We start from the raw sequence: 144,179 nt of genomic DNA on the forward strand, positions 1-144,179 counted from the left end.
AGGGATCATTGTGACAGAGTGTTTCCTGCTTCAGTTCTCTGTCTTGGGGTCTTGGAGTTAGACGGGAAATTCAGGGTAATTTCACCTTCATCCCCATCACTGAGGGGCGTGGGGAGAGGCCGCACACATACCCCCCCCCCAGGCATAAAGAAGTGAGCAGCAGTCTCACTTGCTCCTTTCCAAGGCCCGGAGTGTTCACTAGCCTCATTCCTCACTCTTTTGTTTATAAAGACCTCTGAGAATCCAGGGAGAACCCCTTCCAACAGAAACATCACAGGAGCCTGCGAGATGGCTGTGAGCCAGTGCCAGCTGAGCTTGTCTTCAAAAGTTCGTCACTCAGAGCATACTTTGTCCTTTAGGCCAAAGCCCAATCGTGTCTGTGGTGACATCGGGCTTCTAACTGTTGTGTTCTTAAGTATTCCTCATCCCCAGGGAAGGTAATGTATGGTACCAGTTGGATGTGGCCTGGACATTGTATTAGTCCCTTTCCTCATGCTGTGACAAAATACCTTACAAAAATAAGGGGGTTACTTTGACTCAGAGTTTGAGGGTATGGTCCGTCATCGTGGGGGAGGCTTGGTGGCTTGAATCATTTTCTCTTTTTCCTCCTTTTTACTCAGTCTGGGGCACACATACACAGGCAGTGGGATGGCACCATCCCATTTCAGGATGGATCTTTCCTCATTCACACCTCTCTGGAAATGTCCTCATGGCCATGCCCAGAGGTGTGTCTCCTAGGTAGATCCAAATCCCATGAAGTTGACTATCAAGACCAGCCATTACAGATACTGTTTGTCCCAGAGGCTCATGTGATGACAAGTCGGTCCCCGGTATAACCAGAATTGAGAGGTGGTGGGACCTTCAACAGGTGGAGCTTAGTGGGAGGTGATTGGATCGTGAGAGGCTCTCATGGTGGGACTAATGCCTTTCTTTAGAAACTGAGTGTATTCTCTTAAGTCTGGGTTGGGTCTCATGGGAGTGAGTTAAGTGTGGGACTAGTTAGTTGTCCCAAGGGTGGGTTGTTAGCAAACAGGTTGCGTTCTCCTTTGTGTTTCTGATGACCATGCATCTGTATCCCATTCTGCTCTTTTACTGTAATATCTTACAGTAGGAGGCCCTCACCAGAGGCTGAGCAAGTACCTGCACATTGCAGTACTCCTTAACGTCCAGAACTGTGAGCCGAATACGTTTCTTTAAAAATGACCTAATCTTGGGTATTCTGATAGAGCAGCAGAAAACTGACTAAAGCAGGTTGTCCTATAAGATGTGTACCCTCTCGCGACATGTAGCAGCTTCCATAAGGTCACACTGATCTTTTATCCCTTTCCTGTATTTCTGGAATTTGGGAGGCATACCTAAAGCCCAGACAGGTTTGCATGACCTTTGGGTAATCATACATTTAAGTGATAATGTGTCCTTTATTCAATCACACCCAAAGACATTGCATGTCTCTGTGGCCCACTGTCATAGTCACTAAAGCTGACCACGTGGCCAGCATGATTACAGTCTAATCCCCTTCTTGGTTACATTTTCCTCCTTGCGATGAGAAGCTTGTCTGTGTGGGCTTACCTTGGGGATGCCCCATCTGTCACACTTCTCATGCTGTCAGCCTCGGTTGATCATCTGGCTGGGAGCGAGAATCTCACGGGGCCTTAAGGAAGAGTGACTTCTTCAATTCATCTATCCAGGGGACTGTCATTGGCTGACATATGCTGTCAGGAAGCTCTTCTTTGCATCAGGGAGGGCTGCGTCCTGAAGACGGCCTCTGCACTTTGCTCTCTTTAGTCCTTGGTGTTCAAATGGGCACAGCATAAAGGCCACCCGCATGCTCGCTCCGGAGGCTCTGCTTTTCTGTCTGAGTATCTCATTATTGCTTCTGAGACTTAAACTGACACAACTGTGCCCCCCACCCACCCAAAGCTAGTTCCTATGCTGGGTTGATTGATTCCCATTAAGTCTTCAAGTTTTAATTTTGAAGTAACTTCAGGCTGATAGAAAAGCAGAAAGAACAGAACAAAGAATTCCTGTATACCCGATTCAGACCCCCAGATGTTAACATTTTCCAAATTGTTATCCTCTGTCTGCACAATTGCATTTATGCATACACACATATAAATACACGTGTTTATACTAATACACAGTCATTGACTTTCCCCTATTGTTTTTCTTTTTACAAGCAAGCAGATTGTTTTTTTGTTTTTGTTTTTGTTTTTCAAGACAGGGTTTGTGTTACAGTTCTGGCTGTCTGGAAACTTGCTTTGTAGACCATGTTAGCCTCTAACTCACAGAGATCCACCTGCCTCTACCTCTCAAGTGCTGGGATTGGCTAGCAACCAGATTTTGTTTTGTTTTGTTTTGTTTTTGTTTTTTTGAGACAGGGTTTCTCTGTGTAGCTTTGTAGCCTGTCCTGGGACTCACTCTGTAGACCAGGCTGGCCTTGAACTCACAGAGATCCTCCTGCCTCTGCCTCCCAAGTGCTGGGATTAAAGGCATGTGCCACCATGCCCAGCCTTAGTAACCAGATTTTTAATGTCTGTTAACTCATGTATACAAAAAATATATACATCTAATTTTTAAAGGTAGAGCTACAAGCAGAGACATGCATCCACATTTCATCTCACAGCTGTCTGTAATTCCAGTTCCAAGGGATGGACACCTGATCTCAGCAGGCACCAGGCATACACATGATACACAGACATATGTGCGGTAAAACATTCATACACATTAAAAAAAAAACTGATAAAGTTAATAGAAAATTTAAATTTGTAACATGAGCCAAAAGAAGGAAATTCAGACAGGAAAAGAGAAAAATAAAAAAAGAAATATTTTTAAAAAAAGAAATGTGATCATAAAAAATGCTACTGTCACCAGGGATTATGGCTTAAGCAAGTTGATCAGCATGTGTAAGGATCCTGAGCAAATACAAATGTATCAAAATGTGAGATACAAAAGCATCCACCATTATATATATTCTAGACAATGGCAGCTGTAGGTATATAGATGATTGACATTATCACAGGAGAAACATCAAATCTGTTTGAAATCTGCATACACTGATAGGTCAGACAGGTCAAAGCTGAAGAAAAATCTTGAAGTTGGAAGTGTCAGTATTTAGCTGGGCTCATAGAGGATATTTGTACCCACCGGGCATATTCTTTTTGATCATGCTATGGAAATTAAAGGAAAACCAATTACCAGTCCACAGAGGAAGTGTCAATAAATTCCAAAGTTGGCATAAGATTTTTTGGTATAACAATGTTAACCGAATCGAAAATAAATTTGATAAGGTTTCACACTTTAGGTAGAGTATGAGGAAAAATACAAAACTCCTGAAAAATGCATGGCCCAAATGCCAAATTTCATAGAAACCAGCATGGGCTGACAAACATTTACCACAGATACCAGAAAATGTGTTCAGCCTTTAACTCCAGAAATTGACTCTGATGAGCAGAGAAAACTCAAGCAAAAAGAACAAGAAAGATGAGCAGAGGGATCGAGAAACTAGAAAACGGGGCAAGCGGGGCTGTGTGGAAGACGGCTCAGTCAGGAAAGGGCTTGCCTTGTAAAATCATGAAGCGTTCGATCCTCTGAACCCACATACAAAAGGCCTGGTGTGGTGGCAGCCGCTTGTTAATCCAGCCGTTAACCCGGCCGCTTGTTGGCCCGGTGCTGGGGAGGGGTAAGCACCAGGCAGGCCAGCCTGACAGTGAGCTCCCGTCTCCACAAATAAAAAGGAGGAATGACATTTGAGATCATTCTCTAGCCTCCATATACACGAACACACCTGCACACACGTGCACCCCCACACACATGAACACACACACACACACACACACACACACACAAAGACATTAGAAAGTAAGAATGAGAAAAAAATATCAAAGCCACAGAATAAGATAAATCTAGAGTACAAGGATGAGAAGTGGGGTCTGGAAGCAGCTGGAGAGAAAGGATGTTTAGAATCTTCCGGCAATTGTGATCATCTGTACAAAGACATTTTCTTATAAATGTACAATTACGAAATTGGCCCAAGAAACAAGCAGGGCACCCCACGTGTGTTAACTGTCTCATTTCAGGACCTTCATGAGAATGGTCCTGTTACCTTCATCTGCAAATCGCAGATGTGGAGAGCAAGCATTCCCCAAGCAAGGACGTGCAGAGCTGAAGTCTCGAGCTGATGGCAGACAGCCGCCCCCTGCTTGTAGACTGTGTATTTAGATGGTTTCCAGAAAACTCAGATGGACCAGTGACCATCAAAGAAGATGAAATATGGTCAAGGGCCACCTGCTCCCAAACCCAATTATTCTCCAAGTTAAACTAATCTGGCAGTGAGGGTTTGTTTGTTTGTTTTGTTTTTACTAACTTCAAGATAAACCCTATTTTACTTGAGATTCTTGAAGCTTCCCCCAACCCAGTTTCAGACTACTTTCGCCTGGATTCCAAAGTTGGATGAAGTCGAGAAAATTCTATGGCCTTCTTGTGACTGTGATCTAACTCATGACCGTATGCCTTCTTCCAGAGTACAAGGATGTTTGGATACATAGGCTTTTTTTTTTTTTTTTTTTTTTTTTTTTTTTTTTTTTTAAGTGTTAGAAGAATTGAACTCCCTCTTGGGCATGGCAGAGCTTGTTAGGGACGAGCAGAAGGGGTTACAACTGTCGCTCCACACACGTGGGGCCAGGGGAAGGGACAGACACTCTGTACCTCCTCTTTAACATGATGCTGAAATCTCATAAGCCTTCCTGGAAGAGGACAAAACTTGGTGATGAGATATGGCTGTCATTACAGCCTCATCATATCCACCCACTTGTGCATACATGCATAATATATGTATGTGTATAAACTTGAGACACAAGAAAAGGCAAAAGACAGAAGGAAGCCCCTTCAGGCAGCCAGAGCTCCAAGTCCAGAAACAGACAACAGCCCGGATGGAGGCCAGGGACACTGCTCCCCAGGGAAACACCTGCCTCTACCCAAGTCAAAGCAGACCATTTGCAAGTCTGTAACAACCCATGACTCCTCAGCTGTGCTGGGATGTTTCCCAAAGTCCCAGCTATAAGTACCCTGCCCTTCCTTCATCGCCACGCTCCACTGCATGCCGTTTACTTTCGTCACATGTCCTCTGAGCATCTCTTCTATTTGGGATCTTTGGCTAGAGACAGAACCATACACAAGACCCACCACTCCGACTCTGACCATAGTGGATTTGGTCCACAACAGCATCAGTCCTTGGCCACGGCTATAGATGGGTGTTGAGTGGGTTAGGGTGGGAAAACTATGACAGGAGGGTCACACCTGACCCTGAAGATGGCTTTGTTTGTTTGTTTATCTATTTTGAGACAGCCTCATGTAGCCCAGGCTGGCCTGGAACTCATGAGCCTCCTGCCTCAGCCCCTAAGCACCAGGATTACAGTGTGTCCCACCATGCACTCTACAAAGATCCCTTTCTAAGTCAAGGACTTGGGTGGAGGAGGTGCAGCTCAGTTGGTAGAGCATTTGAACCAGCATACACAAGCATCCTGGTTCAATCCAGTACATGAATTGTGTTTAGATCGACCTGTGACAGCAATATATCTGATATCAACAGACTACAAACTACATGTCAAATGCCTGCTGTGGACAGGTATGCTTTCTATAAAAAAAAAATAGCCTTTTCTCTGAAATGTAACACCTACACAAGAAATCGGACAGACTTCCAGTGGATCGCTCAGTGAAGTTTTCCAAGCCGAGCCCACCTGTACAGACAGGACCACCCAGATCTCCAGGTGAAACTTCACACCCCCCAGGCTCCCCCCTTTCCCCTCTGCGGTCACAGGCCCCCAAGGTCGCCATTCTCCCATCCCTAACCAACAGTTCCCCCTGCCGAGTTACTGTGTGATATGGCGGGTACAGTTTCTGATTCTCCCCACGTTACTGAACGGTTGTAACTCCTTGCCTATTGCTGCCACATCCGACAGCGTAATTGACTTATCCTTTCTGCTGATAGTCATTTGGATCATTTCCAGGTTGAGGCGGTGGCAAATGGTGCTGTGCTAAGCATTTCTGCATGTGTCTTGGGGCATGCTTCTCCCATGGGAGCAGGTCTGCTGAGGCGGGGGAGGGGAGGGGAGATACCGCTTTACAGCTGTATTAGTTTTCTGTTGCTGCCATAACAAATGGCCGCAAATGTTCGGAGCAACCGTGATTTGTCAGCTCACAGTTCTGGGTCCAAGACCCTCCAGTTGGCTTGGGTAATGTGTTTGCTGTAGGTCACGTGAGGCTAAGACAAAGGGGTCAGTGAGGAGGGCCTCTGGAAAGCGCCCGCTTCCGTCTGAAGCGTTGGCCAACTCCAGGCCCGTGGACTCTTGCGATGGAGGTCTCCAGCGCCTTGCCATAAGAGAAACCACCTTAGCCTTCTCGATCTAGTCTTCACAAGTGTTTTGGGAACCCTGTGTCCGTAGTCTCCAACTTGGCTACTTCACCTCTGCAACAATTCTAGTCTCTGGTGGTTTTCCTGACTCCCAGGCAATGGCTTCCAGCCAGGACCTAAGATGGATTCTCAGGCTCTGCCTGGCTTGAAAGTGGTAAGGGTTCCCAGCAGGTGAGGCAGGAGTGGCTTTTCAGGGCCAGTTCATGGGTTACCTGTTGCATTTTCCTGTCCCCTCCTCAGGGTTCTGGTCTCCTAGGCCCTGGGAAATGAGGTTTTAACTCCGGCTCTCAATCCTGAGTAGAGAGGCTCCTTACAACCTACCCCAAGCCTCCCCACAGCCCTCCCCACAGCCTCAGAATTCAGCAAATGCATTTGGGAGAATTTAACCACAATGCTCCAACCTCACACAACCTACACAAAATTACTAAAACATGAGCCCCCTCCTGCCGTTTCTTCCTCTTTTCTCTCCAATCTCCTCCCTTCCTGTCCTGATATTTTTATGTGCCTTTTAATGTCATTATGAGCAAAGGAAATTTATAACTTGAAATTACTGGCACAAGTCTTGCTGTTGATCAGTGTATGGCTCAAGGCTAGTTTGGAACACAAGCTTTATCATTAACCAATGAGAGTAATACATACTACATAATAAACATAGTACAATGTTTGAACATTGAACTTTGTGCAGAGCCATGGTATTGGTCACACTCCCTGTGCTATGACAGAATACCTGAAACAGACAGACAACTTCTTGGGAGTAATTGTTTATTTGGGATCACAGTTTTGAGGATTCACTTCATGGTTCCTTAGTCCTGTGTTCCTGGAATATCGGGGACTATGGGGGTCCAGCCCCTCGATAGTCCCCTCCCAGGGTCCAAGAAGAATCTACAACCAGCTGATAATCTTTGATGAAAAGAAATGAATCTATGTACACAAAACTCCTTAGTTCATACACTTTATTATTCTGTGATAGTTCTCTCTCTACACAGCTTCTATTCTGCTGATTTCTCTATATTTATCTACTGTCCCCTCTAGGTTCTATCTTAATTCCTTCATCTAGTTCTGTCCCTTCTAGGTTCTCATCTATCTAGTTTTTTTTCCCTATTAGCTCCTCTCCCGTCTCCTTCTCTCTCATCTGGCTCTTCCTCTTCTTGTTCTTCCCCATCTGGCTCTTCCTCATCTTCCATCTCATTCCTCTTGTCCTCTCTTCTAGCCCTTCAATCTAGTTCTTCCCCATCTCAGTTCGTTCCTCTCAAGTTCTTACCGATCTAGTTCTTCCATTCTCTTTCCTCTTCTCTTTCCTCTAGTGCCCTGGGAGTCCTGGTATATATACACTTAGAAGCAGTATTCCCTTAGCAGTGCAAAACCAGGCTTCCAGGGTCAAATAGAGGGGTGATAAGAATCACACAGGGAGGCAATAACCGTTAATTACCATTTGCAACCCCAAAGGGAAGTGACCAATGGGGAAATAGATTAACTAAAGGCTAAATTCAGGTAATATCTAAGAAGAGGGCTCTTATGTGCTCAACTATAATCTTAGAAAGTGTTAAGAATCTATAAGTTGCTAGGTCAATGGGAGAAAATAAAATTGTCTTCTTTTTTTCCTGTGGCTCCTATCTGTTCAAGCTATAAGCCGTTTTTCTGCAGGGTGGGGGGAATTGTGCTCAGTCGCTAGGCAACCTGTGTACGGCTAGATGTCTCTGGTGGTAGTTAAAGGGAGATCTGGAACTGGAGGTAAGGTTTGGGAAAGGAGGAAGTAAGGCTTAATTGGCACATCCGCCAGGCCTTCTCAAACAGGTAGCCCGGATGCTTAAGTCTGTTCTTAGAGAGTACAGAGGTATCTCTGATAAGGTACTTTCCTCCATCTGGGGATGGACCTGGCCGGATGCTGCTAATGATAATTACAGGGAGGCTTGAACTGGAGTTCTGGCTGAGCATAGCTGTCAGTGCAGAAGGTTATCTAAATATTCCTAGAAGTGGTTAGGTAAAGAGTTAGCGGTCTATAAAGTTAGTAAGGCTGTAAGAAAGGAGGGTCCAAGCTGAATTGTGTAAAGCTATTACTTAACGTCCACCTGACCTAGGCGGTGTCTTCTTATGGAATTTATCTTAAATCAGGAGAGTTGCATGTGGACTGTTATTACTGCTAGTCCTTGAAAGTGGCCAAGGGAGAATCTGATTCCAGAGAAAGACTTTCCTAAGGCAGTTCTCCAAATACCTGGAATGTTGATGTCCAGAGAGTGATCAGTCCACACTGTTAGCCCTTCTTAGGGAAAAGTCAATTGGGAAAACTATGAAGGCACACATGATTTTCATAACAGAAGACAGCTGATATATAACAAGCCAAGTAACACCAAAAACTCCTTGGGATTTGGCTTCCTCTGGAGGAATTCCCTGATTCCTCCAGGTAGTGACTTTGCCATAACCAGCTGAGTTCTTATGATATTCCTGCGGCCCGCAGCACTGGAAGAACATTATAGTGGCAGGAGCATGGTCACCTCATGGCAGACAGACAGACAGACAGGTGGACAGACAGACAGATGGGGGCATTTGTGGGAGTAGATTGTGCCTCTGCCATAACCTTCAAGGTGCAAGCACTTGGATTTTTTTTTTTAATGACACCAATCTCTTTAACACTCACACTCTCCTTGTCTTCAAACACCCTTCTTTCCGTGGCTAGACTTCACTGCTGTGGGATGATCGTTCTGTATGCTGTGAGTATGAATTACTCTCACTGGTTAATGACAAAGCTGTTGGGCCTATAGCAAGGCAGGATAAAAGTAGGCGGGACAATCAAACTGAGGACTGGGATGAAGAAGGTTGGAGTCTGGAGAGACTCTCTAGCCACCCAAGAAGCAAGATGCCAGAGGACAGGTAAAGTCATGGGCCACGTGATTAATAGATTATAAACTATAATAATTATTATTAATTATAGATGAATAGAAATGAGTTAATTTAAAAGTAAGAGCTAGTTAATAATAAGCCTGAACTATTTGCCCAGCATTTTGTAATTAATATAAGCTTTTGTGTGTTTATTTGAGACCGGGCAGTAGGGATAGAAAAACTCCACCTCTGTTTACACTTCACATTTTCCACTTTGTGGGGGGGGGGCAGTGAGACAAGGTTTCTCAGTGTAACAGTCCTGGCTATCCTGGAACTCACCCTGCAGACCAGACCAGCCTCGAACTCACAGAGATCCGTCTGCCTCTGCTTCCCAAGTGCTGGGATTAAAGGTGTGTGCCATCATGCCCAGCTAGGCTGCATATTATCAAATCTTGTTTTACTCCTGATTCTCATAAGTCTGGCTGAAAGCAGCTGGTAATAACCAAGCCACAGTCTGCCCATGTGTTGTGTTCACATTTCCTCTGGAGTGCCAGACCTGGTTCCACAGCTACTCAGGAAGCTGAGGCAGGAGGATTGTGACTTTAAGATTCTCCTGGACTACCAAACAAGTTCAAGGTCAGTCTGGGCAACTTAGTGAGACCCTATCTCAAAAAAAAAAAAAAAAAAAAATTTTTTTTTTTTTTTAATGGGGAAAAAGGATTGTGGATACATTTCAGTGTCAGGGTACTTATTTAACATACACAAGGCCTTGGGTTTAGTCCTTGGCATCTCCAAAAGAAAAAAGGGAAAAGAAAGGGAGAAGGAGGGAGGGAGGGAGAGACGGGGGGGGGGGGCCGCAGTGGGGAGAGATATTAGAGATTAGTTTTGCTGCCTTTAAACTCTGTCTCCCATAGTCTCAGGATGTAGAAATATAGAAGTTCTTTGGCAGACTGAGACATGAGCAGCCCGGGTCCAGTTCCCAGCATGGTGCTTGTGCCTGCCCGAAGCCTCGGTGGTCTTCACTGTCTGCGTTCCTGCTGGAGTTCTGCTCTCCCGAGTTCCCAACAAAATTGCCCGTTAAGACGAGCAACGCTCTAGAACTCCTCTAGCCTGCTTTTTCAAAGTCTTCCGATTTCTCCCACAACCGCTTCCAAAGGTCTAAAGACCACATCATCAGGTTCAGCAACAGGGAACACTTTTCTTCATCCATGTTCTCATTGTCACGAACAAGTACCAGACAACAACCATAGGGAATCGATTACTTATTTTCAGTTCATGGTTTCTAAAGGCTCAGGCCAGAGTCACTTTGTCCCATGTCCTTGGACAGAATGTCATTGTGGCAGGAGTCTGTGATGAGGAACTTCCCCTCACAGCAGACAGAGGGAGAGGACCAGACTCCGGCCCTACAATAACCTGCAAAAGAATGTCCTCCTGCTGGGTCCTACCTCCTCAGATGCCACAGCCTCCAAACTAGCCCCGGAAGCTGGGGACCGAGAGTGTGACCCAGTGGGGAACATTTCCTAGTCAGATCATAATAAGCGGTGGTCAGCCTTGCTCACCACAAAGAGGCCGGACTTCTGCCATGTGAAAGACGGGGGCCAGTGTCTAGGACTCAGAGGTCATAGGACTCTGCTTCTGTTTCTACTTATAACCATAGATGTGCAAATAGCCATGGCCCAACAGGGACACAGAAACTGCTCTGACCCTGCAGGTCAACCTCAGGCTTTTGTGCAAACTGGAAAAGGTGCTGCCTGTGGCTTTGTGTGGTGGAGGAGGGAGCTGACCTCTGGGCTTAATGTAGGACCCACAAGAGTCTGTGTTCCAATAGGTATTTTGTAGCAGGCAGTGTGTTATCCTCTGTCATCTGCACCACGTGCATTCAGTACAGTCACCACAGAGTCTCCAGGAAGGCAGGCTTTGGCTGGCTGGAATAGTCACCGTCCTCACAATGCATCCTTTGTGAGCCGCCCCTCCTTTCCTGCTCCAGCCCTGGCTCCCTGGAATCTCCATCCACCTCAGCAACCTTCAGCCTTATCTCAGGTTCCATTACCAGGAGCCCTATCTGTGATATCATGCTTTATTTCGGGACCAGCCTCATCATGGTGCTGGGAACCCGCTACACCTACACCCAGACCCACACTTATTCTACATGCATTTCACACACACATGCACCCAATGCCACACATGCCACCACTGGCCACGTGTATCATGTACATGCAAATGCACCACATACTGCATACATATCACACACATATATTTTGCATGCATGTATAGAACACTACCATGAACCACATACTGCATACACTTACCTTGTGCATGCTCATACTGCTCATATATACACATACTGGCATTCTCTCTTCCTCCCCCTCACCAGTTTTCACACAGACTCTGTGGAAAGGTAGGATCCTGGTCTGTACACAGTGAGACTGTGATACACACACACACACACACACACACACACACACACACACACACCCCTCCTTGTGGCTGACTGTAGGGTGACTTTCTCCTAGTGCTCTGCCCTTGTAGTAACTTGGGAGGGCTTTCACGAGACCTGAGAATGGACAGTTTATGGGCTCTGCTAATAAAACACCTTGGCTGGAGCCCAAAGTTCTGTCCTGCCTGTTCTTGTCCTCTATTGGTGATCCTGCCTGGCCACCTTGTGGGTTGTCAGCCTCTTTCCTGAGTCACCTGATGCATCTGTGCCAAGGCTGAAACAGACCTGCTGCTGAGACCACACAGGGCGTCTGCAGACACTGAAACCCGGGGGTCTCCTTTTATCCCCAGCATCCCACCCCAGACTGCACCCACTAGTTCAGCCACCTCTAGGAATCCCTCAAGATCTTCTTTGGTCGCACAGTCTCATCACCTGTTAGGAAAGGGCTCCTTGACAAACCTCACAACCGCCACCTACCCAACACCACCCCTGGGAAACTTTCCCCCCACACTCCCCACCAACATGGAAGCCCCAAATCATGTTCCCCTGCCCTGGATCAGCAAGCCCTGTGGCTTTTCTCTTGGAAACATCCCTTCCTTGGATTGGCCCCGTTCCCTGAACCTGTTGAGGGTCCGTACTCCTCAGCTGTCCTCTGCATGCCCCTGCCTCACTGGCTCCTGCCTCTCCCTCTGTCCCCTCTCAGTGACGACCCTATGGGAGAACTTTTGTGGTGCAGGCCCTGTGAATGGGAGATGCCATCTGGAAAACCAAGGCAAGGGGGCTTCTTAGGAGCCAAGGCCAGTACAGCTGGGGACACACCATCATCTCTCCCTGGAGTGCTTTAGGCAGAGCTGGGCCTGAACTTGTCCCTAGGGCCACATCCAAGAACAAGGTCCAGCTCTTCACCCGATCAGGAGGCTACTTCAGTCCTGCTCCCTTCCACCTTGGCTCCTAGCAACTCTCCCCACAGAAGATCCAAAGTCCCTAATTTAACTACTCCAGAAATCAACAGTAGCTTGATCTTTTTCATTATGTTTTACCAGCCAATAAACTCTTTGCTTGAGTGAATTGGGTTGGGTTTCTGCCACAGTTCATTAGGCAGGACCCACTGAAGCAGAAGACAGACGCCCTGACCTCTACAGTGAAATACACCTGGATGGAGCCAGGGCAGAAGGTCACCGGGTCCCGCGTAGGCGCCTTCTTTTCACTTGAAATCGTGACACACCCCCTCCGTAATGCTTATCTTTCTAGCACAGCAGACCCTCCAGAGCCGTGAAACATGGCTGATTCTCTGCGATGTCCCTCACTGTAAGGAGAAAGGTGACTGCAGTCCTCACCACCCCTTTGATACCCACCCTGTGCCAACAGGACTCGAGGACATAGACCACCCAAAGTTCAGTGGCCATTGTAGGAGAGGCCAGGACTCAGCCTTGGGGCAAGTGCGACCTGGATTTCAGGATACCAGAAGCTAGTCAAGCGAAGAGCTCTGTCCAGGGGGCAGTTGGAGTGCAGAGACCTCAGGAAGCAGGCTCGGGAGGGCACCACAGGGGCAGTTTTAGTCCGCGGGAGGCGAACCACACTGGAGGATCCCAAGCACAGGCCTGGACATTTGGCCAGGATCCAGAGAGCCGGGAGCAGAAGAGAGGCTTGATGGGCAAGGCGGCATGCCAGCCGACTGGGAGGGCAGCGGGCAAGCGCTGCGCAGCGCGGACTCGGGCGGCTCCACCCGCGCTTCCCCGTGCGGCCGCGAGGGGGCTCCGCACGGCTCCGGCCAGGCCGCCAGGCGCACGGGCGGGCTGCGCGCGGGATCGCGGCGGGCTGCGGGCGGGCGGGCAGCGCCCGGTTCACGGTGCGGCGGCTGCGGCGGGCGCGGCGGGCGCTGCCGATGGGCCGGGCCCGGGCTGCCGGAGCGCCGGGAGCCGGTGAGTGACGCGCGGTGGCGCGGGACACCTGCGCTCCGGGCAAGGGCGTGCGGGGCGCGGCGAGGTTCGCGCGTGGGGCGAGGCGGCGGCGTGGGCGGGGACGGAGGAGCGGGCCGCGGGCGGCGGGCGGGCGGGCGGCACGCGCAGGGCTGACCCGGGCAAGGTGTGCGCGGGTGACAGTGCGCGCGCGTGGCCGGAGCCGCGGCGCGCGTGGCGGGGAGGTGGACGGCGGTGGTGGTGGGGGGTGAGCGACGCGGAAGCCTCCCCCTCCACCTCCTGAGGGCGCGGGACGGGCATGAGGTCCCGGGGTGGAGATGCCCTGCATCGGCTGGAGGCCCGGGGCCCAGCGAAGGGCACGCCCCCCCGAGCCGCTGATGGGAGGCCACCTCCCTGCACCTGCTAGTGGCAGAAAATGCCAGCCTGGGCCCAGAATCTCCACCCACATGGGCCTCAGTTTCCCTAGCTATGAAACGGGCACAGCAAGGGTTGACCTGCGATGTGCGTGGGAAGGATGCGAAGGTCCTTGGCCATGTGGGAATCAGAGGACCAGTGTGCCCATCGGAGGGGCTGCAGGGTAGTGGCCTCTGCTGGGGCTCCGGGTGTGTCCCTCGGGCAATGGCAGGGGACAGGCTCAAGGATGGAGACAGAGAAGCCCTGGAGAGAAGTGGGTGCTTTCAACCCTGCTGTCCACTCAGCAGGTTAGGTGGTGAGGTGGTGGGGTCCCCTGCACCCCAACTGACTGCCTCTTGAGGCTGTAGGACAGGTAAGAGAGTCCAAAAAGGGTCCTGGGAAGACCCACCTGATGGACAGAGCCTTGGTTCCACTTCAGAGTCGAGCAAACAGACTCATGTGTTCTGTCTCGGGCCATGAAGTGACAGAGGTGAGGTCCCAGGCTCTTACTCCAGCACTTCAGCCACCTTGCCAGGTGCCCTGAGGATGCTGTGTCCCCTGACACCTACTGTGTGCTGCCAGCTCCTGCCCTGAGCCCAGCCCCCACGCTGGTGTGAGAGGGACATACCACAGCATAGTTAGCGACCAAGGGAAAGCCTGAGGCCGGCTCAGAAGATCGTTTCTAGAAGACAATCACACGGGGTAATGGGCTGGAGAGAGACGGTGGGGAGGTAGAGCCTGGGCCTGGCCAGAGAAGGTGTCTGTCCCTGGCTAGAGACCCCTGTGCTGTAAATGAAGAGTGGAGCCCTTGGAGAAGTCAACCCATGGGCTGAACAGGTGCGACATCCCTCGGGCAAGTCCAGGCGAGGGAGGGAAAGGGCTTGGAACCAGGTAAGTCAGAGAGAGGGCTTGGATGTTCTGGGTGCAGTGGGCAGCCTCCCGATGGTTGGAGTCTGAATAGTGAAGGAGAAGCTTAACGGTGGTTGTAGAGGTGTGCAGGGTTAGAAAGAAAGCAGGGCTGGAGCAGCCAGGCAGAGAGAACGCAGACTGGACTGCGGGATCAGAGGGGTTGAGATGTGTGAGAGGCTCGGGCTGTGCAATCCACCCCTGGTGGTATAGCAGCCACTCAAAGGCCCTTGTCCTGGGAAAACCAGAGCCAGGAAGAGGGCAGGAGCCTCATAGTGAGTGAGCTCAAGTGGAAAGGGAACCTCGTTTTCGTTCAAGTGCTGCCCCACTCCTGTCCAGTAGGGGGCGCACGACTGTGGGCGGGGTTGCAGAGGTCCAATGAGATGCTGGGTGTTTGGGCGAGGCCTGCCTGAGACCATCTCAATTGTCCTCAGGTGTCTTAGTGTTCTGGTCCAGCACCCACATTTGCACTTAGACCAAACCTAGAGTCGGCCGTTTCCCAAAGAGCCCCTTGCTCCTTTGGGAATTGAGGGGCCTAGAAGCCACCGTCTAGGTTAGGTGTGCCCATGGCCACCCTGGGGTCACTGAGCCTAGACGTTGTCAGGTGGCCCCAACCAAAACGTCTTTAAAAACAAACTAGAAATTAATATTTCGGTCTCATTTCTCACAGTGAGAACCTGATTCCCAAATCATCACTATATTTGATCATTTGCTAAATCCTAGAACACACACAGAGCTTGTTTCAGAATTAAATGTGTAAAGCACTACCAACCCAAAACTACTACTAAGTTTCAGATGCCCTTGGGTATGCACCCGGAGCTCTGAGCATTGTCTTCAGTCTGATATGGAGTTGGTTTTGTGGGTTTCTGGTTGCATTCAGCCTGGTTTTGCGCATCCTTGGTCTTCATGATACAATTTTATTTTTGAAACTGTACAATATTTTTATGGCTCAAAGGTATACACATGCTATATTTATAAGTTATTTAGAGGTATAGTGTCTTTGTCCCTGTTCCTCATCAGAGGTAACCATTTTAAACGGTCCCTTGATTATCTGTCTGTTTCTTTTTTTACCAAACAAGCCATTTATACATTATATTAGCGTCTGTTACATCCCCTTTGTATTGTGATAAAAATTCCTTCTAAAAGTCAGCTCTCGCCAGTCTGTGGAGACCTTCCTGGTTGTTTTTTACTACCACACCCCACTCCACTGTGTGGCTGTCCCCTAGTTTCTTCAATTTGTGTTCTGTGGGTGGACTTTTGATTTTTATTCCAGGCTTTTGATTTCCCTTTTTCCCCTCAGTCTTTTTAAAAGATTTGTTTTGTATGTGTGTGTTGTGTGCATGTGTCTGTTTGTGGATGTGCGTGTATGGAGGCCAAAAGAGGGTGTTGGATCCCTTGAAGCTAGAGTTACAGGCATCTGCGAGCCTGTTTTGTCTTAATTAATTAACTAATTAAAGAATTTGTTTTATTTGTCTTCATTTAAAAGGAAGAAAAATTGTGCGCAGGAGCATGGCACAGGGAGAGCCGTGAAGAAAAGTCTCTCCTCACTATGGTTCTGTGCCTTCTGGGCTAATTGCTGTCACTTTTTATTCCAAAGGTTTTCTAGCTATTCCATTGTGTTGATGATATTTGGATTTGGATCATATTTGTGTGTTCACACATGTGTACATGTTCCTGTGTGCAGGTGCATGTGTGTCGGGGAGTGTGGAAGCCAAAGGACAGCCTCAGGTGTTATTCCTCAGGAACCCTCCATCTGCTTGTTCTTGAGACAGGCCTGGAGCTTGCCAACTAAGCTGGGCTATCTGGCCATGGAGCCCAAGGAGCTGCCCTGTCCCGCCTCCCTAGTACTGGGATTAAAAGCACAAGCCATCAACCTTGGTTTAAAAAAACAAACAAAACAACGAGATTTCCAAGGATCACCCTTGAGTCCTTGTGCTCGGGAGGTAAACACTTTACCAACTTCATTTTTTTTCTCCGCTGAATTTCTATCTCAACTTCTGGAATGCATGTCTTTATGCAGCCATAGGAATCACAGATGTTTTTCTGTTTCAAGGTCACTTCCACAGGTGAAGCTGCCCTTGTACAAGGTTTTCACATTTCTCTACTCAGGAGAACTTGACCCGGCTTGCTGTCTATGTAAATATCTCTTCCTTCCGTTGTATCTCCCTAAATGGTTATTATCCCCACACATGCTGTGTTTTTCTACCATATTCGATTTTTGTTTTGTGATCGTTTTGTAGACAGCTTGGGTATTCTGTCATCTACAAACTCAACAGTATTACTTGTCTTTACTAACTTTTAGGAATTTATTACTTTCATCCAATTAAGTTAGCTAATTGGAGCTGGAGAGATAGATGGCTCAGCGGTTAAGAGCACCTCCATTCTTCCAGAGGACCCAAGTTCAGTTCCCAGCTGCCACAGCAGGTGGCTCACAACCACCTGTAATTCTAGTTCCAGGGGATCCAATGTCCTCATCTGACTTCTGTGAGCACCTGCAAGCGTGTGGCATATACGCATACAGACACATAAACAAGAAATAAATCAATCCCTCTGGTTCAGCATTAAATATTGGATGCAGTGGGCATCTTTACCTTGTTCCAAAGCTAGCAAAGACGCAGAGTTTAGAGGAGGCAGGGATGGAGATATGAAGGGAATGTCTTAGTCCCTTTTCTGCTTCTGTAACAGAATACCAAACACTGAGTGGTCTGTAAACAGTGGCTGTTTTTGGTTCATGATCTGAAGACTGGGACGTCCTCAATTAAGGGACTACATCTTTGAGGGCCATTGTGCCTGGTCATCCCATAGCAGAAGGAGGAGAGATGAGAGGGAGGGGGAGGGAGAGAGAGAGAGAGAGAGAGAGAGAGAGAGAGAGAGAGAGAGAGAGAGAGAGAGAGAGAGAGCGCTAAGCTGACTTTTCCAATGACCCGCTAACCCATCCTAGAAAAATGACAACTCATTTGTAAGAGCTGAACACCCATGGCTTTTTATTGGGTCTCCTACCTCATTTTTGTTTAAATTTAGGGTCTCACTTTGTACCCCTGGCTGGCCTGGAACTCAATATGTAGACCAAGTTGTTCTTAAACTCAGAGATTCACCTGCCTCTGCCTCCCACATGCTGGGATTAAAGAGGTGTACCGCCATGTTCAGCCTCTGGTTCCTACCTCTATACACTGTAGTATTGAGGGTAAAGTTTCTGACACATGACTTTGGGGGACACACTGACACTGTGTCATGGAGTATCACATCTTGATGTTTTCAAGACATCTCGACTCCAAACTTCGCTATTGTCGCCTATCTGACCACGAAATGTTCTGTTTTTATTGAAGCATATGTACCTTCTCCTTGGCACAGTTGGGACAGTGAGCCATATTAAGGTATTCCCTAATGTCTGGTCTGGGATGAAGCTGAGGTAAATAAATAAAGTCCTCAGCCATCCCTGCATTCCTGAAACCAACTCCACGTGAGCAGGGTACATTCTGCTTTAATATGGTTGTATTGGTTAGCGACTACTGTGTTATACTAGCAATTGCTAGTGTAACAGTGTGTGCATTAAGGCACACGCCCATTATCACTCAGGGCTGGCTCAGAGCGGGTGCTGGCTGAAATGGAGCCCCTGTGACCTTTCACCTCTCATTACCCCTTTCCTTTTAACACTGCTGCACTGGGGGATGACATCAACGCACAGACTCTGGAGCACACCTTCAGCCTTCAGTGGTCACCCACAGTTCCCAGGGACCCCCTCCAGTTCCTTGTCATGTGGGAGTCTTTCCCGTGACTGCTTACTCCACTAAGCTAGTGAGGAAAGACTACAGGGCAGCCTCGGAACTGAGCAAAACACAGCTCGGCAAAGCGCTGACATCACCATGGACACGATTCTCTGTCACCTTTGGTGTAGTTCACCAGTTTGAGCAAAGTGAAAGCTCCCATCTACTCTCCAGGGCATGGCTCACAAGAGAGGGATGCTGGCTGGGTGCTGTAGAGGTAGGCCACTGGGGTGGTGGATTTCAGGTTGCTAGTGTCTATTTTTGCTAGGTCTCCTGCCGTCCCTTGCTTAGTTTCTGACAGGATCTTTCAGAAGAGCTTGTGACTAGTGATTCTTGGTTTTGTTTTCTCTCTGCCCCTGATTCTTGAAGGGTTGGTCGGCTGATTGTAAAGCACTTGAATTCCTTTCTTAAACCCGATAAGATGTTGTTATGGGGACTTGGAGATGTCACCAACCTTGCTACTTGGGGAAACATCATAAAGAATGGTGTACTCTGTCTAAATTTACCAGTTTTTAAAACGGTGGGGAATCTTTGCTGGGTCTCACTGCTCAGTGTTTTTACTGAACCAGTTGAGAGTGTTGCTGGAATAAGTCTGCCACTTGCAAGCCAACATTCAAGAGGCATGCATTAGCACGAAGGAATCAGACTTATTCAAAGCTGTTCCTAAAGATAACGTAAAGCTGCCTCCTCAGAGCTCCATCCAGACCCCTCTAGTCCCAAGGGGCCTTTACAGGGAAGAGAAGAAGATGGGGTGTTGCTGGAGAGCCAGACCTCACAACCTACCTTTCCCTTTTCTGTAAGTTACCCACTAAATAAATCTTCCTTTTAACTACATGGAGTGGCCATAATAATTTCACCAATAATGGGGACAGAGGTCTTCGTCATCCTTTTTATCCTTCACCTTGGGAGCATTAGCTCCAGCCACACTTGGTGTGTGTTGGTGCATCTGTGGGCTATTGCACAGGCCATCAGGTGTTCTAGGGTGTAGAAATCTGACGAAAGATTGTCAGCATGGTAACCATGTAAATGGGGCTTCTATTTAGGATTTAGAATGCCAAACAGCAGTGAGGGTATGTAAACTCCCTAAGAGGATCGGGGAAGGGTATAAGAACAAAGGAAGTAACTATGCTAAGGCTTCTCAGACACCTTCCTGTCCACTCTGTGTCCACCACCTGAAGCCACCACTGCTCTGACCGGCACCCAGGACTCTGTCACAGTCTCTCTTCTGCTGTCTCAGGATCAGCACTCACTCCCCTGCACCCAGCAGTTGTTAGTAATTCACAGGACCGTGCATTTCCAAGCACGAGTACTCCGCAAATTTAAGGTAAACTCCTCCTTATATCACAGTTAGGTTGAGACTCTAGGAAAGGCACCGTGGTTCCAGAGAGATTGAGGAGGGTTGACGGGATATCGGTGTGGGGCTGGCCACAGAGAGAGTGACTTTGTCCTTCCATTATAGATTTGGAGAGAACTCAATCAGTGTCAGCCTCCAGCCAACAGCATCTGGCTGTATGTTTGGTGTTGATGTTGGGTCTTAAGAAACCTAAGCGATACTTGGGAGTGTTTATAGTTAAATGTTGCTTTGCAGTAGAGTGCTTTTTGAGTACCTACTATGCACTATGCAGAGTACCAGGTCCTTGTGAGCATTATCTTATGAGACTGGACATGTATAAAGGGGGACACAAATGGTAGAGAAATTCTCTTTGGGAAAGGTTAATAAAGTCAGTCAACTCAGCTTCCTAGCAAGACTGACCGAGGAAGAGAGAGAGAGAGAGAGAGAGAGAGAGAGAGAGAGAGAGAGAGAGAGAGAGAGAGAGAGAGAGAGAGATATCACCAATATCAAGATAAAAATGGGGAATATCATTGCAAATCACACACACACACACACACACACACACACACACACACACACACACACACCAGTAAAGGATAACAAGGACTTTTTAGAAGTATACTAAGACTTTGATCCTCTATGTACGAGAGACAAATATTTTGAAAGTTGCAGTTTATCAAAAATAACATAAGAAAGAGAAAACCTGCACAACACTATTTTAATTAAAGAAACAGAAAATGTCAGGCCCAGGAGCCTTCTCCAGTGAATTCTACCAAATATTTAAGAAGGAAATTCCATCACACCTTCATTCTGTCAGTAAAAATCAGTACATCTGGCAATTCAAACACCAGCGAGAATGTGTTTCTCGTAAGGACAGAGACCCTTAGCATCTTTGGGTAGGGGTGTGGATTTCTATAACCAGTTTGTGAAATCACTTGGTGTAATTGGTCCTTGCTGTATTATGCTTGCAAAGCAGTAGTCCTGCCCCCCACGGGAGACACCTGACTTTCCATGGCAACAACTGGAAGCCATGTAATTGTGCATGCATCGTGTTAGATTAAAAAGTACTGTAATCTAGAGGACGACACCATTTTTGTAAGATATAAAAACCAGCTGTACAATGTAGTGTTTAGGGATGCCTACTCCTGAGAGAAAATGTTTGATAAGTGAATTTTTAAAGTTCCATATAACAGAATACACTACTAGCTCGATCTCGTCATATCTCCGTCAAATAGCATGTCACCTGCCATAAACATATATAATTTTTAATCATAAGAGGTGCTTTAATAGGGGCTGGGAAGACGGTTCGGTGGGTGGGGGTGCTTGTTTGCTGTATAAGCTGAAGTCCTAGAGTTAAATCCCCAGCACTGAGTCCCCAACACAGTCAGGTGTGGCCGGCGTGCCTGGAACCACAGTGTTTCAGGGAGGAGACAGGTGTATCTGGGGGAGCTCATTAGCCAGACAGCTTCCGGTTCACTGAAAAGCCCTGTTCCAAGGGAATAGGGCAAAGAACAATAGAGGAAGACAGTCAATATCTGCTTGAGGCCTCTACACGTGCACACATGTGAATACACAGGAATATAACACACACACACACACAAAACTAATTAACTAAATTAATTTAAAAATAAAAACTTTAATGTCATATATTTTAGATCTGGGGTCAGGGCATAGATAACTGTGCTGGCTAGTCTTATGTCAACTTGACACACAAACTAGAGTTATCTGAGAAAGGGAAACTTGAGAAATGCCTCCCAAGATCCAGCTTTAAGGCATTTTCTTAGTTAGTGATTGATGGGGGAGGGCCCAGCCCATTGCGGGTGGAGCCATCCCTGGGCTGTTGGGCTGGTGTTCTATAAGAAAGCAGGCTGGGCAGGCCACTAGGCCCAACGACTCCATGACCTCTGCACCAGCTTCTGCCTCCAGGTCCCTGCCCTGCTTGAGTTCCTGTTCTGACTTCCTCTGGTGAGGAAAAGCAATGTGGAAGTGTTAGTGGAATAAACCCTTTCCTCCCTAACTTGCTTTTGGGCCACGGTGTTTCATCGTAGTAATAAAAACACTAACTAAGACAATGACTAATGACGATTACTGCTTGAATAGCCAGAATCCCCTAGGTTTCTAATTTGCGACTGTGATTCATGACATATGCTACACATTCTTGGAGAATATTAACATGATCCTTTCAACGAGTATGAGTTGACTGTCCCTTATCCAAGATGCCCGAGACCAGTTTCTATGTTTAAGGTTTTTCTTTGGGTAGGGGTATTTATGTATACATAATGAGACATGTTGAGGAAAGGATCCAAATTTAAACAGGAAATTCTCGCACAGCTTGCACACATGGCCTGAAAGTCATTTTATTCAGTATTTTTTAGTGTACCTTTATTTTGGCTGCACCTATCACATGACATCAGGTGTAGAATTTTCCACTTGCTCAAAAAGCTTTGGATTTTGGAGCAGTCCATACTTTGGACTTTCAGTCTATAATAAAATATTGAGATGAGTCCCTATACCCTTTTCCCGTGCTCTCCATGGACTGTTCTCACTTTGGACACCATTGGTTAATGAAGCCACATGGTCACTGGGCCTCTTTGCAGTAGGCTTTGGGCGTGGACCCAGCGTGTTCCGGGTGTGTGTGTGTGTGTTGTTGTGTGTGTTGCTGTGGGGATCAACTTAAGGGGAGTGGATATGGGGCAATGATGCCCCAGCTGTCCTCAAAAATCAAACACAAGTCAAACCAAATATGTTTGGGGGAGGAAGGAGTGATGGTTAGATCCTGGCATGGAAGACCCTGGTCTCAGGACCCACTGCATTGAGCCCTGGGCTGCTCTACCGTCTCCGTCCTGAATGGCTGGGGTGAGGTGGTATATCAAATGTGCAGGGGGCTCCGGGCTGTCTCCCCTTTTTGATTTTAAGATATTTATTTGTAGGTTGACTTATTAGTGTTTATTAATGGGAAGCAACACTCTACATGCACAGACAGTGTGCAATGATCAGGCCAGCGGTTCTCCTTTCCATCTCTTCAGTGTGATCATTTCTTTGTCCTGGATTCCTTCCGATCCTTCCTCCCTGGCCACTGAGGCATGCTGGATTAATTCTTGTAGACAGAGTGACCCCACTGTGCCACAGAACACTGGACGTCCTTTCCCACCGCCCCACCGTATTTGGGGGCTCATTTATGTACCCTCCCTTAACCAGACATCCCAGGGTTCCCTGCCAAACCCCAGCAAGCTCCGTGCACCAAAGGGGCTGGTAGAGAAGCCAGAGGTGGGGCCTGGGGCTCTGAGCCACAACAGACTGGGAACACGCCTGGAAAGGCGAGTCTCGGTTCCCAGGCCCTGACCACTCTGCTTACAGGTTGGGGACCGTGGGCTGGCTCTGAGTCCTCAGAGGTCAGTCACGCTCTGTCGATCCCCAGAGGGGTTTGCTCTCTACTGGTGACAAATTGCCATCAAATGGTTTAACTTCCCAGCACCCCAGTGTCTGGCGGCAGCACCCACCACCGGTCGTTTGGGAAGCGGCCGTGTCCAGACCACACCAGGGCTTTCTCCAGCTCAGGGCTTCTGGCAGTGGGTCCGCTCTGACAAGCCCCTTAAGGATAAAAAATGGCACACACAGAGGTCTCGTGAGCTTGTGCGAGGCAGATTGCGGGAAAGGCTGAAAGAGGCAGAGATGACAGAGTGTGTGACAGCTGCTCTGGGGACAAGAATTGCAGGTCCCCAGTGGCCTGTGGTTTGCAAACAGATGTTTGGGAATGAGCGCAGCCCAATTGTATAGCACTCAGGGTGATAGAAGGGGCGCCAAGCGCCTCGGGTCGCTGTTCGGCGGCGTTCGCGGGGAAAATGTACTTCTGGTTTGCAAACAGCAAGTCTAAGAAGGAGGAACAAATTAGGTTATTGTGCCGTAACCAATTTCATGAGCGGAGTCGTTGACAGAGGCACATTTCACATAATGAACGTGATCAGCAGGACTGCCACTCACCTTAATGAGGAGAGAGAACAACGGGGAGCCTACTGTCCCTCCTTTTCCCGGCTCTGACAGGGACCAGGAGCCAGCAGGTTTGCCTGTCAAAGCCAAGGTCACACAGCATCAAGGGCTGCCAAGATTTCCAGGAAGAAAGTCACAGACCCGCCTTATTTCCCCTAACCTTTTCTTTCTTTTTCTTTTTTTAAATGAAACTCTGAGTTCAAGGCTAACCTTTTCTTACAGAAAATTTCAAAAACATGGAGAGAATAGACTGAACGGAAGTCACACTGTTCCCATCCCCCCAGCTCCCACAGATATCAGCTCCCAGCTTGCCTTCTAGTGTGTGTGTGTGTGTGTGTGTGTGTGTGTGTGTGTGTGTGTGTGTGTTGTGTGCATGGATGCTTGTGCATATGTGTGCACATGCACGAAGAGGCCAGAGTTTGAGGTGGATGCCTTCATCACTGTCCACCTTGAGACAGCATCTCTTGCTGAACCTGGAGCTCACCAGCTCAGCCACACTGATTGGCTATTGAACCCCAGCGACCCTGTCTCTGCTCCCCCAGTTCTGGGGTTACAGACACACATCATGGCTTCTGGAGGAGTCTTATGTGCATGCTGGGGATCTGAACTCAGGTCTCCGTGACAAGCACTTTCCTGACTGAGCCATCTACTGAGTCCCTCCACTTACCTCCTCTGAGTTGTTCTTCTCTTTAGCAGACCAGGCTGACCTCGAACTCACAGAGATCTGCCTGCCTTTGCCTCCCCGTGCTGGGATCAAAGGTGGGCTCCACCACCACCTGGCCTCCACTTAGCTTCTTAAAGAGACTCTAAGGTCCCATCTCAAGTCCTCTTAAGCCTCCAATATATATCTTTGGCTACACAGCAACTGCATTTTCATAACCCTAGTATTCTTGATGTATTTCTTGAAAGTGGTAATAATTTATTAATATTGGCAATAATTTAATAATATTGTAGTTCTGTAATGAAATACCTACGATCAGATGGTATAGCACATAATGACTAACAGTTTATTTGGCTCATGGCTCTGGAGGCTGGGAAACCCAAGCATGGGTTGGCACTGGCTGCTGTTCTGTGAGAGTCTTCCCTCACTGAGTGGCGGAGGGTTTCTCACGGGAGGCAAAGCAACTGTGTCAACGTCGGTCTGCCCTCCTCTCCCTTTAGAGACGCTAACACCACCCTCGGGGCCCAACCTTAACAATCTCATCTAACCCTAATGACCTCGCAAAAGCCCCACCTTCAAATACCAGCCGCAGTATGGCCTTAGGGATTTGTTTCTGAAACCTGACCCCTGTGGGAGATGGAGTGGGGACCACACTCAAACCATGGCAGTCACGCCCCAGTTACTTCAAAATGAATTTTGAAATCTTTCTGGGGTGTGCGCATGTGTGTTGTATGTGTGAGTAGATTCCTGTGTGTGAACATGAGCGCACACATACCATGGCATGCATGCAGAGGTCAGAGGACAACCTCTAGTGTTCTCCTTGCCTTGCATCTTGTTGGAAAGGGAGTCTCTTTGTATTAACCACTGCCAAGTGCCCCTCTAGCTGCCGCTCAAGCTCCCAGGGATTCTCCTGTCTCCACTTCCCATCTCTCGGCAGAAGCGCTGGCCTCACAGATGTGCGCCTGTGTGCCACTGTGCCCGTTCTTTTACGTGGGCTCTGGGATTCAGGATCCGCTCACACTTGCACAGCAGGTACTCTACCCACTGAGCGGTCTCTCCGGCCCCCTCATGCCTTTTTGCAGTGATTTATTCACTTTGGGAATGATTCAGATTCCACGTGTGGTCTTTGCTTTTTTATAACTCTTAAGTCTCTTTTCCTTTTTGTCCACTGATGTGTTAAGAGAAAGAGGGCATTTGGAGAGAATCCCGTGCATCTGGATTTGGTTGTTTGTATTCCTGGAACGTCATGTAACTCACCTGTCTATTCCTGGTGCGATGCACCCCCCTCGACAGTAGTTAGACCTACGGAGCTAATAGTAGTACAAGTAGCACACGGAGCCCATGGGGGACTTGAACTTTCCTAGTAGCTGAATTAAAAGGGAAACCTGGGGTCTGGGGAAATGACTCAGTGAGTAAGGCTCTTGTCAAGCAAGCATGAGACCCCGAGTTCTGATCCTCAGGACTCACAGAAATGGTGGTGGGCATGGAAGCCTGCTAAAGTGACAGCATTCGGAGGCGGCAAGGGGACCTTGGAGCAGGCTGGGTACCTGGGCCAGCTTAACCAGGAGGGGAGTCCTGGGTTCAAGTTAGAGGCCCTCCTTCAGTACAGAAAAAGTGTTAAGGAAGACACCAGGCATCAACTTCTGACATCCTATGCATGCGCACACATGCACCCACACATGTGAACATGTATATACACACCATACAAATACACAAAAATATTTTATTTTATTTTATTTTATTTTTTTTTTTTTGAGGCAGGTTTTTCTGTAGAGCTCTAGCTGTTCTGGAACTTGCTCTATAGACCAGGCTGGCCTTGAACTCTGAGATCTGCCTGCCTCTGCCTCCTGAGTGTTGGGATTAAAGGTGTATGCCACCATACCCAGGCTTAAATAAATATTTTAAAAAGAATATTAATAATATATTTTATTTAAACTGGTATATATTTAAGAAGTTATCACCCAACATAAAAACAGACACTGAAAAAGTCAAATGTGGTCTTTTTGGACATACAGTACCTCTCTGTTCCAAGGTTGTTTTCATCAGAAATAATTGATATATATTTGAATTTCATAAAAATTATAGTTGGAAACATATTTTAAAGTTCTCAAATTATGGGGTTGGAGAGATGACTCAGCAGTGAAGAGCACTTGCTGCTCTTCCAGAGGACCCTGGTTCAATTCCCAGCACCCCCATGGCAGCTCACAACTGTCTGTAACTCCAGTTGCAGGTGATCCAATACCCTCCCACAGACATGAATGCAGGCCAAACACCAATGCATGTTACATTGGGAACTAAGTTTCAAAAGTACTAAGTACCAAACAGACCTCCTAATATCAGCCTGCTGGGTCCATGAGCCAAGGATCTAATGCAAATGCTCCAGAATCCTAGCCTACAGGAGGTTAAGAAACAATGGATTTGCTTTGTCTCCAAAACATTAAATTTGTGTTCATTAATTCCACAGCAATAAGAAACTAATCTTTGTAGCCATTGTGCCTACTGATGAAGATTTGGGTTGGGGAGATAATAAATAAACCTGTGACGGACAGTCTTTGTGTGCACACAGGATTTTGTTTTTCTCAGATAAATGCCTATGGAAAAGATGACTTAGTTGTATGCTAAATTCACTTCAGCGTTTGTGTCTCTGTGTGTGTGTGTGTGTACATGTGTGTGTGCACACGTGTGCATGCGCATACAGTACATGTACCTATGCGATGTAGAGTCTGGAGTTTGACATCAGGTGACTTCTTCGATCACTTTTCCACCTCATATTTTGAGACAGAATCCCTCCCTGAACCTAGAGCTTGCCAACTGACAAGATCAGCTCCAGTAAGGTCCCCCTCCCCAGCATTCCCCTATCTCCACCTCTCAGTGCTGAGATTTGAGGTGCCTTACACCATGCCTGGATGTTTACGTGAGGACTAGGGATCTGAACTCAGGTCCTCACATTGGTACAGCAGACGCTGTACCCACACTGACCCGTCTCACTACCCCTTGCTTTTAATTGTTAACAAAAAGTACCAAATTGTTTTCCAAAGCAATCAAATCATGTTATTCTCCCTCTAGCAGCATAAGATAATTCCAGTTGTACCATATTTTTTTTTAATCACATTTAATACTATCTATCCTTTAAATTTTAGGTATATAGGTATGTAGTGATGTCTTGGTGTGGCTTCAATTCTCATTTCCTTAGTGGCTAGTGGTATTTGTAAATCCTCTTTGATGAACCATGGTTTATTTTTTTCATATTCTTAAAGATTTCCTATTGTTTTCTGATAGCTCTTTATATATTGTGAATTCATGATCTTTACAGATACCTGATTCATTGTTTTCTCTTCCCCACTATGGATTGAATCAGTGCAAGTTCGTAATTTTGAGGGTCCTTATTCTATCAGAATATTTTTGATCATACTTTGGTGTTTAAGGAAATTTTGTTTTGTTTTGCTTTGTTTTTCCAGACAGCATTTCTCTGTGTAGTTTTGCTCCTTTCCTGGAACTCCCTCTGTAGTCCAGGCTGGCCTCAAACTCACAGAGATCCACTTGCCTCTGCCTCCCGAGTGCTGGGATTAAAGGCATGCGCCACCACCGCCAGCGCAGTACATGGTTTTAACCTCTGAGCCATCTCTCCAACCTCCTTCAATCTATTTTTATTTGTTTCATAGTTATTTGTTCCTTTGATCTTGTTTTTCTAGCATCTTCTGAAGGAATTAGGTACTTGTGGTTCTATTTAATGCCCTCTGTTGTCTTACTTTAGCTCCTTTTCATCCTGTTTCAGTGCTTATGGGACATAATACACATAGGCCACCCAAACATTAAGCCACCTTTAAAATGTAAAACACACATTGATTTACTTCTATAATTTTATTTTGGAGAACTTCATATGTGAACCCTGTAGGTACATCTCTCCCACCCTCCAACTCCTCCTACCTTTCCCACCTGCAAGTTTGTGATCTCTTCTTTAATATCATTAAAACCCACATCTGTTATTTGATTTTACAAGAATCAGGTGTTCAGATGGTTTATTTAGGTCCTTCCATTATGGCCCCACCAGTCCAGGGCTGGAGCCAGGTTCCATCTGAGACCAAGGTTCTCCTGTTCTCCTTCCAAGCTCATTTGCCTGGTGGCATAACTTTTTTTGCAGCTGCTGAATTCATGGCAGCTTGTTTCTTTAAAACGAGAGCCTTGGTCTAGACTTTCTTTCCGAGTTCACCTTATCAGGTTAGGTTTGTGGAAGACAATCTCCCTCTTGATTAGCTCAGTCAACTGATGAAGGGCCTTAATTCAATTTGCAAAACTCCCTTCATCTTTGCCAGAGAACATAACCTAATCACAGGAGTGACATCCATCATATTGACAGGTCCTGCCAACACTCAAGGAGAGGGGATAATACGAGGCGAGGTGCACCAGGGTGGGAATTTGGGGCCATCTTAGATTTCCTCCCACTGCCACATCATTAACTTAGCACAGGCAGCCTGCAGAGGATATTGCACTTCTCAGGAAGGTGTGTGAGCCCTGGGCCGGCATGCTCCAAAGGCTGGCGCTCTCTCTCTCTCTCTCTCTTTCTCTCTCTCTCTCTCTCTCTCTCTCTCTCTCTCTCTCTCTCTCTCTCTCTCTCTCTCTCTCTCTCTCTCCTCCCTTTCCCTTTGCACGTGTGTCAGTTTCCTAGGACTGCCCTAGTAAAATGTTGCAAACTGGAATGCCATAAAACAATAGAAGTGTGTTCTCTCAGCAGTCAGGAAAGCAAGAGGGCTGTGAGTGCTGGAGAGACAGCTAAGTCATTAAGAGCGATCATTGCTCTTACAGAGGACCCCCAGTTCAGTTCCCAACACCTAAAGCCAGGGAGTTCCCAAACACCTGTAACTCCAGCTCCAGGGAATCTGGTGTCCTCCTCTGGCCTCTGTGGACACATGGGTACACGAGTGTGTGTGTGTGTGTGTGTGTGTGTGTGTGTGTGTGTGTGTGTAAAATATTTTTAAAGGTGACGGCAGAGCTGTGGTGTGTCTGCCTTTTCCTGCTCTCTTCTTAGCTTCCAGTGGCTTCCCTGAAATTCTTTGTATTCTTTGATTGAAGCCACACTACTCCAGTCTCCCGTCACTGTCACGGGGTGTTCCCTCATTGTGACCCAGGTTGAGTATCTCTCATCCAAAATACTTGGGACCAAGAAGTGTTTCCGATTTCAGATTTTGAAATCTTTACACTTCCATAGTGGGATCAACACAAGACTCACGGATATGTGGTATATAACTTCAGTCTGCAGCTGGGAACGATGCTAACCAATATTACTAGTGTGTGTGTGTGTGTGTGTGTGTGTGTGTGTGTGTGATGTGTGTGTGTGTTCCATGGTGGGGCTTTTCCACTTGTGGCTTCATGTTGCTACACAAAGAATTCAGATTTTGGAGCAGCTCAGATTTCTGGATTACGGATACTTTAACATATATTTTGGTGGGGGGAAAAGTCCTGATTACTGAATGTGAGTCCCAGATTCCGGTGGCCCAGCAGGTGGGCAGATCCCTAGCAGCTGTTTCCTGTGGCCCATCTTGGTGTGCATGGTGTCAGGCATGCAGGGCTCACCACCTTTCTTCTTTTCATGTCACCTGGGGACAATGTATTAAAACTTGAAAGTTGGTATGTGCAGCAATGATTTCCAATGTGGTGACTCTTATTCATGTTTCCTCGTGGTTGGGACCCAGAGCTTAGTGGAAAGGGACACTGGTGGGTTTTCAGATGGCTGGAAACTTCTGTTTTCTAGTGTGGGTGCTGCTGGTCTGAGAATGGTCATGACGTCAGGAGAATTTACCTAGCTGACCCTTCAAATACATGTGCTGTAGGTTATAATATATATTATATTATATGTGTATATGTATTATATATATATATATATATATATAACCCATGCTGTTGGGTATATTTCAGTAAAAACTTCATACAAACAACAACTGAGTCTGGAAGTGGAACCAGAGGTGCATGGGTTTGTCTGTCCTTTGGGTGATAGGTAGCACAATGCCCAGTGGCCAGTCTAGGACAGCGGCTTAGTTCCCTAAGTGTGTATGAAGGAACCGAGGACCCAGGAGCAGCAGCAGCAGCAGCTCCTGTCTGTCACTTCACACTGTAAATGTGACACAGTGCCACTCTGTGCTGCACACTGTAAAAGGGTGCACATGCCAACCTGATTCTGCACACTCTAAGGTGGGGTGCACCTTTCAGTCTGGCGCTGCCAGCTGTGAAGTGCAGTGCAGTGGCCGGTTAGTATTCTGACGACCGTGGGCCCTGGAGCTCATATCAAAGGGCTGTGATGGGGCGCGGGATTCAGAAAAGAGGGCGCCCCGGGTAGCTGTAATTGTCGGCAGCCAGGGGCTACCTTTCATGCCAACTCCCACTTTGACAAATGGCTTGGAATCCATCATCCCTGCTCTTTGTCATACTCAAATGTGCCCTAAATGCTCCGATGTGTTATTACCTCTGCAGAGTAATAAGTAGCTGGAGGGAGCGGAAACTACATCTGCTGCCTTTTAGAGTAATTGGCTGGCTGGCTTCCCCCCAGAGCGGTGTGAAGTCTCCGCTGCCTCCTCCTGGTGGCGGCCCAGAGAGTCCGGGCTGCAGCCCACGAGAGCTGTTGTTCACCCCACCCCCCATCACCCCTCTCTCTTTGCTTGTCTTTCTTTCTTCCTTTCTCTTCCCTCTTCCCGGCCCAAACTGAGAGCACCTTTCTGATTTTCTATTTGTAAAAACGATACAAGCTCATTGTTGGAGGAAAAGTCAGAAATGCAGAGCGGTAACCCAGAAAATAAAGCTCTCACCTCCCACACCCAAGTCTTTGAAGACACCCTGGCCTTTTCTCCGAGTTGCAAGAAGGTGCATGGTTTTCTGTCGGGAAGATTCTGTCCTAAACATAGTTTGGCTCTTCAGCCTTTCAGCCCCAGGCCCCTGTGTTCATTCTGAAGCTGAGGGCTGTTTCTTGCTCACCCCACATCCATGGCTGGACTAATTGCTTCTCACTGCTCAGTGCTGTGGTCAGGGTTTTTTGCCGTTGACAGCTGCTGCATTGGCCATCTTCTTTCTGAATTAGGTCCTCAGGATAATTACTGGGTCCAGGCTCAAAGGTATCAGTTCCAGCTGGCTTCTGCATTCATGCCTTTCTCTGGAATTGCTCTGGAGGGGGCAGGGATCCTCAAAGCTGGGATTATCACACTCTGGGGTTTTTCATGCCCTCAAGCTCCTCTTCCCCCGCTCTGCATCCCTGGTCCACTGACTAGCTTCTTTTTTACCCATTATACTGGTTGGTTGTGTATGTCCACTTGACACAAGCTAGAGTATCAGAGGAAGGAGCCTCAGTTGAGGAAATGCCGCCATAAGATCCATCTGTAAGACATTTTCTTAATTAGTGATCAATGGGAGAGGGTCCAGTCTATGGTGGGTGGTGCCACCCTGGGCTGGTGGTCCTGGGTTCTACAAGAAAGCAGGCTGAGCGAGCCAGGGGAAGCAAGCCAGTAAGCAGCTCCCCTCCATGGCCTCTGCACTAGCTCCCGCCTCCGGGATCCTGACCTGTTTGAGTTCCTGTCCTGATTTCCTTTGACGATGAACAGCAATGTGGAAGTGTAAGCTGAATAAACTCTTTCCTCCCCAATTTCCTTTTAATCAGGGTGTTTTGTCATAGCAATAGAAACTGTAACAACACACCTGTTGAACCCCTCAGTGCACGGCCAAGACCCCCTCCCTTTTCAGGACTCCTCCTGCGGCTCACACCTCTCCCAACTCCCCCCCAGCTCTTCTGTACATTCTCCCATGACTGAAGCTTGAACATGAAGTTCCCCTAAAAGGTTTATGTGTTGAAGGCTTGGACCCCAGCTGCTGAAACCCGTCATTGAGAAGTGACCAGATGACCAAAGGCTAATTTTATCAACGGGCTATAAAGGGTGGGACCTGGTTGGAGAATTTGGATCACAGAGGGGTGGAGGGTGTCCTTGAAGGATATGTCTTGCTCTGACCCTGGGAGCCAAGGGTTCATGTGTCATGTGATGGTCACCTCCATCCAAACAGTAGCCTGACCCAGGGTGTCATCCTTCTGATCTGTCCAGCTAGATTGCAGCCCTTTCTTGCTACCCACTAAAGTCCAGTCCATTCCAGACTCTTGATTCTCCCTCTGGCCACCACCGTCCATTGTCCACTCTGGGGCTGCTCTGGGGCTTTGATCGAACCCACTTCCACCCTAACTCCTGCCTCCTGGTGAGGGTCCTCCCTCACCATGTTCCCGCTGCAATGACGGTGCTCTTCTCAGCCTGCTCTCTTCTCTGGGCCATGGTCCTCACAGCCTTCTACTTCCTCTCCCGCCAACTCACGTGATCATCTCCATCTGCTCTGCGGATGTCCATCCCACAGCCCTTCCCATGTGACGTTCCAGACCAGATACCACTTGTCGACATCCTCCTGTGAGGTGGGGTCTTAGGCCCATTTTACAGATGAGATGTCAAAGGAAATGACATCCCCTGGACCCCACAGCCAGCAGGGATCCCACCCTTGCCCTCTGATCAGCCTGTGGGAAAGCCACTGTGCTTTGACTGGGGGGGGGAGGGGTTCCCTTAAAAACTCACCTTGAGGGGCTAGGTGAGGCTTGGTCGAGAAAGTGTTTGCTGCACAGATGTGAGGACCTGAGTTTGGGTCACCAGCACCCACATTTAAAAAAAAAAGAGTAGCCGAATCGGCCAAATGGCTCAGCGGGTCAAGGCCCTTGTGTTTGATTCCCAGGACCCACATGGCGGAAGGAGAGAACCAGTTTTCTCAAGCTCGCCTCTGACCTCTACACATATAACATGGTACACACACACACACACACACACACACACACACACACACACACATCCATTTTACAACTAGATGGAAAAAAAGAAGCCATGCACAACATTACATACCTGGAATCCCAGATCTCAGGAGGCAGAGACAGAAGGGTCCCTGGGACCTGCTGGCCGGCCAGTCTAGCTGCATCGGTAAACACCTGGTTGAATGAGACACCCTGTCTTAAAATAAAGGGGAGAGCAACTGAGGACACCTGATGCCTACCACTGGCCCTGACATGCACGCACATACAAGCACACACACACACATGAACATGTACATGCATGTGCATGTGTGCACACACACATGGTCATGTTGCAGTATGATCCCAGTGTAACTGTCTGGGAAGGTGGTAGGACCGTTAAGAAGTGTTTGGGTTGTAAGGTTCCGTCCTCATGGAGAGAGAACGTCACTGTAACAGCACCGAGTAAACTCTGTCGGTGAATTCATCACCACAAAATAGGTCTAAAGCAAAGCAGCCCCTGGCCATGTCTTTCACACACACCCCTGCCCGCTCCTCTTTCCCACCATGAGATGGAATTAGAACCGTGTTCCTGGACGTCTCCACCTTCAGAAGCATGAACCAGCATACACTTCTCTTTATCAGTTACCTACTCTCAGGTATTCTGTTATAGAAACGGAAAACAGGTGAAGACAACTTCCCACAGTCCAACCTGACTCACGGTAGTGGGTGGTAATAGCACTCTCCAAAAACATGCTGGCTCTAGAGCCTGGGGGTTAGGATTCTATGACAAGTAAGGAAGCCTGACTCAAACAAACCTAAGCACAAAAGCAAACTTCTGTGAACACAAAGTCTAGACTTCGGGCACGGTTGAATGTAAGACATGGTCTCTCCAACTCTTGACTTTCCCAATAAGGTCCAATGGCTTCACCATCACCTCCTGTTCCTCCCTTGACCTCAGCAGGAGGAGCCAGGCTCTGCACTCACAGTCCATGTAAACACCCAAGCCTGGATCTCGTGTCCATCCCAGACTGGTGCAGACCCAGGCGACTCGTCTCCATTGGCATTGGGACTGTGTGTCCTCTGTCTTAGGCCAGAGAGGAAGGACAAACGGTTCTGTTGTCGGAGGAAGAACAGATGCTGGGCAGGCGGAAGCCATAGAGGCTGCGACCCTGGGCAGCTGCAGCAGGTCCTAGCCTTGGCATGGGACCCAGAGGCACACTATGCTCTTCCTGTGACACACAGGGCTTACCCCACACTCGCCTCACTCTGTGCCCATGTTCCCTGCAGCCTGGTTGGGAGGTTCGAGCAATGGCGTGCTCTGAGGGCCTTCATTGCTGGAGCTTAGACAGGCTGAAAGTGGAGACAATTAACAGCCTGTTTCCTCAGGGAAGCTGCTGGAGAACAGCGAGGCACTCAGTGAGCTCAGCTTGAATAATAAGTGGCAGAGAGGAGGCTGGGTGGAGAAAGCAGGCAGAGCTCCTGTGCAGAGGACTCTGAATGCATCTTCTTCTAGACGTTTCTGAAAGTAGCTCTAATTGGCTGTACCTCTCTATCCTTGCCAGGGCCTTGCCTATCACCCCAATTCTATACAAACCAATAAAATTAACATTCCTTTGGACTCCCTCTGCCTTACCTTCAGCCTCTTCCTTGAAAAGGCCAGGTTGACTAAGGTGAGGCCAGAGTCAGAGGCCAGGCTTTGGGCTATGCAGAAGCTGAGACAGGTAGACAGGATTGTCCCCTGGCCAGTGGCAAGAGCTGGCACCTCTAGAGTTGTGGTGTTTCTATATTCTATCATGGCTGAATCTGTTTTGAAAACACACACACACACACACACACACACACACACACACACACACACACGCACACTCTCTCACACACACATACTTAGACAAACATTCTCTCTCTCACACACACACACACATACACTCTCACACACACACATACTTAGACAAACATTCTCTCTCTCTCTCTCTCTCTCTCTCTCTCTCTCTCTCTCTCTCTCTCTCACACACACACACACACACACACACACACAGAGCTGGGACCCTCTATCATTGGTATAGCTCAGCTGAGCCCATGCAACACTCCCCCTGTCCTGTCCTGGCAGAGCTGGGTGGGTGTGATAGATAGCTCCTGAGCTGACCAGAAGCCCCATGCTGATCCCAGAACTGCAGAGATGTGGCCGGAAGTCATTATTCTGATGACAGGATTGATGGACCTGGGCGAGGCCCCGTCTTCGCGAGATTAAAGTGGGCACTTAGCGTGGCGGAATCAAGTGCCCTCCAGGGGACTGTCTGTTGCCAAAAGCCTGCAAAGGGTGGGGAGGGCTGCCTTGGCTCTTTGCCTCTGTCTCTAGGGCCCACCTGCTGCACTGAGACCCAGGCTAAGGGGGCAGCCTCTTAATGACTAATCCGCCAAGGTCTACGATCTACCCACAACAGTCTGTGTCCTCCACCGCTTTGTTGTCTAGAAATTCTGCCTCCCTGGGTCAGGCTAAGAACCAGATACAATAATGCCACATCAGTCACTGTCTTCAGTCATTAGTAGGTGTTTATTGTAATGCATTTTAAAAAGCAATGTAGTTAGCACTTTCTACCCTTGAGCCCACAGATACCATGGTGAGGATAAACGTTCATTTTAAAATGTAAGTATCAGGGGGAGTGGAACAGGGAGGGCTCGGCCCCAGGGAATGTCCCTCATCTGACTCTTTCAACCCACAGCGCTGAAATGGAGTGTGACCTGAAGGTCCTGAACCAAGGCCAGGCTCTCTGTGTGACTCAGAGTCACTCAGCACATGCGAGAGAGGCCCAGATGAAGGCTCCTTTTCAGATCAAAGGACCTGGTTGGGCTGAGCCACGGAGACCTCAAGGCTGCCTAGGACTTAGAGACCTACCCCGCCCCCAGTCAGAAACAGAGACCTTACCTACAGGAAACCCCAAACCTATCTTCAAAAGATGCTCAGAACCTATTACCAGTCTCGGTCCATAGGAGGCGCTAAGCCTGAGTCATCACCCTGCATTCCTGCTGCATGCTGAGGTGCAGGGCGGGCAGGCTCTGCTGAAGCCTCAGTTTCCCTTCCGGTGGAACGCAGATGGCAACCCAACTGCTTTGCAAGAGAAGATTTTTAATGTTCTCACCACAATATGATATCCACTTAAAGCTGTAGATATGGCCGTTAGCTTCGTTAGATAATCATCTGTATGGAAAGTTCACATTGTATCCCACAAATATGTACAGTTCTCTTACATGAATCAAATAACATCATTAATCATAAAATACACAGAAAGAATGCCTTTAATGCCTTTAACTCTGTGAGTCCAAGGCCAGACTGCTCTACAAAGTGAGTTCCAGGACAGGTTCCAAAGCCACACAGAGAAACCCTGTCTCGAAACACACACACACACACACACACACACACACACACACACACACAACACACATACACACAAAGAGAAAAATAAGATTATCAAAATGTAAAACTTATACCGTAAAATCTTTGAGTTGGAGAATATCTAAAAGGATACCTCAAGTTAAAATGCCGGTAGATAACCTTGTTAGGGAGGCAGCGTTCCCCTAAATCACGTGTAGGCTTTACACAACCTTGCAAACAGCCTTGGAGGATTTCTTTGGAAAATTTGACAAGGTGACCCTAAAATTCACATGGAAATTCAAGAACCTCCAAACGATCCACTCTTGAATGAAAAACGAAACTGGGCACCCACATTTTCTCATGTGCAGACTTAACTATAAAGCCACAACAGTGAGAAAAACCCATCAGTAAGGGGCTTGGCTTGCTAGCCTGGGGGTCGGAGCTCCACCTCAGAGCCCACAGTTTAAAAAAAAAAAAAAGCGCCGGGCGGTGGCGGCACACGCCTTTAATCCCAGCACTCGGGAGGCAGAGCCAGGCGGATCTCTGTGAGTTCAAGGCCAGCCTGGTCTCCAAAGCGAGTTCCAGGAAAGGCGCAAAACTGCACAGAGAAACCCTGTCTGGACAAACCCCCCCCCCAAAAAAAAAGCTGGGTATGGTGGTGAGCACTTGTAATCCCAGGGCTGGGGAGGCAGAAGCAGGCAGACCCCTGGGACTTTCTGGCCAGCCAGGCTAGTTGATGAGCCAGTGAGAGACGGTCTCAAAAAGCATGATGTGTGGCACTTGAAGAATAGTGACCTCTGACCTCCACACACAGGTGCACTCACGTGAACACAAACAGGTGTAAGCACACACACACACACAGACACACACACACACACACACACACACACACACACACACACACACACGGGGTGGAAAGGCAGAGAACTATAATAATTAAGACTCAGTGGTTTTGCCATGAGGATAGACAGCCACAGGAAAGTCGCTGTGAAATCAGAGGGAAATCTGATTTCCACACCAAAAGACACTGAGTTGTACATCTCACATAGCAGGTGGAATGGTGTGTCAGCTTCATCTCAACACGTCTTATCATGTTTTAAAATCTTTAGCAGCCGATTGAAGGGAAGAAGGTTAGTGACTGTGTGTGCACACCCTGGGTGCTGGCTATGGATAATGGCCCCTCTATCCTAGAGGCTGTAACCTAGGAAAGGGACCGAGCCCAGAATTTTGTGTGGAGCTGCTGGGAATGGGGGTGTACACACACACACACACATCTCGGCTTTTCTAACAAGGGCCCTTTCTCCGTGAGCTTGTCTTTTCTAAGGGAAGGCAGAGGAAACACTATGTTTCTTTGTTTTATCACACCACCAATGACTTCATCTTTCTTGTCCTTCCCAGAAAAGACGGTGACGAATCTGTTAAAGTTCAGCCATGAGGGCCTACTCTTCCAGCAAAAAAATGAGAAATATTCAAAGCAGCTTCTTGCTTTTCAGAGTTATTTTCAGCTATTTCAGGTCTTATTTGGTGTCTTGGTTTTTTCAAGCCCACGCCATATGGCCCGAGCTCCATTTGATGTTCCTCTGAGTCCCGCTGTCTCTAGGGATACCACAACGACCTGCCCTCCATAAAGACCTGCCCCGAATCCCTCACAGGGTGGAGCCTCTCAGGCTGCAGCAGGTTCTCAATTTCCCAACTTTCTGTGCCCACCCTGGCTTCCCCACACCTGTGTACTCAAGTCACCAATCACCATTATGAAAAAAAATACATACAAGTTTTAACCCATTCCCCCAAATTTCCAGGCTTAGAGGAGAAATGTAAATTGTTTTGATTATTAAGTCTTCATTACTTAAGATTTTCTGTACCCTTGGCAGACATCTCTAGCTGAAAGGAAACGGTCGCGAGGCGTGATGTCTATGTGGTCACTTCTGCCTGAGCATCTGAGGTCATTGGGAGAATCTGACTGCTGATGTGTCCTCAGGAAACAGAACATTTGCCTCAGTCCCTTCCTGACCAGACTTGGGATAGCCACAGAAGATGTCATAAGATGAAGAACAGCAGTCTGGGTGCAGCAGGGGTGGGCAGGTGATGGGCCGGTGTTGTGGTGGCTTCCCCAGGCTACAGGCAGGCCACTCACTTCTTGCCGATGGACATTACCAGCATGGATGTCTTGATTTGGCCAGTCCCCCTAGCTTGCCAGGGAAAGCAGACACACTGTCATGAAAGCCACCACTGAGCAAATAATGCCAGCACATTAATAGAAAAAAAGGACATTGTAAAACCCAGTACATTAGCCTCAGTCATTTATCTGGAGTTACCATCAGTATGCACTTGGTAAGTACCTACCAGGACTGGTTCGGGGGACTCAGGGGTAAGAGAACAGGCTAGGAGCTAGCCAGGGAGTAGTAGCAGGACATGCCAAAAGACAAAGGTAGCCAGGCGGCCGCAGCAGCAGGCGGATCTCTGAGAGTTCGAGCCAGCCTGGTCTACAGAGCGAGATCCAGGACAGCCAGGGCTACACAAAGAAACCCTGTCTCAAACGACCAAACAAAGACAAAGGTACCCCAAAGACTACAGTCCAGAAAAGGAGCCACGGCCTCTAGGATGGGAGCTGAAACAGGCTTCCTGGAGGAAAGACCGTGGGTGGAACCTGAACGGCCTCTGCCAGGCCTGCTGGCAGGAAAGGACAGTCTAGGAATAGAGTGTAGACACAAAGGTATGGACAGACGGAGCACAGAGAAGAACTGGAAGTGGACACTGTGGACAAGAGGGAGAGCCGGAAGTGGGGAGGGCACCACTCTAGGTAGGTGGGTGCGTGAAGGACGTACTGAGTGGGCTCTGGCTTGGGGTGCAACCCTAGGCAGGGACTCTTGAGAAAATGAGGGTGGGGACCTGGCTCTTTGCTGGCCAAGAGGCCCGTAAGATGGCTGCACCTTCATGCCTAGGCTTTGTGGCTCTGTAGGAGAGCGTGAGTGGAGTCAGATGCAGACTCCATCTGGAAGATACAGCTGTTGTGGCCTCGGGGTCTGAACTGCTGGGGACCCCTGCACCCCTGTTCCCCAACATAGACCCCACTGCCGGAGCCACCTCATGGACACCAGGACACAGAGGTGCTCAGCCAGGGCCTGAATTCCGAGCTCAGTGGAGGCCAGGGCCACAGAACAGCGATGGGGGACAGCAATTCAGGCCTGAGGACGCCTCCCAGAGGGGGCACCTGAGAGATGATAGCAGGCTGGGGGACCGGCCGGCTAGCTGGTGAGCATGTGCGGTCCTGAATCCCTGGGTCAGGCTTGAGACACCCAGTGGCGGCTTTCCCCTTACTGTTCCTCTTACTACAGAACTTGTCCTCCTGACCCTCCTTGGTCCATCTTTTGGGAGACATGAGTGGAGCAGGACCCCACCAATGGAACACCGACCCTCTCTGGCTCCTGACCCCACTTTAAAAGCGTATAGCCTGAGACCCACCTGGGAAGTAGAGGAGGCTGTTCTACAGCCAGTCAGTGGGAAGACACCGCCCCCCACCCCTCCCCCAGGGCTCACACTCCGACCCTCTCCCTGAAGCAGGTCCAAACTTTGTCTCTCAAGCTCACTCTTAGACATAAGTCCCGCAGCCTGCTGAGGAAAAGTAAAGTGTTTATTTTTTGCCTGATGCTCCCCGTTCTGGAAAGAGCCCAAGAGGTGTTTGTCAGGAGGTGTGGGTGACTCACACAGACACTTGGAGATGGAACTGGCTATTTTTGCCCTAGGCTCTGGAGGAGGGGGGTGGGTGGGCAGCATCTCTCCAGGGTGCCTGTCGCTAGGAAGCAGGTGTTCAGGATGGCCCAGCTGCAACAAGAGGCCAAGCCCAAAGCCCCACATTGGCAGCAGGTGCCCATGCGGTGACACCCTCAGCCGGAATGGACACAGCAAGGGTAGTGACACTGCACACACATCCCCAGGCAGGCTCTGCGGTGGCTCAGCTGACTGTCACCAAAGGCAGGGACCCTGGCCTCTTCTAAGTTTTGTTGGGGTTCCAAAGTTGTAAGGAGGAAGGACTGTGGTCTTTGTTGATATTCCCTTCCCACAAGTCTTAAGAGTCCAAACACAGGGCCAGGCGGTGGTAGTGCATGCCTTTAATCCCAGCACTCAGGAGGCAGAGGCAGAGGGCAGAGGCAGGCAGATCTCTGTGAGTTCGAGGCCAACCTGGGCAACAGAGGGAGATCCAGGACAGGCTCCAAAGCTACACAGAGAGACCCTGTCTCGAAAACCCAAAAAAAAAAAGTCCAAACACAAGCAACTGCTCCAGCCACCCCACAACTGCACCCCCAGTGTGAGCAGGTCAAGTTTTGCTTTTGCAGTTTGCTCCCTCATCCTTACATATTCCATCTCAAGTCTTCTTTTGTGTGTGTGTGTGTGTGTGTGTGTGTGTGTGTGTGTGTGCGCGCGCGCGCGCGCCAGAGGAACTGAGCATCCCAGGCTCTCGTGGCTCAGAATTCTCACCTCTGAAAACGGTTCTCGGCATTTTATGTGCTTCTAGGGTCTTGCTTCCCAGAAGGATCCTATGCTGGGACTTGGGAAAAGCTATAGGAGGCGTCCGTGCTGGCTAATTCTATGTCAATTTGACACAGGCTAGAGTCATCTAAGAGGAGGGAACCCCAGTTAAGAAAGCACCTCCATAAGAATGGGCTGCGGGCAAGCCTGTAGGGCATTTTCTTAATTAGTAATTGATATAGGAGGACCCAGCCCATTGTGGGTGGAGTCATCCTTGGGCTAGTGGTCCTGGGTTCTATAATAAAGCAGGCTGAGCAAGCCAGTAAGCGGGCACCCCTCCATGGCCTCTGCACCAGCTCCTGCCTCCAGGTTCCTGCCCTGTTTAAGTTCCCATCCTGACTTCATTTAATGGTGGACTATGATGTGGAAGCATAAGCCAAATAAACTCTTTCCTCCCCGAGTTGCTTTTGGTCGTGATGTTTCATCACAGCAATAGTAGCCCTAACTAGGACAAGGGTCTATTATGGGGAACAATGGCCTATGTCGCACAGTGATCCCCACACCCTAGAACATGGAGCTTTAGCCTTGAGCTGTCTCCCTACCCAATGGAGCAGCTCAGCAGTACTCCTCCTATCCAGGCCCTGGCAGGACAAGGATGCTTCAGACAGGAGCCAGCTCCCCATCTAACAAAGCCAATGAGAAGGCAGAGTGGGCAGCCCAGGGCTGGTAAAGTATGCTACATAAGCACTATGATATAATACCCCAGCACCCACATAAATAAGGCAGATGAGAGGGCCCATGCCTGTAATGTCAGCCCTGGGAAGGATTCCTGGGCTTGTTGGCTGCCAGTGTAGCCAATCAATGGGCTGCAGGCTCCGTGAGAGACCTCATCTCAAAAAATAAGGTGGAGAGCAATTGAGGAAGACACCCTGATGTTGACCTCTGGCCTCCACATGTGCACATACAAGTGCGCACACACACACGAAAGGAAAAGGAAGGGGGGAAGGAAGGAAGAAGGGAGGGAAGATGGAAGGGAGGGAGGGAAGGAGAGAGGAAGGAAAGGGACTTGGGGTGACAAGCCAAGGAGCCCAACCTGAGGGGCAGATCCACAGGGAAGGGTCACTATACTACGACCAGACCCTGAGGACTGGGATCAGGAGAGGGATGTGACCTGAGGACTGGGATCAGGAGAGGGATGTGACCTGAGGACTGGGATCAGGAGAGGGATGATGTGACCCGACCGGCTGGTGAAGCCCTCTGGCAGCAGCACACAGAGAATCTTCAGGCATCGACTGACGAGGCCAGGTAGGCAGGGCAAGTGGCCGTCTGGGGTCCCAGTATAGCACGGAGGGTGAAGAAAATGCCGCCAGAGGACTGGCTTTAGGCAGAGGTCCCCACAGAAGTGTACTGGGTGAAGAAGGCACCCTGGCTGATTTAGGAGGGTCGCAGCAGAGACTAGGTGGTCATGCCTAGCCAGGGTGGGCAGTCCTAGAAGACGGCGCCTCTCAGCTGGGTTGAGGGCAGCTCAAAGACACAGTGTCCCTGGGCGCTTGTCACTGCGTAGGTCTTGGTGGCAAAGAGGCTGTTGGCACAGTCTGGCATTCATTCCCCACAATAAATAAGGGACTTCTTTTCGCCTCACCGACCATGCTGCTTCCCTACCGTCCCAGCTGCCCTCCAGCTGGCCAGCCCTGCAGAAGCGGCCAGGTCGCTGCTGTCACCCCTGGCCTCCAGCCAGCCATATCCGGAGCTTTCTCCTCCATGCCCTGCCACCCAGCCTCCTCCATCTGCTCCTCCAGTCACCTCCAGTGGTGTCACGCGTTCACTCATTCATCCGTGTATCTGGCAAGCATGGGCAGAGTCTGCTCGGCATGCGGGGAGGGCAACCATAAACAAGGCTAGGCTAATTAGCAGCTGTTTGGGCACAGAGGATATCCAGGCCGGGGGCTCCAGGAGCCAACCACATGTCGAAGGTGCTGTGGCTTCAGTACAGCTTGAACCTTCTAGAACTCCCGTTGCAATTTAATACTTGTTATGAGATGACTTACCTGGTCCAGGGTAGAGAGGGACTGGGCAGCAAGTACCATGTAGACCATCAACTAAAGGGGAAGCCTCTCAGGGAGGAGAAGGAGCAGCCAGGGGGAAGACCTGGAAGGGTGCGTCCAGGGAGAGGACAGCAAAGCCCTGAGTGGGTCGAGGTTGTGTATTTTATTCCTGAGGGTAAGGATGGCAGGACTTCACCCCACATGGACACAAGAGAGAAGCTAGCGGAAACGTATAATGATAGATAGATGGGCTTGGCGCCTATGGGGCGGGCCCCTCTCAGCCGGCAGGAAGGCCGGGGCAGACCATAAGACGTACAGGTGGTGCTGAGCGGGAATGTGTGCTCAGAGCCAATCCACGCCTGCACAGGCTTATCATCTTCATTGAGCACGGCGGCGGCGGGAACTGAGGCTTGAAGGGGAACCCCATCTACACCCACACTGCTTCTTTCCACCCGCCTCCTGCTCCACCTCTAGCAGGTCTCTCAAGGCCGCACCCATGCTCAGGGGACCCTTTCAAAAGTCACTTTCTATATGTGTTAGGGTTCATGCAGAGGAGCAGAGCCAATAGAATGAATATGTGTTCAAAGTGGGGGTACTGGGAGTTGAGGGAATAAACGGGAATGGGGTGGAGGAAGGAGGGGTGGGTGTGTTAGCCAGAACTAGGGAGACATTAAAAGCCTTATAGAAACCCTTTAATTAGTAAGCTAGTTTCAGGAAACAACTTTTTAAAAAGAAGTTTAAATGGAATTACCCTGCAAGGGTGGAGAGTGCTACCCTCAGGAGACATAGGCTGTTAAATAAATTTTTTTTTTTTTTTTTTGCTCAGTTTCTGGGTACAGTCTGTCATGGAAGGAAGCCCTGACGTCCAGAGCTTGAGGCAGCTGGTCACATCGTACCTGAAGTCAGGAATCAGAAACCAGTAAATGCTGTGGTCAGCTCCTGTTTTCCTTTTTGCCTGATTTTTAGGCTGGGTCTTCCCACCTCAGTTAATTCCATGTAGATAATTCCTCACAGGCATGCCCAGAGACTAGCATAATCCGCCAAATCCCCTGTGGATGTACCCAGGGGGCCTGTCTTCTGGGTGGTTCTGGATCCTGTCAAATCGACAACATCAACCATGACAGACACTGTGAGGTGAGCAGTTTTGCTCCACTGGACAGACTGTCCTCACCACAGGTTAGATATAGACAGTCTGCCCAGTCACAGACTGGACCTTTGAAACCTTGAGGCAAAAGAAGCCTTTTTTCTTTATAAATTGATCACCTCTGGCATTTATTGTAGTGACGAAAAGCCGAGGAGCCTGGGACATGGCTTGGGCCATCAGGATTGGTAGCAAACTACTTATTGAGCTATCTTGATGGCAGTCAACAGTCATACTTTAACCAGGGACAACACAGCTCAGTGAGGCGGCTCAGTGAGTAAAGGCTTCTGACACCAAGCCCGACGACCTAAGTTCAATTCATGGGGTCTGTGTGGTGGCAGGGACAGCTAACTCCCTCCGGCTGTGTCCTCTGACCGCCACCCAGGCACTACGGCACAAATGCCCTCTCCCTGAGCTTCCCACATAGATCTGACCCCTGGTGCTTAAGAACTCAGGGCTAGATGCTAATCCTGTGGTGTAGGAAGAAGAGGAGGGTTGAGGGCTAGAGACAACTGGATATCATCTTGATTTTCAAGAGGAGGAAGGTGGGGCCTGTGAACAGGAACCCAGGCAACTAATGACTTCCTATAATGTTCATACTTCTCAGCAGACCAGTACTAGGCCAGAGTTAACTTCCCATTCCTATAGTTCAGGGAGGGAAATGAGACCAAAAGCAGAGAAGCAGTCTGTCCAAGCCACACAGCAAGTTAGTAGTCAAATAAAAACATAACTAATAGTCATCCGTTCCCTGACTCATTTTTCATTTCAGGCATGTACCCTCCAGGTGCCCACTACTTTCTAGGCACTGGGGTCATGGCTATATAGATGAGAGACCTTGTCCCAGGGCTCACAGCCTTATGGGGAAGACAGAGAAGAAATCAATAAACAAAAACAGCCTCAGTAGATGCCAGAGGCTGTAGAGAAATAACCCTGGTGAAGTCACGCTGAGGGACCCACAGGACAGGTTTGCATGGTATGAACTGAGAGGTGCTCTCCAGGAAGACAGCATCCTCCAGAGCTCTGGATGATAGGCAGTCAACCACATGAGGTGAGGTGGGGAGCTCCCAGCAGAGAGACCGACAGCCATTTCTTGCTCTCCTCTGGCCCCCACATTTCCCATGGAAACTGCTTCCACTCACCTGTGTGGCCAATGTTTACCTCCCCAAAGTTGCAGAGGGACCCAGGCCGAGGGAAAGCCCCCCCCCTCTCTCCTACTTGCTACCAGCATTTACTCAACCCTTATTCCTGCAATGTCCTCTCCCTCAAGCAAGGGAACTTCTTTCTACTCTGCATGCTATTTTTGACGTTTGTAATGTAATGTGCTGATATTGATATATATATATATTAGACTTATTACTAAACAAATTCACATATCCATCATCTTATAGAGATACTTTTTTCTAATGGTAAGAGCACCTAAAATCTCCTGCTATGGTGAATTTTCAGTATACAGAAAGCCAATGTTGTTAACTATAGTGGAGGAACCTTCCCTCCATCCATAAAATCTGCCTGGATGAGCAAGGCTCAAAGGCCCAGAGAAGGGTCTTGAATTTCTCTGCTCTCTGTTGCCACCCCTCCCCCAGGGCTCCAAGTGTGAGGCGGCTGTGGGAGTGGGGACAAAATGGGGAAAGAGGCATGCTGGTAGGGAAGTTGTCACTATTTTAAGAAATGTTCTTCCTTCCCACTTTCCTTCAAAGCCCACGACCTTCCCGGCTGTCCCAGTTTGCCGGCGAGCGCCCCTTTCTTAGTTTTAGTTTTCTGTTGTTGTCTTACTGATACAGTTCCTGCATATCACCACATTGTGTTGCACTGTAAATAAAGATGCCATGAATATGCATGAGATTGTTTGCAGGGCGAGGAAGATGGCCTGAAACACTTGGAGGAAGCGTTTGAATCTGCACTGTGGAGCTGCCTGTTTTTATGGGTGGGTTCCTGAGCTGTGTATGAATTACTGGGCAGAGATCCTTGGGGGTGTAAGTAGTTGCATTTCCTCCCACTATGCTCTGATCTAGTGGCTCATGTTGTATTTCTTAGGTTTAAAGCCATTTTATTATTATTATTATTATTTATTATTATTATTATTATTATTATTATTATTATTATGTTGGTTCCTCAAGACAGGGCTTCTCTGTGTAACCCTGGCTGCCCTGAAACTCACTCTATAGACCAGGCTGGCATGGAATCACAGAGATCAACCAGCCTCTGCCTCCCGAGTGCTGGGATTAGAGGTGTGCTGCACCACCACCACCACCACCTCCACCAGCATCTAATTTTATTTTTTAATTGCATGTATATATGTGTCTGCACATGGGTATGTTCATATGAGTGCCAGTGCTCACAGAGGCCAGAAGAGGGCGCTGGAGCTGGACTTAAAGGTGGCTGTGAGCTGCCTGATGTGAGCCCTGGGAACCAAACTCGGGTCCTCTTTGCAGGAGCAGGACATACTCATAATCGCTGAGCCATCACTCCAGCTGTCGAGGCATTAAAAGCTTCCCAGCACCGTATCCTTGGTGTCAGGTGTACTGAATATGGCTTTCCTGAAACAAGGGGCCAGTTCCCAGAGGCAAAGCTGGCGTGGATGAAGGGGTGATGCTGGAGTAGTATAGACTAGTGATGTGGGCGTGGGCAGCTAGCTTGAAGGTCTTCTTCCACTAAAGGAGCCAGGCGGGGGAGCCTAAGAGGTGAAGCAGTAGTTTTATGTGTCTCCAACACAGGCTAATTCATCCTCTGTGGGGCATCAGCCCCTGACCACAGACTAAGGAAGGTCATGAGACTCAGCCACAGCGTGCCCAGGTACCTGATAGCAGATGGTACCCATTCAGAAAGCCCTAGAGGCTAACCGGGAAAGTGCCATGACAGGGCATCTACCCCGAGACCATGCTTCCTCTTCCTGTCCTTTTGATGGGCAGTGCCTTTTCAGAAGCAGAAAATGGCCATCTTAATGAAGTCCAGCATATTACTTCTCTCTTTCGTGGAACACTTCTTTGGTGTTGAAACTGAAAAGCCCAAGATCACCTGGATTTTCTTCTACATTCTCTCCTAGGAGTTTAGAAGACTGTGTTTGACATTTGTATCTACAGACCAAGTTGACCTGATATTTGTGAAGAATGTGATATCCGTGTCTATAGTCACTGCTTTCTTTTTTACACATTTTATTTAGTGGGGTGGGGGTGGGGGGCACATGCATTCCGTGCATGTAGGGTCAGAGGGCAACCTGCAGGATTCAGTTCTTTCCTCCTACCATGGGAACCCGGGGATAGAACTCAGAATTTGGCCTCTACTCACTGAGCCATCTCACCAGCCCTGCGCTAGGTTTTCATATGAGAATATCCAGATGTTCTGGCATCCCTTGTGGCAGAGGTGATATATTCTCTATGCTATCGCTCTTGTTCCCTCGTCCAAGTCCGGTGGACTGTATCTGTGTAGAGTCTGTTTCTGGGAGTTGACTGTATCTGTGTGGGGTCTCTTTCTGGGAGTTGACTGTAACTGTGTGGGGTCTCTTTCTGGGAGTTGACTGTATCTGTGTGGGGTCTGTTTCTGGGAGTTGACTGTATCTGTGTGGAGTCTGTTTCTGGGAGCTGACTGTATCTGTGTGGTTTTTTTTTTTTTTAGTCTGTTTCTGGAGTGACTGTATCTGTGTGGGGTCTGTTTCTGGGAGTTGACTGTATCTGTGTGGAGTCTGTTTCTGGGAGCTGACTGTATCTGTGTGGAGTCTGTTTCTGGGAGTTGACTGTATCTGTGTGGTGTTTCTGAGTGTATCTGTGTGGGGTCTGTTTCTGGGAGCTGACTGTATCTGTGTGGGGTCTGTTTCTGGGAGTTGACTGTATCTGTGTGGGGTCTGTTTCTGGGAGTTGACTGTATCTGTGTGGGGTCTGTTTCTGGGAGTTGACTGTATCTGTGTGGGTCTGTTTCTGGAGTTGACTGTATCTGTGTGGTTCTGTTTCTGGGAGCTGACTGTATCTGTGTGGGTCTGTTTCTGGGAGTTGACTGTATCTGTGTGGGTCTGTTTCTGGAGTGACTGTATCTGTGTGGGGTCTGTTTCTGGGAGTTGACTGTATCTGTGTGGGGTCTGTTTCTGGGAGTTGACTGTATCTGTGTGGGGTCTGTTTCTGGGCTGTTCTTTCACCAGTACCACAGTGCTGACTGCAGCTGACTTAGAGTCAGTCTTCACATCTTCCTCTCCATCAGGCTGTGTGATAACTCTGAGGACAGAAGCCCTGGAGAACTTGGCCTAGGTTGTCAACAGTATTTGTTTCATATTCACCAGATGCTGATGTGGGTCTCTCCCTTCCTGCTCTGCTGAGGACCTCCATGTCACTCACAGAAGTTTTCAGTTTCTCCCTTAAGTTCTGGAGACAGGTCACTGCAATCTTAAGAGCAGAGAATACAGTGCAGCCCCCTCCCTCCAACTATTTCAGCCACATGTCCAAGATCTAGTCCTCAACTCAGCCCTGCGAGACTCCCAGCTGTGCTGAGTCCCCACTCCCACCCCACCCCGCTCCCCACCAAGACTCTTGCTGACACAACCTCTCTGGCTACTATGGAAGAAGCAGAGGTGAGACCAGAACCTTGAGACCGATCCACATGTACCTCTTCCTGGAACCTCTATCCAGAGGAGGCAGGCCACTTTTGTAATTGCCCTTTGCCTTGAAAATACAGTCAAGTGCTATATAACATTTTGGCCAGTAATGGATTGTATATGCGACAGAAGATTATCACCCCATGATATCATAGTACATTGCTTGCATATTCGTGGTGGTGCTGATGACAAAATTACCATGCTGCTACCCCATGTAGAGAGCATCGTGTGCACGATTATGTATGCGAAATCTTTGAAGTATCAGTTACTTTTCACATTTCTGTGACAGAAGCAACTGAAGGGAAGTTGACTCTGTTCTGGCTCACTCTTCCAGAGGCTATGGTCCACTATGACAGAGAAGGCACGGCAGGGTGACTCCCATCTGAGCAGAGAAGGTTTAGGGGGTCATGGTGGCACCATCTGAGGTCGACAAGCTTGGGTGTCTCTGTACCCACAGCCTTTCCGCCTTCAGCACACAGGCCTGCTCTTGGACAGGCTCCACTCCGACATATTCCATGCTCCCAGAGTCTCCAAAATCCTGGAGGTTCCTTACAACTCAGGCTTCTCTTGAAAGCATCGTGTACAGTTCATTCAGCGTTCCATGCAGGGGATCTGACCCTGCTACACATGGCCTGATTTCACGGGCTTTCTTTCCGCAACTCTGAGTCACAACTCTGCCACTTGAACTCGCCTGCAAAATTGGCACCACATGAATTATACCAAGCTTTGCTGCCAGCTCAGGGCTCTGCCTGATCACGGTTGCAGTAGGTTGCAAATGTCTACACGGTTGAACCAGGGAAAATACTTTTCTTGTTTGAGCAAGGTATCCTAGAGTTTCCATTTCCCAAACACTCTCTTTCCAAAGGAAAGTCTTTCAAACTGTTTGTATTTTCACAGGCTGCGGTATTCAGTGGGAAGGGTCTTGCCTCAGCAAAACCTCTTTCATGTTGTCCAAGTACAAATTGCATGGTTTCTCTTTGACCCACCTGTCTGCAGCTTTAAATGCATTCTTTTCCTTGCCAAGCTGCATGTTTTTCACATCTTTTTTTGCTGTACTTTTTGCAAAATTATCTCTGCATATCTAGCTAAAAGCAGCAAGTAATAATCATGCCGCAGCCAGGATGTGCTACTGTCTTGAAATATCTTCAGCCAAACCATTTGATCCATTACTTTAGAATTAAGTGTGACCCACATTTTCCAGACACTGACAGAATGACAAATTCTTTGAATATAACAGAAATGGCCTCTATTTCGATTCCTGATGGAGTCGCTATTCCTGTCTGAACCCTCATGAGCACTGTCTCTACTGTCTGCACGTCTACCAGCATTTTGATCCACACGTCTACCCAGATGGCCCACTTAGCTCTCTAGGACTTCTCTACCCCACGTCTCTGAGCTCTTCCACCTTCCTCCCCTAAGCCGTTTGCAAAGGCCGAGGACCACATGGTCAGGTTTGTCACAGCAACAGCTCTACTTCTTGGCGCCAGGTTTCTGTATTAGTCACTTTTCTGGTTGCTATGGCAAAGTGCCTGATGGAAACAGTGTAAGGGAAGAAAGATTTGTCTTGACTCAGAGCATCAGGATATTTCAGTCTCTCATGGCATGACAGCATGGCTCCTGGCCATGGTGACAGGAGCTTGTGACCTTACATGGTGACCAGAACAGGGAGTAGAGAATTCAGATCAGAGCCCCTGGTGGCCGCAACCTTCTGAGACTACCCTTTGCGCTCTATTATGCTTTCTCTAGCTAAGCTCCACTTCTCAAAGGTTTGACAATCTCCCAAAATAGCAGCGCTGGCTGGGAGCCAACTTTTCAAACACCAAGCCTGGATGGGGCATTTTTAAATTTAAACCACGGCGCCTGTTAATGATAATGAACTTGGTAATGAAAATGGTTGATGTCTTGTTTTTTGTTTTTTTTTTCCTTTGTTGGTAGTTGGTTTTTTGTTTGTTTGTTTGTTTTTAACTTTGTGATAAAATGCCCAGACAGGATCAACAATCAGGGAGAAAGGGCTTATTCTGGACCTCAGTTCAAGGTGCAGCCCCTCACGGCAGGCAAATCAAGGCAGCAGAGCTTGAATCAGCGGATCACATTGCATGCACAGTCAGTAGAGAGCAATGAATGTCTGCACCATTCATTTCCCTCTCCCCATTTGTATACTCCAGTATCCCATTCAAGGTATGGTGACACCCACAGTGGGAAGATCTCTCTACCTCAATTAATATAATCAAGATACCCCCCCCCCCCCGCCACACACACAGGCATGCTTAGAGGCCCATCTCCTAGGTGGTTCGAAAATCCATCAAGTTGACAATACCAGCCATCACCATTGATAATAAGTATACCATGTCACATGGGCACACATTTGTACATATGTGTTTGTCACTTTTCTTGATTAAATCACTTTCTCTTGTCTTTGATTTACTCTCATATTTTTTGTTCCCCATAGTTCTAGGAGCAATGACATCTGTACATATATGTACACACACACACACACACACACACACACACACACACACACGAGCACACACATGCTTGGTACATAATAGACTGCACCAACTGGTCTAGATTTGTATAAGCATATACCAGTGTTCACACAATGATGAAATCACCTAATGATGCATTTCTCAGTCATTAATAAACTCATTTCCTAAATCTCCAACAATTAAGCAATATATTGCTGCATATTGCTTAGTGATAGATATATGAGAAAAACTATAAATAAAAAACAAGGAAACTTTTAGCACAGAAGTCAAGATGCTTATCCACCAAAGGTTAGGGTGAATAGTGGGACTGATGGAGGGAAGGGCATGATGCGTTGTCGTACCAGTAATGCTCATTTTATTAGCTTAGGAAGTAGGTCACAGATGTTCATTTTATAACAATGATAGTAATAATAATAGTTGTTATTATTTAACTTCTGGGTATGCTTATAGAGTCTTCTTTTTTTAATTTTTTATTAATGAAGGGGAAATACCAAAAGGACACTTCTCCATGGTCTTCTCCAAACAGGACTCAGGAGTTACTTTAATTGTATAACCTGGCTTGCCAGCTCAGCAGGGAAAGGATTCAATACTTTCGTGAACCAGGATTCTTTCACTCCCACCCTGCCTCTAGTCTTCCTGACTTGGGTGCCAACCAGTGCAAAAGTGACATACGGAAGCAAAGAAGCGTCGTGGGGTGGGGTAGTGGTAGGGGGGTTTGGGGGGGGGTTTGGGGGGGCTGGAGAGATGGCTCAGTGCTTAAAGGCACTGAGTGGGTTTTTGTGAGCCTCATGATGGCTCACAACTGTCTGAAAATCCAGTTCTGAGGGGTCTGACACACTCCCTGGTTTCCATGGGTACCAGGCACATACATGGTGCATATACATATTGCAGGTAAACACTCGGACATATAAATTAATAATAATAATAACAACAACAATCGCAGCACAGTGATTGGAGCCAAGCATTGGTGGGGAGCGTCTTTAATCTCAGTACTTAGGAGACAGAGGCAGGCGGATCTCTGTGAGTTCAAGTCCAGCCTGGTCTACATATCGAGTTTAAGGACAGCCAGTGCTACATAGAGGGACACCCTGTCTCAACCCAAAATTTCAAAAGCATGGTGATTGGGACATAGACACAGTAGCCCTTTGCTGTGGTTTCGGGGATCAGTTAAGTGGGACAGCTCTTCAAAGGCTGGTGTCCTTTGACCCAGTGCCTCCCCTCAAACAAAGTTTAGGAAATGGTTGTCATCAGGGCTGAGGGTGGGGAATGGAGCAGGGGAGATGCCAGCTTTGCCCTCTTTGGGGAGCTCTGTTTTTCAGCGGCCAGCCTGCAGTGGGTCTCGGTGCTCCCCATTTGCAACAACAGATTTCCTGCAAGTGTCTGAGCTCTTCAAAACCACTGCTTCTGGGAGCGTGGAAGCAGCAGGCTCTGTCAGCAGGAGCCCCAGCTAAGTCAGCCTGGTGCTCCCCTCCCAGCCAGTCCTGTCACCAGCCTGCTGTGGATGAAGCCAGGTGCATTAAAGGATGCTGTAAGGATTAAATGACCTGAGCAAGCGGCATAGAGTTTGTTTCTTACTGAAACCTCTGGAGGTCGGAACCTGTCTGGACTAGGTGAAGCAAGTTCTTCACCTTGGAAACAGCCCTGTGTTGAGTGCCTCAGCCCTGAAGGACATAGTTTGTTCCTTGTTCCTGAAGAAGCAGCCAAGCAAAGTAGCAGCCTTGCTGCCCTGGGTTGGCTGCGACCCTAAACACCTGCCCCTAGATGCCTGCCCAGAAGCAGGTTGGCTCCTGGCCCTGGGAGAAAGCTGGGGACTCAAGCCTCTTCCCCAAGCTTCCAAAAGCTCTGAGGAGAAAGAAAGAAGTGCAGCTGAATGGAGCTAGTTCTGCAGAAATAGAAGTGATATCAGAATGCCACGAGCAATCGTATGCCAACAAATTGAATAAGCTAGATGAAGCAGATGGAAATTCCTAGAAGCACAAAAGTTATGACATCTGAATTACAAAGGAATGAAGATTTGAAAAAGCCCTGAGACTAGTTAGGAGATTGGGCTAGTGATCAAAAGCACCAACAGAGACAAGCCCCAGACTTGGTGGCCTCACTCTTAAATACATGAAGGAGAACTAATACCAGTCCTTTCAAACTTTTACCAATAATCGAAGGAGAGGAACACTTCCTAGCTCATTCTATAGGGTAAGTATTTGGTCTGAAATAGGGATCCTACAACAAAGGAAAATTTGAGGACAATATTCCTTCCAGGAACAGTGATGCAAAAGTCCTCAGTAACAACAACAAAACAATCAAGCCAAACCTAGCAGCACATTAAAAGATCGTACTACAGGACTAAGTGGGAGCCACTGATGGAAGGCAAGGACGGTTCAACTGGAAATGGATGGTGTAAACAGTAACTGGAAACACACATACACAGGCCCAGTCATCTCAGTGCAGGACAGGAAGTGGCGAAGTTGAACAGCGTTCATGACAAAAATGAGACGTCCTAAACACCGTAGGCAAAGTCCCCATGAGGGTAGCGGGCTGGCAGCTTTTCTGCTAGTGTGAAAAATAAGGGGACCCTTGCCAGTACAAGCCACAGAGTGGACTTTGCAGTGTAAGCCTTGGCTCAGGCACTTCAGTTAAGAGCCAGGTTACAGTTGACGCACACACCTTTCTTCCCAGCACGCCTCCCTTGTGATTATTGTTATGGAGTGTATGACCAAGGACTTGGTTGGCGTGAAAGGACAATGGGATACAAAGCACTTGGCACATGAAGCCGAATCTTGGTATAGTTCAAAAGTACCAATGTCGTCATGTACCCCTTCACCCCAGCAGTGTTCAAAGGGTTACTCCAACATGCCCGCCAGCACTGATTATTGTATAATTCTCATCTCTTTCATGGTCTGTGATGGTTAGTGGCTCCCGGCTCTCTTATGAGAGCTTATCTTGATTAGGTTAGCCTCCAGTCATGCCTGTGAGGGATTATTTTAATTAGGTTAAGGTGGGAAGACTAACCCCAAAAGTGACTGGCACCATTCCTGGGCTCTGGTTCTGGCTTGGATAAAAAGGAGAAAGCTAGGTTGAGCACCAGCCCTTAATAACTCTGCTTTGTCATTATGGATGCAATGAGACCAGATGCCTCCAGCTCCGGCCACCACAGCCCCTGTGCCATGATGAACTGAGACAGAATAAACCCTTCCTCCCTTAAGCTGTGTCTGCCAGGTTATTTTATCACAGCAGCGATACAGTAACTTATACATGGTCTTACTCTAGGGTATTTATCACAGCAGTGATACAGTAACTTACACATGGTCTTACTCTAGGGTATTTATCACAGCAGTGATACAGTAACTTACACATGGTCTTACTCTAGTTTGGATCTTGAGGTTCCTCCAGAGGCCTGTGCATCAAAGCTTGGTCCCCAGGATGGTGCTGTGGAAAGGTGGCAGACCTTTAAGAGGTGTAACGCAGTGAGCACTCTTCAGGTCACTGGGGTCATGCACCTGAAGAGGACTATGAGCTCTTCCTCTTCATTTCTTTCACTTACCAGCTATGAGGCGAGTGATTTTTTTTTTTTCTGCTAAGAACCCTATTGTGGTGTCTCCACTAGCCCAAAGCGATTAGGCCAGTCGGATACTGACCAGAAAGGAAGCTTCAAAACAGTAAGCTGAAATAAACCATTTATCTTGATACGTTGACTATCTTAAGTATCTGTTACAGTACCGTGAAGCTCAGTGATGCATCATAAAATGAAGACCTCCTAAAACCACATTGTGCCTGGATCCAGTTCACACACACAGTTTCATACCACCAAAAAAGCCAAGAGAGAAATTCAAACATTTATTGTTCTGAGAGAGAGAGAGAGAGACAGAAACAGAGAACACAACTGAGCGTGGTACCTGTGGGAACCAAAAGAGAACTTTGTGAGTCACAAGAGAAGTATATGCTCTTAACTGCTTATCTCCCCAGACTAGCTTTTGTCTATTTGTAACTGGCTTCTGCCCTTAGCCTAATGACCCCAGTGTTTCTCCATGCTGTAGGACATATCAGAATTTTCTTCCCTTTTAAGGAAGAATGATAATTCATCATATATATATATATAACATTTTGTTTATCCATTCGTCCGTTGATGAACATGTAGGATGCATCATCACTGGCTTTATGGAATTACTTCTGGACATATAGTGAATAGGATGGTTTTAAAAATTAAAATAAAATTTTAAGCAAAAAAAAAAAAAAAAAGAAACAAACCCTGGCCTTCCACAGAAAGATTGCCGAGATGTATTGTTAGTGAAAAGAATCCAGAGCTGGCCTGTGTGGGGGATATGCTATTTTGGATGTGTGTAATAAAGAAAGGGGAAATAAATATATGCTTGTATTGTCTTTGGGTAAGGAAGCTATAGGGCAGTAGTTAAGAAACTAATAAAAAGTCAGTCATACCTACAGGAAAGGACATGTGGGGGCAGGGCCTGGGGCCTCCACGTGCTTCTTGGACAGGCTTGTGCTTCCACACATGGATGTGTGATGTCCCCATCACCCTGTTCTTTCCCTCATCCCCTACTCAGTCACTCAGGACCTGCCACCTGGTCCCCGCCACCTAAGCACACCTTCCATAATCATCCCAGCCTTCACCTGCGTTGGTCTCCTGCCAGGCATGTTTTCCCACGGGCTCATTCCTGTGCTCAGGCCTCAGTGCAGTGACTTTCCCAACCTCCTATGTGCAGCTGGTCCCCTCTCTGGTCATCCCTGTGGGACACTCCTTCAGCTTCCAGTGTGAACTAGCCACCCACTGTCATGGACCCAGCGTCAAATGCCGATGGACGCTAAGCCAGGCCCAGAGGTATTCTGGGAGCTTCCCTGATTGTCTCGTGAAGCATCCCTCTATGGTTCCTTCCACCATGTGGCAGACGGCTGCCCTGTCCCGTGGAGAGTTTCAGTGTTACCTCCATGTTGTCATTAGCCCATCTTGGAGAAAATGGGACCGGAGTCCAGGACAGGCTGCAGGGCGAAGAGGTAGCAGATATCACACAGGAGAGAGAGGACCTTTTAAGCTCACACACTTTGTCCTGTGGAGTTAGAACCAGGTGCTGAGCCCCAGGCATGAGGCAGAGCTGGCACCCGCTGTCCCTAGAGATGGCCACCCTCTCCAGTGAAAATCTTCAGGGGACCCCCCCCACCCCTGCAGATCTCCATCTACAGTGGCTTCCCCACATGGTTGGACAAGAGGTGGTTTGTGAAATTTACAGTTTCAGGACTGAAAATTGAGTGCTTACAGCTTGCTAGAGAGGTGACAATCTGTGACTGTCACCCAGGTCAGGATTGTCCTGTCTGCCCCCACCTGGAGTGACCAACCCCCTACCCCCTTTTTTTTTGGTTTTATGAGGTGGGGCTTCTCTGTGTATGAGCCCTAGTTGTCCTGAAACTTGCTTTGTAGACCAGGCTGGCATAGAACTCACAGAGATCCGCCTGCCTCTGCCTCCAGAGTGCCGGGATTAAAGGTGTGCACCACCATGCCTGGCGACCAAGCCCCATCCCAGCACTGCCAACACCACAGGCTGTGGATAGCTCTCTGAAGGGTTCCCTCTCATCCCTGAGTGTGCTCTGACCCCCCTCTCTTTCTGTCTCTACTCTCAGGTCAGAGTCACTCGGGCAGAAAAAGCCAGAGTCGTTCCGGGGGCAGCAGAGAACACTAAGTCCTGGCAAGCTCCTTGGGGTGATCCTATAAGATTCTGTGTTTGAGAAAGTGGGGTGACCTGACTGTCTAGGCTGGGGCTGGTCCAACACCCACAGACTGGCCTATAGGGATGTGATGAAGAGCTTCTGGGAGCCAGCGTACGCTCCTTGTAAAAATGTGCAACGGCCCTCTGCTGGCCAGGCCACAGAGACTCTGGCACTGGTGGAGAGGAGGCCTGCATGGAGAGAGAACACTGTAATGCCTACAGAGGGCTTTCTCTACACCGGCAGCTGACAGGAGCCCCCAGACTTACAACAGGGCTCACAGTGAAAGTCCCCTGGTGTCCACGAGGGACCAGGCATGGCCTTGGAGTAGAGGGACACTGGGAGGAAGCAGGGATGATAGCCCCAGAGGTGCCTCAGACACGGACTGAGGGAAGAGGAGTGAAGAGGGTGGGCGCCACCCTGCAGGAGCGACAGCGTATGCAGGGGTCAGAGTAGGACATGTTTGGAAAGGAGAGCATGTGGTGGTGGCAGAAGCCCAAGGGAAAGGGAGGAAGCAAGGTTGGGCGGGGGAGTGGACCCATGTCACAGAGCTCCTGGAATGGCAGCTGCGGGAGGCTGAGATTTGAACTGCACTGGCAAGAACGCCAACTTAAGCAGGTGCAGACAACTGGGAAGTCCGCAGCATGGCTCAGGAAGAGCATCCAGCTCTAACACTGTTCTTGGAATGTGTCTGCTTTCACTCAGACATGGTAGTGCAGGCCTGTGATCTCAGCTGCTCAGTAGGCTAAGGCAAGGGGACCATAAATTCAAAGGCCTGCCTGGACTACAGAGTCCATACAAAAGCCAGCTCAGGCAACTTAGAAGACCCTGTCTCGAAATGAAAAGTAGCAAAAGGCCTGGGGAGTTAGCTCAGTGGTAGAGCCCTTAGGTAGTGTATACACAAGGGTTCACTCTCAGCTCTCTCCCCCAGAAAAGAGTATGCCTCCTTTCCCAGATCCTCATAATGACAAGACGAACTCAACAATATCGAGCTTACATCCATCCCCCAACATCCAGTCAATAGGACCTCAGGGGAACAATAGCTTCAAAGAGTCAAGGAAGGTCTGGGATTGTTCCTGAACCCCTCGTCTGGATCAGGGTCATCCCTGAGCCACTCTTTGTGGCCAGTAGCTGGGGGAATATGGTGACTATTAAGGACAATTAAGGGTGGGCATGGTGGCTCACCCCTGGAGTGCCAGCCCCGGACGAATCTGAAACAGGAGGGTTGCTGAGAGTTACAGGCCAGCCTGAAGTATAAAATGAGAGAGAAGTGGAGGGACAACCAGCTTCTATGGAGGGGTTTCCCAGGAAGAGAAGGTTCCGGAGACACGGACAGTGAAGAAGAGATAGTTCCTAGGGGAACTATACGAAAATGGAGAGTGGATGCTGGGCTGTGGAGTAAGGGACACCGGCCGCCTCACGTGATGTGCTCACTGAACTGAAGCAGACAGCGAGAGGCAGAGTCCTCCAGCCTGGAACCCAGCTCGGGTTACCCCAACTGTTTCTTGCCGTTCCAGGCAGGCATGCCCCGGACACTGAGTGCCTCCGACATGGTCACCCCGGGCAGCCTCAGCCCGCCTCCCACAGAATCCACAGAAGGCGAGCAGGCTGGACAGCCCCTCCTGGACGGAGCTCCATCTTCAGCCTCTCTGGACACTCTGATTCAGCAGCTAGTGCCCACAGCCGATTACTACCCCGAGGTAGGTGAGGGAGGGGCAGGAGAGAGAGCATGGGGCGGCTGATGAGACGGGGGGGTGTGTGGATGGCCTCGTGCCTGGGGAGTTGGGGCAGGCTGGCGACACACTCTCTGTGCCCTGATGCGCTTGTGCGGTATCCTCCCCAGAAAGCCTATGTCTTCACCTTCCTGCTGAGCTCGCGCCTCTTCATCGAGCCCCGGGAGCTGCTGGCGCGGGTGTGCCACCTGTGCATAGAGCAGCAGCAGCTGGACAAGCCGGTGCTGGACAAGGTGAGGGGCTGGGCAGGAGGGGGGCCCTGAGTGCACCTGTATCCCGGGGGCATGACCTCCCAGTGTCAGCCTCTCCGGGAGGCCGTGGTTGCTCCGCCCTCTGGAAAGGGAGCCTGTTAAGTTTGTGACTTATCTGAGGCCCAGGACCTGCAAGGACAGGCACCTTATACCTGTGCCATTTTCCAAAGTCCAGTGAGAGCATGTTAAAGCCAGACCTGGGTCCCCAGAGCCTAGTCCGTAGGGGCCTTGCCACCTGTGACCTGGCATGGCCCCATGCCTCTGCTGGGCTTCCGTCCAGTTGCATTCTATTTCTGTATGAGAAGATGGCTTCTCCATGCCATGGCGTCTCAGACCATTTCCCTTCTCCCTGGCCTCATGGTTTTCTACACCCGTGTCAGTCAGGCTTCTGGGTACTGTGGTAGAATCCCAGCTTCAACCGACTCAAGGAAGGACATGGCTGACTCGTGTAACTGCCTTCTCTTTGGGGGGCCCAAGTCCCAGCACCAGGACACGGGCTTCCTCACTTGGATGCTCTGTCCTGATCTCAACTGGGACTAAGGCCTCACCCTGTGCTGGCAGATTCTCCTGCACGGTGGTAGGTGGCCTCCTCTGTCAGGGAGACCTTCTAACCTCTCTCTGCTGCGGGTACAGATACCCAGAGGCTTACCACCCCTCCTGCGGGGGCCCATGGTATGATCCTGACAGGCAGAGCATGCTCAGTGAGGGGCTCCTGGGGCCCTGAGAACTCCTCATACCCCCGCCTTCTGCTTCGCCTTGCAGGCCCGAGTCCGGAAGTTTGGGGCCAAGCTGCTCCAGCTGTTGGCCGAGTGGACTGAAACTTTCCCCCGGGACTTCGAGGAGGAGTCCACCATTGGACACCTAACAGACGTGGTGGGCCGCATCGCCCCGTGTGACGAGGTGGGCCAGCCGGGGTGGAAGTCACTCCCCCTTCCTGTATCTTCCTATCCAGGACCTGAGCCCGTCTCCAGCCTCCTCTGGGCTCCTCTCTCCCCACACGGCATAGTACAACCCCTCAGTGGGCCCTCCGGAGCCCATGGAGAAACCAGGCCCTGCTTATCAGGGAGGGAACCCAGGGTGAGGTTTAGGCCCAGGATCTCTTCCTCTCCCTTCTGTCCTGGCAATGGTATTAGGTGGTGAATAAGACCCACCAATGGGCGCAGATGGACTGGTGTCCAGGCTCTCTGACCCAGTAAGCCACCTGCAAAGTCCCATATCCAGGGACCGGTGCTACAGAGGCCTCCCTCCACTGCCCTGCTCCCCATGCAGAGTCGAGCTGGTAGTGTTCATGGCCAGGAACCTGTAATTGGGGCAAGAGAAGGGCTCCACAGATGAACCACAAGAGCTCCTGAGAGAGCAGGTTCCCCCACTGCCTACTGCTGCTCTGCCAACTCCCGGGATAGCTCCCTGGCTCGTGAGGAGTAGCGTCATCTCTAGGGGTGACACTTGCCACAGGCTAACACACTCAGGGGGCTATTCTGGGTTACTGGCCCAAACTCTTGGGATATGTAGACATCTCAATAACCCAGCTTGGCGGATGGCGTCTCTCTTTAGAAGTAGTGCCTCTGGGGCTGACAGGACTCAGTGGTTAAAAGCGGAAGGATGTGAGTTCAGTTCCCAGCATCTACACCAAGAGGCTCACAACTTACCTGTAACTCAAGCTCCAGGGCACTGAAGCGCTGTTCTGGCCTTCGAGGGCACCTGCACTGAAGTGCACACACCCACACACAAACAAACATGTTTGCATCCATTTTTTTTTAATTAAAAAACAATTTTTTTAAAGAAATAAGGTCTCTGAAGGAGAGATGATGGATTTCCCCCTTGTGGGTAGAAGAGGGTGCCCCTGCAGGAACCTTTTGCCCCTACCCCAGCTCAGGGCACGATCCAAAGCAGGCTGTCGATCTGAGCTCCACCTGGAGTGGATTTTTGTCCTTGCCCCATTCACGGGGTACATGCTGCCTGCCCAGAGCTGGGCTGAGCTCTGGTGACAGGGACGGCATTTCCTGTCCCATTCAGCATCATTCTAGCCGGGACCCTGTCGAAGAAGTCTCACTGAAGAAGGAGGCACTGCCAGGGACTGAGGCAGGAGAGTGAGGCTGGTCGGGAAGGCGTTTCTGAGCTGGGCTGGAAGAGCAGGATGGTTCCCACAGGAGCCAGTAAGAGGCCAGTCCTCCAGGCAGGGCCTGTCCCATGCCGTCCCTTCCTCCTCTTCCTTCCTTCCCTGGCTGGCCTTCTCCACTTCACCCCGAAGCTCAGACAGCTGGTGCGCGTTAGCCAGAGATGTCCTACGCAAAGTATTTTCTCAGCTCCCACCTGGAACGCTCCAGCCTTGTCCCTAACAGGCCTTCACTTTGGCCCCAACTACCACATGTCCAACCTAGGGTCCTTTTTTAGGATGGGAGAGGTCCCACGATATTTGCTGGTACCTGGCCTTGTACACACACACACACACACACACACACACACACACACACACAGGAGCCGGCAGCTGGGGTTGAGTCCTGAGCACCTTCTCCCCTCACCCCTGCCCTAGACCTATGGGAACAGGATGCATCAGCTCCTGCAGACCCTGCACCAGAAACTGGCATCGCTTGGCCAGGGGCCAGAAGGCCTGGTAGGGGCAGACAAGCCCATCTCGTACAGGACCAAGCCACCAGCCTCCATCCACAGGGAGCTCCTAGGTGTCTGCAGCGACCCCTACACGCTGGCCCAGCAACTGACCCACGTGGAGCTGGTGAGTGGGACCTACCGAAGGGAGCCATTATAAGTAGCCAACATTGTCCCCAACCTGTCTTTCCTGATCTCAGGCTAGCCCAGGGATCTATCCTAGTGATCAGGGGCATCTGCAGAAGGCCTTGGAGCAGTTCCTCAGCATCCTTGGGCCTGGGACGGGGGTCTAGAGGTGCCAGCATGAGAGTCTAGGCTGAGGACAGAGGAACTGGGTTCAAACTCTCATGATGCCATTCAATGTCTGTTCTTCTCAGGCCTGAGGAACTTCCCATTTGGGCCCTACATGCATGGGGGTCGGGGGAGGGAGGCTGCCCTTCCCAGCTTTCCAGAGTAGCAGCTAAGTCCCCCTTCCTGCAGGTCAAAGGGAATGAGCTGACCTTGCCCCAAACACATGGGGTTCTAAGCAGGTGCAGAGGCCAAAGGGCCCCACCCCCAGAGAAGCAATGAAGGGCAGTGGACGCCTTCCTGCCACCCTTGTACCCCTCACGGCTCCCTTGCTGGCTCCCAGCATGCAACCCCTCCCTCTGCCTCCCCTCTTTTCTGACTCTTCTCCCTTTCCCACGCAGGAGCGACTAAGACACATAGGACCTGAGGAGTTTGTCCAGGCTTTTGTGAACAAGGACCCCCTGGTGGGCACAAAGGTAAAAGGTTCTTGGAAGGGCAGAGACCACATTGGCCGCCACCCAGTGGTGGTCACATAGGAGGCGGGGGTGGGGGGATAAGGGGGCGTGATATGGATGGATCTCACGGGCATCAGCTGGGGGAGCCTTGATGATGCCCAGAATGGAATGGAGGGCCCCTAGCCACTACATCCAGGCCTTTCCAGCCCAGATGGCAAGAGTACTGAGTCCCGGGGAGCCTAGGGGAAGGACCGGGTGTACCGCATCAAATCACTCATCCAGCCAGGGTGGTTGTGTGGTCGAGAAGTCTTCTGTCACCTTGAGTCAGCCGTCTATGCTGGGTAGAGATTGGATACATCCTGCATATCCCCGGACCTGCAGGTCCTCTTTGTCCGTTTCGGCGGGCGCCGGTGCCCTCCAGCGGCCACCGAGGGAAGTGCTGGCTGGTGCCCCGTACATGAGAAGATTAGGTACCTTGAGAAGATTGGGCACATTGAGCCACTCCAGGATTTAGAGCTAGTTCTTAGTTCCTAGAGGTCCAACCACCGAAGTAGGGTGTCTAACCAAAGGGCTAGATCCAGCCAGAACTGGAAGCATCCCAGTGGCCCTGCCTAACAAAAGGAGTGCAAACTAAATGCTGTGGTGTGTGAGTGCCTTTTTTGCCTCTGAGAGAGGCAAGGACCATAAGGATCATACTGTGGTTATGGAAGGAAAATAGAGCTCTTGTACGCTGTTGGTAGAGATCACATGACTTTACAGGGCCGATGAGCAATGGCATCAACTACAGAGATGTATGTCCTTTGGCTGGGAGTTGAAGGACAAGGGCAGAGCACTTTCCTCTCATGCAGGGAACCCTGGGTTCCATTCCAGTGCCAGTCTTGTGGGCGTAGTTGAGAGTTTGAAATATTCTTGTGAGATATTTGTTCATATTCTTGTTAGGTATTGCAAGTGCTGTTTTGTAACATAAGATCTAAAAATGTATCCGTGAGCTTTCCATACACCGTGACATCACTGGACTGTCACGCACCTTGAATATGTGATACAGTGACCACTTAAAAAACCTGGAGATACTACTGAGTGAAGCAGATCTCCCCACTGCTGGGGAGAAGAAACTTTGTGAACACTCAGAGGCTGTCAAGCTCACAGAGGTGGACAGGGTTTTGTAAGTTCCCAATTTTCTCTTGAAAGCTTGAACTTCATCACTGGCAACAAATGCTGTGGATTGTTTTCTTGGAGGTGACAAGCTTTTCATTCATTATCAAGGCCAGATCAGCTGTCATTCAAGTCAAAATAATATTCAGTGAAAACTAGCGGTTGGTTCAACGTGAGGCCAACAGGCGCTCCCCCTTAAGATGACAGTAATTTTTTTGTATATCAATTTTGTAACTGACAGTACTGAATGGAACTTTATTTTAGGTATTAGGGATTGAACCTAGAGCCTTGTGCATGCTAGGCAAGTGTTCTACCACTGAGCCACCACGTGGGTGCTGGGAGCCTCTAGCAAGTGCTCCTAACCACTGAGCCATCCCTCCAGCAATGAAACAGTATTGGTTTTATTTCTGTGACAGCCATAAAATAGAAAATCTACTGGTATAAGAGGGACATGAATAGCAGACAGGCCTTCCTCTATCACTTTAAGTCTCTGAAATGCTAAGATCATTAACCAATGCGGGACACCCGTGCCCGATTTTACTTACGGCACCAGCTTGCACCCCTGCTACAATGTTAAGCAGGGGTGTTGAGAGAAGACAGCCTTCTTTTCCTGATTTTAGAAGGAACACTTTTAGCAGGCCATACCCAAGTGTGTTTGCTGTTATGTTATTTCTTCAGGTGTCTGAAAGGTGCCTTGCTTCTTAGTTTGTCAAGAGGTCCCTCATGCGTGGTTGTGAAGTTTTGTTGATTTCTTTCTCCAGCTCTATTGCTCTGCGCAGACTAAAGGCATTAGAGATAGTCTTGGATACACCAATATGCATTAAGGAAAAGAATCTAACACTTCATCTTGGAGGTCTTTGGCCAAGAGTGAGCCCAAATTTGAATTCTCCACTCCTTTCTACATGTTTTCTGTCTCTGTGTAGCTTATGGTTTCTGGCCTGTCTGCAATATGTCCTGTCTGTAATCTGTCAGATGAGTCTGATTCTGTGCCTGCCTGAGTGCTGCCCTATGAATCTGTCCCTAACATGGGGCTTTGTTCTCCTTTATTAAACAGCACAGAAGGCATCACATGAGGAAGGACTGATGGATACCTTACAGAAATCTCTACCAGAGTTTTACAAGGGATGAACCCACTGATTCCAACTGACCCAGATAACAAACAGCTCTGCAAACAGACTATCCCATGCTGTTTTCAGCATTAGTGGCAGATATTTATTGCACAAGGTCTTTTTTGTAGTGTTTGCTATTTCCAGCAAATGATTTCTATAGCACACACACAAACACACATGCATTGCTCTGGGCCAGGGGCATGGAAGAATACACAATTTAAGATTAAAGCTATGAGTTAGCTGAGGCTGGAAAAGCTGATTATGTGGGAAATCTAAGGCGAGTACGGATGTTTTTACATTGTTCTCTTGGAGGTAGGCTGAACAAACAGGCTGAGTACACAGCAGACTATCAGTCACTCTTCAGTGACCTCAAGGTAATTATTACCTTGCCTGTAAGGTGCAGCAGAAGTTCCTGTCTCTGAGATGTGAGAGAGATTTTCATCATAATGCATCGCCACAGAACTCATGTGTTGCTTCTCCTCTAAACTGCTAAGTGATTGTTTTTATCAGTTTTTTATTTAATCAATGTTGAATCTACCTTACATTTCTGAAATAAGCAGAACTGGGACAAAAGAAACCTTTATCTCTTTGGTGAGTCCCTGGGTCCTGTGTGCTATTTTGTTTAGAGTTTCTGCCATTGTTAAGCAGGAATAAGATTGATCTGGTACTTTTTTTCCAACACTATTTTTGGCTGCTCTTTCTCTATTATGTATAAAAGACTGGAATTACCTATTATTGGAGCATTGGTCAGCATTTGACAGGGAAACATCTGAGTCTGATGTGTTCTTAGAGAAACAGAGTCCTCTAAAAATATTCATTTTTGTTTTTGTTGGATTGTTTCTTAGTTTATTTTTGCTATTATTTAGTGACTATAGGACTGTTTAGGTTTTCTATTTCCTCTTCCCCACCCCACCCCACCCCGGCCTCATGGTACTGAGGATCGAACCCAGGGCCTTCCCTTTCCCAGGCAGATGCTCTACCATTAAGCTGTACACCCCCAACCCTCCTTTTTGCTTTTTTTTTTTTATTTTGTGACAGGCTCACTAACTAGTTCAGCCAGACCTTGAAAGTGGGATCCCCCTGCCTCAGCCTCCTGGGTAGCTGAGCCCTGCTTTTCTCTTTCCTCTTAAGTTATTTTGTAATTTCTTACAGTGTTTCAAGAATTTAACCACTTCCCTTAAGTTTTCACATTGACAGATATAAAGTTACTTACTAATAACTATTCTCTTAAATTTCTTCACATTCACGTTGGCATCTCTTTATTAGTCATTGTGATTTATTTCTCTATTTCTTCATCAATATAATAATCACATCACCGTGTGGGATTACAAGTGAGTGCCACCAAGCTTGGCTTTTTTTGTGGTTCTTGGCATCAAACTTGGAAACTGAGTCATCTCCCCAGCCCTACCTCCACATTTTGAAGATAATGTTGCTTAGCACAAACATGTTTGAACTCAGGACATTTTTCTAACGAATTGGACCTCTTATTGTGTGGTTACCCTTAACTGCTTCTACAATGCTTTTCCCTCAGAATATGTTTTGCCTTCAGACCTGTCCGAACATTACAGTCCTTCTGTACTCCCAACGGGGGGTCTATCCTGACAAGCCCACCAGAAAGCTGAAAAGTCTTAGTTGAGCCACAAAGGTCTGGATCCTCCAAATAGCTATGCGACATTCAGCAAATGTGCAATTTCCTATTTCATTTTTACTTACATCCTTAACTTAGAGAATGGCGAGAAGTGGGATTTGCTTGCAATGGCCGCTCTACAGGGTTTGTCCTCCCTGACTCCTGTGGCATTGGTCATTCTCTTCCTTCTCTCACTTTTATCTGCATCTTTTTCCATCTACCTCCTCTAGTAATTGTAATTTATCCTGCTAGTTTTAACTCTCTCTCTCTCTCTCTCTCTCTCTCTCTCTCTCTCTCTCTCGCTCTCGCTCTCGCTCTCGCTCTCGCTCTCGCTCTCTCTTGCTCTCTCTCTCGGATTTCTCTGTGTAGTCTTGGAACTCACTCTGTAGACCAGGCTGGCTTCAAACTCAGAGATCTGCCTGCCTCTGCCTCCTGAGTGCTGGGATTAAAGGCGCACGCCACCACCACCAGCTCAACATACACATTTCTTTACCTTAAGTTTAATCGTTTAAACAATGGCACAAGTATATACCATACATAGAATGTTCAGCATAGATTTAAATTTGTTTTTCTCCTATCATTTTATGACTCAGGAAAAGTTTCAAATGGAAATCTATAGTTATAGATATGCACACACACACACACACACACATACATACATACATACATAATACACACACACATAGAGTTGATTCTGCTATTCCAAGTATTTATGTTCTAGAATGCCAACACAAACATCAAATTAGCAATCCTAAGCTATTGTTCCTGGAGGAAAATGCAGCATTAGGTTCTGACAAACTTTTTAATACTTTCTAAAAACAATCAACACATAGTCGCAGTTATATGCTTATGTTTAAAGACACATGTTTTCTGTGCATCCTTGATTAACACTAAACTCAGAGCAAATGGCCAGACCAACTCATGCCTAGGTCTGAGATGTAGCTCTGGAGTAGAAAGCTTGCCTACCATGCACAAGGCCCTGGGTTTCATCACTAGCACCACAGAAAGGAAATATTTATCTGTATGTATATCTAATCTATCTGCCTACTTGTCTATCTCTCCATCTACCTATCTATCTGTCTGTCTGCCCATCTGTCTGTCTATATATCCATCTATCTCTCTGTCTATACAAGTCTGTATAAGTCACAGATAAATGAAGGCAGTCTAGCACTTATTTCTCTGTAGGATACACCATAACCTTTGTGTGCTTAGGAATAAAATATATCACTTCAGTATTATTGTTGGAATCCTTTCAAACACTGAAACTGCTCTCCAAAGAAAACACAAAAATAAAAGAGGCACTGAACAAAGGCAGGGGAAGGATCCTTGCTCACAGTACGAGCAGAACAGAACAGGACAGCTTCATTTAGTTCAGTCTTGGCTGGAAAGGCTGATGGAAGTTGAGTGGTTCAGATATTTTGCCTTTCTGTCCCTGCACACAATGAATGGGAGAGCAATGCAAGCTGTTGGAACTGCAGAAAATAATTAAGCAGTAGACAAGTTTGCAAACACAGAGTCTATGGGTAATAAATAATGGTTCTGTGTGTACACACCCATAATTTTGAATTACAGCCCCCTTAATTCATTTATTTGTACTTTATCTGGTGCTGTGGATGGAACCAAGGACCTCCCACCTTGGGAGTATGCAGTCTACTGTAGGAAGAAGATCAGGAAGTTCACATCAGATCATTGTGTTGCTGGCTGACTTTGAGACGGTCACAAGTGTCTGGGTTCTCTATAATGACTGTGATCTGCTTCTGCTCCCTAAAAACTTGCCAACAAGGAGACTCAGTGCGCATGTCTCTCCTAGCCCCGGTTCAGTGACAAGAGTAACAACGTAGAGGCCTACGTGAAGTGGTTCAACAGGCTGTGTTATCTCGTGGCGACTGAGATCTGCATGGTGAGTAGCCAGCGTGGCCCTGCCTGCCTGCCAGCCAGAGGCTACCTGGGGCCTGGAAGGATGTACCGAATCCCAGCCTCCCAAGTCCAGAGCTTGGCTGGATCACTGTGCCAGACCAGGTTCACCTCTTCCCTCCAGTGAAGGTCCCCTGTGGGTAAATCTCAGGGTGGCTCCACCAGCCAAGGCTGCAGAGGAAGCCGGACTGTTTGCTGAGGAGCAAGGGCGGGCCGCCGTGTGCCTCATTCTGGGCCTGTCTGCCTCAGGCAGCTGGGCTCTGTAGCTTGCTTGGGGCTTGGAGGTAAAATGGTCTAACCTCTAAGAACTGGGAAATTGCACGGTAAAAGTTCAGGCCAACAATGAGATTGGGAATAAATCTATTCCTAAATCCTTTATTTTATTTAATATCAAGCCCCTAATACTTTTTACTAGCGTCTTGAGTGTAATCTAAAGCTATGCTGTCGTTCAGTGCTGTTAGTAAATGATATTTGAGGGAGAAAAGTAGGTTTCACCGTATCTATTAGCCTTGCTTTGAACATGTATGTATAGTCAGTGTTCTGAAGGGTGTGAACGATTTCACCCAAACCATCAGTCTCCAGTGCACTTTTTATATGTCATCTTCTGAAGATAGAAAATGATGGACCATAATTCTTAAAAAAAAAAAAAACTGAATGATAAAACAAGTCCAGGCCAATGGCTGCGTCTGTCAGCAGGAAGTTCTGGCATCCCGGTGTTGGCCACCCTGGCCTCACCCTGCCTCTCATCTGCTTTTCCTTTGTACCAGGGCAGGATCCGATAAGGTGAAGCACAGCGGGACAGACTGGCCAGTCCAATTGGGCTCCCTGGGTGCAGGCATTGAGACAGAGGTCAAGGGTCAATGCTCATTAGGGGTCGGCCCCTGAGACATGGCCAGGGCAGTCAGGCGTGTGCTAAGGGAGGAACTGGGCTGTGGTGTCCACAGTGGGGTGAGGTGTCAGCCTTTATCTAAACCTCTGTCACTGTCGTGGTGAGTGTCGCCATTTGAAGGGCAGGACTAGACCTCAGGTGGGCAGCTTTCTGCAGCAGAGACCACTCCTTGGAGGGGCTTTGGTGGCACACCTACAGAGCTGTCACGGTACACGTCTTGGTGGCTGGCGAGACTACCACTGTGTTGATAGACAAGCAGGATCCACCCGAGTTGGACTGGCCTGGCCCCCTTCCCGCAGTCACATTCCTGGCTGGGCAGCTAAGCCAGGGTTTACCTGTGTGGAGGCTGGACAGAGCCTAGATGGACACCCAGGAACCCACCTGGGGTGGCCTGGGGAAAAGGACAGTTTGATTCCAACCCACCAGAAAGGTAGAGAGTCCCAAGTCCTTGTCCCCAAGGTGACTTTCTCAGACAGAAAGCAGTAGAGGGGCAGCCCACAGAGCAGGACCTGGGCTTGGTGTATGGCCCTTACCGAGGAGAGGGCAAGTTCCGTGGTGAGGGGGAAGGAAATGTCAGGACTTCTGTCTTTGAGGGGACGTTCAGCCTTGAGGGGAATCATCTCAAGGTGCCTCACAGCCCCTCGCAGCTGCAGGGGTGCTTCACTGGGTCACATCTGCCCTCCACACCTCTACGGTGTGCCCTGACTCTGCTGCAAAGGGTCCTGAGACCCTGGGCCTTGGACTTCCCGGCTGTGAAACGGGCTTTGAGAAGAGCAGGAGGAGGCTGGTGGAACGGGGTGTTTGGGCAGGGAGGGGGAGGGACATGTGCCCCCTGCAGCTCGGATGCCCTCTCCCCAGCCAGCCAAGAAGAAGCAGAGAGCGCAGGTGATCGAGTTCTTCATTGATGTGGCCCGTGAGTGTTTCAACATCGGCAACTTCAACTCCCTCATGGCCATTATCTGTGAGTGAGCTTGCCCGGGCCTGGAACACCCTGTGTGAGGACCCCCAGAGAGGTTAAAGGGGGCACAGCTGGCAGGTGGGGTGCATGTCAAGGGTCTTCCCTGCAGTGGGTGGCTGTGGGCTAGGTGGCCAGTCGGCCGTATCCCTGCCCCAGAGGCCGATGGAGCCGCTCCATTTGAAGCAAGGCCCGTCCCCAAGGGGTGCATTTGAAGAGTTCGGCAGGGTGCACCCAGAGAGAGAGAGAATGAGGAGACCAAAATAGGTACTGGTGATGCCATGGTGGGCCCATGTAGTTGGTACAGGGTCAGTTACCTGCCAACCTCAGTCCGGTGTCCACCAGCACCTGCTCGCTCAGCTACTCTTCAGCCACAGTCGGGGCGGGGCACACTGAGACCTCCTTGCCTGTGGGAACCAAGGGGACTGTCCAGGCTGGAGGAGCCCTCCCAGCCCTGTACGCCTTCTTCCAGCCGGTATGAACATGAGCCCTGTCTCCAGGCTGAAGAAGACTTGGGCCAAAGTGAAAACAGCCAAGTTCTTCATCCTAGAGGTAAACAGGGTTGCTGCTCCAAGGGGTGTGGCCAGCAGGTCCCCGAACGTAGCCGCTCACATGGCACCCTGTCTCCTTCCAGCACCAGATGGACCCCACGGGGAATTTCTGCAACTATAGGACAGCCCTGCGTGGGGCAGCTCACCGCTCGCTGACTGCTCACAGCAGCAGAGAGAAGGTAGGGAAGGGACCGTCAAAGGCCGGAAGTGCCAGCCTCCATAGCTCCTCCCTCCTCCAGCCCGTATTATCTCAGGTGGGCTGTACACTGCATGTATCGATCAGCTTTCTGTTACTGCAACCCAATAGCTGACACAGCAAACTCATACAGAGAAAAGGTTCGGTTTCAGCTGATCATTTCAACGATTTCAGTCCGTGATCGGTTGACTTTGTGGCCGTGGGCCTTTCATGGTAAAGACGCATGGTAAAAATTAAATTGTTCACTTGATGGTAGGGGAGCCAAAAAAGAAGAAAAAGAACCCAGAGTCTCATAGTCCCTTCAAAGGCATGTCCCCAGAAACTAAATATCTCTTGCTAACTAAACCCTACCTCCTAAGGTTTCCACCGCCTCCCATGAACACCTCCCTGGGAAGCAAGCCATAGCCATGTGGGCCTTTGGAAAACACAGGATCCAAACTGTAGCAGTTAGGGACCTGGGGGACCAAATCACCTAGCTCAGTCCCTGCCCTAGTAAGGCTGTCCCAGCCCAGGACCCAGAACGTTAGGAAGCCAGGCAGCAAGGGCAGGAAGCTCTCTCCACTGAGCATCTAGTGCATGTGGGCTCCATGCTTCCCGGCCCTCCATTTAACTCTTATGGGCTTCAGCATTCCCATCTGCCAGATTGGAAGACTGAGTCTCAGAGAGGATTCTTCACTGTCCAGTTGTACTGTTAGGCCATGGCAGAGCAGGGCATCAAACCCCATCTTGCACAGCTGTGAATATCATGGCCTTGTTTTTTTTTTTTTTTTTTTTTTTTTTTTTTTTTTTTTTTTTTTTTTTTTTCAGACAGTTTCTCTGTGTAGCTTTGCGCCTTTCCTGGAACTCACTTGGTAGTCCAGGCTGGCCTCGAACTCACAGAGATTCGCCTGCCTCTGCCTCCCGAGTGCTGGGATTAAAGGCGTGTGCCACCACCGCCCGGCTTTATCATGGCCTTGTTATAGTCCATCGACTGCTTCTCTGTTCCCAGGACACAGGTGGTGCTGTGTTTTGGTCACAGAGGTACTGGCTCACAGCTCAGGAGTTGGACTGTAGGGCGGACTCTATAGAAGCTGGGCTGAGCTCTGAATGGAGAAGTCTCTTCCCACAGTGTATCTCTGCATGATTTTTCTCCCTTCCACGCTGAGGCTGGTGACCATGGGGCCGGTGACCATAAGCTAGGGCTTCATGTGCCTGTACTCCGAGCCCCCTTCCGGCTCTGGGCTGCTGGGGCTGTGCTTGTAAGTTGCTCTGCACCCTCTCCCTTCTAGATTGTCATTCCCTTCTTCAGCCTGCTCATCAAGGACATCTACTTCCTCAACGAGGGCTGCGCCAACTGCCTTCCCAATGGGCATGTCAACTTTGAGGTGGGTCCACAGGCCTTCAGGGATGCCAGCAAGTGAGACAAGCTGCTGAAAGTTCCCAGCACAAACAGGGGAGGCGGCTAGAGAGACACCTCACTGAAGTGCTCGGGATGCACTTTGCTGAGGACCTGAGTTCCAACCCCGGACCCATGTGAGGAGAAGCTGCGTTTGCTGGTGCATGTTCATAATCCTAGTCCTGGGAGGAGGAGAAAGGTGGATCTGTGAGGCTCTCTGGCCAGTCAGCCTAGCCTAACTGGTTAGTTCCAGGCCAGTGAGAGACTGTCTCAAAAAGCAGGCTGGACAGTCCCCGAGGTTGTCCCTGGCCTCTACCTGCCCTCATGTACCTGCAGTCATTCAAATACAAACACACACACAGACAAAAGTTGCCAGCATGGGACTGCAGTGAGTCTTTCTCTGTCCCGCCCGCCAGCTCCCAGAGCACACTTACTATTAATTATGAATGCTCGGTCGATAGCTTGGGCTTGTTCCTAGCTAGCTCTTATAACTTTAATTAACCCATTTCTATTCATCTGTGTGCTGCCATATGACTCACGGCTTTCACCTGTCCTCCTGAATATCTTGCTCCCTCTCTGTCTGGCTGGCAACTCTGCCTTCTTCACAGCATTTTCTCTGGCCCGAAAATCCTGCCTAGCTATTGGCTGTTTAGTTCTTTATTAAACCAGCCAGAGTGACATATCTTTACACAGTGTAATCAAATATCTCACAATATGGGACTGTTAGTCTCTGGACACCTGGATTAATGGGGGCTCCAGGAATGGCAGAGTGTAGCAGCTTACAGCCATTTCGGAGTAGGATTATCTGGGTCCCCCTAACAAGAAAGAGGATGAGGCTCAGGCATATGCCAACAAGCCCTCCATGCTAAATGTTGTTCTCAGCACAGGGAGCATTTTGATCCTTGAAGAGCACCAGTTTGAAGAGAAAGCCAACCCTGTAGACCCATGATGACAGCTGTCAAGGTGCTCCAGGGACCACACAAATGCGTAGTACATGGGAGCCAGGGCAGGTCCCAGAAGGACGGTCCCTGAATAGCAGGATGGAGTTGTGAAGCAGAAACCACAGAGGGCAGAAGCAAAGAGAGATGTCTGCTCCCTCAGATCACCAGTCTCATCAAATGTCCCCTCCTCCAGGAAGTCCCTAGCACCTCTCACGCAGAGAGATCCCACTGCCCGGGGTCCACAGCAGGCCAGGGCATCGGTTACTCGCTTAGAGAACTGGAGTTCCTGAATGCCTCAGAGGGGTCCACCCACATCCAGTGTGGCTGGTGGGCTCTACAAACAGAGCATGGCATGGAGTAATAGGACCTTCTGATCTGTGGGAAGAAAGAGACTTTTGTCTTGCACAAGGGTCAGCAAGTGACCCTCAGTGGTCAGCTGATGCCCACTCAGCCTTCAGCTCCAGGAAACATAAATCCTGGACCTTTACTTGCTCGTTTCAGTGGTTCTCAATCTGTGGGTTGCGACACTTTGGGGTCAAAAAATGACCCCTTCACAGGGGTTGCCTAAGACTATTGGAAAACAGATATTTACATTACAATTTTTTTTAAACCTTGGTTTCTTGAGACAGGGTTTCTCTGTGTAGCCCTGACTGTCCTGGAACTTGCTTTGCATACCAGGCTGGCCTTGAACTCACAGTGATCCACCTGCCTCTACCTCCCAAGTGCTGGGATTAAAGGCGTACGCCACCACTGCCTGGCTACATTACAGTTCTTAACAGTAGCAAAATTACAGTTATGAAGTAGCAATGAAAATAATGTTATGGTCAGGGGTCCCCACAACCTGAGGAGCTGTGTTAAAGGGAAGGTTAAGAACTGCTGTAGGAAGCTCATCCTCTCCCTCTGTGAAATGGGCCACAACTGTGACCATACAGAGGTCTTGGAGGCTGTCAAAAATTCTCTGAGTGTTCCCTGCTCATGAGGACCACAGCACAAGCCTAGGCTCTTTGGCCTATAGCAGGTGACTCACAGGCCTAATTGTCCCAAAGCTGGAAGAACCAGGGGACTGTCCAACCCAGCATGTGTTCCCAGGCCTTTGTCTAGAGGCCACATCAATGAGATCACAGGGGCCCAGGGGCCTGGGATGGGCTTTTTTTTTTTTTTGTCGGTGATCCTGACATATAATTGGGAGTTGGGACTCCATCATTTCCTCTTCTTGAATCAGTCCTTAGAATCAGAGCTGGGGAAGACTGTGAGACACTCCCTCATGAAACCACACGCTGAGGGAGCAGGTGGTGGCGGCCAGACCCAGCTACAAGGGCTGATTGAGGGGTGACAGGGGGCAGGCTGTCAGCCCCAGGCATGGCTTTGGGCTGTGTCCTATTCTCTTTGCTGTTGCTGACAAGAACAAAGGAGAAGGAGTTTGTTTGGGCTTATAGTTCTAAAGTGATGAGAGTCCATCATCGTAGGGAAGGCATGGAGGTAGGAGCCGGAAGCTGACTGACTATATTGCGTCTGCACTCCGGAAGTGGAATCCAGGCAGCAAGTGAGGCCAGGCTGTAAACCCTCAAAGCCCACCCCCAGGGACCTACTTCCCTCAGCAAATCTCCACCTCCCAGAGGACCCATGACCTTTCAACAGCACTGCCAACTGGGGAAGAAATGTTCAAACACATCAGCCTATGGGGAGCATTTCACAGTCAAACCACAGCCGGCTGCTATGTGTTTAAAACCCTTCTGAAAGTTAGCATACTTTGAAAATTTAAACACACATGTAGCCAGCCCTCTGTTTCCGTGAGTTCTGCACTGGTGGATGGAAAATATTTCTTATTTACATCTGTACTGGAGATGTACAGACTTTCTCTTGTCACTGTTCCCGGAACAATGCACACAGAAGCCATCTGCGTAGCATTTACATTGTGTTAGGTGTCAGGAAAAACCTGGAGATGGTTTAAAGCGTGCCTCATGAGGTATATCTGCTACATGGAAATAATAGCCCATCTTAGAAAAGGGACCTCTGTGGATTTGGGTATCTCGGTTGGGGTGAAGGGATCCTAGAACCAACTGCTTGTGCATATTGAAAGATGATTTTATTTAAAAATACACTTGAAGTAACTTACTGAGGACTGTTGAGATAGCCCAGTGGATGAAGGTACTTGCTGCCCAGTGACCTGAGTTCCGTCCCTAGGACCCACATGGTTAGAAGGGCAGAACTGACTCTGGCAAGTTGTCCTCTGACCTCCACATGAGCACCAAGGTACATATATGCCTACACATACATGCACGATAAATAAATAAAATGCCATAAAACTTTTAAGAATTCACCTGTGCTGCAGAGATAGCTCAGCAGTTAAGAGCATGTACTGATCTTTCACAAGCCCTGAGTTCGGTTCCCAGCACCATGTCAGGAGACTCATGGATTCCTGTGACTCCAGCTCCCGGGGTTCTAACACCCTCTTCTAGCCTCTGTGGGCACCTGTGCTCATGTGCACATACACCCATATATACACATAATTAAAAATAACACAAATCTCTTAAAATTACTTAAATTTTACTTAAATAGATTTACTGAACTATATTTACATCACCCTATAAGTCAACAAGTGTATGTCACTTTCCCAAAAGAAAAACACAAAAAGAAATTCAAATAAAGCTATGCACATTCTTGCTACATGCTGATAAAGGCTTTGGGCAGTCAGGTGTGGTGGCATACACCTTTAAATCCAAGCACTCTGGAGGCAGAGGCAAAAGGATCTCTGTGAGTTTGAAGCCAGCCTGATGTACGTAGGTAGTTCCAGGCCAGCCAGGGCTACATAATGAGACAAAACTATAGGCCAATGGCTGCCACTCCCCTTGATGGGGGACTGGGAGCCTGAGGTGACAAGTGTCATGAATTGCTATGAAGGATGAAGGAGAATTGGCAAGGTGATCCTCCCAGAAGTCCCACCATCCTTCCTAGGTTCTCTGTCACCTGTGGTCCCATGTTTCTTCTCAGATCCACGAGATCACTCAAGGGTGATGAGCCAAGGCTTTGCCAAGGCAAGCCACTCACTTTGCTCCATTTTGTGTCTCTGTAAACCCCGCAGAAATTTCTGGAACTGGCCAAACAGGTTGGAGAGTTCATCACCTGGAAACAAGTGGAATGTCCTTTTGAGCAAGATCCCAGCATCACCCATTACCTGTACACCGCCCCCATCTTCAGCGAAGACGGTAAGGTAGCCCCATGGCCTTGACGTCCAGGCAGTAGACTGTCCAGTGGTCTCTCGGCCCTTTAGTCAGTCACCATGCAGGGATCCCAACTCTGGGCAGAGACACATCACACTGCTGGCCCCAAGTGGAGCAGAGAAGGCACGTTCTCTTGTCTAATGAGCACCCAGGTGCCTCCTAAGGAGCACAAGGCCAACTCAACAGTACGTGCTAGGACCTCAAGGAACCCTGAGTCCAGATTCCTCCCTGCACACAGTGTGGTCATCGTTGGGCATTCTAACCATGAGCAGCCTGTCTGCCATGGGCATACTATGTCGCAAGCATAGGTGAACATGGTTGTCTTTCCACAGTGTCAGAACTCTATACATTATGGAAGAATTAGAGTAGGGTATAGGCTCATTTCAACATCAACCTCCCCTGTTTTCTTCATTCCTGAGATCGGAATGAGGATAAGAACTGGGGCTCATATGAGAGAGCAGAGCAGTGGCGCAGTTATGGGTCTTTCCATGGATGGTGCATTTGTGGGGGCACATGTGAGGGCAGCATGTGATACACACTGACATGAGACATTGATTTCTGGAAACCATTGAACCCAAGGCCTCACACCATCACCAGGCAAATATCCTAACACTGAGCTATATCCCCAGGCCTCTTTTTTTAATTTTGAGGCAGGGTCTCACTAAGTTGCCTGGGATGGCTTTGAACTCATTTTGTAGCCCAGGCAAACTTGACCTGGTGATCCTCCTCTCTCGGCCTCCAGAGCAGCTGGGGTTTCGGGCCTGTGGTGCCATGTCTGGCTTATTGAATGCATGGATTTAAGAACTGCAGTTTCACTTTGTAGGAGTTTATTGGGACGTAGCCGGGTCATAACAAACTGTCACATCCCAGGAAGCACCTGTGTAGACAAAGTGGCTTGGTTTGGGGTTTGTCTGTCTTGCTTTGTGTGGTTATCTAGATTTGTTTTGTTTTGTTTGTTGAGGTAGGGTCTCACTGTGTTGCTCAGGTTAGCTTAGCACTTACGTAGCCCAGACTAACTCCAAACTCACACTTGGGTCCCCTAGTGTTGAGATTACAGACAGGGTACCAGCATGCCCAACTGACAAAGAGTTTCTTGTAAAACTGAGTACTATTAACATTTTACGACCAAGAAATTGCACTCCTGGGCATTGATTTAGTCTAGACAAATGATATCCATGCTCACAGAGAAACAAAACTCAATATATCGGTGTTTATAAATTCCCTTTGTTACAATGTCAACCTGAAAACAACCCAGTGTCTATCTGTGGGTGAATGGTTAAACCAACTGTGTTATACCCCTGCTTAGACCTTTTCAGACTCAAACAGGATGCATGCCACTGATACATGCCACCTCATGGATGAGTCTCCAGTCTCAAAAAGATTACATATATGTAATGTATATATGACTTTATTTATATAGCATTCTTCAAATGATCAAAAGAAAGAAATGGAGACTAGATTAGTGATTGTCAGAAATTAAGAAAAAGGTTCAGAGATCTGGGACGTAGCTTGGTGATAGAATGCTGCCCTGGGTTCAATCCCCAACATCACAGAAAGGAAGAGGGGGGTGAGGGAGAAGAGGGGAGGAGAGGATAAAGGAAAAAGGAAGTGTGGGGCAGTGAAGGATGTGGAGGTGACTCTAAAGGGGCCCCTTTGCCCACGGGTGCTTCAGCTGTCATAGAAATGCCTGGTGTCTAAACTCTGCCAATGTCAGGGTCCTGATTGTGGTAGTACTGTACCTGGGCACCTCAGTTCATGATGGAATTACACCCCAGTAAACCCATTCTAAAGTGGAAACACTGTAAGTCAGAAACACATCTCTAGTACCCCGAACCTACAAATCACCTGCGGCAAACATGCTTAGAATGCTTACATTACAGTATCGCAGTCCTCTAACACAAAGACAACTAGTTTTGGTTTTGTGCATTTGTTTTTGTAGCAGGAATCTTAAAGTCTTATTAATAAAATCAAACCTGTGAGCCAGATATTGGGGTGAAGCTGGAAGATCAGAGATACAGAACAGGCCACAGCTAACCACACCTGTCCAACTTCTCAGCTGGTCTTTCTTCGGACTGGAAGCTTCTGTATCCTCATTCCAATGGCTCTCAGCTGAAACTGTGCGGCTAGAAAGCCTGAAGCTTAACCAGCCAAATGCTTCTAGTTTTTGGTCTTCACGCCTTATATACCTTTCTGCTTTCTACCACCACTCCCTGGGATTAAAGGTGTGAATCACCATGCTTGGCTGTATCCTCGAACACATGGATTTCTGCCTCTGTAATGCTAGGATTAAAGGTGTGAGTGCCACCATTTTCTAGCCTTTGTATCTAGTGGCTGTTCTGTCTCTGACCCCAGATAAGTTTATTAGGGTGCACAATATTTTGGGGAACACAATACCACCACATGTTTTGGTTTATTATTTTTATTTTTTTGAGACAGGGTCTCACTATGTAGCTCTGGCTGGCATGAAACTTTCTATGAAGACTAGGCTAGCCTTGAACTCACAGAGATCTGACTGAGTCTGTCTCCTGAGTGCTGGGCTTAAAGGTGTGCCAACATGCCTGGGCTAACATGAAACAGATTATATTGCTATATGAGGAATAGTCCGTGTTGTTTATTGACTACGATACACTGTATGTATTGGAGTCACATGACTGATGAGGGTGTGGCCGCAGCTCAGAGGGGAGCACACTTCCTACTGTTAGCCAAGGAAAAAAATCCGAATTCAAATTTCAGATTGTGTCATCTTATACCATCATCATGAGCAGAAAAATTAAACCATCATAAGTGAAGGACACGCTCTGTATTACAGTTTTGCACGTGGGTACTGCTGGGGGAAACTGAGTAAAGGGCATTGGGATCTCTGCATGCTGTTTTGTAAAACTGCCTATGAACAATGGCCTCCAGACAAGACATTTAATCCACAAACAAATAAAAAAAAAAAAGCTGGTCAAATTCTGGATGAACAAAGAGTTACCATCACCTGCCATAATTGCATAATTTCACTTCCATTTTGGTTTAGGTCTGTATTTGGCTTCCTATGAGAGTGAGAGCCCAGAGAACCAGACAGAAAAGGAGAGGTGGAGATCTCTAAGGTGGGTCTGTGTGCCAGGATGGGGCATGCAAGGTGAGTGGAGGGAGACAAGTGGGTCACTTGGAGCCAGGACAGGGCAGAGAGGTTTGCAAAGAATTTGCTCATCAGTCTTCTACCCGTGAGGAGGGAAGGGGAACAAGCCAGGACCAGAGAGATCAGAGAGGAACTCAAGGGTTATGGATACTGGAAGGAGACTGAGCCAGTGACCCTCCCTGGGGTCATTGTACCTCTGTGGAATGGTCAGGATGCATATCCCAGGGCCAGGAACTCCTAGTTCATATTTTTATGCCAGAAAACAACACACTTGCACGTGCACACCCTGCCCCGCCCATACACACTGTCTCCAGCTTGCTCAGCATGTTAGCAGAGCCAGATGGAAGTCAGAAACAAGCAGTGGTGTAGCTGGAGTTTTCTCTCCAGGTCCCGCCAAGCCCCAGCAGTCCCTTAGCCCACTTATAAAATAAACATACAGGCGCTTACATTATTTAAACTGCTTGGCCATTAGCTCAGGCCTGTCATTGTTTAGCTCTTACTATTATATTCAGTCCATTTCTATTAAGCTATACTTTGCCACGTGGCTCATGGCTTACTGGTACCTTACATCTTCCTTGTCCTGGCGGCGGCTGCAGGCAGTCTCCTCCTTCTCTTCCTGTTCCCTTAATTTTCCTCTCTGTTAGTCCCGCCTATACTTCCTGTCTGGCTACTGGCCAATCAGTGTTTCATTTATTAACATATTTGCCATACAGAACATCCCACAGTACAGTGGGCCCAGAGGGCTGAGCCCAAAGGATCTGCCACACCCCCTCTGGCCACCCTATGGTGTGAGAAGGTGCCCTCTGGTGGAAGCAGTCTGGCCCAGGGAGGGGCTCACCTTACTCTCCTATGTGTCTGAATCTGCAGATCTTCTATTCTGGGGAAGACATGAGAAGCCGAGACAGAGGAGGAGGAGGAGGAGGAAGCAATGGGGCTGACAGCCTATCCCAGCCCCACGACAGATGGCCCAACGGGTGGAGGTTGACGCAAAGCCTCGCTACTTTGCAAACCAGACCCTGTGGCCTGGCACCTGCCACACTGGCCGCATTGGCCTAGGAAACCTTTTACGGGATCTCAGTCCTGGCTGACCTGCAGGGCCTCCAAGAGCATGGGCAACATGCCTTGGGCAAACTTTGCCTTCATGACCAAGTGGGTCACGTACTCAATCTGTCCATTCTGGACAGGGACATGGCGCTACCCCAATGGGCTGGGCGACTGCAATCACATGATCTTGTTAAGTGACGTGTGCTATGGAGATGAACACCGCCATCTGTCACCAGGTGGCTTGGGAGCCTCTAAAACGGCAGCAGGCATCATGGTGCAACATGGGATGTGCTTGCACCAGTTCAGAGCCCGCTCTGGCCCCTGGCACTCTGCTGATGGGCCCCTGTCCTGCCCCTCCCAGTGGACTTGTTTCTGCAGTCACCCATCTCCTTCCGCATCCTGCTGGTATCAGGATAGCCTTCCAGCGACAGCAGTGAACCAAGTCAGTAAGCCAAACCCAAGTCATGGAGTCGGCAATGTGTATATTGTGACCTTCTGCCTAGCTCCCTTGTAAACTTTAGAGTCGGAGTAAACACACGTTTGTACACCTATCCTGCACATGAGTGTCCATGATGTGTGTCTGATCCTTAGGTCCAAGATGAGCTTCAATGGAGTACAGTGCGGGTGTGGTGGGGGGGCCAGATCATTCCTGGGAATGTATCAATACACTTTCAGAACAGGATGTGGGGTTGAAAGGTGGCTTTCTCGGGGGAGTACAAACGGGAGGATTTGAGTTTGGATCCCCAGCTCCTGTGCAAAAGCCAGGTGTTGGTGGAGCACATCTGTAACCCTGGTGCTGGATGGGCAGATAAGCAGATCCCTGGAGCTTGCTGGCCAGCCAGTGTAGCCGGTTGCTGAACTGAAAGTTCAGTGAGAACCTTTGTCCCCCCCAAAAAAATAAGGTGGAAAGCTCCATCCCTGTCTCCCGGCCACAAAGACAACTTCAAGAGCCTGTGAGGAATCCCTAGAATTCTGAAAGAGTTCTGGCAGCGTCCAGCCAAAATGGACTCCTCTGCCTCAGGCAACTCCTCACCGATGCCCACTGGAGTTTGGGGAGTGCATCAGCCCTTGGGCCTTCACTTGGCCAATGACTTGTCTACATCTAGCCCTCCATGAGGGCTGCCCAAACATTGCCCTTTATAATGTAAATTGAAACATTCCAGAGCTGACTTTGACAGGGTGTCAGTCACTGTTTAATCACTTAGGAAAATACTTGAAGAGACTAACAAAATAAGGAGGTCTAGTTAGCTCACAGGACCAGAGGGTCAGGGACATGGCACCTGAATTGACACAGCTCTGGCAAGCCCATCAGGGCAGATTACAGTGATGGAGAGTTGTAAGGGTAGAGGATCACCAACTCTGCAGACAGCCAGAGAGAGTTCCTCCCAGTAATTCCCCAGAGGCCTCATAGAGCAGTACCCTCGATTGCCTCAAGGACTACATTCGGGTTCTTCTTTTAAAAGCTCCATGGCGCCGGGCGGCGGTGGCGCACGCCTTCGATCCCAGCACTCAGGAGGCAGACCCAGGTGGATGTCTGTGAGTTCGAGGCCAGCCTGGGCTACAAAGTGAGTTCCAGGAAAAGGCGCAAAGCTACACAGAGAAACCCTGTCTCAAAAAACCAAAACCAAACAAACAACAACAAAAAAGCTCCAAGGCTCTGCCAGGCTGTGGTGTCACATGCTTTTAACCTGGGCACTCAGGAGGCAGAGACAGGCAGATCTCTGTGGGTTTGAGGCCAGCCTGGTCTATAGAGCTAGCCAGGGCTACACAAAGAAACCCTAGCTAGAAAAAAAAAGCCCCAAGGTTCCTCCCGGGATCACCATCTAGGTGATGGACACATGGACTTCTGGGCGGTGACACAGTAGCAAACCAGAGTAGAGAGGTGCCACCAAAATTACAGATGTTTGAATTACAGTCTGTGGCTGTCACCTCTAGTGACTCATCTGGCCATTATGCTTATAAATCCTTACTTCAGAGCTGTTTGAGAGAAAAGATTGGGAACCGCACAGCATCCATAAGTCAGTGATTGCGGAGACCAACCTCCTCAGGTGTGATGAGGATGCTTTAGGCACTGACAAGAAAAGGTATGCCTGTGACCCCCACGGTGGCTGTGTCCATCCCTACCCCATCAGCATGGCTCAGGAGTCCTTCCCCAAACCCCACCAGTAGCCAGATACATGCCACCCAAATAAAGAAATAAAATCAAGAAAGATGATGAGGTTCAGCCATCATGTAATCCAACACAAGAAAATGAACAGGAAGTCCTGGAGGGACAGCGGGCCGGGAGTAAGAGAGGAGCTGGGAGGAACTAGAGCGAGGGAGAAGCCAGGGCACCAGGAGGAGCCTCCGTTAAGAGTAAGCTGGCCGGTGGGTCATCCCGTAACTGCAGAGTGCCTCTGGGGACAGAGATAAGGAAGACATGGGGGAGAAAAGAGGGGAGGCCTTTGTTACAAGCCTTTCAACACTGAGTTATTACAAATAACACTTGGACAAATACTGAATCTCTAAGCTAGATGGGGTTATATGCCTATGATCTGAGGAGGCTGAGGCACAAGGATCTAAGGCCAGCCTGGGCTACATAGCAAGACTGTATCTCAAAAATAAACCTTTTCCCTCTCCAGTGCCTTGGGATGGGGTACATCTCAGTGGTTGATCACTTGCCTAGAATATACAAAGTCCTGAGTTCAATCTCCAGGACTTCCAAACTTGCAATAATTTCAAATGAGAGGTAGGATCGAACTCCCAAAACTGAGAGCCTGTGGTCTTGCCCAGAACCCTGTGCTGGTGTGAAGAGCTCCGTGGACAAGCTCCTCCAGCAAAGCAGCTATATGTGTGGTGGAAATGGCTTCTTCTAAATTCCCTGGAAGTTATCTTAGATCGCGGAGCAACTCAAGAACGTTTATTCAGGAAAATCTGGACCTGGGGATGGATCAGGGAGTAAAATGTTTTCTGTGCAAGCAGGAGGACCCCAGGGCAGATCCTCAACACCCATGTAAAAGCCAGGCACAGCAGCACACATCTGTGACCCCAGCACCGAGGGGGGAGACAATCAGTTCCCGGAAGCCCCCTGGCCAGCCATTCTACCCGAAAATGGTGAAATCCGGTTCAGTGAAAACCCCTGTCTGGAAAAAATTAAGTGGAGAGTATAGAAGACACCGAATATTGACATCTGGCCTGCATTCTCATGCACAGATGAACACACCCAAAACATTCACACACACACACACACACACACACACACGCACGCACGCACGCACGCACGCACGCACGCACGCACGCACACTGAAAAAAAAGAAAGCCTACTAAAACTGTGTAAGAACACTGAGTCTTGTGACATTAGATCTGTGACCGCTTCCTCTCATGAGGAACAGTAGAAGTCAGCTCCAGGGGCACAGCCAAGAACACACCAGCCCTCCTCGCCAGCCCCCAGTTCAGGGCTCAGCCCTACAGGAAAGAGGCTACCAGCCTCTCCCACTGGACTCCAGCTCTGTGCAGCCAAGATGCAGTCTTGAATGAGGATGGCTGGAAGGTAAGGAGCCCTTCCTGCACCCTGCCCCATTCACAGAGCAGAGACTGCCCTGGCCACTTGCTCCGAGAGTGCTGGGACCCTGGTCAGGCTCACACTAGCTCACCCATGCGGTGGAAATACCATGCTGGGAGAAAACAAAAAGAGCCAGATGAAGCTCCAGTCCCACCTAGTTAGTACTCAACTCAAAAAGCAAGGTGTCCCCCTGGGAAAGTGGCCGCAGGCAAGCTGTAAGCACTGACATCTAAACTCTTCAAGGACTTCTTCAGGGGCAGTTTCAAAAACAGTAGAGATCTTGGTAGCGAGAAATTAACAGGAGCCACAGCCTCATAATCCCAATAAGCTAAACCATAAGGCAAACAGCTACCAGAGAAAATCACTTTTTGAAAACTGAGCCGCAGGGAGCCTCCTCGGGTCAGAACAAACTGCAGTCTTACAGGAAACTACCCCTGAGGAAGGAGCCTGCATTTCAGGTCATCAATCTTTCAGCAGTGCGTGCCCTAGGACAGAGTTGTGAGCAGTGGACCCATCACTTATGAATGAGGTGAAGCCTCACGGCTAGGTGTGACCCCAGCAAAGGCTAACGGGGAGATGGGGGACAGTCACAGGGCACCCTTCCACAGCCACTGTCCTTCCAGACTGACCACATGCATGTCCAGGGCCACACTCTAAATGCCCAGTGTCCAACCAAAATGTAAAAGACGTGAGTTCAAAACAGAACAGAAATAGCACCCCGTGAATGGCGGGGGGTGGGGGGTGTGGGGAGGTGGGAGAAAGCTACAGAAACTGCCTGTGAGAGGAGCTGTCAGAAGAACAACCCCAGGGCAACCATTATGCATGTGTTGAAATAGCCACTGGAGAGCGCGCTTGAGAAATAAAAAACTATGAGAGCAACAGCCCATCAAATACAGAATATTGACAAGCAGATAAAAAATATTTTTAAAATAATGGAATCTGAAGTTGAAAGTACAATAAATGAGATTTTTTTTTTAATGTTGGTGGAGGCAGTTAAGAGAGATGGCTCAGAGGTTAAGAGTGCTTGCAGCTTTCCCAGAGGACCCTGGTTCGATTCCCAGCACTCACATGGTGGCTAACAACTGACTGTAACTCTAGTTGCCAGGAAATCAGATGCCCCCTTCTGGCTTCCTCTGGCACTGCATGCAGGTGGTACACAGGTAAAAAAAACACACACACCTAAAATTAAAATTTTAAATAAAAAAACAAATGTTACTGGGGGAACTCGACAGCAGACCTGAACTGGCAAGAGAAAGAATCAGCAAGCTTGAAGACGGAAAGATGGACGAATATAGAATATACTATTATTTGCTGGGCGGTGGGGGCACACGCCTTTAATCCCAGCACTCGGGAGGCAGAGGCAGGCAGATCTCTGTGAGTTCGAGGCCAGCCTGGTCTCCAAAGCGAGTTCCAGGAAAGGCACAAAGCTACACAGAGAAACCCTGTCTCGAAATATATATATATGATTTGAAAAACAGGGAAAAGGAAAATGAACAGAATCTCCTAAGAGCATGTGACAGCGTTCACCTCCCAGATGTAAACAGCTGCATTCTAGTCACCTCAACTACCATGCCTTCAACATCACAGTGGACAACATTAGCCTCTCCAGTCATGAGCCCAAATCCTTCTTCCATTTAGATGTTTCTTTCAGGTATTTTTAGCCCAGCGATGGAAATGTAATGAATGCAGGGGATAGTCCAGATGTAAGCCAGAGAGTAGAGGGTGAGAGACTGGGAAGCCAGACAGGAGGCTGTGTGTGCAGAGGAATTGTCTCTCACCTTCTGGGTCTTTGAAAGCTACCATGACTTGAATGTAAACTGTTCCCCATGGGCTCACTTGGTTACCAGCTGGTGGTACCGGTTTGGTGGGCTATTGTGGTGATATTTTGTTTGTGCTCTAACAAATAAAGCTTGCCTGAAGATCAGAGAGACAAAAGAGCAAGCCACAGCCACTTCTTACCTCGCCAACAACTCCTCAGCCTCAAAGGGGCTCCTGTCTCCTCCCGCCTTATATTACTCTCTCAGCCCAGCCATATCACTTCCTGTCTCCTCCTCCCCAGTGCTGGGATTAAAGGTGTGAGCCTCCACCGCCTGGCTCTGTTTCTCTTTTGGACTGGATCAATGTTGTGCAGCCCAGGGTGGCCTTGAACTCCTGATCTTCTTGCTTCTTCCTCCCAAGTGCTGGGATTAAAGGTGTGTGCCACCACTGCCTGCCTCTGTGGTTATCTAGTGGCTAGCTCTGCCCTCTGATCTTCAGGCAAGCTTTATTTGTCAGAGCACAGACAAAATATCACCCAAGGTATGAACTTTGGAAGGTGACGTTCCTGGTCCTTGAACACGGAGCTCTCTGCTCAAGCCTCTGCCCCCCCACCCCCACCCCTTCCATCACCATGACTCTACCGTGTTTCCCCGGTCAGAAAAAAAACCTTTCCTTCCCTAAGTCACTTCTGTTATGTAACTTGTCATAAAGATATAGGAAAAGTAACTCAGGACCCATTGAAGAATCTTGGTTCTGACCGTCGCATTATTTTCTAGAAAGAGGGTCCAGTGGTCACTGTGCCAGGTGGGAAAGAAAAGGAAAAATCTAACAACACTGGAAGGCCGGGGGGTGGGGTGGGGGTGTGTAAGGAGAGCGCAAGGCTTTATTTAATTATTAATATTTTATTTTTAATTATAAATATATGTGGGGTGCACAAGTGCAGTATCCGCGGAGGCCAGGAGAGGGCGTCATATCCCCCAGAACCGGAGTTGCAGGCTGTTGTGAGTTGCCCCAATGTGGCTGCTGGGTATCGACCCCTGGATCTTCTGAAAGAGCAGTGCGCGTTCTTAACCGCTGAACCATCTCTCGAGTCCGGGGACCAGGGTTTTAGATCTGAACAGATACTGCAAATTGCTTTCCCGAATAGCTGTGTCTTCATCCAATCCCCTATTGGTGCCTTTCTGTGGAACATCCCAGGCACCAGAAGCCTTAGCGCTCTGCTCTTTGCCAAATTTCCAATAAAGTGGCCAGCCCATAAGCAGCAGCTTACAGATTGATTTTTTTGTAATATTGCATTAAAATAGTATCCTGATGGCTGAGGTTTGTGTTGCCCTCTTCTGAGCCTGAATGTTATCGAGAGTGAGCGGTGCTACGAGGAGCCACTAGGAGGCGCCCTCTCCCCATCACCCCCTACTCAGCTCCAGCACAGGCAGACAGTAGCTCCATTCTGGGCCCAAACCTAACCCAGAGTTCTAGGTACCAGAAGGCATTGCTGACCTTCCCACTGACAGCTCCTCCTCTACTACCCATCAATAAGTCCAACCCGGGTCCATTTCTTCCCCAAGATGCCCTGGGGAGATCTTTCTCATAATTTGATTTTAGGGTTGACTTCACAGCTGGAGGACCTACTGTAAAGTAAAGGCTGGCAGTTGATTCCTTGCACACTAACAGTTCCTTCCTTAACTTTCTCGAAGCTGCTGAGTGTGTGAAGAAGTTGCCTGTCTGAGGCTTATGTTCTGGAAGGAACTTGGGTAGTCATGACTGGGCATGTCATAAGCCTGGTGTAAAATTTAGTAGAGTGACCGAAACTCAGGTTAATAATATCTTAATGTTTTGGTTTCTATGGTTTTTGTTTGTTTTTTAAAAGATACATTCTTGGAGCTGGGCATAGTGGCCTACGCCTTTAATCCTAGCACTCAGGAGGCAGAAGCAGATGGATCTTTGTGAGTTCAAGGCCAACCTGGTCTACAAAGCAAGTTCCAGGACAACCAGGACTGTTACACAGAGAAATCCTGTCTCAAAAAAACCAAATAAATGAAAGAAAGAAAGAACGGAAGGAAGGAAGGAAGGAAAAAAGGAAGGAAGGAAGGAAGGAAGGAAGAAAAGAAAAGAAAGTTTGATTCCTTGATGTGTACCTCTGACTGGTCTGCAACCTGCTTATATAGACCAGGCTGTCCTGGAACCTGAAATTATCCTCTTGCTTCTGGAATGCTGAGGTCACAGGCATGAGCCACATGCCCATCTTAATGAAGTAGTTTTACAAAAAAACAAAAGTGATGATATATTGTGTATCAAATAAAGCTTGCCTGAGGATCAGAGAACAGAACAAGCCACGAGATTAAACATAGAAGCCAGGCAGTGGGGGCACTCAGGAAGCAGAGATCCATCTGGATCTCTATGAGTTCAAAGCCACCCTGGACTTTATGAGATTGATTCAATCTAGGAGAAAAACAGAGCCAGACAGTTTCTCTCACACACCTTTAATCCCAGCACTTGGGAATCACACACCTTTAATCCCAGCACTTGGGAATCACACACCTTTAATCTCAGTACTTGGGAATCACACACCTTTAATCCTAGCCCTAGGAAGAAAATGAAATAGCTGGGTGAAGAAAGATACATAAATTGTGAGGAGAAAGGAACTAAAGTCTTTTTGGCTGGACCCTTTTGGCTGAGGACTCAGACATTCAGTCAGAAGATTCGTGGAGCTGGCGAGGTGAGACGTGGCAGTGGCCTGTTCCTTTGTCTCTCTGATCTTTCAGCATTTACCCCAATATCTGGCTCCGGGTTTTTATTATTATTATTATTATTATTATTATTATTATTATTATTATTATAAGACCATTTAGGATTCATGCAGCAACAAATACAACAAAGCAGAATCTTGCTGTTCAGCCCAAAGTGGCCTGGAACCTACAATCTTAGTGTTATGGCCTTAGGAATACTGGGATCATAGGTCTGGGGTACCACACCAGGTTGCAATTTAAAAAGTCAATGAAGATGAGTCCACATCACCATTTTTAAATTAGTGCCCTATGAAAGAGAACCAGCAGCGTCACAGGAATAAAGACCAGAGAACTATTTCTGGAGTCTGACCCCCTTCCACCATGGGGCCCTGAGGTCAAACTCTAGTTTTCAAATTTGTGTGGTGATCACTTACTGAACCATCTTGATGGCCCAAGTATTAATATTTCATAGCCAGGATTACACATTTCCTCTTGTCTCAAGCTCCAGCTTTGACCTTATAGTTGAAATGCTAATTATCTTGATTTGATCATTGTACGGTATATAGGTAGATCAAATTATCATCCTATTATGCCATAAAAATGTAAAATTATGTCCCAATTAAAATTTTAAATTTATTTAGTATGTAAGAGAGTGGTAACACATGCCACAGTGTGGAGGTTAGAGAACAGCTTATCAACTTGTAGGAGTCAGTTTTCTCCTTCCACCTACGGCCCAGGGGATGACTTGGGTCACCATGGTTGGGGGCAGGCACCTTTTCCAGCTAGCCATCTTGTTGCTCTAATTCTTTAAACTTAATATTTGTGTGCAGGGGAGTACATGTGTATGCGCGTGTCTATGTGTCTGTGTGTGTGCGTGCATGTGTGTGTGAATGCCACATGCATACAGTGCCCATGGAGGCCAATAAAGGGCACCAGATTACTTGGAGCTGGCATTACAGGTGTTTGTGAGCTACTCAGTGTGGGTGCCAGGACTGAATTCGGGTCCTCCAGGAGAGCAGCAAGTTCTCTTAACCTCTGAGCTATCTTTTCAGTCCCGGTCCTAAATTTTTAAAATATTCTTTCTGCTGGCGATTGAGATACTTTAGCATGCCTTGAGTACTGTCCTCACTGCACTCTAGCACCAGCCCCCATAGAGACTGTTAAAATCCCAATGTTAACTTCAGAAAGCGAGAACAAAGTTAATGTTACCATATGACCCAGCAATTCCACTTGTAAATATCCACCCAAAAGAAATGAAAACATGCATTTATGTAAAAACTTGTACACAAATGTTCATTACAGCATTGCCCATAGTATCTAAAGAGGGGAAAAATAAAAATAAATGTATTATTAGTGAATAGCCCAAGAAAATGTGCTATGCCCATACAATGGAACATGTTTCAGCCAGAAAAAGGAAGGAAGTTCTGGTCGAATCAACACCACAGAATGAACCTTGAAAACCTTGCATTGAATTAAGGAAGCCAGACACAAAAGGCTACATGCTGTGGGTTCCATTTTATGAGATACCTGAAGCAGGCTAACCTACAGAGACAGAATAATCTCATCATTGGCCAGGAACTGGGTCAGGAGGATGAGGAATGTCTGCTAATGGACATGGGTTTTCTATGGGTGGTGATGGGCATGATGTGGAATTTGATAACATTGATCATTCCACAAGCAAGCCCTGATGATGTATGTTAAGACAGTGAATTTTATGTTACATGAACTGTTATATGAATTATATCTCAACTTAAGGAAAAGGGAAATGATGCATTGGAGGGTGAGATATTAAGGGAATCTCTGTGGTAAAGACACTTGATGGGGCCTAAGTGACAAGAAGGGGGGCCACATAGGAGTTCTTCTGAGGGAAAAAACATTCCAAACTCAGACGCCAAGTCCTGTGTCTTAGTTAAGGTTTTCTATTGCTGTGAAGAGACACCACGGCCATGGCAACTCTTGTAAAGAAAAACATTTAATTGTGGTGGCTTGCTTAGTGTCAGAGACTCAGTCCACTATCATCATGGCGGGGAGCATGACGGCATGTGAACAGACATGGTGCTGGCTACATATTGCCTTGCAGGCAACAGGAAGTCAACTGAAAGTCACACTGAGGGAAGCTTGAGCAAAAGAGACCTCAAAGCCCACCCCCACGGTGACACACTTCCTCCAACAAGGTCACACCTCCTAATAGTGCCATCCTTTGGGGGACCATTTTCTTCCAAACCACCACACCCTGCAAAGGCCCAGTTTGAAAGCACCTGCACAGACACCATCCACTCGCTCCACAAATAAGTCTCAACAAAATCTAGTGGTTCTCAACCTGTGGGTTGCAACCCCTCTGGGAGTGGCGTATCAGATACCCTGCATATCAGATATTTATATTATGGTTCATAACAGTAACAAAATTACCATTATGGAGTAGCAATGAAAATAATTTTATGGTTGGATGTTGCGGGCTCTGCAGCTGGGAATCCCCCTGTCTCTGATCCTGAGGGTACGGGGTGAACAGACGCAGAACCAAAGGCCCAGGCTCTGATAGACTGCAGGCAATCTCCTTTATTAAACAAAGGACTGAGGTACCTTCTGTGGGCTCTGCTTCCAGCTGCTGTAGTGTTTTCTGGTTGGTTCTGGGTCCTACGTCAGCAGTGGTCATCTTAGGGGTCCATTTCAGGGTCCCCTGGGTCGGGATACTACTGCGCATGTCAGAGCTCTCTGCTTAAGGCATGGCCCAGGGCTTTCGGCCTTACCGATCTCAGTTGGGGGTCATCACAACACGAGGAACTGTATTAAAGGGTTGCAGCATTAGGAAGGCTGAGAACCACTGATTCTGATCTGTACTGGGCACTATGTTCGGGAGATAGATCAGGAACAAAATGTGTTACATGCTGTGTCATTATGTGAAAACCATTAGGCTAAGAACGAAAATAAAGCAGGGAGGGTGAAGACTGGGGGAGGAGGAGCCACGCCAAGGTTCCAGGGAAAGCCTCCCTAAAGTGATGTTGAGCACCAGGCAGGGGGGTGCTGGGAGGGGCAACAGGGAGAGGGGGATGCTGGGAGTGGCAACAGGCAGGGGGAATGCTGGGAATGGCAACAGGGAGAGGGGATGCTGGGAGGGGAAACAGGGAGAGGGGGATGCTGGGAGTGGCAACAGGGAGAGGGGGATTCTGGGAGTGGCAACACGGATTGAGAAGGACAGGACAGCAAGGGTCTCGGGCCATCTGAGGATGGAACAGTGAGCGGAGTTAGGGACATAGGAAGACAAGGAAGGGAAAACAAGCCCCACCCCCACCTCCCTTGGTGGCTTCTGGTTCCCAGGAGACATTTCGAGAAAAAGGTAGAAGCATATCTCAAAAGGACCAACAAGGCAAAGAGGAGGACCAGAGGCCCTACAAAATACCCGACCAGCATCCGTGAGCATCGCAGCTTCAGGGCCACTTTATCCCGTCCCAAAGGGATACAGCTGTTGCTTTCTTTCGCTGGGACTCTTGTCTGTCTCTGGACTTGCAGTTCTTTGTGCCAGGGAAGGAATGAGGCCTGGAATCCTCTAGATGGCCACTAGCACCCCTCACTCGGTACCCCCAACCTCCCACCACCTATCTACCCCAACCCCCTCCCTACCTCCACCCCCACCTCCACTTCTCACCCCCACCCTACCTCTACCCCTCTGGCTCCCCCCCATACCTACCCTCCCCACTTTACAACATGACTGGGAGGGAGGGAGGGAGCGAACAGGTGACATGGCCGAGTCATCTCCCAAAGATCAGGGTTGCCCTGACTGCTGTGGGTTAAACGGCCCCATCTCTGAAGTCGGCAGCTAACTTTATTGAGGAGGCGGGGTTCACTTGAACGTGATGGTTCATGCACGCCTATGACTGATTCCGGCACTCAGAAGACTGAGGCAGGAGGATTGTTACGAGTTTAAAACCAGACTGGGTTACAGAACAAATACCAGGTGAGACTCTGCCTCAAAACAGCAACACGAACAAAATTTTCCTATGTCATGGAAATCCAGATAGGACATTTATTGCAAGTGAAAAAAACAAAAACAAAAACAAAAACGAAACTTCAGACAAGGCAAATTTCACAGACTTTAATTGATCAAAGAATACCTGGTGAATGGGGAGGCCCACAGAATATTAATGTGTTTGAAAAGCTGCCTGCAGCATGGTCAGGTAGCATTCATGCATAGAAAACCGGGGTGAGGTGTGGAGTTTGCTTAATTGGTTTCACATCTATGTTTGCCTGATGTGAGTCGGTTGGCAGCCTGTGAATGACGGGGGCTGGGGGCTGTAAAACTCAACTCCTTGCTACACTCAGATATTTAAATGCTAAGCCAAGGTGCAGATCGTGTGATCTAGACTACAGAGGCATCCTGAGGCCAAACATTAAGCACATTGTTGAAGTCCTACAGTTGTCAGAATTCTCGAATTGAGCACGAAGGAAGAGATTCAACCACTGTGGCACTCTAACGGAGGCAGGGGCGCTGATCCCACACCTAGCACTCTGGCTCAGGAAGTCAAGGGAGGCCCCCAAGTCGCTATGGTAACTAATGCAGGTGGGGGCAGGCCCCAAGCTGACGAAACAGCAGCCTGGGCTTTTGCACACAGTGTTCAAGCCAATGACCACATAAAAGCATGAAGTGCTCAACCCAGACAGCAGCTGAGCCCCGTTAGCCTGGCAACCACGAGTGCACTTTAGTTGACGGCTGGCAAACATTTAGAATGGGGAAATTATTCAAAACACGGGTTTCTGGCCACTTCTGCAAGGCCTCCCTGTCTTCCAGCCCCTGCCTGGCTCTCGAACAACGTTACATTTGACCTTTGTTGACTCCTGTGTGTGTGCCACCCACCTGGGCCTTGGGCCGTGGGCCTGGCAGGGCTAGAGACCACAGACTGCGCTTCTCAGTTCTGAAGCTGAAAGGAAATATTCGAACAAGGTGCACACAGTTAGTATGGAGTAAGGGCTGGTTCCTGGTTCGTGGAGAGGTACCTGCTCACTATGTGCCCATGGGACAGGAATGGGGAGTTCTCTCAGATCTCTTTTATTCTTATTTGTTTTTATTTTTATTTATGTTTTTGAGACAGGGTCTTACTATTTAGCCCAGGTTAGCTTTGAACTTTCAACCCCCTGCCTCAGCCTCTGAAGTGCCAGGATTACAGACCTGCACAGATATGCACGGTGCCCTTGGGCCTCTTTAATAATGATAACAATCTTTTACACGAGGGCTTTACACTCATGATCAGAATGACCCTTCCCAAGTGTCTTGCAGCTACCCTGCACTATGCCTTCAGTATGCCCCCAAAAACTTCATAGTTAAAAACTTTATTCCTCCAAGATGTTGATGGTATTTGAAAGCGAGGTGAGGTTCTGGGGTGGGTGTTAAATGGGGATGTTAGATGAGGTCGTGGGGGGGTTATATATGGTCATAAGGAGGGTTCAATGAGTTCATGAGGTGAGCATTAGATGAAGCCCTACAATTTGGTGAGATGAGGTTATAAGGTGGAGTTAACATGAGCTCTTGGGGTGAAAGTAAGATGAGGACATGAGACAGGGCAGGATGAGGCCATGAGACAGGGCAGGATGAGGCCATGAGACAGGGCAGGATGAGGTCATAAAGTGGGCATTAGAGGAGGTCATGAGATAGGTTAGATGAGGTCATAAGGTGGGTTAGATGAGGTCACAGGTAGACCCTCCATGATGGAGTTACTGGCTTTTAAGAAGCACAGAGATCCAAGCAATGTGCCTGCTGCTTCCCCTCTGTGTGACGCCTTCTGCCTCGCCTTGGGTACAGCAGGATGGTTTTCCCCAGATGTCCTCATCTTAACACTGGACTCTCCAGCACCCAGAATGGTAAGAAGTATGTTTCTTTTTAATTCACCTGTGAGAATCCACTGTAGTGACCCAGGAGCAGACTCCATCTCCCCATGGATTCGGTTCCAGGGTGTGAACTTTCTACTGAACACCAGTCACTTTTGAAGCAGCATGAAATCAAGGTGCCTTAAGTTGAGCGATTTAAGTTAGGAACCCTCTGTATTATTATACTACTCACTTTAATCTAAACCACTTTAATGTGAAGGAGAACTGAAGAATCAATGGAAAGCTCTATCCAGTCAGAACCACTATTAACTTCCTGAACATATACTTTCAAAAACTGTCCAATTTGTTTTGAGATGGTTGCCTCCACAACAATCATGGCTGCGCATTGACCTCATTCTGATGATCTTCTTTGTTCTACAACTTGGCCTCCCCCTTCCCCCTCCTCCTAATCACTACCCGTCCATATTTTTCTCATATATATTTTCTATATCCTTTATATAACCTTTACGTACAGTGGATTTGAATCATTTACAAAAATAGAATTCTATTACAAAAACATTGGCTTTCCTTCATCCTCTACCGAATCTTATTTCTCCCCAACTGATAAGCCTTGAAATCCCTCCAAATTAAAGGAAAATTTTTCATCATCATTTTAATAACTGTGATACTCCATGATATATGTGTCCTAACTGATATAACCATTCTATTATTGGTATGTGGTTATTTTGCTCTTAGTTGCTTGAAGAGATGTCTCAAAACACAATGCTGTGACAAGCATTCTTATATATAGCTATTACATACTACACAAAACCAGGGAAAATGCTGATGTGTCTGACGGGGAGGGGTGAGCCCATCTCTGAACCTGTTCAGATGAGTTTCATGTAAACACACCCCATCAGAACGTCTCCATGTGGTTGCATTGACACCTGTAACTTCAGTGGTTTGAGTTTAAAATTTTTATGCTATTACATTGCGTTCAGTAGGCAGCATACTTTGCATCATGAAGTTAGTGGGTCGATTCTGTGCAGACTGATACCATTATGGTCTAGGCAGGAGGAGCAGGTCCCAGATGGCCTCGTCACCACATGGAGAACCGGCCTGTTCTCCACAGTGCTGTGTTGCTCCGTGTATCCGTCAGTTTTCCATCACCGTGACAAAAACAACTGAAAAGAAAAACTTACTGTCTTCGTTTGCTTTCTGTGGCTGTGACAGACACTGTGACCAAAAGCAACTTGGAGAGGAGAGGGTTTATTTGGTTTACAGGGTCCACTATTAAGGGAAGCTAAGGCAGGAGCTGAAGCAGAGCCCACAGAGAAGTGCTGCTTGTGGCTTGCTCAATCTGCTTTTTTTATACCACCCAAGACCACCTGCCCAGGAATGTCAATGCCCCAAGTGGGCGGGGCCCTCCCACATCAATCATTAATCAAGAAAATGCCCCCACAGACTTGCCTACAGGCAATCTGATGGAGGCATTTCTTTGAATTAAAGTTCCTCTTCCAAGATAACTCTAGCTTGTGTCAAATTGACCCAAAAAAAAAAAAAAAAAAGCCAACATACTTAGGGACTGGAGAGATGGCTCAGCAGTTAAGAGCACTTGCTTCTCTTGCAGAGAACCTAGGTTCAGTTCCAGCACTTAGGTAGTGGCTCACAACCATTGGTGACTCTGGTTTCAGGGATCTGATGCCCTCTTTCATCTTCCACAAGTATCAAGAATGCACATGGTGCACACACATACATGTAGGCAGACATTCACACATAAAATACAGAGAAGTAAGTTTTTAAGAAGAAAACTATGTTGGGCTCTTGGTCTGAGAGGGCTCGGCTGGCAGAGCATCAAGGCAAAAGAGCTTGGAAAAGGAAGTTACTCACCCCTGGTAGATGGAAGGAAGGCGAGGAGAGGCGGAGACGGGGAGGGAGGAACAAGGCAGACACCCAGCAATTTACTTCCTCAAACCAGGCCCCTCTTCCTGGTATCTATCTCCTCCCAACAACATCAAAATATGATCCCATAAATCTGCCATCCACTGATGAAATCAGAGCCCCATGATCTAACCACTTCCCCAAGGCCTGCCTCGGAACACTGAATCAGGAAGCATGCCTTGAACACCAGCTTTTGAAAAGAACAATAGCAATTCATAGCCAAGCCATAATACAATGTTTGGTAGATTAGACATATGTAGTATTTATGATGCATGCTTTATTTACAGTATATGTTTACATGTAGAATGGGTATTTTAGGATATAACTACAGGATAGGTTGAAGAGCGTGTGTATCACATGCATATGTCACCCATGTGGCTATGTTCTTTGTAGATGCATCCTGTGTGACCATAACCATGTGACTAGATTACTCTGGTGACTAACACTGATCATGGAAATGTCTGTCTCTTTGTCCTCCTGGGCCTGTAGTTTGATGACACTCCTCTGTCTTCTGGAATCCAGATGCCTTTGGAAGACATTTCATACTCAACCATAACAACATGCCTACCAGGCACAGCTCACACCCATCCTGGGCTCTTTGCCCACCTGTAAGCAGTCAGATGATGCATCTCAGTCAGGGAAATGTGGGCAGAGGTGGTAGATTGCTGTGGATATCACTCTATGTAAATAAAACACTGATGGCCAATGACCAGGCAGGAAGTATAGGCGGGACAGAGAGAGGAGAATTGGGGAAACAGGAAGAAGGGGGAGAGAGACTGCAGCCACCGCCAGGAGAAGAGCATGTAGAGACGCCGGTAAGCCACCAGCCACGTGGCAAGCTATAGATTTATAAAAATGGGTTAATTTAAGATAAAAGAACAGTTAGCAAGAAGCCTGCCACGGCCATACAGTTTATAAGTGATATAAGCGTCTGAGTGATTATTTTATAAGTGGATTGTGGGACTGCGGGGCTTGGGGAACCTGGAGAGAAGCCCTCCAGCAACAGTAGATGTCCTATTCTTCCTGTTGCCCCCGAGAGCAGCGGTGTTCAAGCCATGGAGACTCTGTCTATGAGGTCCACGAGGTAGAATTATACAGAGCGAAGCTGCCGACATCTGGAGATGGACATGGAGCATGAGCAAGGTTCACAATCCAGCAAGACTTCAGCATTCAACACACACACACACACACACACACACACACACACACACTGTGCACATACATACATACACACACACACACACTGTGCACATACATACATGCAGGCAAAACACACACATAAAAATAAGCATCTTTTAAAAACTTACTATTTTTCCCCAGGGCCTGGGACGTGGCTTCGTTAGTAAAATGTTTGCCTTGCAAGTGTGAAGCATGAACAAAGACTTAAGTTCAACCCCCCAAAATTCATGAAAAAGCCTAGGTGTGGTGGTGTACACTTATAATCTCAGAACTGATGAGGCCCAGGCAGGCAGATTCCTGGGGCATGCTGACCAGCCAGCCTAGCCCATTTGATGAACTTTAGGCCAGTAAGAGACCCTGACTCAAGGACAGGTGGGTGTAACCCAAGGAACAATAACTGCGTTTGTCCTCCAGTCTCCACATCTGTATGACAGAAGAGCACAACATAAACATGTGCATCTTGTCCGGACAGAGAAACCAGAGTAGGTTTTTGTTGTTGTTGTGTTTATTTTCAGTTTTGAGACAAGGTCTCGCTATATAGAGCAGGCTAGCCTCAGATTCACAGAGATCCACCTGCCTCTGCCTCCCGAGTGCTAAGATTAGAGGCATGCACCATGATTCCTAGCCCCAGAGAGTAATTTGAATACTGAAAGTTTAATAATCAGGAATAGTTTAATTAAACAAATTACCAACCACAATCGGACTTGGAATGAAAAGAGAATTTTTTACAATGAGTAAAATTTACTGATGTCATCAATTTACTTTTAATCATTAATTAAAATTACTGACTTCATCAATTTACATTTTTACAATACATAAAAATTCTCTGGTGAATGAGACAATATTATCAAGAGTTCATGTATATAGCGCGAGTCTTTCTCTGTCCCACCAGCCACCTCCCAAACCACAACACAGAGACTAATTATTAATTATGAAAGCTCAGCTGATAGCTTATGCTTGTTTTTAGCTAGCTCTTATAACTTAAATTAACCCATTTCTATTCATCTTTGTGCTGCCCCGGGGCTTGTTTACCTCATCTATGTACTTTCCATCCTGCTTGCCTGCTTCCTCCATGTCTCCTTGTGTCTCTGCCCTTCTTCCCAGCATCCTCTGTGCCTGGAAATCCTGACTAGCTATTGGCCATTTAGCTTTTTATTAAACCAATCAGAGTGACATATCATTACACAGTGTAAGCAAATACCTCACCACACGTGAAGAAAAAAACAAAGACACAGGCTAGAGGTCATGATAGCTTGCTCACCTAGCCTGCTCTGGGCCTAGGGTTCAAAACAATAATAGCAAAGCCACCACAAGAGTAGCCCAGAGAAAGAGAGCTTGTCAGAAGTGATGCGCCTGTAATCTTAAAGCATTCCAGTGATTTTATGAAGGAGAAAAAAAAAAAAAGGCATTTCCCTGTAGGATTGTCTGTCAGGACTCTTTTGGTTTGAGTAACAGGAATTCAGTGTAAACTGGTCTCAGCAAAAATTTCAGTCTTTGGCTCAAGAAACTGGAAAGCCTGGCTGAACTGTGGCTTGAGATCCAGATGGAGCCAGATGGACCTGCAAAGTGGTCAGAACTGGCTCTTCCCTCTTGGCCTGCTCTCCTGTTGGGCAGCCCCTCCATGCATGTGCCAATACTCCTGTGCAGAAGATCCAGGAAGGCTCTGAGAACATACCTGTTTGAGTTAGTCAGGTTTTTGTGTGTGTGTGTTTGTTGCTTGTCACTGTGATAAATACTTGAGAAAACATAAAGCAGTAGTTCTCAACCTTCCTAATGCTGTGACCCCTTAACAGTTAGTTCCTCATGTTGTGGTGACCACCAACCATAATATTATTTCCATTGGATCTAACAACTGGCATCTTGCTACTGCTATGAACTGTAATGTAAATATCTGTGTTTTCCAATGGTGACCCTGGTTAAAGGGTCATTCAATTCTCAATTGGAAGGCAATTTTATTTGGGCCGTTTTAGAGGTTCTAGTCCATAGTCACTTGATTCCAATGCGTCTACCATAGACAGAGACACATGGTGGAGGTGGGTGGTGGGGCACAGCCGATCACCTCGTGGGCAGGAAGCAGAGAGACAGGTAGGGGCTCCCAAACACGTGCCACCAGAGACCCACTTCCTCCACCTAGGTCCCACCTCTTCGAGTTTTCATTGCTTGAAATAGTCCCCCAGCAAAGGACCAAGCCTTCAGAGTAGGTGCCTTTGGAAGACATTTAATATTTAACCATAACAACATGCATACCACAGCTGCAGCTCACACCCACACTGGGCTGTGTGCCCACCGGTAGGCAGGGCTGCATTGTGATGTCTTTGGACTCTTGCCATCCTTCCCTTCCTCCGTAAAAGACATGTTTTGTATTTACATGTTTCTATACTTTTATTACACTTACTTAGTTGTTGTGTGTTGGAGAGGGGACACACACACACACACACACACACACACACACGTGTATCAAGGCACACATATATGGAGGTCAGAGAACAGCTGCTGGAGGTCTGTTTCCTCCTTCTAGCATGTGAGCCTTGGGGATTGAACTCCGGAGTTCAGGCTATGGGGCTTGCTGATGAGTGTCTTTGACCAGTGAGCTAGCTCAGGGGCTCTCTCAGACAAGGCTCCAGGAATCAAAGTGCATGGATTCACAGGTCACAGACAGAGGAGGCCACAGGATGATGCCACAGGAGGCCACGTGAAAACGACCCCAGGGTGTTCAAGAAGCAGAAGACCAGAGTGAAGGGCAGGTTTACACTGTGCTTTTATTACAGTTTCCTCATGAATTGAAAAGGGGGCTGTCTGTTGATTTAGGACTGGTTGGCTTGAACAATTTCATCAGGCTCAAAACGAGGGCAGGGGTGGTGCTATGACTGAATGTGCCCATAAAGTTCACGCACTGGAAACTCAGTACCCAACAGCAGGGAGACCCAATAGGAACTGGTTAGGTGGTGAGTGGCGTGCTTTACGTGACAAAGTGCCATGATTGCTTGAATGGGTTGCCATTGAGAGGATTTGTCACAAGAGGTGGCCTCTTCTTGCTCTTTCTCTCAGAGTGTTGCCATGGAGACGGCACTGCTTAAGAGCACCCACCACCCCTGGCCCCTCAGTCTTGGACTTTGCAACCTCCTGACCATGAGTCAAACAAACTTCTGTTCTTTGGAAATCACCCAAGCTGTGGGGCTCTGTTACAACAACACAAAACAGGCCAAGACAGGTGTTCCCTCAGCCCCTTGTACCTGGTTCTGGAAGGTAATGAATGGTCCTGTAGCCTCCTGGGATGTTAGGGCCAGCTAGAGGAGGTGACACTCTGATTGGTCAGTCTGTATACCTCAGGGATGCCCCTGGCTAAGTTTGCCCAATCTAGAGTCAGCTAGCTCTTGAGAGCTAATCTCTTCAGCCAGAAGGAATCCACTTAAGATGCTAAAATGCCAAATGTTTAGAAAAAAACTAAATATATGACACAATGTATCAAACAATTTATTTTGTGGAGATTTTTTTGTGTATGTGTATAGGGGTGTGTGTGTGTGTGTGTGTGTGTGTGTGTGTGTATGTCTGCATGTGGAGGCCAGAGGTGGATATCAGGTGTCTTCTTCAATCTCTCTCCACCTTAGCTTTTGAGACAGAGTCTCTCACTGAACCTGGAGCTCACTGATTCAGCTACACAGACTGAGCAAAGGCCCAGGGATCAGCCTGTCACCACCCACTCCCCTTCCCAACACTGGGGTTACAGACTTGCTGCTGTGCCCAGCTTTTCCATGAGTGCCGGAGACCCCAACTCAGGTCTTCATGCTTCACAACAAACATTTGCCTACTGAGCCATCCCCCAGCCCTCCCTCACAAAATTGATTTTTATGACTGCATCAGTATAAAGACTAATATAATCTGTGACTGAAAGGATTTTCTTTTACTTGTAATCTTAAGATATCTCTATGAGCCCCTACCAGCCTTGTGGCCTAAGGCACTATGCCTACTGAGCCTAACAGATGAGTCAGAGCCATCTGCGAGGGGACTGCCCGCCTCACCAGCTTTATGATCACATGCTCACTGTGAACCTAAGGAATTGTGTGAGATAAGAGAGGGAACAGGGCGTTACACACACACACACACACACACACACACACACACACACACACACACACACCGTTTCCAACAGTCAGAGTACATTCTGAGAAATGCTTCCTTAGGGGATTTCTACTGAGTGGACATCAGCACGTACTCACACAAAAACAGATGGTCAAGGTCCATTGTTTATCATGACCTCTTGATACACCCAAGAGATATGTTTGAGCTGCTGCTCCTACACTATTTTCACAGCAAACCTTTTTTATATAAGAAGAAATAAATGTGGGCTGAGGAGATGGCTCCGTGATAAAGTACTTGCTGTACAACTATGAGAACCGGAGTTCAGACCCCTAACATCCACATTAAAGCTGGCAGGGCAGACCAGCTCTCAGCACTGAGGGGAGAGAAGAAATAGACATGGTCTCACCACTAACTAAGAAGCTCTTTGCAGTTGATATCTGCTGGGGAAATCAGGTTTTTTTTTTTTTTTTTTTTTTTTTTTTTTTTATAAAGAAATATTGCTGGATATTTCAACCACACTCCAGGGCAGGCCCATGCCCAAAAGCAGTTGGCCAACACAAAATGAACTCCATGTGGTTTTGGTTTTTTTGTTTGTTTGTGTGTGTGTGTGTGTGTGTGTGTGTGTGTGTGTGTACTTTTCTGTTTGTTTGGATTTCTTTTTCTTTGTTTGTTGTTGTTGTTTTGATTTTCATTTGCCTTGTTTTGTTTTGAGAGAGAGACACACACAAAGAACATGAAGTTGGCTGGGTAAGAAGGTGGGAGGATCTGGGAGAAATTGGGGAGGGTAAAGAACGTGAACAAAGTATATTGTATGAAAAGAAGAAGAAGAAAAGGAAAGAGCTGGGCGGGGCAGTATGACCGGAACACCAGTGCAGGGGGGTGGAGACAGGAGGAGCCTGGGGCCCGCTGGCCGGCCAGTCTAGCCAAAGTAGCAAGCTCCAGTTTCAGTGAGAGACCTTGTCTCAGAAAGTGGGATGGAAGGCCAGTGAGATGGCTCAGCAGGTAAAAATGTTGGCCACACAAGCCTGGAGATTCCACTTCTCTCCCTGGAGCCCATGGAAAGGCGGAAGGAGAGGACTGACTCCACCAAGTGTGCCATGGCTCTGGTGCCTCCCACAGAATAGCAACAACAACAACAGTAATAAAGTAGGGAGCAAGAGGGAGGATACCCAACACCCACCTCTGGCCTCTACATGTATGCGTGTACGACACACACACACACACACACACACGTACACACACACAGCACGTGCACCCTCCCACCCACCCTTGCATACAAAAAAGCAAATTGTAATAATAACTTAAAAGTGCCCGAGAAGAGTGAGACAGCTCGATGTGGAACTTGCTGCCAAGCCTGGTGGCCTGAGTTCAATTCCCAGGACCCACATGGAAAGGGGTTACCAACTTCTACAAATTGTCTTCTGCCTACATATATTTGGTGGCACAAGTACACACACACACACACACACACACACACACACACACACACACACACACTACATAAATAGTTTGTAAAATAGTTTAAAGCATCAGGAAGGAGGCTGAGGCAGGAGGATTGCTATGGGTTAGAGGCCATTCAAGCATAATCCCTAGACTTCAGAGTCAAATCCTCTTTCAAATAAACAGACAAGAAGTATAATTCAGAAAACACATAGACCAGTAAGACAGCCCATTGTTATGACCACATGTAATGCAATGAAAAAAATGTTAAACTCTTTATAACTGGCAACACAGTGAGTTTGTTTCTACCAGCATGACCCTGTGCTATTACTGGACAACAGGAATTTTCCCATAGGATTTCCAGTCATAATTTTTGGTTTTTTTTTTGAGACAGGGTTTCTCTGTGCAGCTTTGGAGCCTGCCCTGGAACTCTCAGTGTAGACCAAACTGGCCTCAAACTCTCAGAGATCAACTGCCTCTGCCTCCCGAGTGCTGGGATTAAAGGTGTGTGCCACACCGCCTGACTCCAGTCATAATTTTATGAGCAGGTTCGTGGTTATGACCAACTGAAAGTCACTGTGTATGTCCTTCACTACAGTATGGAAGGGCAGGCAAACCGCAGAAGCTCACAGGTGACCCCAGGAGAGATGAAGCTGAGCGGCTGCTGTCTGTAGCCTGCGTTATTCTCATGTTCACACCGTCTCTGGATGGCTAGGGTCTACAAAATGTCCCCACCAAACGCCCAATCTATCAGCACCTCAGTCTTGGATTCTTCACCCTCCAGAGCTGTGAGGTTGTTTAAAATGCTGGGTTCACACGACAGCTGGTCTGTGATATTCTAAAGTAGGTGAACTAAGACACCGGGTGACAGCTGTGCATGTGTACTCACGTGAGATAAACTGCCCGCCAGAATAGCTGACGTATGATATATGCACATGTACATTTTCCAGAAAACAGGAAGGCACAGGAAGGTAAACAAGAGATAGAAGAACAGAGCAGTGAAGCAGAAAGAGGGCAAAAGGGGAGAGAAAAGGGGGGAAAGAGTAGGGAATGATAGAGAAGGCGAGAGGTCTTCCCTGTGACTCAAGCCAGCACTAGGCAGTGGCCACTGTGTGCTGAGAAAGTCTACCCAGAGCGAGCCCACCCTGACTGCATGCAGTCCGCTCCTTCATAAGGTTATTGCGGGCACATGAGCAGTGTGAGCAGTCCTGTCCATCTTCCAGCAGGGTCCCAGGTTTAAGCCAGTGAGCCTTGGCATTTCCTTGTTGACCCTTCCTGTCTGGGATTGTTGGGTAGGGATCAAAATTGGCTGAAGATCATTTCTGTGTACAGGAGAGAGAAGGCCGCCTCTCTGCCTCTTTAGCAGGAACAAGGATGTAAGCTGCTCTAGCTGCGGCTGGTACAGCAGTGGGAGGAAAGCCTGGGGCCAAAGTCAGTGCGTGAAGAAATGGATGTGCAGCTGCGGTCTGCAGCCCTTCTTGTTCTGGATTTCCTTCTCAGGTGAGCCAGTCCAAGGCCGGTCTTTGGCTACTTTTAGCCCAAAGCATCCCAATGGATTGCCAATAGGTCTCCTTCCAGCCCAGGCTGCTCCTGGGGAGTGTTTCAAGGTCCTTTTTCCAGTGTGTGGGTGCAGGAGAGGTTCCTGACTCTGGGCCTAGGATCAGAGCAAGCCACCTGTAGACAAAGGTGGGGGTCCAGGTGTGTCTGTTAGTTTCTGTACTCAGAGCTACACTCTTTATGCTTACAAGGACACCCCAAATTCCTTAGGAAACCCTCTGTTCATCTCCCCCTGCCACACAAACAGCTGAGTTCTCCAACTCTCCAAATACCCACCCTTCTGTCCAGCTGGGCCACAAAGTCAGAGGTCTCCACAACTTCTCTTTATTGTACTATACTTTGCACAGCTCACAGGGCTCTGGAAACAAGGGCTTAGTCTAATTTTTGTTACTATAACAGAATATCACAGAACAGATAATTTATAAAGAAGAGAAATTTATTTCTCATGGTGCAGGAGGCTGAAGTCCAGTATTAAGGAGCCAACATCTGGCAAGCCTTCTTGCTGGGTCTTGACCTAGCAGAGGGCATTGACAGTGAGAGGATGAAAGCAAGAGAACACAAGGCAGTTGACCTCACTTTTCTAACAACCCACTCTCAAGATACGCACCCCACTCCAGAAGATAATGGCCTTACCCCATCATTTCTTAAAGGGCCAACCCCCACCCTCTACCATCAGAAGGACAATTAAATTTCAATGTGAGTTTTGAGGAGACATCCAAACCATAGCACAACCATTAGAAGATGCCTATAAGGGATATAACTTAAGACCAGTCAAATGGGAGAGATTTATAGTGTGGGAGCTCAAATTACTCAGGGCTTGAGAATCTGAGCTTGCTTTACCCAGCAGGGCTGCTTAAGGGGATGATTTGACCACGGGTGTGTTTACCAGGTGTTTGGAAGGGTCTACACTTGGCTGTGTGGTGTTCTTTGATCTAGCAAGGGGAGGTCTTTTGTCCTACCCCTTGGCATTGTTATAAAAAGCCCCTTTGAAGAGGCAGAAGGGGCCATTGGGTATTGACCCAGGTCCTCCCGAAGCTGTCCTGTGTTTTTGTCTTTCTATCAGAAAATTTCTTATCCCTCTCTCCTCCTCATAGGAACCCTTTAAAAGGTGGGATCAGGTCTCCCACAGTATAGAGCAACGTCTTAGGGAACGAATGTAGAGTTCCTATGCCCCTTCTGTGGATGTTCCCTTCCAATTCTGTCAATTCATTAACCAACCCATAAGCTCTGTGGACCTGCAATTTAAGGATTGTTTTATTTTATTTTATTCTTTATTGTTTTTTAAATTAATGTAATTATATTTCTCTTCTCTCACCTCCTTCCAAATTCTCCCATATACCCTTCTTGCTCTCTTTCAAATTCATGGCCTCTTCTTTCATTAATTGTTATTGCATGTGTATATGTATACTTGTATACATATATAAATTCCTAAATATAACCTGCTCAGTCTGTATAATGTTGCTTGTATGTTTTAGGGCTGACAATTTAGTATTGGACAACCAATTGGTGCTTTTCCCTGAGGAAGACTATTCTGTTCTCAGTATCCCTAAGTTGCCTGTGTGTACAGTTGAGGGCCACACAATTTAAGGATTTTGAAGTTTCCTTGTATAGGCCTGAATGATTAAATCACTGGTGATTGGTGAATAACTCAATCTCCAGCCTCTCTCCCCTCCTTGGGAGCTTTGGCCATAGTGTTGAGTGGTCCAGTTTGCCTATTCACCTGGTTAGTTCCTTTGCCAATCAACTCCCATGTAAAGCTATCATGGGAGCAAGCCCCCCAGTTACTTATTTAATTAACATACCAAAGGCATTATATTCTGAAATTCCCAGGGTTTTAAGAGTTGTACTCTGAGAACCGGGAACGAAGACCAGATATTTAGTTTTCTGTTTTTAATGTAATCACACCATCCATTCGCAGTCCACAGGGTTGTGTCAAGGTCTCTCTATTCCTGCTCCTCGGAGTTAAGCAGGTCTACTCAAGAAACTGGGAATGGCAGTGCATGCCTGTAATCCCAGCACTGGAGAGGTGGAGGTGAAAGGTCAGAAGTTCAAAGGTAAGGAAAGAAAGATGATTATGATGTAAAGAACATCGAGAGAGCCCGTTGGGGTGGAGTGGGGAGACCACTGAAGGACTTAGGCATGCTTCCAGCTGCTGGATGGGAGTGTGAATTTGGGGTCCCTTCTGACTGTAGGCATCTAGAACAGAGGGTTACACCCTTCCAGAGACTCGGGTACATAACAAGAAGCACCACCCTCTGGTTTTTGAACATATTCTTATCTCCACCTTGTTAATTAGCCCATGCCATCTAGCCCCTGTTCTGACTCAATTTTCAGTGTCAATAGGGAGTTCCCTAGAAAGTAATTCAGTTGTGTCTGGTTGTGCTGGGCATCAAACCTAAGTTCTGGCATATGTGAGAAATGGTTCTCTTCCTGTCAAAGATGGCTCACCTGCCCAGGGCCAGCATTCCATAAGCGCCCCATCTTATGAAACTCCTGAGCACGTGCCTGTTTGCCCAACCCCTGGACACTCCTGGGCCTTGACTCTACCACACTCTTTCCTACATGCAGATTCTGAATTAGCTGAGACTGTGAGGTTGTGAGGTCCAGCTCCCACCAATAGAAAGAGACACAGTCGTCACCTCGTTAAAAACAAAGCGGACTCCCCCGCGGTGTGCTCCCTCACCCAGTTGGGTTGTGGCACACCCCTTTTGCAATAGGAAATTTCCTTGCCAGGTGGCTTTGAATTTGTTCGTGTTTCTTTGTGCGATGCCAAGAATATTCTTTTTCAACACACAGTAAACAAACACTCTACCATGGAACTACACTCCCAAAGTCCCTTCATTATATTTTCTTTTCTTTCCAAACCAAACCAGGGTCTCATTGTGTGGTGCAGACTAACCTTGAATACAAGCCTCTGAGTGCGTGGATTACAGGTGAGGGCTGTTACACACGACCTCACAAAGGAATTTTTGTTGTTTCTTTTGGACCTGCCCAAAAGTTCACCTGTTTATTAAGATAGTTATAGCCAACAAGATTGCAAATGTATATGTCAACTTTTAATAAAAGTGAATTGACCATAGAGCTTTGTCATGGTTTGAATCATAAATGTACACCAAACATCATGTGTTTCAGGTTTGATTTTCCCCAGCTGCTGGTACTAAGACAGGGGAGTCTGGGGCCCCTTCTTGGGGTCTTCGTCTCATTAATAAAAAGAATTGAAGAATGGACTCAAAAGGAGGCTTAATGACAATTTTATTAGAGTTTAAAAGGTAAACACCCCCAAGGCAGGCAAGCTATAAATCTCAGCAGCTTCCCAGAGAAGAATGAAGAAGGGAAGGAAAGAAGTCCTGTTGTTTAAGCCACCATGGAGGTCAGACACAGTGGGAGTTGGAAGGGGGTTATTTAAAGAATAAGTAAAAAAGCACACTCAGGTTCTGAAAGGGGGGGAGGGGATGGAAAAGCTGGGCCTCAGAAAGGTGGGCAGACCCAGCTGATCCTCAAGGTGGATGGCAGGGACCACAAATTCTAGCAGGGAAGGGTATCTCATTATAGGAAAAAGTATTTTGTCTGTCTTTTTAGCATAGCTTAAGGTGTGCCCGCCTGCCTGGGGGTGATTGACTTGTCCAACTGGAATGTTAGGTCTACCTGGGCCTCAGATTCTATCCTCTTGACCAAAAGGAATTCTTTTATTAATGGACTTTCATTGTTACTCTAACATTCCCCCTGAAGAAGTAACCCTAAAAGTTCCTTATGAACCAGTCCCTCCAGTGGGACAATTTGAAAGACCCCAAGAGTGTATCAGCAGTCCCATTTGTATAACAGCCAGGGAGGTGCAGGGAAGAAAGGATGTCTTTGACTAGTGCCTGGACAGAGATGTGAAGAAGTAAAAGCCAAAGTAGTTAGCATTGCAAGTCCTAGCCAGGGAGCCAGAAGAAGCCAGAACAGAGCGCATTGTTTTAAAAAAAAATCAAAGTTCTTTAGACTGTCTTGATGAGCTCCCAAGAGTCTCCAACTACTGGGCTCCTCCCGGCTTTTCTGTTAACTACACTCAAGAGTGGTGAATCCAGGATCGTCCCAGCTGTTGGAGTGGCTGGAATCCCAGAGTGTGGTCCCCCCACCTCAGACGGCTTCCAGAGAAGCGGGGGAGAAAAACTGCAGCCATCATTTGATTTTCAGTTTAAGACAATAAGAGGCCTGTTTCTCTTGGCCTCAGGTAGGCTCTGCACTGTTGAATGGAGCCAAGGTCATGATGTTCTATATCTGGCAGCATTTTCCTTATCAGGAAGAAAAATCATGGTGAGAAATGGCGTCTGAATAATATCTCTTAATCCTAATGTCTGGGTGTGTGATTCCCGTTGTACTGTTAAAGAAACATTTGGATCGTTTTTTTATCTTGGGTTATACTTTCATTTGGGTGTTTAAGACCATGCAGGTGGCCAAAAATTAATCTCTCTCTCTCTCTCTCTCTCTCTCTCTCTCTCGTTTTTTTCTGAGGATCTGGGCAACCTCTGGTTCCTCTACCTTCCTTTTACCAGTGCTCCCATCTATATGAGGATAGGTCAAAGCCCTGCTTGACCCTGACGTGGCTTGGAAGCATTAAGGAGTGTTTTCCTGTGTTGACCCTCCTCTTAGTAGGAAGGTCAACCACTAGGAGGCTGGACGCTGGTTAGAGTCCGCCCCCCCCCCCCTCCATGAAGAACATGGCAGGTGGTCCACCAGAGCTACAGAACATTTTAATGGATGCCTCATATTGCTCTGGGAGCCAGTTGACCTTGTAAGGAGCAAACTATTGGCTCGCAAAGGAATTGTTTTATAGCCTTCCTCTTTTAATCTCTCATTTCCTCTGCCTTGGGTTTGGTGGTGGTTCTGAGATGGGCCTTCTTTTACTCCAGGCTGGCCTCAAACTGGATATGTAGCTGAGGATGTTCTTGAACTTCCGATCCTCCCAACTCCTCCCTGAGTGCTAGGATCGCACTGGTTTTATGAAATGCTGGGGATCAAACCCAGGGAGGGAATGGTGCATGTGAAGCAAGGGCTCCACTACCGGAGCGACACCCCCAGCCCACTGCTGACCCTTCCTTCATATACTTGTTCCAGAGCCGTCTGAGCCCTGTCTCCTGGCCTTGCCGTTCCGAAGAGCTCCAACACAGCTCTTTTCACTCCCACAGGGTGGAGACTGTGAACTGTGAGACTGATTGATAAAGCCCATCCGAGAATATGACATATCAACACAGAGGAGATCAAGGCTGAGCCAGGGCTGGAACCCAACTCTGAGGTTAACTTTTAATTTCCTAGACATAGTGTGTTCCTGGGGAAATTGAGGTTCCTTTTGGGGGTTCCTAGTCTCAGTAATAGAAAAAATTTAGAAATAGACTCAGAAGTAAATTCAAGGGTTCCTAGCAAACAGAAACCACCTTAAAAGATCTGTTTTTCCAGGCCTTGGCGGTTCGTGTTCCTGGAGTTGTATCCATGCCAGTGAATATCCACACAATCCAGAAGAGAATTTGACATTGCTGCTGCCGCTGTTGCTGTTATAACAATGGCGCACACTGCTGCTACTGTTTCTGGGATTACCATTTCATAATTGGTTACTACAGCTAGCCAGTGGAGACCCTGGCAACAAAAGTAGCTACCACAGTTAATCTTTCATTCTATTGGGCATGATAAATTTAATTCAGTAGTTATATACATCTCAATTGGCTTTGAAAATTATAAACTTATAAACTCAAGTTCCAGTTGCTTTTGGGATACTATCTTACAAGGACTCCAACATACAGTATGGCTTGTTAAGGAAGGGAATGGCTCACTTGCCTTTAGCCTACTGGCTATGGGTGAGATGGGACCTCTGTTGGTCTTTTCTATATCGAACACACAGATTGCAAGCCCAGTGCCACTTTGAGATCTTTGGCAGCAATTAACCATGCAGCTCTCACATGATTGAGCCGGTATGATAATGAGTATTCAGAGACAGGTAATTCCTGGGGGGCACTCACGCAACCAAGCAGAGCATGTTGGCTGGGGCAGGCTGTTTGTCCCAATGAGGGTAAGGTTACCTGCTGAAGATCCATGAACCCAAATCAGAAGCTCATATTTTAATAAAAGGGGGACCTACAGGGCACTGGCCCCCGTTTGGTAATGTTGCTTGCTTGCGGATCCTGCCATCGTTCCCCCTGAATGCTTAAGGGAAGTTCCTTGTCTGTGTATCCTGAATAATGGGCGTTAACTATGCTTAATTCAGATTGAAACATCAGTATACGAACTTCTTGCCCTCCGGGGCTCCTCTCCATTGTGCTATAACCTTAATGTTAACCTCTCCCCTTCCAAGAGAATGACATTTCGACAAGTTTAAAATATATATATATATTTGAATGAATACTGCGAATGTAATCTATGACCACAATGTGATTAATATCATGAGTGTAAGTAATGAATATCATGAACGTAATTTAAAAAAGAAAGAAAGAAAGAAAAATGAAAAAAAAAAAAATCTGTTTTCCTAGTAAACGAAACCCAGTTTAGGTTTACCTAGCTAGAGGTCTTTCAAGTTAGGACATGGTCATCCACTACTGCAATTAGGCAGTGGGGAGAGGTGTGCTGCTTAGGGACCTGGACAGCTGGAATACAAGGACGCTGTTAAAAAAAGGATAAAAGCTGTGGTGTTGGTGCAAAATGCCTTAAATCAATGCTGACTCGGGGAGGCAGAAGACAGGCGGATCTTCAAATTGGGCCAACATGGTTACAGGGCAAGTTATAGACATGCCCAGGGCTATATGAGAACTGTAATCCAGGTTTTCTACCAATCCAGCCTCCCAAATCATGTCAAATGAGCTATCTATTAGTTATGAATGCTTGGCCTTATTTTAGCTTTTTTTTTTTTTTTTTTTTTTTTCTGGTTTTTCGAGACGGTTTCTTGTGTACTTGTGCTTTCCTGGAACTCGCATTTGGAGACAGGCTGCCTCGAATCACAGAGATCCGCTGGCTCTGCTCCCGATGCGGGATTAAAAGGCGTGGCCACACCGCCCAGCTTAGCTTTTATTTTAATCTGTTTCTCTTTATGTTTTGCCTCAGGGCTTTTTACCTTTTTTTTTTCTTCCTTTCTTCCTTCCTTCCTTCCTCCCTTCCTTTCTGTCTGTCCGTCTGTCTGTATATCTTACTTTCCTGCAGCTCCATGGCTGGCTGGCTGGCAGCTGCCTGGCTTCTGGCCCCAGGCATGTTCTCTTTCTCCCTCGCTCTCTTCTCCTCCTTCATTTCTCTTGAGCCCAGATTTCTCCTCCTATTATTCTCTCTGCCTGCCAACCCTGCCTATCCCTCTCCAGCCTAGCTATTGGCCGGTCAGCTTTTTATTAGACCAATTAGGCAGGCCAGGTGAGACAAATGCAACGCATCTTTACCTAATTAAACAACTGCAGCACAAATAAATGTAATACACCCTTACATCATTAACAAAGGCAGCAGAAACAAATGCAACACACCTTTACACAGTTAAATACTCCATAGCAGAAACAAATGTAACATATCTTTGCCTAGCTAAAATAATATTCTACAACAAAAGCCTGTCTCAAAAATTTTTAAAAAAGAAGGAAAAAGTACTCCCAAGAATGGAAGGATGCTAATGAGCTGAGGAAAGAGGCCAAAGCCTCAGGGGTATTGTTTTTTATAGGCCCTCCCCTTCATTTTGTAGTTCCCAGGCTGTTTTATGAGCATGCTCTGTTTTGTTTTTTTGTTTGTTTGGGTTGGGGTTTTTTTTTTTTTGGTGTGGGGGGGTCCAAGACAGGGTTTCTCTGTGTAGTTTTGGTGCCTGTCCTGGATCTCACTCTGTAGACCAGGCTGTCCTCAAACTCACAGAGATCCTCCTGGCTCTGCCTCAAGTGCTGGGATTAAAGGCATGAGCCACTGCCACCCAGCACATGCTCTGTTCTTTAGATGATGCCACGGTAAGGAACGGCTTCCAGTCTTCCTCTGTGAACTGGCTTGTTTTACATGTTAACCTTGATGTCTCCCCCCACCCAGTTCCTAGTCTCCTGTCATAGTTATGCCTGAGGTGAGAATAAGCCCCAGACTTTGCATAAATGTCCCAATAAATTCTCCTGACTGAACTGGAATTTCGGCAACTAAAATGAGACCAAATGATGATGTGCCACCCTGATCTGCAGGCTACAGTCCTGCTCTGATGTTCTCCCAGATGCCCTCCCTCGTAGCCAAAGACCTCGGGCCTTTCTTAGCTGAGTCAAGAATGGCTCATTTCTCTAGGCTAGACTTAAACAAATCTGGGTGTCTTAAACAGCATGGGAAGTCTCCAGATGACAGAAACCAGATTTCAAGCTTCGAGTATCTCTCTTCTTTTAATTTATTCCCTTTTAATCCACTTATATCATTCAGAACTGCATTTTGATGTAATTAGCAGGAGATCTTTCAGAGTGATTTAGACAGAGATGTGCAGAAGAGAAGAGAGGGCCGGTTCAGCATCTAAGCTCAGAGAACTCTTCTCCACCCATCCACCTTCTCCCTTGCTTCTTACTCCACCTCTCTGAGTTGCTGTGGAAGCCGGACTTTCAGCCCTGTGACAAGAACACCCAAGAAGCAACTTCAAGAAGAGAAGATTGATTTTGGCTCCTGGCTTCAGCCTCGTCAGTCCACAGAGGTGGGAAGGGTGTGGTACAGCAGACAGGAAATGGAGGGGAGGGACAGGAAAGAGAGCAGGAGAGGGATGGGAGAGAATGGCTCTCCTACCCTGCAGCCTTTCTCCTGCCCGCTTACTTCATCCAGGCCTGTAGCCTGTGGGTTGCTACTGCCCAAATTCAGAGCAAGTTTTCCCTTAGCCAAGTCTCTGTGGAGACACCTTGACAGATGCACAGAGGGGAAGCTCAGCTACCCTCCCGGCTGCTTCTCAAGTCAACACGTTGACGCTCCGGATCCAAGTGGTCAGAAGGAAGGAGGAGATGAGGCAATAGCAAGCTCCCCTCCCAACTGTACATGAGGTACAGTGCCATGAGGGTGGGGATCTTTGATTGTTTGCTGATACTCTAAGTACCCGGAGTTATTGCTTCATAAAAATGTGTTGGGTAAATGGGTAGATGTATGCTCATTCAGGAAAAAAGAATGGAATTTTTATCTCCTAAAGCCTATAAAGTAGACTCAGCTACTCAAAAGGGACTATGTAAGCACCAAGTGACCCTCTAAGAATGCTGACACCTTGGTCTTCAGGCAGTCTCTCGACATCCCTCATGGACCTTTACCTTCCACAAAAAGTTTCTTGATTTCCCCCCTACAAAGCATGTGTGTTTCACTGGGAAGATGTGTCCCCCAATCCCTTCAACTTCTCCCAGGCCAAAACTACTGGCAGAATTAATATCCAATCACAACTCCAGCGGATGTCACGGCCCATCACCTTCTGCCTTTAGTAAAGACGTTGGACACCAAACTGATACAGTTTTTCCACTTCCAGCATTCACATTCCATGTGCAGAAATGATGGTAGCTTTTGCTTTAACAGAAGTATAGGCAGTCAAACCAAATTCATGTTTCTTTTTTCCCTCAAAGAGATGTAGCTAGAACCAACCAATATATGGAGAACATCAGAGAGGCCTCAGTGCTGTGGACTGAAGTGTTCCTCCCCACCCTATGAGCACTTGCTGAATTCCTAATCCCCTAAAGCCAGGATATTTGAAAATGAGACCCTTGGGAAGTCATTAGGATTAGGTGGGGTCATGAGGATGAGGCTCTTAAAATAGAATCAGGGGTTCATGAGAAGGGAAAAGAGGGTTGATGAGATGGCTCAGTTGGTAAATAGCTTGTGTATTCCTGGTGATGCAGGTTCAAGCCCTGAAACCCACAGAAAGATGAAAGGAGAGTATCAAATCCATAAAGTTGTCTTCTGACCTTCACATGCATGCCATGACACTCCTGCACACACGTCTCACACAGGCACAAATAATAATAATAATAGTAATAGTAATAATAATAGTAATAATTTAATTAAGAAAGAAGACAATTGTACTTTTTTTTGTCAAATAAAGAAACAGTGAGAAGATGGCCATCTACGATTCAGGAAGAAAGCCTTGTTTGGCAGGACCCAACTCAGCCAGCAACTTGATCTTGGACTCAGTGGGTGAAACCCTTACTATGCATGCTTGAAGACCTGAATTCAAATCCCCAAAACCTATGTAAAGCTTTGTTCTTTAGCACATCACCTACTGTGAGATGGGAGGGAGGAGAATCCACGGATGCTCGTAGACCAGCTAGTCTGGCCTACACGGCAGAGAATAAGAAAAAAGAGAGACTCAACCTGTCTTAGTTAGGGTTTCTAGTTCTGCAACAAAACACCATGGCCAAAAGCAGCTTGTGGAGGAAAGGGTTTATTGGGCTTACACTTCCATATTGCTGTTCATCACCGCAGGACGGGGACACAAAGAGGGCAGGAACCTGGAGGCAGGAGCTGATGCAGAGGCCATGGAAGAGTGCTGCTTACTGGCTTGCTCCCTATGGCTTGCTCCGCTTTCTTTCTTACAGAACCCAGGACCACCAGCCCCGGGATGGCACCACCTACAATGGGCTGGGCCCTCCCCCATCAATCACTAATTAAGAAAATGCCCTACAGCTGGATCTTATAGAGGCATTTTCCTCAGTTGAGGTTTCCTCCTTTCAGATAACTCTCCTTTGTGTGTCAAGCTGACATAAGATTAGCCAACACACTACTTTAACAAGTTGGAAGATGTAATGGCTAATTTTGTCAACTTGAATGCAGATACCAATGATCTGGAATCCACCAATATCCATGCTGCTGGTCACTTCTGTGAAGGATTTTCCTGACCAGATTCTTTGAAGCAGAAAGACATACCCTAAATCTGGGTGGCTGCTTCTGGTGGCAACCTGTATAAAAGGACATGGAAGAAGGAAATTGTATTTTGCTTTCTTTCTGCTCACTCTCACTGGCAAATTCATCTATCCTGTTGCTGAGGCATCCCTCCACTGATACTAGAGTTTACTCCTTCAGGATTCCAACATAGAATAAAGACCAGCAGCTCTCCAGGAATCATCCAGGCCACCAGTACCAGGTTGGGACTGCCGAGACATCAGCCTCGTGGACTGAACAACTATGGGATTTCTTAGCCTCTGCACTGTGAGACAGCCATTGCTGTACACACACCACAGCCTGTGAGCCAATATAATAAAGCTGCTTTTAACCTACATATCCATTCTATCATTTCTGCTCCTTTAGAGAACCCAGCTGGAGCTGGAGAGATGGCACAGTGATTAAAAGTTCTGCTGCTGTTCCAGCAGACCCAGGTTCAATCCCAAGCACCTATATGGTGTTTCACAACCATCTGTTACTCCAGGTCCAGGGGACCCAACACTCTTTTCTGACCTACTTAGACACCAGGTACACACATTCACAGGCATACATGAAGCCAAGCACTAATACATTATATATATATATATATATTTAGAGAATTCTGACTAATATGGATTACAAGGACCAACACCGGAGGTTGTCCTCGGACCCTCGTGTCTGAGGCATGCATATACTCAGACTCATGTACACACACAAAGATAAAACATTTGTCATTTAGGCCATCCAATTTAGAGGAGCTTTTCAGAGTGGCCTAGCAGACTATAATACAGGTCTATGGAGGAGGATGTCACTTGGGGCCACCTCCCGACTCTGGCAGCCTCAGTCTTCAGCCCTAGGCATCTAGTCTCCCTACCTTCGGTTCTGCCTCCTTCTGCAATCTGACTATTCTCATAGGTTCCTTGGTGTCTCTTGATAAGTCATCAGAAGATCGCTTTTACCATTGCCAAACAGAATATATTTTGAGAAAAGGAAAACAAGGCAACTAAAAAGTCACCCACACCCCTCCCAAATAAACCCAACTATTTTTGTTTGCTGGTTCCCTTCCAGTGCCTGTTCACACGTGTGGACTTCCCCTACACAGGGTCGACCAGATATTTTGCATTCTCCTCTTGCTCTCACCAGAAGCTCAGAAGCGCTCTCCATGTTGCTCCAGCTTCATGATGTATTAATAGCCTCTAATCATCCTCAAATTTGTTGCACCATAATTTTCCTAACAGACAAATGATCTTATTTCCAACTTTTTGTCCCTATAGCAAATGCTGTCATCAACATGCTTGTGTGCTGAGTTTGTTTGTTTGTTCTTGTGTTGGAATATTGGTTTGGTGGCAGCCTGGACTCTGGCATCAGCTGGGGCTGGCAGCTCATCCTGTCCCCCCCAAATCTACAGGCTGCTGGTTATGAAAGAGCTCCATGGTCCCGAGTATCAGACTCTCCATTGACCATAAGCGACCTGGAAATGATGTGGTCCCTTCCTGGAGGGTGTCTTAGTATCATTCCTGATGCTATAACCGAATAGTACACACTGGGAAATTTACAAAGAATAGTTTGGAGCCCTATGTGATGGCACAAATTTGTAATTCTAGCATGGGGGAGGTAGATGCAGGAGGAGCAGTTTCAGGATCAGCTTTGACTACATTGCAAATTCAAAGCCAGCCTCAGCTACAAGAGACTAAGGAGGCGACTCACTAGGTAAAATGCTTGTCATGCAAGCACAGGGACTTGAGTTTGATCACAAGAACCCAGGGCGGGTTGCTTGTTTGTTTTGGTTTTTTTTTTTTTTTTTTTTTTTTTTGGTTTTTTTTTTTTTTTTGGTTTTTTTATTTTGTTTTTGTTGGTTTGTTTTTTTGTTTTTTGAGACAGGGTTTCTCTGTATAGTCCAGGCTGTCCTAGAACTAGCTCTGGAGACCAGGCTGGCCTCACACTCATAGAGATCCACCTGCCTCTGCCTCCCAAATGCTGGCATTAAAGGCATGAGCCACCGCTGCCCATTCAAGACCCCAGATTTTAAAAAGCCTGGCTACGGATGCTAGGAAGTCCATTGCTCCACCTTAGTATCTAGGGAGGGTCTTGCTGGTTGAGACTCCACAGAGTCCCCAAATAGCATAGGATGTCACATGGAAGCCAGAAGCCTGCTAGCTTAGGTATCTTTCTCTTTACCACTGCAATCCAGGAGCCCCTCCCAAATTACCTCCCAAACGTGCCAAGTATCATCAACATACAACTTTGGAGATTAAGTTTCAACATGAGTTTTTGGGGGTGACACCTAAGCCAGGACAGATGACACGTCTGAAGAGAGAGGCTCACAGCCCCTCTTCTACTTCCTTCACCTGGCAAGAAGTGAGATCGGGGAGACTGTGTAAGCATCTGCCTGCAGCAGATAAAGGCCGCCATTGTTTGTCCCACATCCGTTGAGCCACGTGGCCCTGGTGGGGCTACTTTTCTGCCATCAGATGCTTCCTGGACAAGGCTGGTGGTCAAGGTGTCGTGTGTGTCTATACTCCAAGTGTGAGCACCTGGCTCAGATAGAGAAATCTGACCTGGAGAAACACATTGATGACTGAGCAGCAGGCTCCTGATGAAGTTGCTCCCAGAATCCAGCTGCTCAGGTCCCCAGGTTCAGGTGGGGGTGTCCTATCCTTTCTGAGGCCAGTCCAACAACCGTCTCTTTATGCAGAAGAGCAGCTGGGTTGCCTCCCTAAACAATCCTTTTCTGTACTGTTGACCAAATCTGTTTCTCTTACTTTCATGTTGAAGGCCCCTTGGGTACAATAAATCCCCTGGTGAAGGAGCCATTAGAACCCTAAGGATGTCCACTTCAAGTCAGTCTGAGTGTCTACGGTCAGACAAGAAGGCCGGCTGGTCCAGGCTGGCTCCAGCCGGCGGTCACCTTCTTGCTCTCTCAGCTTTTTGTGGCTCAATCATTCATCATTCCAACCAAAGGGATCTTGACAAAGGGCAAAGTGATACCTTCGATTCTGCTAAAAGGGCAGCCACCCTGGCAGCTCATCCCAGCTCAGCATCCCAGGGGAGGGATCAGGCCTAGGACCCACTCAAATTCCTGGACAGAGCTCCGTTGCAGGTCTCTGGCTTCCTGGACTGAGCCAAATGCAAGGAAACAGAGTTCATCTGAATCTTGAGCCTGGCGCCAACCTGATGGTGAGATGCAGGAGGGCCCTGAGACCAGCCAGGATTTGGTTTGTTGTCTCTGGCCTCTCCTATAGCCTCATCTACTGGGAAAAGAAGTTACTTCTCCAGCTTCGATTTCATCATCCAAGTATCCTCTGGAGAACTCAATTCTGCTCTGCAGCACACAACAGGCTCCAAATCCGACCTCAAACTCCCTTTGCAGACCTTGACCTCTTTCTTGGTCCTTTGCCTACACCTCTCAAGTGCTGGGATTATAGGCATGCACCACCATGCCTAGTTTTGAGGTGATGGTGATCAAGCCTCGGACTTCCAGAATGCTAGGTGAGCACTCTACCAACTGAGTTACATCCCAGCCCATCTGTTTATAGACATCTGTTTTTTACAGTGGCACCTCACCTGACCCCAAAGCCACTGTATCCAATACGGCCTGTGAGCCCTGGGCTTGTGAGTATGGTCAGTGTGACAGGTCTTTCCTCTATACGCTCTGCCATATGGCTTCCCTAAAAAGACTCTGGCAGCAAAGGAAGGATGCCAGCTTCCTTCCTCTAGGCTGTCCACTTAGAGGTAAGAGGAGTCTGACCACTTCCATTTTTTGAGGTTCCTGGTATATGAAAATTAGGATGGTTACAGTAATCATTAAATAATTCTGGTATTTAGACAGAAAAAGAATACAAGGCACTTGTGTTGTTAACTAAGTATTTGAAGAACTCAGTATGTTTCTTGGTAAATTTTGAGTAGTGTAGTCCTGGGCAGGAGATAAGCTTCAAGCCTCAGGAAAGCTCTCTACTTCTTTGAGTGTGGGGGTGTGGATGCATGTGTATGAGTGCACATAACAGCCAGAGGTCAAAACTAGTGTTAGTCTTCAAGAGCCACCATATGTTTTTAGGAGACAGGATCTCCTGCTGGCCTGGAACTATGAGGTAAATAAACCCCTTTTCTTTATAAAGGACCCTTTCTCAAGTATATTTCTATAGTGATGGAAAATGGACTAAGACTATCACCAAATAATTCAGGCAAAATAAGAAAGCAATGTAAAGATAGAGCCTTTATGACCAAATGGTAATGACCAGGGCTAAATTCAAGTAGTGAGCATACAGGTGCCATTTAAAAAGCTTTTTCACATATTAACCATTCTTCATTAAGTAATATTAAATTTTGGAAGGAATCACTGTTGTTTGAACTTTTCTTGGAAAGGCATAAACAAAATTTTCCTCACCACAATGAGCACCAACAACAAACCAAAGAAACAACTCCACTCAAGCCTGGTTTGGTGAAGCATTGAGTTTATTGAGCTTGCTTACAGGAGTGTGAGTGAGGGGTCGCTCACAAAGTGAGTATGAGTGAAGGGTCATTCACAGAAGGAGTATGAGTGAAGGGCCACTCACAGAAGGAGTATGAGTGAGTGGTCACTCACAGGAGTATGAATGAGGGGTCACTCACAGAAGGAGTATGAATGAGAGGTCACTCACAGAAGGAGTATGAATGAGGGGTCACTCACAGAAGGAGTATGAGTGAGGGGTCACTCACAGAAGGAGTGAGGGGTCACTCACAGAGGGAGTATGAGTGATGTGTCACTCACAGAAGGAGTATGAGTGGAGGGTTACTTAGAGGAGTGTGGGTGACCCCAAAACAGCAGTGTCACTAAAGTCTCACCAGAGCATGGATGATGAAGTTGTAGCCATGAGACTGAAGTCCCCCTTAAGTTAACTCTCCACACTCTAGGAACTCCAGATCTCCCAAGATGACATACAGCTGTGGCAGAATTACTTACACTAGGAAGAAAGGTGCAAATAGAATGGCTGAACCGAAGGTGAGGGTCTCATGACCCTCGATCCCCCTTTCACTGTGGGAAGTTCTTGTACTCACAGATAGGCAATGGGGGGATCCAGGCATGTTAACCACACAGGTTTTTGTTTGTTTGTTTGTTTTTAAAGGAAGGGATGCATAACTGGTTATCTGCCCAGAAGGCTGGGAGCAAATTAAGTTAATAGCCTGGTGAGCTTTGCACTATTTATATAGCCAAGACCACACTGGATCCTCCCCAAGACCCTTATTAGAGAGTGTCAATCTATAAAAATTTTCTTGTTATTTCTCTGTTCCTGAACTCACTCTGTAGACACAGAAAAATTCTTCTATATAAAATGTATCTTCTTGTGTAATTTTCTCTGTGTCCTGGAACTCACTCTGTAGACACAGAGACCCCCAAATTCCTTCTATGAGGGAAGTCAGCATGTGTGACCTTGGCCTCGTGATCACAGCCACTCTGATTAAGATGGTAATGGCTGTTATACTTGGAAGACAGCATTCCACAACAATCAATAACACAGATATGTTGTGGATTTTCTATGTTGTTGTGCCTGCCAGCAGGGTGGCACCTGGTACCCAAGTGTAGCGGGACGCTGGTCCACCTGAGCATCCATGCACTCAGGCTGGCTTGTTCCAGGGATGTCTGTGGGACAGCAGGACTTCAGACTCACCTGACCATGAGCTAGATCTTTCCAAAGTCCTTGTCTTTCCAGCAACAAGTCATAAGGAAGTGGGCTGGCTAGTAGCTATAGGTTGCAGGTGCCCATCACCACATCTCTACTTCATATAGGGATGCTGACCTGGAGGCAAGGAGACAAGCAGACACCATACAGCTGACCTATGGCCAAACACTTCTGTGAACCACTGGCACTGATATAAATCATCGTGAAAAATAAGGAACAACTAGAGGGAGAAGGAAAGAAGGAAGATGTAGAGTCCTGAGGACATCCTGGTTCCTAGGGACTGTCAATTTTCACGATGTAAATATTAGCCCATAGCACGGTCAGTTTCAGGGTACCATTGGCTCTCTACATTCCTGAATATGTAACAACAGGCTCTAGTGCACCACTGATGCGAACCCAGTCCTGGTGTCTCTCACACTACTCTTCTGTTGGTGTGTCCTATAATTTGACTTTAAAAAGATCTATTTCAGATTTTCACAGTGTTCAGGTTCCACTTAACAATTACTCAAATAATTTTCTTCAAGATTCTTTCCTCCCTCCCCTTCTATACTTTATTTTTCTTTGTGGTTAGGGATAGGATCTAGCCCCTGGTCAGTGTGAGCCAAGTACTCTACCATTGAGCTATACCTGAAGACGGGTGATATGACTATCATTGAAAGTCAAATCACTCACCGCAAAGGAGAAGATAAAATTGAAATGAGTGTTTTAAAACCAGACATGCTGGCACACCTGTAATCCCAGCATTTGGGAACAGAAGCAAGAGGATCAGAATGTCAAGATCATTCTCAGCTACACAATGAGTCCAGGCCAGCCTGGCCTACAGGAGACTATCTCAAAAAAAATTTTTTAAATAAATAAAATAAAAGAAAAGAAAGGAAGGAAGAAAGAAGTACTTGAAACAAAGTCTCACTCTATAGTCCTCACTGGCCTGGAAATCAAGGTATAGCCTTTGAACCTTGAGCCATTCTCCTGCCTCAGCCTCCTGAGTGCTGAGATTATAATTGTAAGCCACCACACCTGGCTAAAATGAATGAGAATGGCCCCTGTGGGTTCGTATATTTCAATATTTGATCACTAGTTAGCAGAACTGTTTGGGAAGGATCAAGAGGTATGGCCTTATTGGAGGAGGTGTGTCACTAGGGGGTAGGATTTCAGGTTTCAAAGCCCACATCACTCCTAGTTAGTTCTCCCTGCCTCCTACTTTCTGGTAAAGAGGTAAGCTCTCAACCAGTGCTCTAGTGATACACCTGCCTGCCTGCTGCCATGCTCCCTGCCATGATGATCACGAACTCTAACCTCTGGAATCGTGACCCAGTAAATGTTTCCTTCTATAAGTTATCTTGTCCATGGTATTTTGTCACAGAAATAAAAAAGCTACTAGGATACCGTGTGTGGGATCTGATGATCCAAAGATTGGACTCTGGGACCCTAGAACCTGTCCCTGTGAAGCCATTATATGAAAAGGACATGGCTGTTCACATCATTCCCAAGGAGAGAGGGGGGAATCCGAGGTGAATATGCTAGCATGAGAGGCAGTTCCTACATAGATCTGGGTTAGGATTCCAGGCCACCTGTAGCACTCTGAGGATTGGCTGACCCACAGGACACACCTCCAGCACATCCTGCTCCATAGCATTGGTATCAGTTTCTGTAATAATTTATCCATGGTCACAGCTTGGGGATGGGGTGTGATCAGTAATAATAGTGGAGACATCCAGCATGGAGACAGAAAAGAGAGGTTCAAGTTGGAGTCCAGGGAAGGCTGCTAAGAAAAGGTAGTGGTACTTCTTCCGAAGCTAAGTATACCTCTGTCTTGGCTCTAAAGCTGAAGCTCTCCGGGATGCAAATAGGCAACACCCAAACCACGGACACTGTCCATTTCCTATGGCTATAACACATTACCTGAGATTAGGTGGTTGATAAAGGGTAGATGTGCATTTGGCTTATGGTTTTGGAAGCTGAGAGATCCAAGATCATGGCCTCGACATTTGCCGAGGGCCTTCTTGCTATATCCTGTCATAGTAGAAGGCATCTCGTGGCAAGACAGAGCCAGCAAGCCGGAAAGCACTTGCTTTTATAACTAAGTCACCCCTCAATAACTCACCGGTTCATTACCCCACAAATCCATAAATGGATCAATCTGTTCATGAGCCAGCACCCTCCTGACCCCATCACCTCTAAATGCCATCAACATAGGACTTCAGGGATTAAGTTGCCAACGCATAAATACTTGGGAATAAATATTCAAGCCATAACAAATGGGCTGTATATAAAACTTAGTAGTAGAGCAATTAATTGTCCTGTTACTTCGAACAATCTCTTCATCGGTATATTTGTGGAGGCAATGTAGGGCCCCCTCCTAAGATAAGGTATAATAAGTCTCTGTGTGTGTGACATCGACACAGGCCACCACATTCACTGGCTCCATGAAGTCCCTTGGTTCCAGGCTCCTCCCTTCCAGTGGAGCTAGGCCAGTCTTGCTGCTGTCTACTGTGAAGGACTACAGGATGTGGGGTCACACACCAGAGCCCAGACTGGGGCCAGCAATTTTGACCTTGCTGGGATCCACAACATCTTTTGCAGGGAGAGGCTGCCAGGGATGTGGAGAGCTCCATATGTGCTATCAAAGTCATAATCCCTCAGAGCAAAAGTAAGGTCACAGGCTCAAAGTCCAGGAGCATGAGGAGAGGGGGCAAGGAGGAGGAGGCAGCATAGTAAACACAGTTTCTTAACGCCTCTGTTTGTCATAGTCCCAAGAGAAAAATCAATAACAGTGCTCATCAATAGGATAATAAACAAATCAATAGTGGAATACTACACAGGAAATAAAAAAACAACTATGACTGACTAAATTAAAATGAAGGAAAAGAATTTCAGCCATAACATTAAGAAGCCAGTGGCGGTTGGGGATTTAGTGGTAGAGCACTTGCCTAGCAAACGAAAGGCCCTGGGTTTGGTCCTTAGCTCTGAGAAAAAAAAGAGAGAGAGAGAGAACCAGCACTCTACAGTAATTTAGAGGAAAACCTTTTGCCGGGCTGGTGGTGGCGAATGCCTTTAATCCCGGCACTCGGGAGGCAGAGCCAGGTGGATCGCTGTGAATTCGATGCCAGCCTGGGCTACCAAGTGAGTTCCAGGAAAGGCACAAAGCTACACAGAGAAACCCTGTCTCAAAAAACAAAAAAAAAAAAAGAAAAAGAAGGAAGGAAGGAAGGAAGGAAGGAAGGAAGGAAGGAAGGAAGGAAGGAAGGAAGGAAGAAGAAAGAAAGAAAGAAAGAAAGAAAGAAAGAAAGAAAGAAAGAAAGAAAGAAAGAAAGAAAGAAAGAAAGAAAGAAAGAAAGAAGAAAGAAAGGAAGAAAGAAAGAAAGAGGCTGGAGAGATGGCTCAGAGGTTAAGTGCACTGCCTGTTTTTTCCAGAGGTCCTGAGTTCAATTCCCAGCATCCACATGGTGGCTCACAACCATCTATAATGAGATCTGGTGCCCAGTTCTGACCTGCAGGCATGTATGCAGATAAGAGTACTGTATACATAATAAATAAATGTATTTTAAAAAAAAAAAAAGGAAGGAAAGAAAGAAAGAAAGAAAGAAAGAAAGAAAGAAAGAAAGAAAGAAAGAAAGAAAGAAAGAAAGAAAGAAGAAAGAAGCCAGTGGCTGGAGCAATGGCTTATCAGTTAAGAATGGTGACTGCTCTTCCAGAGGACCTGGGTTCAATTCCCAGCACCCACATGGCAGCTTACAACTGTCTGTAACTCCAGTTCCAGGGGATATGATGCCTTCACACAGACATATATGCAGGCAAAACACAGATGCACATAAAATAAAAATAAACAAATCATTTTAAAAAGAAAGGAAACCAGACACCAAAGAGTATGTGTTGAATGGTTCTATTTATGTAAATCAAACTAACTTTTGGCCACAGGAATCAGAATACCAGGGTGCTCATCATTGAGAAGGCCAAGGAAGATTTTCAGAGGTTCTAGTGATGTTCTCTGTCTTGTTCTAGATAGTTACTACAAAAGGGTTTTCACCTTGGAAATGTTTGTTGGGTGTGCACACAAGATTTCTGCACTTTCCTACAGATGTGATCTTTGTGTGCTGTGTGTGTGTGTGTGTGTGTGTGTGTGTGTGTGTGTGTGTGTGTGTTCACTGTCTATATGGTGGATGTGTTTATGCCATGGTGTATGTATGGAGGTCAGAGGACAACCTTGGATGTCTGTACTTGCCTTCTACCTTGTTTGAGGCAAGGTATCTTCTGGGTATTTTCCTATCTCCACCTCCCTTTTTCCCATAGGAACTCTGGGGTTACAGAGTGCTAACATGTCTGCCTTTAAGTGAGTTCTGGGGACCAGAACTTAGGTTCTCAGAGTTTCACAGTAACCTCTTCATTCCAGAGCTGCCTTCCCAGCCCCTAGATGTTACATTTCAGCATAAACATTAATAAATGTAAAGCTAAAAACCAAATGTAGTACTGAATGAAGAGACTGAAAGACAAGATATTCATAACCCAGTAGTATTTAATAATTAAAAAGTACATGATGTTAGAAAACACACATCTTGAAAAAAAAAACAGAGACACATTAAGTACACTAGAATAGTTGTCTCTGGGACAGGAAATGAGAGTGGGAGTCATGATAAAAATGAATATACCGATAATAAAATAAGAGCAGGTTCTGGCGGGACCAATGGGTCATTTAGAAAATTTAATAGGCTGGAGGGTATGGTGGCATACGCCTTTAATGTTAGTACTCAGTGAGCAGAGGCAGGCAGATCTCTGTGAGTTCAATGCCAGACTGGTCTACAAAGTGAGTTTCAGGATGGTCAAGGCTGTACCATAGAGAAACCCCGTCTCAAAAAGCAAAGAAATAAAGAGAAAGAAAATTTAATAAAATAAACAAGGAAGCACAAGAGAAAGAAGATGTGAAAGAGGATTTGGAGAAGAGGAAAGAGGAGGGAGAGGAGGAAGGGGAGGGGGGAAAGACTGGCTTTGAGAAGTCTGGACAACCCTTTCAGAGTTTCAGCACTGCCCATGGGACCATGCTTAGGCTTTAATCCCTGGAGCCCCGCAAGCACTGTTCTATGAGCCTTACACACAGGATCTACATCCATGATCCTGAAGAAGGTAGACACTGCTCTAGGTATAGATCAGATCCTGATAGACTGAAGCCCTTAATAGACTCTGGAACCTTGGCCGTAGCTGAGATCTCGGTGGCACTTTGGGAAGAGGGGACTCTGACATGAGACATACAGGTGATCTAGGAATTCTTATGAATTGGGAAACGGGATGAGAGGCAGGTGACAGATTTGTAGAGAAGAGGAAAGTGGCATTTGGTGAAGACAGGGAGAAGACTGTCAAGGTGGGCATGAGGGCATCTCACTCACAGGCAACTGAGGCTCTATTCAGATCTCAGTCCATGTCTTCCATGAGACCTGCCACACCCAAGTACCCCAAGTGCACTGTTCTTATTTACCAAATACCTTTATACCTTTAGTTTCGATGACAGGATTGCATGTATCCCAGGATTGCCTTGATGGCCTTGAACTCATTATGTAACTGAGGACGACTTGATCCTTCAGCCTCCATCTCCTCTGACTGCTGGGATTACGGGCATCTACCACCACACCTTGTTTACACGGCGATGAAAAGTGAACCCAGGGCCTTGGGCATGCTAGGCAAGCACTCTACCAACTGAGCCACATTCCAAGTCCCTACCTTATACTTTTAGTGAATTCATCTTTAACTTGATTTTTAGGGGTAAGTGCATAGAGAGATGCTTGACACATCACGAATCAATAGGAAGATGCAAATCAAAACTCCAAGGAGATACCACACCACATCCACCACATTGGCTGTTGTTAAGAAAATCAGAGAAAACAGGTGTCGGTGAGGCTGAAGGGCAAGTGGAACCCTGATGCACTGTTGGTGACTATGTAAAATGGCACAGCTGCTGTGGGACACAGTATGAGTGACCCAGCCCCCCCCCCCAAAGACATGCAGCATAAAATGACTGGTCTGGAAATTTCACTTCTGAGTACATACACAGAGCAACTGGAAGCAGACTCTTCAAGAGAGACTCACATGCCTGTGTTCACAGCCCCCTTTCTTGGCAATAGCTAAACTGCGGGGGCAACTCAGGTGGCCCTCAGTGGACAAATGAAAGCAAATCAAGACGCTGTTCAGCCTGAAAGAGGAAGAAGCACATTGTGACGGCATGGATGGATCTCGAGGGTGTCGGAAGAAAAAATACCAGGTAGTTCCATTTATATGAGACTAGAGCAGTCGGCTCCAGAGAGATGGCGCATGGGCGGTGGCCAGAGGCTGACAGCATGAAGTTTGGAGTTGTTTGATGAGCACAGCTTCATTTTGTGAGATGGCAAGTGTCCTATGGATAAATAGCGGTGATGGTTACCCAAGAATGAGCATTACATTGTTAAAGTGCTAAAATGCTGTTTGTGTGTGTTTTACTCTTTGAAAATCAGGCAACTTTCTATCACTACTATAGTGAAGTCAAAGACAATGACACCCTCCAGAACAAAGTGGCCTTAGCATCGCCCTAGATGCTGGTGTCTACTAAGGCTGTGCATCAAAACCTCCTCTTAAAGTGGAGGTCATAACCAGACGTGGTAGCACTCCCGAGGTAGAGGCAGGAGGGCTGCTGTGAATTTGAGGACAGCTTGATCTATATAGTGAGTTTCAGGCCAGCAGGGCTATATCGCAAGACTCTGTCCCAAACAAAAACAGTGTATGTGGGGAGTCCCTCAGTGACTGTCAGGGGAAAGTTAGAAGCACTCTGGAGGACTGGAAAGATGGCTCAGCACAGTGCTTAAAAAGCTCAGACTGCTCTTGCAGAGGACACAGGTTTGATTCCCAGCACTCACATGGTAGCTCACAACCGTCTGTAACTCCAGTTCCAGGGTCTCTATTTCCCGCTTCTGGCCTCCAGCATGTATGTGGTGCACATAAACCCATTCAATCACACAAACATACACTTTTTTTTCTTGTTTTTCAGGACAGGGTTTCTCCATGTAGCTCTGGCTGTCCTGGAACTCACTCTGTAGACCAGGCTGGCCTCGAACTCACAGAGATCCTCCTGCCACTGCCTCCCAAGTGCTGGGATTAAAGGCGGGCGCCAACACCACCTGACAACACATTAATTTTTTTTTAAATAAATTTTTTAAAAGTACTCTCAAATCAATTTTCTCCTTGATAAACTCACAGCAGCTGAAAGAGATCAATAGGAGCACCCCCTTCTTGTGGCCTGGTTTAATAGGGTGGCGTCTGTGGACTTCTGCGGTATTACTTCTTGCCAGGGGCATGAGCATCCCCCACACTGAAGACCCTCGTAAGGGCAAGAACTAGGGGCCATGAGCATTTTTAACAGAGAGGACAGAGCACAAATGGGAGGGCAGAGGAGATTCCTATTAGATAAAGCCCCATGTAGGCTCTAAACATAGCCTGCGACTTTCTGGCAGGCAACTCCAGGGTCTCAGGTCTGAGAATGGGTGCTCTAGTCCACTCTGTGAAGAAAGGACCAACTACAGGAGAAACAGAGCAGAGCCCTTATTAAATGCTGCAAGTACTATACCATTTCACAGACAGGAAGTGAGCGTCTGTGGATTTGGACATCCTGGAGGGAGGAGAGGATCGTACCAACCTTACGAGGTTTACATCTGTCTCTAACGGATCTTGCTAACCACTCAGACGCCTCTACTGCCAAACACAAAGCCACCTCCCGACCGATGTCAATTATTATACAATATGCAACCGACCTGGTGGGAATGTTAGTTCTCAAAGGCATTTCATTTAAAACTTAACGTTTAGCTTGGTTTCTTTTATAGTCTTATCTCTAACATCTCAATAGGTTCTTGGAAAGCTTCACGGATCCAGGTCGTAGCGGGCTATGAAGCCCGGGGCAATTCACCGAGCCGCCGGTGCCAGCAAGCAGGTGACTGGACCGCCCCTGGCCCTCGTGCGGGAGGGCGGGAGTAGGCAGGGCCTGGCGCGCATGCGCGCTGGTCGGGTTTGCGCTTCGGGCTTGCGCGTAGCCGCCCGGCTGAAGAGGACGGGGGGGGGGGGGGGGAGGCGCAGCGGGCACGCGCTTGAGGCGGCATCGCTGACCTGGGGGCAGTCGGCACCCCTCCTTCCCATCCTCCCGAGTCCTCTCAGGCGCCCTGCCCACAGGCCTGGTCCCTCGGCCTTCCCCCGGCCCTGAAGAGCCAGGCAGCACGCCGTGTCCTCCTGAGGGCCCCACGGGCGCGTGCTCGCGTGCGGGCCGCGGACGTGAGGGCGGCGAGCGGCGGGGCCGCGGCGCCGAGGAGGGCCGTGCTCGTGCCCGAGCCGTCGCGGGGCGCGCGCGCGCTCCCGCCGCAGCCCGGGCCGCGCCCGCCCCGCCTCTCAGCGCCGGCCCCGGAGCCCGGTCCGCGAGCGGCGGCGGCGGCGGCGGCCGGAGGGACGATGAGCGGCGCGGCGCGGGCGGGCCCGGCCCGGCTCGCGGCGCTGGCCCTGCTGACCTGCAGCCTGTGGCCGACGCGGGCGGACAACGCGAGTCAGGAGTACTACACGGCGCTCATCAACGTGACGGTGCAGGAGCCCGGCCGCGGCACCCCGCTCACGTTCCGCATCGACCGCGGGCGCTACGGGCTCGACTCACCCAAGGCCGAGGTCCGCGGCCAGGTGCTGGCACCGCTGCCCATCCACGGAGGTGAGGCTGGGGGCCCGAGCCCGAGGTCGGGCGGGGGGCAGGGGGGCGCGGGGGCGGCGTGGCCGGGTGTCTGCGCGCGGGTCGGCCGCCAGCTTAGGGAATCGAGGTCCCCGCGCCGTGGAGCCTGGCCTGCTCCCCGCTGGGGAAAGAGGCTCCAGAAAGCCTGCTGCATCTCCTCCCTAAAATAAAATAAAATAAATAAAAAATAAAAGACGTAGAACGTCCCCCTCTTTTTCATTTAGGTAGCTTGTTTACTGGAGGGCACTGAAATGCGAGTTTGCAGGGACAGTTGAGACAAAGGAGGTGGTGCAGGGGCGCAGAACTACTTCATGGTGGACGAGATGCTTAACCTGTATTTTGGAATCGGCAGGTTTGTTCCTGAAATCCCACGGATTTATGACTGCAGTGAATCTCGAGGGATGAGAGCCCCCCGTTCCGTCCCCCCCCCCGCCCCGAACGTCAAAACGTGCCGGTTTTTTTCTTTAGTGGCTAAGGGGAGGGGGGGGTCCCTGTTGCTTTTGGCTTTCTCTGGCCCGGGTAGTTTTGCTGTCATGAGACGCTGGAGATTTTCACATTATCAAGAACGCGAGAGTAGCTGAACTAGTAGCCAAGTCTTCGATCACGGGTGCCCACCCAGAGGGAAAGTGGTAAAATGGTCAGGAATCGTCTTTGAAGCCATTTGATGTAGCCTCACGTTCCCGCTCCACCCCCCCCCAACCCCCCCCCCCGCCCCGTGTATTCAGTCTGTGCATAGCTAATGATTTGATGTAAAACTTGTATCTGTTAATTACTGGTAGTGTTTTAAAGGGCACATATCTCCGTGGAGTGTGGTATTTGGGGGCTTTGGCAGGCAGAACTTTGGGGAGATGTCTCCTATCCTCTCTATACACTCTCACATTTAGAATTTAAAAAAGATTTAAAAAAAAAAAAAAAAAAAAAAAAAAAAAAAAAGCTGCTATTCGTGTTCAGATGACCTAATCTAGTCTTTAGGGTAATGGTGTTTGCTTTTGTAGTCTAAAATATTTAAAAAAAAAAAAAAAAAGCCCCTCTGGGCGTGCTCTGTATTTGAATAACCCATACTAAGCTGTTTTCCTTGAGACATACTGGCTGGGGCTGGGGGTTTCACATAAGGCTTTACTGTACCTGTCTTTCAGTTAGACTGGGCTCCTAAACGTTCATTTTACACCAGTGACCAAATGCTTATGGTGTTTTTCTTATCCCACTAGGTTAGAAACAGCACTTAAGGTCCCTACTTGACCATAGAAGCAGTTTTTGTCTTTGCTCCATTCAATAAATATTTGCTGCCTGCTCTGTGCCAGTCACTGTGGTTGGGACATGCAATGTTGCCAAACTATGGCAGTAACAATGCTATACTATTTTCTGATGGGGAAAAGAACCGTGAGGGTCATGTGGAAGGGGAGGAAGAGGAAGAAAGAGGCAAGCTGCTCCGCAGCAAGAACTGTACAGTGTTGTGAAATCTGTGGTCTGCACTTGGGGCTTGGTTCCCCCAGGTACCCCAAGACCACCGCCCTCACTTAAGATGCTAGACTCCAAAATGTTAACTGTGCTACTATCTGTTGCTTGTCACCCCCAAATTGAGCCCCATCTTGGAGAATGCTTTCAGGAGTTCCAGCTGAAAGGTGTTGGGAACTAAAAGTCAATCGTCTTATCCTGTCACTGGGAAAATAGCATTGTGAGGCTAAAGGCTCCATATCAGACCTGTGCTGCACATACACTGTGTGATACTGGCAAAATAATTGTGCCTAGTGGCTTCATTTCCTATTCAAAAAATAGACTGATAATGTATTTGCCTCTCCCGTGGAGAAGAGATGTCATTATTGTATCTTAAAAAACATTTACTTATTTTATGTGTGGGTATTTTGCCTGTATGTATGTGTACAATGTGTGTGTAGTGCCCACAGAGACCAGAAGAGAGTGTTGGATCCCCTGGAACTAGAGTAGAGCCATCCTGTGGGTGCTGGCAACCGAGCCCTTGTCCTCTGCAAAACCAACTGCTCTTAACTGCTGAGCCATCTCTCCAGCCCTTACCACATGAGAATTGTTCCAGGATTTCTCAGGATGATGATGGTGGGAACCTGTAGGTGGCTTCAATCAAATGTTGGACAAATGGTCTTCGCCCATGTGGCCTCTGAGTCCAGCAAGTGCTGATTGAAACTCACAAGCACCATTAAAAGCCCTGGCGGAAAAGGAGGGCAATAGCCTGCAAGCTCTTAAAAGCATCTTTAAGAAGCTCCCATTCAGAGGGGCTCTTTTCCCAGGTAGTCTACCTATAAGTTGTTTCTACACCTTTGAGTTTATATGGAATCCAAGGTGACATTCTGCTTGTTCACTAGAAACCCAATAATGTATTTTAAAAAGAAGACTGTAGTAGAAAACTGGTAAAATTATTCATGTTTGGGAAGGCGGGGTTGGGGTGGGGAGGTGGAGAACAAGGGAATCCGTGGCTGATATGTAGAATTAAATTATATTGTAAAATAAATAAAATACAATGATTCCTGTTTAAGAAAACCATTTAAAGCTAGGTGTAGTGGTGGGTGGGCATTTGTCATCCCAGCAGTGGAATTGCCTGAGGACTGATGCTCCATGGTGGGTCCCAAAACAGGCTGGGCTATGGTGTAAGACCCTGTTCCCCAAAACAAAAACAATAGTACCCTTTTAAAAAGACAAAAGAACTTTACAGTTTTCCTAATGCTTACTGTAAGGGCTAGTTCTATGTCTATAGCTTGATTTGTGAAGTTGAAAACTCTTGTTATTTTGCAATGCTCCTTACAGGCCAGTATGAGTTGCACAGTTAAGCATGTATGAATTACTGAGTTTTACTGTCCTGTCTTTGAAAATGACAAATTGGCTTTACTTTTCCTTAGAAGCTTTGCTATTTTAAAAGTACATTTTGGAAAATGTTACCATTCTACTTTGTAAATTACTTCCTAAACAAGTATACTTTGAAACAAATATTTTTTATTAAACCAGATGCAGTGAATGGAGATGCTCTTTGTTCTGGGCTAACATTTACATGTTACCTGATAAAGTATTCATTTTTAGAAAGGGAGTTTTGAAGGAGTGTGTTGTAACATTTATGAACAGATCATAGTTGCTTTTTGGCTGCTTGCTGCAATGGTCATCTTTGAATTAGAAACACATAATCCCTTTGCAGAGCAGACCTCTCGAGTGTGTGGCACAGACATTGTAAATGTGCTTTATGTGCATGCACACTAGCTTTTTGTTTGAGCCCGGAGTGGGGGTTGGGGAAGGAGAAAGCCCTGTGGTGGTGATGTAATTAGTATGTATGCAGATTACTGGCAGCAAGAGTTTGGCATTGGCCACTTTATGCCTTGTGCAGAAAATTTCAGGATGGGGTGTTAAAAGCTTAGAGGATAACTTTGCCAAGTAATAAACCTTACCGATACCTTGCTGATTGTAGAGTTGCAACACCGTTTTTAAAAGGTTTATCTTAGGTTTTTATGTTTAAAATTGTGGTCCTGTTGGAACCCTAAGTTGGATTTAGGAGTTTTCATGAGCAGTGAAGGAGACTGACATAAAAACAGAAGGTGAAAGAGATCATGTAACATCAGAGTTGATAATAGCAGAGGAAAGCTACCAGACATAGAGATGTCAAAATAGTTACAGAAAAGGTACATATGATCCTGGGAGCAGGTACTCTGAACATTCAGAAAGAGAGCTCAGAAGAGCTGAAGCCTTTGAAAACAGAGCTGAAATAATTAAATAGCTGGGCAAGAAGAACATGTGGGGTGTGTGTGTTATATTTGTATTCAGCTTTGCAGTGTGGACAATGTTTTTATATGGCATGTTTTCCCCTTCACTTTTTGGATGATTTCTATTAGCATATAAATGTTAGGAAAACTCTGACCCACCCTCCTTACCAGGCTCTCAACTTGCTACCTTCTTACTTCTGTGTCTGTTAGAACAAAGTGTCTGATAAATGTTTCTTTACTTGCTGCCTCCACTTTTTCCTTCTGCTCTTTCTTACGTGGTGCAAGTCTTTGATTGCTATGCTAGTGTTAAAACAACAATAACCTATTTAACTGATACGTTGGGTGACATGGTCAGGATCCCTAAAGTCTCAGTATCTAGAATGGTGGGCTGAAGTTAAAACAAAAGGTTTTAACTTTGCTAAAGATAAGTATATTTATTTATGTATTAATTAAGAATTAAGAAGCATTGCCTTCTTTGAGGGTTGCTCATGGACATAAGATTTAGCCATCACATGTCACATGTCATGTCCATCACATGTCGCGTGACGCTGCTGGTAAATTTTCCTGACTTTGCCCAGGCCAGTACTTGGTTGCATCTGGATGTAGGGTGGCTCCAGCACACTGTGTAGAGGACACACACACTTTTAGTTTACGGTTAATTCTGATTACAGGTTGTAAGAGACAAAACTGCAGAACTGCATTTTGAATGTCAGAAAAGGAATCCTTCACTGGTAAGAATAGACTAATGTCTTCCAAGATCCTCTCACCTGGCACAAGATGTGACTGAAAGAATAAGACAAATCTTTTAAGAAACCTGCCAGAATACACTTATTAAAGAGAATATTGTTCAATTTTCTCTTTGTAGTACTAATGGCTAAACTCAGGGCTCAGCTGTGCTAGTCAAGCACTTTCTCACTGAACTATATCCTGCCCAAGAATATTGTTCTTTTTAAACCAGTCACATTGAGAGACTGTGTGTGTGTACATACACATGCACATTTATAGTAACAAATCATTAAACATTGTATTTGCTTTGTGTTTTTTATTAAACAGTAAAAAAACTTATATACCAAATCTTGAATTTGTAGGTAAATTTGAATTTTGACATTCAGAAATTGCTTGTAGGCAATTGGCAGTAAGTACGTTTTATTTAAAGCAGAGGTGGGACTAGAGAGATGTCTCAGTGGTTAAGACAGTGTACTTCCTGCAGAAGACCTGAGTTTGGTTCTCAGAACCTGTATTGGGTTGCACACAACTGCCTGTGACTGCAGTTCCTGGGGGTTCCTCTGGCTTTCGTGGGCAACTGCAGTCATGTGCGTATACCCCTGCAAGTAATTTAAACTTATTTTAAAAATATTTTTAGAGGAGTGGAACAGAAAAGTCAGAGAGAGGGGTGTTGCTGGAGGGCTTCTCTCCAGGTTCCCCAAGCCCCGCAGTCCCACAATCCACTTATAAAATAATCACTCAGACGCTTATATCACTTATAAACTGTATGGCCGTGGCAGGCTTCTTGCTAACTGCTCTTTTATCTTAAATTAACCCATTTCTATAAATCTATACCTTGCCACGTGGCTGGTGGCTTACCAGAGTCTCTACATGCTGCTTGTCCTGGCGGTGGCTGCAGTCTCCCTCTCAGCCTTCCGCTTCCCAGATTTCTCCTCTCTCCTTGTCCCACCTACCTCCTGCCTGGTCATTGGCCATCAGTGTTTTATTTACATAGAGTGATATCCACAGCACTTCCCTTTCTTCTTTTTTAAAAAGGAAGGTTTTAACTTTAACATGGTAAAATTACATATAACAAAACAATTACCGAGCAAGAATTATAGTTACAATATTAAAGAAGATGTCCTATCTATCTTATATTTGTGAGTTTAAGGTTTTATAGCTAACTTATCTTTTATCATAACTGAGGAAATTACGACTATCTAGCCTTCAACCACATCAAAGACCTGAGAAGGAACATAATGGTACCTGAGAAATGGTAGACGGATGCAAGCAACTTCGGGAATCTTGCAAGAGTAGACCAAGACAGCTGGCAGCCTGGACAGTCACCTGATGTTTCTCAGCATTGTTGGTGCATTCAAATTGGCTACAGGCCTAGAGTATCTGACAGACCATTTTTAGAAGCAGGAATTCTGAGAGACCATCTTACCCTGTCTTGGCAGAGTACAGTGGTCGCTTTTCTTGTGTCCCGCTTGTCCAGAAGGACAGCATTGCATTTGTACTGTCAGCCGTCAAGGCAAGGGCAGTTCTTTGCCCAGTAGGCCATTTTGTGCCAAAAAGACAAACTTCCAAATGGAAATGTCTTAGAAGCCCAACATTCTCTCGGGATCAATTGGTGCAGCCAGGAGCAATTGTGTCTCACATCAACAGAATTCTAAGTTATTTAAATGCCATATTCTCCAGGTCTATGAAGTGTTTGAAGATTACCTATCTATCTGAAATAATCTATGTATACCTAGAAGACTTAACTAACATGGCTACAGATATGATTATCATAGATGACTAATTATTAATCTATTTTTTAATTATCCATTACAATTTTAAATGAGTTATATAAACACAACACCTCAAACAAGAATAGAAATATATACATATATAGAGAGAGTATAACAAAATTAACTTCAAGTTTGTATCAATGAACCAAAATTTATACCAATGTAAAACATTTTAAACATAAACTAAAATCTATACCAATGTAAAACATTTTAAACAAGTTATTCTTTAAAAGTAGGTTCATTAATCTACCCTTTTATCTTATCATCTCCATATCCTCCTATATATCATATCCCCTTTTCTTTTTTAGAAAGAGATCACATTTATAATCAACCTGTTTTAAATAAAAATATTGGTTTTTCTCTGTCCCACACCAGAGGGCTCTTCTGATTTGGGACACAAGAATCCCTTAACCATTTTTTTTTTTTTAAAGCAATATGTCTGGGTTTAGAGGGGGAGTGAGCCAATTCCACCTCTAAAGCCAGCTTGGTATATTTGGGAATTTGGGCGTAGCATCTCTTACTACTTCCTGCTGGAGGGGGCGCTGTATCTTATGGGGACGCAAAGAAAATTTTAGACCTATGGGGTAGTCCGTGAGGCTGTATTGTGTGAACCAGTTGCCTTGAAACCGATCTGGATGTTGGATCATCTGGGCCATGGTGTCATCGGAGTCCTTTCAGGGGTCTTGGCTGGTGAAACCTGATGTATCTTAATCTGGAACAAGTCCACAGCCTCTGGCTTTCTGTGGAAACAAAAGCAGAACCTCTTTTCCAAAGTAACATATCCTTATATCCAAATTTTGAAGTCAAGGTACCTTTAAAATATACATTTTGGCATAACTCAACAGCTTTTGTAATCAAATATTTTTCTTTAGTTATGAATATCAAAGAGAACATAATCCAGATTCTCTGTGTGGTAGCCATCTTTATGTGGCTTATGTTTTATATTACCTTGAGCCTTGAGCCTATTGCTTTAAACTGCACCCTTGTAAGCCTGAAACGGCGCTGTGGCTGCTGGCTCCGCCCACTTCAGCTTCCCAACATGGCAGTGGTACGTTTTCCGCCAGCTCTGGGAGTCATCAAGTCTCAGAAATAGTGGGTCTAAGCTTTTATCAAAGCAGCGTGTAGCCCAGAAACCTTTTTTTAAAAAAAATACTAGTAAAGACTAAATCTACTACACAGCATAATGTGCCTCTGGCAGACCCCTCATTCCCGCCATACTGCCGGTCAAACGCACTCGCCAGGAACCCGCCAGTGTTCAAACCTGCATTTTGCGGCGTCTAGCTGCTCATATGAGACAAGAAGCAGGAACCTGGTTTTGGCTCTGTTTAGAATTGGTTATTAAATATTCTCAGGTTTAAGGTGGAAACTCGAGCCGTTGGGCGCCATTTGTTGCTGGAGGGCTTCTCTCCAGGTTCCCAAGCCCGCAGTCCCACAATCCACTTATAAAATAATCACTCAGACGCTTATATCACTTATAAACTGTATGGCCGTGGCAGGCTTCTTGCTAACTGCTCTTTTATCTTAAATTAACCCATTTCTATAAATCTATACCTTGCCACGTGGCTGGTGGCTTACCAGAGTCTCTACATGCTGCTTGTCCTGGCGGTGGCTGCAGTCTCCCTCTCAGCCTTCCGCTTCCCAGAATTCTCCTCTCTCCTTGTCCCACCTACCTCCTGCCTGGTCATTGGCCATCAGTGTTTTATTTACATAGAGTGATATCCACAGCAGAGGGGGGATGGGAGGGAGGGAAAGCCCATACTCGGGGCTGTAGCAAGAAGATCAAGAGTTCAAAGCCAACATGGCTCCGTGTGTGTGTGTGTGTGTGTGTGTGTGTGTGTGTGTGTGTGTGTGTATGTGTGTGTGTGTGTGTGTGTGTGTGTGTGTGTGTGTGTGTGTGTAAAAGAGAGGAAGTGTATGTGTGTTGTATACTTCATCCTTTGTATAATTCCTGAAGAGGGAGGTTTAGTGATTCGGTCTGTCAGTGTTAGTGGGATGAATGGAGTGTCTTTATGGCTAGTTTGTTGTTGTTGTTGTTTAAGTATAGCACTCTTGACCCATTCATAAAATGCAGCCATTAAGTTTTTCTAGACCATCACCCTTTATTATCTTTAAGTTTTCTAGGTGTTGTGTGTGTGTGTGTGTGTGTGTGTGTGTGTGTGTGTGTACTAGGCTTTTATTTGTTTTCTATAAGTTTAATGGTGCAACTTTCCTGTTGTTGGAGGTAATTTTGAGTAAAACAAAGAGAACCCTTCAAATACCATCAAAAAGAACTTAAAAGCCTACTCTGTGCTTGTGCTATACAAGCTCAGTGTGTGCACAAAAGGAATGTGTATAAATTCTAACCTGAAAGAACTTTGGGTCATCTTGTTGACAAGATCAGCCTTGGCTGGGTAGCACAACTTTGGCATAACATTCTGAAAAACTGAAGGCTTTGTGTAGTTTGCAGGTGGATTTTGTTGTGAAGCAAGGGCTTCCAGAGCATTCTATTGGAATACAGCTATGCCTATGTGTTAGCTGGCATCAGTAGCTGCTTTCATATTGTACCTTCAGAGTTTGTGGTTATGGAGAGTTTACAGGACCTGTGATAAAACGTTTCTCTCCAGCCCCTTTAAGAAAACACCATATGCCCCATTAAGGACTGCATTGTAACTGATGCTCTGATTGCTAAGGTGTCCAGGCTGAGCTCTTGGAGGTAATGGGTCCTGCCTTCTCCACTTGATCCAAGCTAGTAAGGTTGTGCTTGAGACTAGCAAGCCATTCAAATATGTAATTGGGTTTAATCCTGTGGTGCTTGGTGTGCTGGTGAAAGTGACAGCAGAGTCCTGGGAGAGGCTAGAGTAGGTGGACGGAGAAGGCCTCCATTATTGTACTCTGTTGAACTGTGATAGTGTGGAGACCAGACAAGTAAAAACATTACCTGAACTTGGGGTCTAGAAAGGTTTCATTTTTAAAAATGAGATTTGTTTAGTTGGATGTGTTGGCACATGATTTTAGTCTTAGCTCTTAGGTGGCAGTTCTGAGTTCAAGGCCAGCCAGAGAGAGAAACCCTATCTTATCCCTGCACAAAGGGGCTTGAAGTCAAACCTGAGAACTTCCACTTCTGACTGTAATAGCTCAACTGATACTGGTTCCCTCTCCAACCTTAACTGATTAGAAAACCGGACAGCCTGTGAGCAGCAGTTTGAGATAAGGTCAGTAGGCTTCACAAGATGGGGGTCCCCGAGAGAACAGAAAGGTAAGGGAGCCCCGCCATTGCCTCCTACTGTCTGGGGATTTCTAGCCCAGATGCAGGTAGATAGTCTTATGAGCTCGAGCCAGAGCACCAGGAGGGTGAGGCAGTGCTGGAGAAGAGGAGGGGACTACAGAGAGCCAGTGGCTGCTGCAGGGGACTGGCTTTGAGTCTGGGCACTGACCTGCATGAAAAAGTTACTGGAGGCTGGGAATCTGTGAGGTTCTCATTCATCAGAGTAGAAAAACTTCTGATAAGCAGGAGCATGTAGTGAGGCCAGATTACTCGTAGAGCAAAGCTGTTCTGGGACCCTCTCCCCATTGAAGCTTAAAAGCAAACCTTTAAAGAATCTGACTGATGGAGGCCATGTAGTTTGTTCCAAAATGGCAGGGTGATATTTAAAGGAATGCCTTAACACGTATCTCCAAAAACCATGAAATCTGAAACTGGCATTCAATCCAGAATCACCAGGCTTATGAAGAAGAGGAAAAAGAGAGCCTATAACTAGATGTCAGGATTGAAGATGGGAATGTTAAACCAGTCTTTAGAAAGTATGTGCTCAGTGTGCTCAAGAACAGAAAAGGAAACATGAACACAAGGAGAGAGAATGAACGGTAAAACATCCTAGATAGAGCACTAGCCTTGAAAATGCGTAAGATTTCTACTGACTTGTGGGTGAGGGTAGGTTGGTGCTCTCAGTTTATCCCAGGCAATATGTAGGTAACACTTGCTGGGTATGTGCTGTGTTCAGCAAGGAGTGCTGATGTTTCACACCGAATGTGTTTAATCTTCCTAAAAGCCGCAGGTGGTTCTCTTAATCCTCTTTTGGTGCTTAGGGAATTCGAGGCACTCCAGTCTTTCATTTGGTGCCTGTTTTCTTTATAGCACTTAACATAACTGAAATTATGTATCTATTTTCTTTGTTTCTGAGGGCAGGGAGCCGTCTCTTGTGTCCACTCTTGTATCCTCAGTGCTGTATATGGTACTTGGAACATAGCAGAGGGGTACTGAGCAATTAATGTTAGGTAAATTTAAAAGAGTGAAATAGCACACTGTGGCCTTGGAAACTGGGCAGGGCCAGGGCTTGAGGTAGGCCTGCCTGATGGTGGCGCCCATACTCTAACCACCTCTTTGTGTTGCTTCCCGAGTGAGTTTAATAAATTATGATATATCTACTCAGTGAAAAGTTACACAGCCATTAAAGAGGACATCATTAAAGCTCTGTGTGTGCTACAAAAATAAATACAAAGTGTTTGAACTATGACTGAGTTAAGCTTGTTTACAGTGGACAAGGACTCAAAGTAATAGAAAAATAAGAAGGGGTTTGTATTGCTTAGATCATCAGTGGCATTTCTCTAGATTGAAACAAATTGCTGCAGGTCCCTGAGCTCAGTGATGTATGTGTACCCCCCTGAGTATGAGCTCCAGGAACAGACACACATTACTAGTTTTCATTGAAAAGGAGAGAGAGTAGGCTGGTGCGGTGGCTGAGGGGGCCAGAGCACTTGCTGTGCAAACCTGACAACCTGAGGGTGATCCCCAGAGAACCAGCTTCACACAGCTGTCCTCTCACCTCTCTGGGAAAACTGTGGCATGTCACCCCATGAGGAGGGCGAGTGTCCATGAGGACAAAAGGGGGGTATTCACTGCCTGAAGGGGATGGATGACTGAGGATGAAATTTCTGGAAATTTGCTTGTTTTGTGGTGTTTAGCCTTGAGCCCAGGGCCAGGCTCATGTTAGACAAGTACTCTATGACTCAGTTATACCCCCATCCCTTTAAGTTTATTCTGTACCTTCGGTAAGAGCAGGATGACTTCAAGGTTTGTTTAGCATGAGCAGGCTCCAAGAATATGTTGAAAGAGTCTGCTTTTCTTTAGTAAAATAACTAACACCAGCTAAGACTGGTCCAGAGGTAAAGCAAGCTAATCTAGTATATGACTTTGAGTAATGAGTCCTGGAAAGGGAAATGAGATCCAAGTACAAGGACTTAACTTTTCTATGTATTTATAGGGTGGAGGTAACATGTATTTTAGTTATGATGGTTTTTCACTGTGTAGAAATAATCTGGTGATTAAGCATGGGGGATTAATTACAATTTCAGAGCAGAAAGTCGGTGTTTGTGACCTTAAGGATATCTAAGTAGATGACAAAGCTGAAGAAATAAAGAGAGAAAAGCATGTTAGACAGCTCTGACGGAGCCAGTGGAATCCTCTCACGGGGTTGCAGACACTAAAGGGTTTAACCACACAGGAAAACAAAGAAATAATACAATCAAAACAGATTTAGAAGAATAAGTGAATTGAACCCTCTTTTGTGACAATCACAAATCCACAGGTGCTGTGTAAAGTTGACACACCAAGAAATGATGGCTGCTGTCTTTTTAGAACTGTGAAGGCTGACCAGCAGAAGAGCTGAAAACAGAAGTTGGCTGCCCCTGGGGACCAGAGGGGTGAGGGGTAGCTGTACTTGTTAGTGAGCTGTTGAATGAATTTGCCTTTTCTTAGTGTAAAATCCCACCCTTTCCCCTCTCTGCACAGCAAGTGAATCTGCTTTCTATTTTTCTTTTCCTCCTTTGAAGGAGTTCCCTATTTTCCCAGTGTCTGAGATCCTCTCTGCCTCCAGTGGCATGCATTATTTAGGATTGTGTAGAGACTAAGCTATTTCTCAAGATCTACTTGATCTATGAGATCAGTTGACTTTGTTTTCCTAAACAGATCGAGGTTCATGGACATAAAATAATTTACTGTTGTAGTCACCAAATTGCCTGGCTAATGTTTTCTTATTCTTTCCAAGGTACCTTCCTTACCACTGTATTACAGTTCAAACTTGAGTTCATTGAACTGTTTCCCTGGCCCCACTGGACAGAATGAGTTTCTGCCTCTTCTTGACTTCTAATGTGACTCTTTCTGCATATCCATCCCTTTTTTTCTCTGTTCTAGATCACCTTTGGAAAACCACTATCATGGAGGAGGCATGGACTTTTTCTCTCTGTCTTACTTTTTTTTAAAAACCATTTCCAAATTTCCTATTGCCAAGGCAGCTGAATGCTGGGGGAAAGCAAGGAACTTTATAATCCAGCTGAGATTTGAGATCATAGACTCTACAAATAAAACTCAGTGGGCAATTAAAATCCAGTAATCAAAAACATATTTTTTTAAAAAAGTTAGGTACATACTACATGTGTGATTAATGTCAGCTACTCAGAAAACTAATACAAGAGAACTGCAAGTTCAAGACTAGCCTGGACAATCTACCTTGTCCTCAAAAGTAGGGTTAGGAATGTAGCTCTTGGTGTAGAACTCTAAGGCTCTAGATTGGATCTCCAGTACCACTAATTCAACTCTGAAGGCAGTTCCTATGTGCCTCCTGTAATCCCCTTCTTGTATGGTTTGACTTGTCCTTGCTATATTTACTTAAATATCCTAGAGTCTTTCTAAATGATCAGTCCTAAGTGGAGCTTTAGTTCTGTTTTCATCTCCCAGTCTGCTACCATTGCTGGCTAGTGTTCCCAACCCACTAAATAACATCCCTGTCCATTCCTCTTATTTAGACAGAATTAGGAGTCATACTTGCTTATTTCTCTGAAACTCCACCTATTATCTGTTCCTCACAGTTTCTTTGTTCAATGTGTATTTGTCATTTTCAGAATCTCTGATAGGCAGCTGCCACACACACACACACACACACACCCCGATTTTTTTCTTAACCTCTGTCAGTCTTTTGTAGTATCCAGAATTTTCCTAAAATTTTATACAGCCATGCCACTCCTTGTTTAGCTCCTTCAGTAGTTTCTCATCCCTAGAATGGGAGTCTGAACTCTGATTTAGCTCTAACCTCACTCTCCTTCATGCTATTCATTCATCTTACCATTAGCAATTTACTTGTTAAAACCATTCAATGTCCCTTTGGTTCTTAGGACTTCTAAATTTTTTTTTTATCATGTGTACCTTATGGCTGGTGTCTCATCCACCCATACCCCTTCCCCTACATGCGCTCTTGCATGTGCACGCACACACAGAGTGTTTATGTTCTTGGTGGAGCTTTAGAGTTCTGTATACTTGACATTAAAGAGACAGGTATGGGAGACAGTCAGAAACTCTGAATTCAACTCATTGATGATCCACAAACCTAACCCTCCCATCAAGGCTGCATCTTACCTAACATATGCTTTTAAAAGGCTGTGACAGAGATCAATCACCCTCATCCTTTGAAAACTTAGTGTTACAAAGGATTTTTCATCTGAAAGAAAAGTCAGTGTAAATGTTTGTAGATAGTTGAGAATTTTCTTATCTGATTCAAGTCCTGTAACCTTTGGACTTCATATTCCTGTTTCTTTTGGCCGTTCTTAGAATGTGGCATCTTAGGTCTCAAAGTGTATCCATCTGTCTATTAATATTCCACCCAGGGGGTCTTGTGTGTTGCTGTGGTCTGAATGTTGGTGTTCTCTGCTGTGGATATCACTCTATATAAATAAAACACTGATGGCCGTGACCAGGCAGGAAGTATAGGCAGGACAAAGAGAGAGGAGAATTGGGGAAACAGGAAGAAGGGGGGAGAGACACTGCAGCCACCGCCAGGACAAGCAGCATGTAAAGATGCCGGTAAGCCACCAGCCACGTGGCCAGGTATAGATTTATAGAAATGGGTTAATTTAAGATAAAAGAAGAGTTAGCAAGAAGCCTGCCACGGCCATACAGTTTATAAGTGATATAAGCGTCTGAGTGATTATTTTATACGTGGATTGTGGGACTACGGGGCTTGGGGAACCTGGAGAGAAGCCCTCCAGCAACAGTTCTCCCAGAATTATTGTGCTGAACCTGGCCCCCAGAGTGACAATATTTAGAAGTGGTACCTTTTGGAGGTGA

The 144,179-nt window shown here is 47.4% G+C and overlaps 2 protein-coding genes across 4 annotated transcripts in view; both read left to right on the plus strand.

Annotated features, from left to right (window-relative positions):
• Positions 1–13,536: 13,536 nt before the first annotated feature.
• Positions 13,537–81,200, plus strand: Rasgef1c (RasGEF domain family member 1C). The gene is made up of 14 exons (XM_028855002.2): positions 13,537–13,585; positions 58,735–58,917; positions 59,061–59,183; positions 59,964–60,101; positions 61,735–61,935; positions 62,498–62,572; positions 68,250–68,339; positions 70,101–70,203; positions 70,670–70,749; positions 70,832–70,927; positions 72,213–72,308; positions 76,343–76,466; positions 79,501–79,573; positions 80,473–81,200. The coding sequence occupies exons 2-14, from the start codon at positions 58,741–58,743 to the stop codon at positions 80,495–80,497; spliced, it is 1,401 nt and encodes a 466-aa protein (XP_028710835.1). The 5' UTR covers positions 13,537–13,585; positions 58,735–58,740; the 3' UTR covers positions 80,498–81,200.
• A 48,341-nt stretch (positions 81,201–129,541) lies between these two features.
• The window catches only part of Rnf130 (ring finger protein 130), a 109,726-nt gene continuing 95,088 nt past the window's right edge, over positions 129,542–144,179 (plus strand). For 2 of the 3 annotated variants that reach the window (XM_028855006.2, XM_028855008.2), the window contains exon 1: positions 129,542–129,852. In XM_028855006.2, coding sequence (XP_028710839.1) covers positions 129,606–129,852 — 247 coding nt within the window. In that variant the 5' untranslated portion in view covers positions 129,542–129,605. The remainder of the gene's footprint in view (positions 129,853–144,179) is intronic. The other variant, XM_028855007.2, reaches the window with a different exon arrangement.

Source organism: Peromyscus leucopus, chromosome 8b (genome assembly GCF_004664715.2).
Source record: "Peromyscus leucopus breed LL Stock chromosome 8b, UCI_PerLeu_2.1, whole genome shotgun sequence".
Classification (NCBI taxonomy): domain Eukaryota; kingdom Metazoa; phylum Chordata; class Mammalia; order Rodentia; family Cricetidae; genus Peromyscus; species Peromyscus leucopus.

Bases quoted from the DNA above. Each gene is read 5' to 3' on its own strand.
- Rasgef1c (XM_028855002.2), top strand. From the start codon at position 58,741: ATGCCCCGGACACTGAGTGCCTCCGACATGGTCACCCCGGGCAGCCTC. The intron at 68,340-70,100 runs GTGAGTAGCCAG...CCCTCTCCCCAG, and splicing joins TGGCGACTGAGATCTGCATG to CCAGCCAAGAAGAAGCAGAG. The intron at 76,467-79,500 runs GTAAGGTAGCCC...ATTTTGGTTTAG, and splicing joins CCCCATCTTCAGCGAAGACG to GTCTGTATTTGGCTTCCTAT.